We start from the raw sequence: 108585 nt of genomic DNA on the forward strand, positions 1-108585 counted from the left end.
TTTCAGGGAAATGTATGGAGTAAAAAGTACATTATTTTCTTTAGGAATGTAGTGAAGTAAAAATAGTAAGTAGTAAATAGTAAAGTACAGATACCCCCCAAAACTACTTAAGTATTATTTTACTTAAGTATTTTTACTTAAGTAGTTAACACCACTATTACTTTGAGGTAGTAAGTCATAATTATGAGATATCAGATAGTAAGTATGAGACATGAAACCGAAAGGTTTCTAGATCGAATACCCGAGCTGACAAGGTAAACATCTGTCGTTCTGCCCCTGAACCCACCGTTCCTAGGCCGTCATTGGAAATAAGAATTTGTTCTTAACCGACTTGTCTAGTTTAATAAAGGTTAAAAAACTAATCATGTGATTCGTAATAATGACTTACTATCTAATAATAATGACTTACTATCTAATAATAATGACATACTATCTAATAATAATGACATACTATCTAATAATAATGACTTACTATCTAATAATAATGACTTACTATCTAATAATAATGACTTACTATCTAATAATAATGACTTACTATAATAATAATGACATACTATCAATAATAATGATTACTATCTATAATAATGACGTACTATCTAATAATAATGATGTACTACTATCTAATAATAATGATGTACTACTATCTAATAATAATGATATGTAGTACTATCTAATAATAATGATGTACTACTATCTAATAATAATGATATGTAGTACTATCTAATAATAATGATATGTAGTACTATCTAATAATAATGATATACTATCTAATAATAATGACTTACTATCTAATAATAATGACTTACTATCTAATAATAATGACTTACTATCTAATAATAATGACTTACTATCTAATAATAATGACTTACTATCTAATAATAATGACTTACTATCTAATAATAATGACTTACTATCTAATAATAATGACTTACTATCTATAAATGTACTGTCTAATAATAATGACATACTATCTATAATAATGACTTACTATCTAATAATAATGACTTACTATCTAATAATAATGACTTACTATCTAATATAATGACTTACTATCTAATAATAATGACTTACTATCTAATAATAATGACTTACTATCTAATAATAATGACATACTATCTAATAATAATGACTTACTATCTAATAATAATGACATACTATCTAATAATAATGACTTACTATCTAATAATAATGACTTACTATCTAATAATAATGACTTACTATCTAATAATAATGACATACTATCTAATAATAATGACTTACTATCTAATAATAAGACTACTTCTATATAATGACTTACTATCTAATAATAATGACTTACTATCTAATAATAATGACTTACTATCTAATAATAATGACATACTACTATAATAATGACTTACTATCTAATAATAATGACTTACTATCTAATAATAATGACTTACTATCTAATAATAATGACACTATCTAATAAAATGACTTACTATCTAATAATATGACTTACTATCTAATAATAATGACTTACTATCTAATAATATGATACTATCTAATATAATGACTTACTACTAATAATAAGACTACTATCTAATAATATGACTTACTATCTAATAAAATACTATCTAATAATAATGACTTACTATCTAATAATAATGACTTACTATCTAATAATAATGACTTAAGTCATAATTATGAGATATGACATAAGTCATATGAGACACATTTTTTATTAATTAATGAAGAAAAAAAATGTGATTAATAATAATGACTTACTATCTAATAATAATGACTTAAGTCATAGTTATGAAATATGACATAAGTCATATGAGACACATTTTAAATGTATTTAACCTTTATTTAACTAGACAAGTCAGTTAAGGACACATTATTATTTCCAATGACGGCCTAGGAACAGTGGGTTCAGGGGCAGAACGACAGACGTTTACCTTGTCAGCTCGGGTATTCGATGTAGAAACCTTTCGGTTACTGGCCCAACGCTCTAACCACGAGGCTACCTGCCGCTACACATACTTAATGTTAGTACAACATATTTAATTATTAAATACAAAGTCAGAAAATTATATTGTATCTGTAAAGTAAGTAAGAAGGTAGATATAACTAAGTACCGGCTAGTAACTATTTAAATACAGAGTCACACCACTACCTAGTCACCCCACTAGTACCAGATAATACCTAGTCACAACACTACCTAGTCACCCCACTAGTACCATATAATACCTAGTCACACCACTACCTAGTCACCCCACTAGTACCATATAATACCTAGTCACACCACTACCTAGTCACCCCACTAGTACCATATAATACCTAGTCACACCACTAGTACCATATAATACCTAGTCACACCACTAGTACCATATAATACCTAGTCACACCACTAGTACCAGATAATACCTAGTCACACCACTAGTACCATATAATACCTAGTCACACCACTAGTACCATATAATACCTAGTCACACCCCACTAGTACCATATAATACCTAGTCACACCACTACCTAGTCACACCACTAGTACCATATAATACCTAGTCACACCACTAGTACCATATAATACCTAGTCACACAACTACCTAGTCACACCACTAGTACCATATAATACCTAGTCACACCACTACCTAGTCACACCACTAGTACCATATAATACCTAGTCACACCACAAGTACCATATAATACCTAGTCACACATAAGTACCATATAATACCCTAGTCACACCGCTAGTACCAGCGAATACCTAGTCACACCACTAGTACCATATAATACCTAGTCACACACTAGTAATATAATACCTAGTCACCCCACTAGTACCATATAATACCTAGTCACACCACTACCTAGTCACACCACTAGTACCATATAATACCTAGTCACCCCACTAGTACCATATAATACCTAGTCACACCACTACCTAGTCACACCGCTAGTACCAGCTAATACCTAGTCACACCACTAGTACCATATAATACCTAGTCACACCTACAGACCATATAACCTAGTCACACCATACCTAGTCACCCACTAGTACCATATATAACCTAGTCACACCACTAGTACCAGATAATACCTAGTCACACCACTAGTACCATATAATACCTAGTCACCCCACTAGTACCATATAATACCTAGTCACAACACTACCTAGTCACACCACTAGTACCATATAATACCTAGTCACACCACTAGTACCATATAATACCTAGTCACACCACTAGTACCATATAATACCTAGTCACACCACTAGTACCATATAATACCTAGTCACACCACTAGTACCATATAATACCTAGTCACACCACTAGTACCATATAATACCTAGTCACCCCACTAGTACCATATAATACCTAGTCACAACACTACCTAGTCACACCACTAGTACCATATAATACATAGTCACCCCACTAGTACCATATAATACCTAGTCACCCCACTAGTACCATATAATACCTAGTCACACCACTAGTACCATATAATACCCAGTCACACCACTACCTAGTCACACCACTAGTACCATATAATACCTAGTCACACCACTACCTAGTCACACCACTAGTACCATATAATACCCAGTCACACCACTACCTAGTCACACCACTAGTATCATATAATACCCAGTCACACCACTAGTACCATATAATACCTAGTCACACCACTACCTAGTCACACCACTAGTACCATATAATACCTAGTCACACCACTAGTACCATATAATACCTAGTCACACAACTAGTACCATATAATACCTAGTCACACCACTACCTAGCACACCACTAGTACATATAATACCTAGTCACACCACTAGTACCATTAATACCCAGTCACACCATACCTAGTCACACCACTAGTAAATATAATACCTAGTCACACCCACTACCTAGTCACACCACTAGTACCATATATACCAGTCACACCACTACCTAGTCACACCACTAGTACCATATAATACCTAGTCACACCACTACCTAGTCACACCACTAGTATCATATAATACCCAGTCACACCACTAGTACCATATAATACTTAGTCACACCACTACCTAGTCACACCACTAGTACCATATAATACCTAGTCACACCACTAGTACCATATAATACCTAGTCACACCACTACCTAGTCACACCACTAGTACCAGATAATACCTAGTCACCCCACTAGTACCATATAATACCTAGTCACACCACTAGTACCATATATACCTAGTCACACCACTAGTACCATATAATACTTAGTCACACCACTAGTACCACATAATACCTAGTCACACCTCTAGTACCAGATAATACCTAGTCACACCACTACCTAGTCACACCACTAGTACCATATAATACCTAGTCACACCACTAGTACCATATAATACCTAGTCACACCACTAGTCACACCGCTAGTACCAGCTAATAACCTAGTCACACCACTAGTACCATTAATACCTAGTCACACCACTAGTACCTATAATTACCTAGTCACACCACTACTATTCACCCACTAGTACCATATAATACCTAGTCACACCATAGTACAGATAATACCTAGTCACACCACTAGTACCATATAATACCTAGTCACCCACTAGTACCATATAATACCTAGTGACACACTACCTGTCACACCACTAGTACCATATAATACCTAGTCACACCACTAGTACCATATAATACCTAGTCACACAACTAGTACCATAAATACCAGTACATGACCATACACCTACACACTAATACCATATATACTAGTCACCCACTAGTACCAAATAATACCTGTCACAACACTACCTAGTCACACCACTAGTACCATATAATACATAGTCACCCACTAGTACCAATAATACCTAGTCACACCAAATAGTACCATATAATACCTAGTCACACCACTAGTACACATATAATACCCAGTCACACCACTACCTAGTCACACCACTAGTACCATAATACCTAGTCACACCACTACCTAGTCACACCACTAGTACCATATAATACCCTCACACCATACCTAGTCACACACTAGTATCATATAATACCAGTCACACCACTAGTACCATATAATACCTAGTCACACCACTACCTCGTCCACACCACTAGTACCATATAATACTAGTCACACCACTATACCAACAATACCCAGTCACACCACTACCTATCAACCACTAGTACCATATAATACCTAGTCACACACTACCTAGTCACACCACTAGTACCATATAATACCCATCACACCACTACTAGTCACACCACTAGTACCATATAATACCTAGTCACACCACTACCTAGTCACACCACTAGTACCAGATAATACCTAGTCACCCACACTAGTACCATATAATACCTAGTCAACCATAGTACCATATAATACCTAGTCACACCACTACCTAGTCACACCAACTAGTACCATATAATACTTAGTCACCCACACTAGTACCACATAATACCTAGTCCAACTCTAGTACCAGATAATACCTAGTCACACCACTACCTAGTCACACCACTAGTACCATATAATACCTAGTCACACCACTAGTACCATATAATACCTAGTCACACCACTACCTAGTACCACCACTAGTACCAGATATACCTAGTCACACCACTAGTACCATTAATACCTAGTCACACCACTAGTACAATATAATACCTAGTCACACCACTAGTACCTAATACCAGTCACACACTACCTAGTACACCACTAGTACCAGATAATACTAGTCACACCACTAGTACCAGATAATACCTAGTCACACCACTAGTACCATATAATACCTAGTCACAACACTAGTACCAGATAAATACTTAGTCCACCACTAGTACATATAATACCTAGTCAACCACTACCTAGTCACACCACTAGTACCATATAATACCTAGTCACACCACTAGTACCATATAATACCAAGTCACACCACTAGTACCATATAATACCTAGTTACACCACTACCTAGTCACACCGCTAGTACCAGCTAATACCTAGTCACACCGCTAGTACCATATAATACCTAGTCACACCACTAGTACCATATAATACCTAGTCACCCCACTAGTACCATATAATACCTAGTCACACCACTACCTAGTCACCCCACTAGTACCATATAATACCTAGTCACACCACTAGTACCATATAATACCTAGTCACACCACTACCTAGTCACCCCACTAGTACCATATAATACCTAGTCACACCACTAGTACCATATAATACCTAGTCACCCCACTAGTACCATATAATACCTAGTCACAACACTACCTAGTCACACCACTAGTACCATATAATACCTAGTCACACCACTACCTAGTCACCCCACTAGTACCATATAATACCTAGTCACACCACTAGTACATATAATACCTAGTCACACCACTAGTACGTATAATACCCAGTCACACCAATACTAGTCACACCCACTAGTACCATATAATACTCAGTCACACCACTACACTAGTCACACACCACTAGTACCATATAATACCTAGTCACACCACTAGTACCATATAATACCCAGTCACACCACTACCTAGTCACACCACTAGTACCATATAATACCTAGTCACACCACTACCTAGTCCACACCACTAGTACCATATAATAGCTAGTCACACCACTAGTACCATATAATACCTAGTCACACCCACTACCTAGTCCACCACTAGTACCAGATAATACTAGTCACCCCACTAGTACCATATAATACCTGTCACACCACTAGTACCATATAATACCTAGTCACACCACTAGTACCATATAATACCTAGTCACACCACTAGTACCACATAATACCTAGTCACACCTCTAGTACCAGATAATACCTAGTCACACCACTACCTAGTCACACCACTAGTACCATATAATACCTAGTCACACCACTAGTATAATACCTAGTACCATATAATACCTAGTCACACCACTACCTAGTCACACCACTAGTACCAGATAATACCTAGTCACACCACTAGTACCAGATAATACCTAGTCACACCACTAGTACCATATAATACCTAGTCACAACACTAGTACCAGATAATACCTAGTCACACCACTAGTACCATATAATACCTAGTCACACCACTAGTACCATATAATACCTAGTCACACCACTACCTAGTCAACCGCTAGTACCAGCTAATACCTAGTCACCAACTAGTACCATATAATACACTAGTCACACCACTAATACCATAATAATACCTAGTCACCCCATAGTACCATATAATACCTAGTCACACCACTACCTAGTACACCACTAGTCCTAGTACAATAATACCTAGTCACACCACTAGTACCATATAATACTAGTCACACCACTACCTAGTCACCACACTATACCATATAATACCTAGTCACACCCACTAGTACCATATAATACCTAGTCACACCACTAGTACCATATAATACCTAGTCACAACACTACCTAGTCACACCACTAGTACCATATAATACATAGTCACACCACTAGTACCATATAATACCTAGTCACACCACTAGTACCAGATAATACCTAGTCACACCACTAGTACCATATAATACCTAGTCACACCACTACCGAGTCACACCGCTAGTACCAGCTAATACCTAGTCACACCACTAGTACCATATAATACCTAGTCACACCACTAGTACCAAATAATACCTAGTCACATCACTAACTAGTCACACCACTAGTACCATATAATACCTAGTCACATCACTAACTAGTCACACCACTAGTACCATATAATACCTAGTCGAATCATAACTAGTCACACCCTAGTACCAGATAATACCTAGTCACACCACTAGTACCATATAATACCTAGTCACACCACTACCTAGTCACACCACTAGTACCATATAATACCCAGTCACACCACTACTACCATATAATACCTAGTCATACCACTAGTACCAGATAATACCCAGTCACACCACTGGTACCAGATAATACCTAGTCACACCACTAGTACCATATAATACCTAGTCACACCACTAGTACCAGATAATACCTAGTCACACCACTAGTACCATATAATACCTAGTCACACCACTACCGAGTCACACCGCTAGTACCAGCTATTACCTAGTCACACCACTAGTACCATATAATACCTAGTCACACCACTAGTATCAGATAATACCTAGTCACACCACTAGTACCAGATAATACCTAGTCACACCACTACCGAGTCACACCGCTAGTACAGTATTACTAGTCACACCACTGTACCACATACCTAGTCACACCACTAGTACAGATAATACCTAGTCACACCACTAGTACCAATATACCTAGTACACCACTAGTACCATATAATACCTAGTCACACCACCTAAGTACCATTATAATACCTAGTCACACCACTAGTACCATATAATACCTAGTCAACACCACTAGTACCATCTAATACCAGCCACACCACTAGTACCATATAATACCTAGTCACACCATAGTACCATATAATACCTAGTCACACCACTAGTACCATATAATACCTAGTCACACCACTAGTACCATATAATACTAGTCACACCACTAGTACCATATAATACCTAGTCACACCACCTAGTACCAGATAATACCTAGTCACACCACTAGTACACATATAATACCTAGTCACACACTAGTACCATATAATACTAGTCACACACACCTAGTACCATATAATACCTAGTCACACCACTATTACACATATAATACCTGTCACACCACTACCTAGTCACAACACTAGTACCATAATAATACCTAGTCACACCACTAGTACCAATAATACCTAGTCACACCATACCTAGCACACACTAGTACCATATAATACCAGTCACACCACTAGTACCATATAATACCAGTCACACACTAGTACCATATAATACCTAGTCACACCACTAACTAGTCACACCACTAGTACCAAATAATACCTAGTCACACAACTAGTACCATATAATACCTAGTCACACAACTACCTAGTCACACCACTAGTACCATATAATACCTAGTCACACCACTAGTACCATATAATACCTAGTCACACCTACCTAGTCACACCACTAGTACCATATAATACCCAGTCACAACACTACTACCATATAATACCTAGTCAACCACTAGTACCAGATAATACCCGTCACACCACAGTACCAATAATACCTAGTCACACCACTAGTACCATATATACCTCGTCACACACTAGTACCAGTATAATACCTAGTCACACCACTAGTACCATATAATACCCAGTCACACCTACCGAGTCACACCGCTAGTACCAGCATACCTAGTCACACAACTAGTACCATATAATACCTAGTCACACCATACGAGTCACACGCTAGTACCAGCTAAATACACACCACTAGTACCATATAATACCTAGTCACACACTAGTATCAATAATACCTAGTCACACCACTATACCAGATATATCTAGTCACAGCACAAGTACCATATAATACCTAGTCACACCACTAGTACCAGATAATACCTAGTCACACCACGTACCATATAATACCTAGTCACACCACTAGTACCAGATAATACCTAGTCACACCACTAGTACCATATAATACCTAGTCACACCACTAGTACCATATAATACCTAGTCACACCACTAGTACCATATAATACCTAGTCACACAACTACCTAGTCACACCACTAGTACCATATAATACCTAGTCACACCACTAGTACCATATAATACCTAGTCACACCACTACCTAGTCACACCACTAGTACCATATAATACCAAGTCACACCACTAGTACCATATAATACCTAGTCACAGCACTAGTACCATATAATACCTAGTCACACCACTAACTAGTCACACCACTAGTACCAAATAATACCTAGTCACACAACTAGTACCATATAATACCTAGTCACACAACTACCTAGTCACACCACTAGTACCATATAATACCTAGTCACACCACTAGTACCATAAATACTAGCACACCACTAGTACCAATAATACCTAGTCACACCACTAGTACCATATAATACCTAGTCACACCACTACCTAGTCACACCACTAGTACCATATAATACCCAGTCACACCACTACTACCATATAATACCTAGTCATACCACTACCTAGTCACACCACTAGTACCATATAATACCAAGTCACACCACTAGTACCATATAATACCTAGTCATACCACTAGTACCAGATAATACCCAGTCACACCACTGGTACCAGATAATACCTAGTCACACCACTAGTACCATATAATACCTAGTCACCACTAGTACCAGAAATACCTAGTCACACCACTAGTACCATATAATACCTAGTCACACCACTACCGAGTCACACCGCTAGTACCAGCTAATACCTAGTCACACCACTAGTACCATATAATACCTAGTCACACCACTAGTACCATATAATACCTAGTCACATCACTAACTAGTCACACCACTAGTACCATATAATACCTAGTCACATCACTAACTAGTCACACCACTAGTACCATATAATACCTAGTCACACCACTAGTACCATATAATACCTAGTCACACCACTAGTACCAGATAATACCTAGTCACACCACTAGTACCATATAATACCTAGTCACACCACTACCTAGTCACACCACTAGTACCAATAAATACCCCAGTCACACCACTAGTACCAGAAATACCTAGTCACACCACTAGTACCATATAATACCTAGTCACACCACTACCGAGTCACACGCTAGTACACTATACCTAGTCACCCACTAGTACCATATATACCTAGTCACCATATAGATATACCTAGTCACACCACTAGTACCAGATAATACCTAGTCACACCCAAGGACCATATAATACCTAGTCACACCACTCGTACCAGATAATACCTAGTCACACCACTAGTACCATATAATACCTAGTCACACACTAGACCATAAATCCTAGTCACACCACTAGTACAGATAATACTAGTCACACCACTAGTACCAGATAATACCTAGTCACACACTAGTACCAGATAATACCTAGTCACACCACTAGTACCATATAATACCTAGTCACACCACTAGTACCATATAATACCTAGTCACACCACTAGTACCAGATAATACCTAGTCACACCACTAGTACCATATAATACCCAGTCACACCACTACTACCATATAATACCTAGTCATACCACTAGTACCAGATAATACCCAGTCACACCACTGGTACCAGATAATACCTAGTCACACCACTAGTACCATATAATACCTAGTCACACCACTAGTACCAGATAATACCTAGTCACACCACTAGTACCATATAATACCTAGTCACACAAACCAGTCACACCTAGTACCAGTATACTAGTCACACCACTAGTACATATAATACTAGTCACCCACTAGTACCAGATAACCCTAGTCACACCAATAGTACCATATATACTAGTCACACCACTACAGTAACACTAGTACACTATACTAGTCACACCACTAGTACCATATAATACCTAGTCACACCACTAGTATCAGATAATACCTAGTCACACCACTAGTACCAGATAATACCTAGTCACACCACTACTACCATATAATACCTAGTCACACCACTACTACCATATAATACCTTGTCACACCACAAGTACCATATAATACCTAGTCACACCACTAGTACCAGATAATACCTAGTCACACCACTAGTACCATATAATACCTAGTCACACCACTAGTACCATATAATACCTAGTCACACCACTAGTACCAGATAATACCTGTCACACCACTAGTACCAGATAATACCTAGCACACCACTAGACACAATAATACCTAGTCACACCACTATACAATAATACCTAGTCACACACTAGTACCATATAATACCTAGTCACACCACTAGTACCAATACTAGCAACACACTACCTAGTCACACCACTAGTACCATATAAACCTAGTCACACACTAAGTACATAATACCTAGTCACACCAATACCTAGTCACACCACTAGTACCATATAATACCACTCACACACTAGTACCATATAATACCTAGTCCACAGCACATAGTACCATATAATACCTAGTCACACCACTAACTAGTCACACCACTAGTACCAAATAATACCTAGTCACACAACTAGTACCATATAATACCTAGTCACACAACTATAGTCACACCATAGTACCATATAATAACCTAGTCACACCACTAGTACCATATAATCATAGTCACACCACTAGTACCGATATACCTAGTCACACCACTAGTACCATATAATACCTAGTCACACCACTACCTAGTCACACCACTAGTACCATATAATACCCAGTCACACCACTACTACCATATAATACCTAGTCATACCACTAGTACCAGATAATACCCAGTCACACCACTGGTACCAGATAATACCTAGTCACACACTAGTACCATAAATACCCAGTCACACCACTAGTACCAGATAATACCTAGTCACACCACTAGTACCATATAATACCTAGTCACACCACTACCGAGTCACACCGCTAGTACCAGCTAATACCTAGTCACACCACTAGTACCATATAATACCTAGTCACACCACTAGTACCATATAATACCTAGTCACATCACTAACTAGTCACACCACTAGTACCTATAATACCTAGTCATCATAACTATCACCCACTAGTACCATATAATACCTAGTCACACCACTAGTACCATATATACTAGTCACACCACTAGTACCAGATAATACCTAGTCACACCACTAGTACCATATAAATAAACCTAGTCACAACACTACCTAGTCACACCACTAGTACCATATAATACCCAGTCACACCACTACTACTATATACTAGTCAACCACTAGTACCAATAATACCCAGTCACCCCACTGTACCATATAATACCTAGTCACCACCACTAGTACCATATAATACCTAGTCACACCAATAGTACCAGATAATACCTAGTCACACCACTAGTACCATATAATACTAGTCACACCACTACCGTCACACCCTAGTACCAGCTATTACCTAGACACCACTAGTACCATATAAACCTAGTCACACCACTAGTACCAATAATACCTAGTCACACCACTAGTACCATATAATACCTAGTCACACCACTACCGAGTCACACCGCTAGTACCAGCTATTACCTAGTCACACCACTAGTACCATATAATACCTAGTCACACCACTAGTATATATAAATACCAGTCACCACACTACTACCATATAATACCTGTCACACCACTAGTACATATACTACCTTGTCACACCACAGTACCATATAATACCTAGTCCACACCACTAGTACCAGAAATACCTAGTCACACCACTAGTACAATATAATACCTAGTCACACCACTAGTACCATATAATACCTAGTCCACACCACTAGTACCAATAATACCTAGTCCACACCACTAGTAACCATATAATACCTAGTCACACCACTAGTACCATATAATACCTAGTCACACCACTAGTACCAGATAATACCTAGTCACACAACTAGTACCATATAATACCTAGTCACACCACTAGTACCATATAATACCTAGTCACACCACTACCTAGTCACACCACTAGTACCATATAACACCTAGTCACACCACTAGTACCATATAATACCTAGTCACACCACTACCTAGTCACACCACTAGTACCATATAATACCAACTCACACCACTAGTACCATATAACTAGTCACCACTAGTACCATATAATACCTAGTCACACCACTAACTAGGCACACCACTAGTACCCATAATAACCTAGTCACACCAATAGTACATATAATACATAGTCACACAACTACCTAGTCACACCACTAGTACCATATAATACCTAGTCACACCATAGTACCATATAAACTAGTCACACACTAGTACCAATAATACCTAGTACACACTAGTACATATAATACCTAGTCACACCCACTACCTAGTCACCCCACTAGTACCATATAATACCAGTCACACCACTACTACCATATAATACCTAGTCATACCACTAGTACCAGATAATACCCAGTCACACCACTGGTACCAATAATACCTAGTCACACCACTAGTACCAATAATACCTAGTCACAACCAAGTACCATAATACCTAGTCACACCACTAGTACCATATAATACCTAGTCACACCACTAGTACCAGATAATACCTAGTCACACCACTAGTACCATATAATACCTAGTCACACCACTACCTAGTCACACCACTAGTACCATATAATACCCAGTCACACCACTACTACCATATAATACCTAGTCATACCACTAGTACCAGATAATACCCAGTCAACCACTGTACAGATAATACCTAGTCACACCACTAGTACCAGATAATACCTAGTCACACCACTAGTACCATATAATACCTAGTCACACCACTACCTAGTCACACCACTAGTACCATATAATACCAGTCACACCACTACACTTAACCTAGTCACACCACTGTACCAATAATACCTAGTCACACCACTAGTACCATATAATACCTAGTCACACCACTAGTACCAGCCACTACCTAGTCACACCATAGTACCAATAATAACTAGTCACACACTAGTACCATATAATACCTAGTCACACACTAGTACCAATAATACCTAGTCACACCACTAGTACATATAATACCTAGTCACACCACTGTACATATATACTAGTCACACCACTACCGAGTCACACCGCTAGTACAGCATTACCTAGTACACCACTAGTACCATATAATAACCTACACACCACAGTATCAGATAATAAACTAGTCACACCACTAGTACAGATAATACCTAGTCACACCACAGTACCATAATACCTAGTCACACCACTAGTACCAGATAATACCTAGTCACACCACTAGTACCATATAATACCTAGTCACACCACTAGTACCATATAATACCTAGTCACACCACTGTACCAGATAATACCTAGTCACACCCTAGTACCATATAATACCTAGTCACACCACTAGTACCACATAAACTAGTCACACCACTAGTACCATATAATACTAGTCACACACTAGTACAATATAATACCTAGTCACACACTAGTACCATATATACCTAGTCACACCACTAACTAGTCACACCATAGTACAGATAATTCCTAGTCACACACTAGTACCAATAATACCTAGTCACACCACTAGTACATATAATACTAGTCACACCACTAGTACCAGATAATACCTAGTCACACAACTAGTACCATATAATACGTAGTCACACCACTAGTACCATATAATACACTAGTCACACCACTACCTAGCACACCATAGTACCATATACACTACCTAGTCACACCACTAGTACCATATAATAACTAGTCACAACCACTACCTAGTAACACACTAGTACCATATAATACCAAGTCACAACACATAAACCTAGTCACAGCACTAGTACCCTAAATACCTAGTCACACCACTCAACTAGTCACAACCACTAGTACCAAAATAATACCTAGTCACACCAACTAGTACCATATAATACCTAGTCAACAAACTACCTAGTCACACCACTAGTACCATATATACCAGTCACACCACTAGTACCATATAATAACTAGTCAAACCACTATACCAGATAATACCTAGTCACACCACTAGTACCATATAATACCTAGTCACACCACTAGTACCATATAATACCTAGTCACACCACTAGTACCATATAATACCTAGTCACACCACTAGTACCAGATAATACCTAGTCACACCACTAGTACCATATAATACCTAGTCACACCACTAGTACCATATAATACCTAGTCACACCACTAGTACCATATAATACCTAGTCACACCACTAGTACCATATAATACCTAGTCACACCACTGTACCATATAATACCTAGTCACACCAACTAGTACCATATATACCTAGTCACACCACTAGCTACCAATACTAGTCACCCACTATATCACACACTATTACCATATAATACATAGTCACACACCACTAGTACCATATAATACCAGTCACACCACTACCTAGTCACACCACTAGTACCCTATAATACCTAGTCACACCACTCGTACCTATATACCTAGTACACCACTAGTACCATATAATACCTAGTCACACCACTAGTACCATATAATACCTAGTCACACCACTACCTAGTCACACCAACTATACCTATAATACCTAGTCACACCACTAGTACCATATAATACCTAGTCACACCACACTACCTAGTCACACACTAGTACCATATATACCAAGTCACCCCACTAGTACCAATAATACCTATCACGCACAGTACCATAAATACATAGTCACACCACAACTAGTCACACCATCAGTACCAAATAATACCTAGTCACACAACTAGTACCATATAATACCTAGTCACACAACTACCTAGTCACACCACTAGTACCATATAATACCTAGTCACACCACTAGTACCATATAATACCTAGTCACACCACTAGTACCAGATAATACCTAGTCACACCACTAGTACCATATAATACCTAGTCACACCACTACCGAGTCACACCGCTAGTACCAGCTAATACCTAGTCACACCACTAGTACCATATAATACCTAGTCACACCACTAGTACCATATAATACCTAGTCACATCACTAACTAGTCACACCACTAGTACAAAATACCTAGTCACATCACTAACTAGTCACACCACTAGTACCATATAATACCTAGTCACACCACTAGTACCAATAATACCTAGTCACACCACTAGTACCAGATAATACTAGTCACACCACTAGTACCATATAATACCTAGTCACACCACTACCTAGTCACACCATAGTACCATATAATACAGTCACACCACTAATACCATATAATACTAGTCATACCACTAGTACCAGATAATAACCCCGTCACACCACTAGGTACCAGATAATACCTAGTCACACCACTAGTACCAGATAATACTAGTCACACCCTAGTACCATATAATACCTAGTCACACCACTACCTAAGTCACAAACTAGTACCATATAAACCCAGTCACACCACTACTACCATATAATACTAGTCACACCACTACGTACCATATAATACCTAGTCACACCACAGTACATATAATACCTAGTCACACCACTAGTACCAATAATACCTAGTCACACCATAGACCAATAATACACTAGTCACACACTAGTACATATAAACCTAGTCACACCACTAGTTACCAGATAATACCTAGTCACACACTAGTACCATATAATACCTAGTCACACACTAGTACCCTATAATACCTAGTCACACCACTACCGGAGTCACACCGCTAGTACCAGCTATTACCTAGTCACACCACTAGTACCATATAATACCTAGTCACACCACTAGTATCAGATAATACCTAGTCACACCACTAGTACCAGATAATACCTAGTCACACCACAAGTACCATATAATACCTAGTCACACCACTAGTACCAGATAATACCTAGTCACACCACTAGTACCATATAATACCTAGTCACACCACTAGTACCATATAATACCTAGTCACACCACTAGTACCAGATAATACCCTAGTCACACCACTAGTACCATATAATACCTAGTTCCACCACTAGTACCAGATAATACCTAGTCACACCATAGTACCATATAATACCTAGTCCACCACTAGTACCAGATAATACCTAGTCACACCACTAGTACCATATAATACCTAGACACCACTAACTAGTCACACCATAGTACCAGATAATTCCTAGTCACACCAATAGTACCATAAATACCTAGTCCACAACCACTAGTACCATATAATACCTAGTCACACCACTAGTACCAGAATACCTAGTCACACACTAGTCACATATAAACTAGTCACACCACTAGTACCATATAATACCTAGTCACCCCACACCTAGTCACACCACTAGTACATAATAAACACTAGTCACACCACTAGTACCCTATAATACCTAGTCACACGTACCATATAATACCTAGTCACACCAACTAGTACCATATAATACCTAAGTCACACCTACATAATACCTAGTCACACACTAGTACCATATAATACCTAGTCCACACACTAACTAGTCACACCAATAGTACCAAATAATACCTAGATCACACAACTAGTACCCCATATAATAACTAGTCACACAACTACCTAGTCACACCACTAGTACCATATAATACTAGTCACACCACATAGACCAATAATACCTAGTCACACCACTAGTACCACTATAATACCTAGTCACACCACTAGACCAGAAATACTAGCACACCACTAGTACCAATATAATACCTCAGTCACACCACTAGTACCATATATACCTAGTCACACACTAGTACCAGATAATACCTAGTTCACACCACTAGTACCATATATACCTAGTCACACCACCAGTACCATAAATACCTAGTCACACCACTAGTACCATATAATACCTAGTCACACCACTAGTACCAATAATACCTAGTCAACCACTACTACCATATAATACCTAGTCACACACTAGTACCATATAATACCTAGTCACACAATAGTACCAGAGAATACCTAGTCACAACTAACTACCTAGTCACACCAAGTACCATATAATACCTAGTCACACACTAGTACCATATAATACCTAGTCACACCACTACCTAGTCACACCACTAGTACCATATAATACCTAGTCACAACACTACGTTACCATAAATACCTAGTTACCCACTAGTACCATTATAAATACCTAGTCACACCACTAGTACCATATAATACCTAGTCCTACACCACTAAACCTAGTCACACCACTAGTACAATATAAATACCTAGATCACACCACTAGTACCATATAATACCTAGTCACACCACTACCTAGTCACACAACGAGTACCATATAATACCAAGTCACACAACTAGTACCAATAATACCTAGTCACAGCACTATACCATATAATACCTAGTCACACCACTAACTAGTACACCACTAGTACCAATAATACTAGTCACACAATAGTAACTATAATACCTAGGCACACACATACCTAGTCACACACTAGTACCATATTAATACCTATGTACACACCACTAGTACCATATAATACCTAGTCACACCACTAGTACCAGATAATACCTAGTCACACAACATAGTACCATAAATACCTAGTCACACCACTACCAGTCACACCACTAGTACCTATATAATACCCAGTCACACACTAATACCATATAATACCTAGTTCATACCTAATACCTAGGACACACCACTAGTACCATATAATCCCAATCAACCCAAAAGTACTTGTTACATTTGGAATGCTGAGCAAGACAGGAAAATGTTCCAATTCACACTCTTATCAAGAGAACATCCCTGGTCGTCTTTACTGCCTCTGATCTGGACGACTCACTAAACAGAGAACATCCCTGGTCGTCCCTACTGCCTCTGATCTGGACGACTCACTAAACAGAGAACATCCCTGGTCGTCCCTACTGCCTCTGATCTGGACGACTCACTAAACAGAGAACATCCCTGGTCGTCCCTACTGCCTCTGATCTGGAAGACTCACTAAACAGAGAACATCCCTGGTCGTCCCTACTGCCTCTGATCTGGACGACTCACTAAACAGAGAACATCCCTGGTCATCCCTACTGCCTCTGATCTGGACGACTCACTAAACAGAGAACATCCCTGGTCGTCCCTACTGCCTCTGATCTGGTGGACTCATTAAACAGAGAACATCGCTGGTCATCCCTACTGCCTCTGATCTGGAAGACTCACTAAACAGAGAACATCCCTGGTCATCCCTACTGCCTCTGATCTGGACGACTCACTAAACAGAGAACATCCCTGGTCGTCCCTACTGCCTCTGATCTGGTGGACTCATTAAACAGAGAACATCCCTGGTCATCCCTACTGCCTCTGATCTGGACGACTCACTAAACAGAGAACATCCCTGGTCGTCTTTACTGCCTCTGATCTGGACGACTCACTAAACAGAGAACATCCCTGGTCGTCCCTACTGCCTCTGATCTGGACGACTCACTAAACAGAGAACATCCCTGGTCGTCCCTACAGCCTCTGATCTGGACGACTCACTAAACAGAGAACATCCCTGGTCGTCCCTACTGCCTCTGATCTGGACGACTCACTAAACAGAGAACATCCCTGGTCGTCCCTACTGCCTCTGATCTGGTGGACTCATTAAACAGAGAACATCCCTGGTCATCCCTACTGCCTCTGATCTGGAGGACTCACTAAACAGAGAACATCCCTGGTCATCCCTACTGCCTCTGATCTGGACGACTCACTAAACAGAGAACATCCCTGGTCGTCCCTACTGCCTCTGATCTGGAGGACTCATTAAACAGAGAACATCCCTGGTCATTCCTACTGCCTCTGATCTGGAGGACTCACTAAACAGAGAACATCCCTGGTCATCCCTACTGCCTCTGATCTGGACGACTCACTAAACAGAGAACATCCCTGGTCGTCCCTACTGCCTCTGATCTGGTGGACTCATTAAACAGAGAACATCCCTGGTCATCCCTACTGCCTCTGATCTGGAGGACTCACTAAACAGAGAACATCCCTGGTCATCCCTACTGCCTCTGATCTGGACGACTCACTAAACAGAGAACATCCCTGGTCGTCCCTACTGCCTCTGATCTGGTGGACTCATTAAACAGAGAACATCCCTGGTCATCCCTACTGCCTCTGATCTGGACGACTCACTAAACAGAGAACATCCCTGGTCGTCTTTACTGCCTCTGATCTGGACGACTCACTAAACAGAGAACATCCCTGGTCGTCCCTACTGCCTCTGATCTGGACGACTCACTAAACAGAGAACATCCCTGGTCGTCCCTACTGCCTCTGATCTGGACGACTCACTAAACAGAGAACATCCCTGGTCGTCCCTACTGCCTCTGATCTGGACGACTCACTAAACAGAGAACATCCCTGGTCGTCCCTACTGCCTCTGATCTGGACGACTCACTAAACAGAGAACATCCCTGGTCATCCCTACTGCCTCTGATCTGGACGACTCACTAAACAGAGAACATCCCTGGTCGTCCCTACTGCCTCTGATCTGGTGGACTCATTAAACAGAGAACATCCCTGGTCATCCCTACTGCCTCTGATCTGGAGGACTCACTAAACAGAGAACATCCCTGGTCATCCCTACTGTCACGTTCCTGACCTGTTTTCTGTTGTTTTGTATGTGTTTAGTTGGTCAGGGCGTGAGTTGGGGTGGGTATTCTATGTTGTGTGTCTAGTTCGTCTGTTTCTGTGTTCAGCCTAATATGGTTCTCAATCAGAGACAGCTGTCAATCGTTGTCCCTGATTGAGAATCATATATAGGTGGCTTGTTTTGTGTTGGGGATTGTGGGTGGTTGTTTCCTGTCTCTGTGTTTGTGTTCTGCACCAGCTAGGACTGTGACGGTATGTTCTTTTGTTATTTTGTATAGTGTTTTTGTTTTGTCTAATTAAATTCATTATGTCAAATTACCACGCTGCACATTGGTCCTCTGATCCTTCTCGCCTCTCCTCGTCTGAGGAGGAGGACGAAGTAGACTGCCGTTACAGAACCACCCACCAACCAAGGATCAAGCAGCGTGGCAACGGGCAGCAGCGACAGCAGCAGCGGTACCAGGAGGAATGGTCATGGGAGCAAATATTTAACGGAGAAGGACCCTGGGCTAAGGTTGGAGAATATCGCCGCTCTCGGGAAGAGATGGAGGCAGCTAAAGCCCAGGAGCGGTGGTCTGAGGAGGCAGCACGGAAGCGGGGCTGGAAGCCCGTGAAGAAACCCCAAAAATTTCTTGGGGGGGGGGGGGGCTAAAGGGTAGTGTGGCGAGGGCAGGTAGGAAACCTGCGCCCACTTCCCATGCTTACCGTGGAGAGCGGGAGTACGGGCAGACACCGTGTTATGCGGAAGAGCGTACGGTGTCTCCTGTACGTGTGCATAGCCCGGTGCGGGTTATTCCACCTCCCCGCACTGGGCGGGCTAGATTGAGCATTGAGCCAAGTGCCATGAAGCCGGCTCAACATATCTGGCCTCCAGTACGTCTCCTCGGGCCGGTGTACATGGCACCAGCCTTACGAATGGTGTCCCCGGTTCGCCAACACAGCCCAGTGCGGGTTATTCCACCTCCCCGCATTGGACGGGCTACGGGGAGCATTCAACCAGGTAAGGTTGGGCAGGCTCAGTGCTCAAGGGAGCCAGTACGCCTGCACGGTCCGGTATATCCGGCGCCACTTTCCCGCCCCAGCCCAGTACCACCAGTGCCTACACCACGCACCAGGCTTCCAGTGCATCTCCAGAGCCCTGTTCCTCCTCCACGCACTCTCCCTGTGGTGCGTGTCTCCAGCCCAGTACCACCAGTTCCGGCACCACGCACCAAGCCTCCTGTGCGTCTCCAGAGCCCTGTACGCACTGTTCCTTCTCCCCGCACTCGCCCTGAGGTGCGTGCCCTCAGCCCGGTACCTCCAGTTCCGGTACCACGCACCAGGCCTATAGTGCGCATCGAGAGTCCAGTGTGCCCTGTTCCTTCTCCCCGCACTCGCCCTGAGGTGCGTGTCTCCAGTCCGGTACCACCAGTTCCGGCACCACGCACCAGGCCTACTGTGCGCCTCAGCAGGTCAGAGTCAGCCGTCTGCCAAACGCCGCCTGTACTGCTCGTCTGCCCAGCGCCGTCTGAGCTGCCTGCACTGCTCGTCTGCCCAGCACCGTCTGAGCTGCCTGTCTGCCCAGCGCCGTCTGAGCCATCCGTCTGCCCAGCGCCGTCTGAGCCATCCGTCTGCCCAGCGCCGTCTGAGCCATCCGTCTGCCCAGCGCCGTCTGAGCCATCCGTCTGCCCAGCGCCGTCTGAGCCATCCGTCTGCCCAGCGCCGTCTGAGCCATCCGTCTGCCCAGCGCCGTCTGAGCCATCCGTCTGCCACGAGCCTTCAGAGCCGCCCGTCTGTCCCGAGCCATTAGAGCCGTCCGTCAGTCAGGAGCCGCTAGAGCCGTCCGTCAGTCAGGAGCCGCCAGAGCCGCCAGCCAGTCAGGAGCTGCCAGAGACGCCAGCCAGTCAGGAGCTGCCAGAGCCGCCAGCCAGTCAGGAGCTGCCAGAGCCGCCAGCCAGTCAGGAGCTGCCAGAGCCGCCAGCCAGTCAGGAGCTGCCAGAGCCGCCAGCCAGTCAGGAGCTGCCAGAGCCGCCAGCCAGTCAGGAGCTGCCAGAGCCGCCAGCCAGTCAGGAGCTGCCAGAGCCGCCAGCCAGTCAGGAGCTGCCAGAGCTGCCCTTCAGTCATGAGCTGCCCTTCAGTCATGAGCTGTCCTTCAGTCATGAGCTGCCCTTCAGTCATGAGCTGCCCAACAGTCATGAGCTGCCCTACAGTCATGAGCTGCCCTACAGTCATGAGCTGTCCTACAGTCATGAGCTGCCCTCCAGTCATGAACTGCCCTCCAGTCATGAGCTGCCCTCCAGTCATGAGCTGCCCTACAGTCATGAGCTGCCCTACAGTCATGAGCTGCCCTACAGTCATGAGCTGCCACCCAGTCCGGAGCTGCCACCCAGTCCGGAGCTGCCACCCAGTCCGGAGCTGCCATTCAGTCCGGAGCTGCCACCCAGTCCGGAGCTGCCACTCAGTCCGGAGCTGCCACTCAGTCCGGAGCTGCCACTCAGTCCGGAGCTGCCACTCAGTCCGGAGCTGCCATTAGTCCAGAGTTGTCCCTCTGTCCTAAGCTACCTCTCTGTCCGGAGCGATTTCTCTGTCCTGAGCTACCTCTCTGTCCTGAGCTACCTCTCTGTCCTGAGCTACCTCTCTGTCCTGAGCTACCTCTCGGTCCTGAGTTGTCTCCTCTATTTAGGAGGGGCCTTGGTGAAGGTTCCTGGACCATGGTCGGGGGCGAGGGTCGCCACTCAAAGGACGCTAAGGAGGGGGACAAAGACAGTGGTGGAGTGGTGTCCTCGTCCACCGCCGGAGCCGCCACCGCGGACAGATGCCCACCCAGACCCTCCCCTTGAGTTTTAGGGGTGCGCCCGGAGTTCGCACCTTGAGGGGGGGGGGGTTCTGTCACGTTCCTGACCTGTTTTCTGTTGTTTTGTATGTGTTTAGTTGGTCAGGGCGTGAGTTGGGGTGGGTATTCTATGTTGTGTGTCTAGTTCGTCTGTTTCTGTGTTCAGCCTAATATGGTTCTCAATCAGAGACAGCTGTCAATCGTTGTCCCTGATTGAGAATCATATATAGGTGGCTTGTTTTGTGTTGGGGATTGTGGGTGGTTGTTTCCTGTCTCTGTGTTTGTGTTCTGCACCAGCTAGGACTGTGACGGTATGTTCTTTTGTTATTTTGTATAGTGTTTTTGTTTTGTCTAATTAAATTCATTATGTCAAATTACCACGCTGCACATTGGTCCTCTGATCCTTCTCGCCTCTCCTCGTCTGAGGAGGAGGACGAAGTAGACTGCCGTTACACCTACTGCCTCTGATCTGGACGACTCACTAAACAGAGAACATCCCTGGTCGTCCCTACTGCCTCTGATCTGGACGACTCACTAAACACACATGCTTTGTTTGTAAATGATGTCTGAATGTTGTACTGTGCCCCTGGCTATCCATAAAAAAAATGTAAAACAAGAAAATGGTGGCATCTGGTTTGCTTAACAAAAAGAATTTTAAATGATTTATGCTTTTGGTTTTACTTTTGATAGTTAAGTATATTTAAAACCAAATGCTTTTAGACTTTTACTCAAGTAGTATTTTACTGGGTGACTTTCACTTTTGCTTGAGTCATTTTATATTAAGGTATCTTTACTTTTACTCAAGTATGACAATAGGATTTTTTTCCCACAACTGCAAAATAATGACTTACCATCTCATAATTATGACTCACAATCTCGTAATTATAATTTACTATCTCATATCTCATAATTATTACTTACTATCTCATTACTTGTAGTCAGATCTTGTTTTTTTTTGGTGGTAGGAATGGGGCTTCCATAGATTTTGATCAGTCAGGAAAATAAATACATTACATGAATATGTTGGATTGTATAAATGTCTTATTAACGCAATCACGATCACTGCTGCATCTTAAATAATCCCTTATTGTTCCATTACATCACAGTTATAAAACATAAAACATGGCTAATCGGGCACCAGGCTGTGTTATATCCTCATGTTGACAGTAATGTGAGTCCTTCTCTGTCTGTCCCCTGCAGTGTCCCTCTGTGGGACAGATCTTGTCCCACTATGGGTTGACTAACGCCAGTCAGCTGACAGTGGAGCATCTGGAGAGGATCTGTCCTGCTGTGTTGACTCAGGTGCTGCTGCCCTCCTGCCCATATAAAAAAAAAATGACCCTGCAGCCTGTTACCTACCATGGTGAGTACAATTTAAAAACCCCACGGTACTGAAACCTGTTACCTACCACGGTGAGTACCATACTAACCCACGGTACTGAAACCTGTTACCTACCATGGTAAGTAGCATACTAACCCACGGTACTGAAACATGTTACATACCATGGTGAGTACCATACTAACCCACGGTACTGAAACCTATTACCTACCATGGTGAGTACCATACTAACCCACGGTACTGAAACCTGTTACCTACCATGGTGAGTACCATACTAACCCACGGTACTGAAACCTGTTACCTACCATGGTGAGTACCATACTAACCCACGGTACTGAAACCTGTTACCTACCATGGTGAGTACCATACTAACCCACGGTACTGAAACCTGTTACCTACCATGGTGAGTACCATACTAACCCACGGTACTGAAACCTGCTACCTACCATGGTGAGTACCATACTAACCCACGGTACTGAAACCTGTTACCTACCATGGTAAGTACCATACTAACCCACGGTACTGAAACCTGTTACCTACCATGGTAAGTACCATACTAACCCACGGTACTGAAACCTGTTACCTACCACGGTGAGTACCATACTAACCCATGGTACTGAAACCTGTTACCTACCACGGTGAGTACCATACTAACCCACGGTACTGAGGCCTGTTACCTACCATGGTGAGTACCATACTAACCCACGGTACTGAAACCTGTTACCTACCACGGTGAGTACCATACTAACCCATGGTACTGAAACCTGTTACCTACCATGGTAAGTACCATACTAACCCACGGTACTGAAACCTGTTACCTACCATGGTGAATACCATACTAACCCATGGTACTGAAACATGTTACCTACCATGGTGAGTACCACACTAACCCACGGTACTGAAGCCTGTTACCTACCATGGTGAGTACCATACTAACCCACGGTACTGAAACCTGTTTCCTACCATGGTGAGCACCATACTAACCCACGGTACTGAGGCATGTTACCTACCATGGTGAGTACCATACTAACCCACGGTACTGAGGCCTGTTACCTACCATGGTGAGTACCATACTAACCCACGGTACTGAAACCTGTTACCTACCAAGGTGAGCACCATACTAACCCACGGTACTGAGGCATGTTACCTACCATGGTGAGTACCATACTAACCCACGGTACTGAAACCTGTTACCTACCACGGTGAGTACCATACTAACCCACGGTACTGAAACCTGTTACCTACCACGGTGAGTACCATACTAACCCACGGTACTGAAACCTGTTACCTACCACGGTGAGTACCATACTAACCCACGGTACTGAAACCTGTTACCTACCATGGTGAGCACCATACTAACCCACGGTACTGAAACCTGTTACCTACCATGGTGAGTACCATACTAACCCATGGTACTGAGGCCTGTTACCTACCATGGTGAGTACCATACTAACCCACGGTACTGAAACCTGTTACCTACCATGGTGAGTACCATTCTAACCCACGGTACTGAAACCTGTTACCTACCATGGTAAGTACCATACTAACCCACGGTACTGAAACCTGTTACCTACCATGGTAAGTACCATACTAACTCACGGTACTGAAACCTGTTACCTACCATGGTAAGTACCATACTAACCCACGGTACTGAAACCTGTTACCTACCATGGTGAGTACCATTCTAACCCACGGTACTGAAACCTGTTACCTACCATGGTAAGTACCATACTAACCCACGGTACTGAAACCTGTTACCTACCATGGTAAGTACCATACTAACCCACGGTACTGAAACCTGTTACCTACCACGGTGAGTACCATACTAACCCACGGTACTGAAACCTGTTACCTACCACGGTGAGTACCATACTAACCCACGGTACTGAAACCTGTTACCTACCATGGTAAGTACCATACTAACCCACGGTACTGAAACCTGTTACCTACCATGGTGAGTACCATACTAACCCACGGTACTGAAACATGTTACCTACCATGGTGAGTAGCATATACAACCCCCACGGCCCTGAAGCCTGTTACCTACCACGGTGAGTACCATACTAACCCACGGTACTGAAACCTGTTACCTACCATGGTGAGTACCATACTAACCCACGGTACTGAAACCTGTTACCTACCACGGTGAGTACCATACTAACCCACGGTACTGAAACCTGTTACCTACCACGGTGAGTACCATACTAACCCACGGTACTGAAACCTGTTACCTACCATGGTAAGTACCATACTAACCCACGGTACTGAAACATGTTACCTACCATGGTGAGTAGCATATACAACCCCCACGGCCCTGAAGCCTGTTACCTACCATTTCCTACCATGTTACCTACCCTTACCTACCATGTTACCTACATTACCTACCACGACCTACCATGATACCTACCATGTTGTCTACCATGTTACTTACTATTACCCACCATGTTACCTACCATTACCTACAATATGCTGAATTTGAGCCGGATCTTCCCAGAACAGGACCTCACACCTCTCAGTTTTGGACTGTTTCGTTCTGGAACACATTTACCAGGATCCAGTACCTCTCTTGGCATGAAAAATAATTGTCACTATTTGCAACGTAAAAATTATAATAAACACAATCAGAGTTAATTCAAGTTAATTCAAATTCTCCTGCCCCCTAAAAAACAATGTGAAAACGGGTCTGATGTTTGAAGAATTGATTCATGTTGGACTGGCCCAGGTCTGATGTTTGAAGAATTGATTCATATTGGACTGGCCCGGGTCAGATGTTTGAAGAATTAATTCATGTTGGACTGGCCCGGGTCAGATGTTTGAAGAATTGATTCATGTTGGACTGGCCCGGGTCAGATGTTTGAAGAATTGATTCATATTGGACTGGCCCGGGTCAGATGTTTGAAGAATTAATTCATGTTGGACTGGCCCGGGTCTGATGTTTGAAGAATTGATTCATATTGGACTGGCCCGGGTCTGATGTTTGAAGAATTGACTCATGTTGGACTGGCCCGGGTCTGATGTTTGAAGAATTGATTCATATTGGACTGGCCCGGGTCTGATGTTTGAAGAATTGACTCATGTTGGACTGGCCCAGGTTTGATATTTGAAGAATTGATTCATGTTGGACTGGCCCTGTTTTGATATTTTAAGAATTGATTCATGTTGGACTGGCCCAGGTTTGATATTTGAAGAATTGATTCATGTTGGACTGGCCCTGTTTTGATATTCTAAGAATTGATTCATGTTGGACTGGCCCGGGTCAGATGTTTGAAGAATTGATTCATGTTGGACTGGCCCAGGTCTGATGTTTGAAGAATTGATTCATGTTGGACTGGCCCGGGTCAGATGTTTGAAGAATTGATTCATGTTGGACTGGCCCAGGTCTGATGTTTGAAGAATTGATTCATGTTGGACTGGCCCGGGTCAGATGTTTGAAGAATTGATTCATGTTGGACTGGGCCGGGTTTATGGTTTGCGCAATATTGTAGCCTATATAGACCAACCCGTGGCCATTGCTGTGGTGAGAAAGAGAAGCGCACCTGTATCTCTCACAGTAGTAGAATGAGATTCGCTTTATATGATTTCTCTTTGCTCTGATAGACATGAGCCTTGCAACTCTTTTATTTATTTATTTAATTTAACCCTTTATTTAACTAGTTAAACAGTTAAACAACAAATTCTTATTTACAATGACGGCCTACCGAAAGGCAAAAGGCTGGAACCTCTCATCTCTCCAGCGTTGCACAACATCATTTATTCAAGATCGTAGCCGCGGGAAGGGTCCTGGAGGAACCCCAGATCAATTGAAATTCTGTACATTTGCCGAAGAATTACCGGTGGCTGTTCTGAAAGAAATGCAATAACTCTGAATACTATACTATAACTCTGAATACTATACTATAACTCTGAATACTATACTATACCTCTGAATACTTACTATACTATAACCCTGAGTACTATACTATGACTCTGAATACTATACATCTGAATACTATACTATAACTCTGAGTACTATACTATACCTCTGAATACTATACTATAACTCTGAATATTACACTATAACTCTGAATATTATACTATACCTCTGAATACTATACTATAACTCTGAATATTACACTATAACTCTGAATATTATACTATAACTCTGAATACTATACTATAACTCTGAATACTATACTATACATCTGAATACTTACTATACTATAACCCTGAGTACTATACTATAACTCTGAATACTATACTATACATCTGAATACTATACTATAACTCTGAGTACTATACTATACCTCTGAATACTATACTATAACTCTGAATATTACACTATAACTCTGAATATTATACTATACCTCTGAATACTATACTATAACTCTGAATATTACACTATAACTCTGAATATTATACTATAACTCTGAGTACTATACTATAACTCTGAATACTATACTATAAATCTGAATACTATACTATAACTCTGGATACTATACTATAACTCTGAATACTATACTATAACTCTGGATACTATACTATAACTCTGAATACTATACTATAACTCTGAATACTATAACTCTGAATACTATACTATAACTCTGAATACTATACTATAACTCTGAATACTATACTATAACTCTGAATACTATACCAGCAGTAAGTCTATAATTTAGCAACAGATGCCTAGCTGTGGTTATTGTGTGTCGAACAATCACAAGGTACGCCTACAGTCAGGAACGCACAACAAATCTATCAGTTAATAACCTCATGCAGCCAAAACAGGCCTTTCGACCAATATTTCAAATACCATTGAAGGAAAACACAAGTTGGAAAGCAAATGGCTCCTGATAAAAATAAAAGACTGTCTGTAGTCTACCATGTTATCAACTTCCAAATAGGCCTATTGAGCGAACAGCATTGTTTTACAAAGTCAAAACATTTTTTAAATTCCCATTGTGTGCAAATTCCGTAAGTGCCTTTTCTCGACTAGTCTATTCCAGTATGCAAAAGCACTGATAATGCTATACTAAAACGGGGATGTTTTTTTTCATGCGTTCTGGTACCTCAGATCCCCCTCTCGGGCCAAAATGTTTGTTCCGGCACCTTCCAATTTTATAAATTAAGCACTGGCTACCAAGCATAAAGCCTCTCTGTATCCAAAAAGCCAATGTACCTGAATTAATGCTTGATGCCCCTGTGCTATACGAACCATAAGCTAATGCTTGATACACCTGTTCTGTTCCATATGGACCTGAGACTCAGCTCCATAATCAACCTCATTGTTCTTGGGGACAGAGGGAGCATGAAGGAATGAGATTATTATCTGGGCTATTGAGAGAAAACACACACACACACACACACACACACACACACACACACACACACACACAGACACAGACACACACACACACACACACACACACACAGACACACAAATACACACACACACACTAACACACACTAACACACGCTCACTGATAGCTAGCTGATGATAGCAGCAAGGTTTCAGATACACATTCCTGCAGGGAGCCTGTGTGTGATCAAAGAAAACCCAATGTACCCTAATACTGTCATAAGATACCCTTATTACCCCAAAGTACACTACCTGTAACCTAATACTGTCATAAGATACCCTTATTACCCCAAAGTACCCTATAACCTAATACTGTCACAAGATACCCTTATTACCCCAAAGTACCCTATAACCTAATACTGTCACAAGATACCCTTATTACCCCAAAGTACCATATAACCTAATACTGTCACAAGATACCCTTATTACCCCAAAGTACCATATAACCTAATACTGTCATAAGAAACCCTTATTACCCCAAAGTACCATATAACCTAATACTGTCATAAGAAACCCTTATTACCCCCAAAGTACCCTATAACCTAATACTGTCACAAGAAACCCTTATTACCCCAAAGTACCCTATAACCTAATACTGTCATAAGATACCCTTATTACCCCCAAAGTACCCTATAATCTAATACTGTCATAAGAAACCCTTATTACCCCAAAGTACCCCATAACCTAATACTGTCATATACGAGCTTCGATCTGCTGCTGTCTAAACTTAGGTAGATGTTGGACATCTTGATGCTGTGATCAGTAGTGATGCTGTGATCAGTAGTGATGCTGTGATCAGTATTGATGCTGTGATCAGTAGTGATGCTGTGATCAGTAGTGATGCTGTGATCAGTAGTGATGCTGTGATCAGTATTGATGCTGTGATCAGTAGTGATGCTGTGATCAGTATTGATGCTGTGATCAGTAGTGATGCTGTGATCAGTATTGATGCTGTGATCAGTATTGATGATGTGATCAGTAGTGATGCTGTGATCAGTAGTGATGCTGTGATCAGTAGTGATGCTGTGATCAGTAGTGATGCTGTGATCAGTATTGATGCTGTGATCAGTAGTGATGCTGTGATCAGTATTGATGCTGTGATCAGTATTGATGCTGTGATCAGTATTGATGCTGTGATCAGTATTGATGATGTGATCAGTAGTGATGCTGTGATCAGTAGTGATGCTGTGATCAGTAGTGATGCTGTGATCCGTATTGATGCTGTGATCAGTAGTGATGCTGTGATCAGTAGTGATGCTGAGATCAGTAGTGATGCTGTGATCAGTAGTGATGCTGTGATCAGTAGTGATGCTGTGATCAGTAGTGATGCTGTGATCAGTAGTGATGCTGTGATCAGTATTGATGCTGTGATCAGTAGTGATGCTGTGATCAGTATTGATGCTGTGATCAGGATGGATTAGTAACACTGTGGTTACAGGTTGGGTCAGTAACACTGGTTACAGGTTGGGTCAGTAACACTGTGGTTACAGGTTGGGTCAGTAACACTGGTTACAGGTTGGGTCAGTAACACTGGTTACAGGTTGGGTCAGTGACACTGGTTACAGGTTGGGTCAGTAACACTGGTTACAGGTTGGGTCAGTGACACTGGTTACAGGTTGGGTCAGTAACACTGGTTACAGGATGGGTCAGTAACACTGGTTATAGGATGGGTCAGTAACACTGGTTACAGGATGGGTCAGTAACACTGGTTACAGGTTGGGTCAGTAACACTGGTTACAGGTTGGGTCAGTAACACTGTGGTTACAGGATGGGTCAGTAACACTGGTTACAGGATGGGTCAGTAACACTGGTTACAGGTTGCGTCAGTAACACTGGTTACAGGTTGGGTCAGTAACACTGGTTACAGGTTGGGTCAGTAACACTGTGGTTACAGGTTGGGTCAGTGACACTGTGGTTACAGGTTGGGTCAGTAACACTGGTTACAGGTTGGGTCAGTAACACTGGTTACAGGATGGGTCAGTAACACTGGTTATAGGATGGTTCAGTAACACTGGTTACAGGTTGGGTCAGTAACACTGTGGTTACAGGTTGGGTCAGTAACACTGGTTACAGGTTGGGTCAGTAACACTGGTTACAGGATGGGTCAGTAACACTGGTTACAGGATGGGTCAGTAACACTGGTTACAGGTTGGGTCAGTAACACTGGTTACAGGATGGGTCAGTAACACTGGTTACAGGATGGGTCAGTAACACTGGTTATAGGTTGGGTCAGTAACACTGTGGTTACAGGTTGGGTCAGTAACACTGGTTACAGGATGGGTCAGTAACACTGGTTACAGGATGGGTCAGTAACACTGTGGTTACAGGATGGGTCAGTAACACTGTGGTTACAGGTTGGGTCAGTAACACTGGTTACAGGATGGGTCAGTAACACTGGTTACAGGATGGGTCAGTAACACTGTGGTTACAGGATGGGTCAGTAACACTGGTTACAGATTGGGTCAGTAACACTGGTTACAGGTTGGGTCAGTAACACTGGTTACAGGTTGGGTCAGTAACACTGGTTACAGGTTGGGTCAGTAACACTGGTTACAGGTTGGGTCAGTAACACTGTGGTTACAGGTTGGGTCAGTGACACTGTGGTTACAGGATGGGCCAGTAACACTGTGGTTACAGGATGGGTCAGTGACACTGTGGTTACAGGATGGGTCAGTAACACTGGCTACAGGATGGGTCAGTAACACTGGTTACAGGTTGGGTCAGTAACACTGTGGTTACAGGATGGGTCAGTAACACTGTGGTTACAGGTTGGGTCAGTGACACTGTGGTTACAGGTTGGGTCAGTAACACGTGTTACAGGTTGGGTCAGTAACACTGGTTACAGGATGGGTCAGTAACACTGGTTACAGGATGGGTCAGTAACACTGAGGTTACAGGATGGGTTAGTAACACTGGTTACAGGTTGGTTCAGTAACACTGGTTACAGGTTGGGTCAGTAACACTGGTTACAGAATGGGTCAGTAACACTGGTTATAGGATGGGTCAGTAACACTGGTTACAGGATGGGTCAGTAACACTGGTTACAGGTTGGGTCAGTAACACTGGTTACAGGTTGGGTCAGTAACACTGTGGTTACAGGATGGGTCAGTAACACTGGTTATATGATGGGTCAGTAACACTGGTTACAGGATGGGTCAGTAACACTGGTTACAGGTTGCGTCAGTAACACTGGTTACAGGTTGGGTCAGTAACACTGGTTACAGGTTGGGTCAGTAACACTGTGGTTACAGGTTGGGTCAGTGACACTGTGGTTACAGGATAGGTCAGTAACACTGGTTACAGGATGGGTCAGTAACACTGGTTACAGGTTGGGTCAGTAACACTGTGGTTACAGGTTGGGTCAGTAACACTGTGGTTACAGGTTGGGTCAGTAACACTGGTTACAGGTTGGGTCAGTAACACTGGTTACAGGATGGGTCAGTAACACTGGTTATAGGATGGTTCAGTAACACTGGTTACAGGTTGGGTCAGTAACACTGTGGTTACAGGTTGGGTCAGTAACACTGGTTACAGGTTGGGTCAGTAACACTGGTTACAGGATGGGTCAGTAACACTGCTTACAGGATGGGTCAGTAACGCTGGTTACAGGTTGGGTCAGTAACGCTGGTTATAGGATGGGTCAGTAACACTGGTTACAGGATGGGTCAGTAACACTGTGGTTACAGGATGGGTCAGTAACACTGGTTACAGGTTGGGTCAGTAACACTGGTTATAGGATGGGTCAGTAACACTGGTTACAGGATGGGTCAGTAACACTGGTTACAGGATGGGTCAGTAACACTGGTTACAGGTTGGGTCAGTAACACTGGTTACAGGATGGGTCAGTAACACTGTGGTTACAGGTTGGGTCAGTAACACTGTGGTTACAGGTTGGGTCAATAACACTGGTTACAGGTTGGGTCAGTAACACTGGTTACAGGATGGGTCAGTAACACTGGTTACAGGTTGGATCAGAAACACTGTGGTTACAGGTTGGGTCAGTAACACTCTGGTTACAGGTCGGGTCAGTAACACTGGTTACAGGTTGGGTCAGTAACACTGGTTACAGGTTGGGTCAGTAACACTGGTTACAGGATGGGTCAGTAACACTGGTTACAGGTTGCGTCAGTAACACTGGTTACAGGTTGGGTCAGTAACACTGGTTACAGGTTGGGTCAGTAACACTGTGGTTACAGGTTGGGACAGTGACACTGTGGTTACAGGATGGGTCAGTAACACTGGTTACAGGATGGGTCAGTAACACTGGTTACAGGATGGGTCAGTAACACTGTGGTTACAGGTTGGGTCAGTAACACTGTGGTTACAGGATGGGTGAGTAACACTGGTTACAGATTGGGTCAGTAACACTGGTTACAGGATGGGTCAGTAACACTGTGGTTACAGGATGGGTCAGTAACACTGGTTACAGGTTGGGTCAGTAACACTGGTTACAGGATGGGTCAGTAACACTGTGGTTACAGGTTGGGTCAGTAACACTGGTTACAGGATGGGTCAGTAACACTGTGGTTACAGGTTGGGTCAGTAACACTGGTTACAGGTTGGGTCAGTAACACTGGTTACAGGTTGGGTCAGTGACACTGGTTACAGGTTGGGTCAGTAACACTGGTTACAGGTTGGGTCAGTAACACTGGTTACAGGTTGGGTCAGAATCACTGTGGTTACAGGTTGGGTCAGTAACACTGTGGTTACAGTTTGGGTCAGTGACAATGTGGTTACAGGATGGGTCAGTAACACTGGTTACAGGATGGGTCAGTAAGACTGGTTACAGGTTGGGTCAGTAACACTGTGGTTACAGGTTGGGTCAGTAACACTGTGATTACAGGTTGGGTCAGTAACACTGGTTACAGGTTGGGTCAGTAACACTGGTTACAGGATGGGTCAGTAACACTGGTTATAGGATGGTTCAGTAATTCTGGTTACAGGTTGGGTCAGTAACACTGTGGTTACAGGTTGGGTCAGTAACACTGGTTACAGGTTGGGTCAGTAACACTGGTTACAGGATGGGTCAGTAACACTGGTTACAGGATGGGTCAGTAACACTGGTTACAGGATGGGTCAGTAACACTGGTTACAGGTTGGGTCAGTAACACTGGTTACAGGATGGGTCAGTAACACTGTGGTTACAGGTTGGGTCAGTAACACTGTGGTTACAGGTTGGGTCAATAACACTGGTTACAGGTTGGGTCAGTAACACTGGTTACAGGATGGGTCAGTAACACTGGTTACAGGTTGGGTCAGAAACACTGTGGTTACAGGTTGGGTCAGTAACACTGGTTACAGGTCGGGTCAGTAACACTGGTTACAGGTTGGGTCAGTAACACTGGTTACAGGTTGGGTCAGTAACACTGGTTACAGGTTGGGTCAGTAACACTGGTTACAGGATGGGTCAGTAACACTGGTTACAGGTTGGGTCAGTAACACTGTGGTTACAGGTTGGGACAGTGACACTGTGGTTACAGGATGGGTCAGTAACACTGGTTACAGGATGGGTCAGTAACACTGGTTACAGGTTGGGTCAGTAACACTGTGGTTACAGGATGGGTCAGTAACACTGTGGTTACAGGATGGGTCAGTAACACTGGTTACAGGTTGGGTCAGTAACACTGGTTACAGGTTGGGTCAGTAACACTGGTTACAGGATTGGTCAGTAACACTGGTTACAGGTTGGGTCAGTAACACTGGTTATAGGATGGGTCAGTAACACTGTGGTTACAGGTTGGGTCAGTAACACTGGTTACAGGTTGGGTCAGTAACACTGTGGTTACAGGATGGGTCAGTAACACTGGTTACAGGTTGGGTCAGTAACACTGGTTACAGGTTGGGTCAGTAACACTGGTTACAGGATTGGTCAGTAACACTGGTTACAGGTTGGGTCAGTAACACTGGTTATAGGATGGGTCAGTAACACTGTGGTTACAGGTTGGGTCAGTAACACTGTGGTTACAGGTTGTGTCAGTAACACTGGTTACACGATGGGTCAGTAATACTGGTTACAGGTTGGGTCAGTAACACTGGTTACAGGTTGGGTCAGTGACACTGTGGTTACAGGTTGGGTCAGTAACACTGGTTACAGGTTGGGTCAGTAACACTGGTTACAGGATGGGTCAGTAACACTGTGGTTACAGGTTGGGTCAGTAACACTGGTTACAGGTTGGGTCAGTAACACCGGTTACAGGTTGGGTCAGTAACACCGGTTACAGGTTGGGTCAGTAACACCGGTTACAGGATGGGTCAGTAACACTGGTTACAGGATGGGTCAGTAACACTGGTTACAGGTTGGGTCAGTAACACTGGTTACAGGTTGGGTCAGTAACACTGTGGTTACAGGATGGGTCAGTAACACTGTGGTTACAGGATGGGTCAGTAACACTGTGGTTACAGGATGGGTCAGTAACACTGGTTACAGGATGGGTCAGTAACACTGGTTACAGGTTGGGTCAGTAACACTGGTTACAGGTTGGGTCAGTAACACTGGTTACAGGTTGGGTCAGTAACACTGTGGTTACAGGTTGGGTCAGTAACACTGTGGTTACAGGTTGGGTCAGTAACACTGGTTACAGGATGGGTCAGTAACACTGTGGTTACAGGTTGGGTCAGTAACACTGTGGTTACAGGATGGGTCAGTAACACTGGTTACAGGTTGGGTCAGTAACACTGGTTACAGGTTGGGTCAGTAACACTGGTTACAGGTTGGGTCAGAATCACTGTGGTTACAGGTTGGGTCAGTAACACTGTGGTTACAGGATGGGTCAGTAACACTGGTTACAGGTTGGGTCAGTAACACTGGTTACAGGTTGGGTCAGTAACACTGGTTACAGGTTTGGTCAGTAACACTGGTTACAGGATGGGTCAGTAACACTGGTTACAGGATGGGTCAGTAACACTGTGGTTACAGGATGGGTCAGTAACACTGTGGTTACAGGATGGGTCAGTAACACTGGTTATATGATGGGTCAGTAACACTGGTTACAGGATGGGTCAGTAACACTGGTTACAGGTTGCGTCAGTAACACTGGTTACAGGTTGGGTCAGTAACACTGTGGTTACAGGTTGGGTCAGTGACACTGTGGTTACAGGTTGGGTCAGTAACACTGGTTACAGGTTGGGTCAGTAACACTGGTTACAGGATGGGTCAGTAACACTGGTTATAGGATGGTTCAGTAACACTGGTTACAGGTTGGGTCAGTAACACTGTGGTTACAGGTTGGGTCAGTAACACTGGTTACAGGTTGGGTCAGTAACACTGGTTACAGGATGGGTCAGTAACACTGGTTACAGGATGGGTCAGTAACACTGGTTACAGGTTGGGTCAGTAACACTGGTTACAGGATGGGTCAGTAACACTGGTTACAGGATGGGTCAGTAACACTGGTTATAGGTTGGGTCAGTAACACTGTGGTTACAGGTTGGGTCAGTAACACTGGTTACAGGATGGGTCAGTAACACTGGTTACAGGATGGGTCAGTAACACTGTGGTTACAGGATGGGTCAGTAACACTGTGGTTACAGGTTGGGTCAGTAACACTGGTTACAGGATGGGTCAGTAACACTGGTTACAGGATGGGTCAGTAACACTGTGGTTACAGGATGGGTCAGTAACACTGGTTACAGATTGGGTCAGTAACACTGGTTACAGGTTGGGTCAGTAACACTGGTTACAGGTTGGGTCAGTAACACTGGTTACAGGTTGGGTCAGTAACACTGGTTACAGGTTGGGTCAGTAACACTGTGGTTACAGGTTGGGTCAGTGACACTGTGGTTACAGGATGGGCCAGTAACACTGTGGTTACAGGATGGGTCAGTGACACTGTGGTTACAGGATGGGTCAGTAACACTGGCTACAGGATGGGTCAGTAACACTGGTTACAGGTTGGGTCAGTAACACTGTGGTTACAGGATGGGTCAGTAACACTGTGGTTACAGGTTGGGTCAGTGACACTGTGGTTACAGGTTGGGTCAGTAACACTGGTTACAGGATGGGTCAGTAACACTGAGGTTACAGGATGGGTTAGTAACACTGGTTACAGGTTGGTTCAGTAACACTGGTTACAGGTTGGGTCAGTAACACTGGTTACAGGATGGGTCAGTAACACTGGTTATAGGATGGGTCAGTAACACTGGTTACAGGATGGGTCAGTAACACTGGTTACAGGTTGGGTCAGTAACACTGGTTACAGGTTGGGTCAGTAACACTGTGGTTACAGGATGGGCCAGTAACACTGGTTATATGATGGGTCAGTAACACTGGTTACAGGATGGGTCAGTAACACTGGTTACAGGTTGCGTCAGTAACACTGGTTACAGGTTGGGTCAGTAACACTGGTTACAGGTTGGGTCAGTAACACTGTGGTTACAGGTTGGGTCAGTGACACTGTGGTTACAGGATAGGTCAGTAACACTGGTTACAGGATGGGTCAGTAACACTGGTTACAGGTTGGGTCAGTAACACTGTGGTTACAGGTTGGGTCAGTAACACTGTGGTTACAGGTTGGGTCAGTAACACTGGTTACAGGTTGGGTCAGTAACACTGGTTACAGGATGGGTCAGTAACACTGGTTATAGGATGGTTCAGTAACACTGGTTACAGGTTGGGTCAGTAACACTGTGGTTACAGGTTGGGTCAGTAACACTGGTTACAGGTTGGGTCAGTAACACTGGTTACAGGATGGGTCAGTAACACTGGTTACAGGATGGGTCAGTAACGCTGGTTACAGGTTGGGTCAGTAACACTGGTTATAGGATGGGTCAGTAACACTGGTTACAGGATGGGTCAGTAACACTGTGGTTACAGGATGGGTCAGTAACACTGGTTACAGGTTGGGTCAGTAACACTGGTTATAGGATGGGTCAGTAACACTGGTTACAGGATGGGTCAGTAACACTGGTTACAGGATGGGTCAGTAACACTGGTTACAGGTTGGGTCAGTAACACTGGTTACAGGATGGGTCAGTAACACTGTGGTTACAGGTTGGGTCAGTAACACTGTGGTTACAGGTTGGGTCAATAACACTGGTTACAGGTTGGGTCAGTAACACTGGTTACAGGATGGGTCAGTAACACTGGTTACAGGTTGGGTCAGAAACACTGTGGTTACAGGTTGGGTCAGTAACACTGTGGTTACAGGTCGGGTCAGTAACACTGGTTACAGGTTGGGTCAGTAACACTGGTTACAGGTTGGGTCAGTAACACTGGTTACAGGATGGGTCAGTAACACTGGTTACAGGTTGCGTCAGTAACACTGGTTACAGGTTGGGTCAGTAACACTGGTTACAGGTTGGGTCAGTAACACTGTGGTTACAGGTTGGGACAGTGACACTGTGGTTACAGGATGGGTCAGTAACACTGGTTACAGGATGGGTCAGTAACACTGGTTACAGGATGGGTCAGTAACACTGTGGTTACAGGTTGGGTCAGTAACACTGTGGTTACAGGATGGGTGAGTAACACTGGTTACAGATTGGGTCAGTAACACTGGTTACAGGATGGGTCAGTAACACTGTGGTTACAGGATGGGTCAGTAACACTGGTTACAGGTTGGGTCAGTAACACTGGTTACAGGATGGGTCAGTAACACTGTGGTTACAGGTTGGGTCAGTAACACTGGTTACAGGTTGGGTCAGTAACACTGTGGTTACAGGTTGGGTCAGTAACACTGGTTACAGGTTGGGTCAGTAACACTGGTTACAGGTTGGGTCAGTGACACTGGTTACAGGTTGGGTCAGTAACACTGGTTACAGGTTGGGTCAGTAACACTGGTTACAGGTTGGGTCAGAATCACTGTGGTTACAGGTTGGGTCAGTAACACTGTGGTTACAGGTTGGGTCAGTGACACTGTGGTTACAGGATGGGTCAGTAACACTGGTTACAGGATGGGTCAGTAACACTGGTTACAGGTTGGGTCAGTAACACTGTGGTTACAGGTTGGGTCAGTAACACTGTGATTACAGGTTGGGTCAGTAACACTGGTTACAGGTTGGGTCAGTAACACTGGTTACAGGATGGGTCAGTAACACTGGTTATAGGATGGTTCAGTAATTCTGGTTACAGGTTGGGTCAGTAACACTGTGGTTACAGGTTGGGTCAGTAACACTGGTTACAGGTTGGGTCAGTAACACTGGTTACAGGATGGGTCAGTAACACTGGTTACAGGATGGGTCAGTAACACTGGTTACAGGATGGGTCAGTAACACTGGTTACAGGTTGGGTCAGTAACACTGGTTACAGGATGGGTCAGTAACACTGTGGTTACAGGTTGGGTCAGTAACACTGTGGTTACAGGTTGGGTCAATAACACTGGTTACAGGTTGGGTCAGTAACACTGGTTACAGGATGGGTCAGTAACACTGGTTACAGGTTGGGTCAGAAACACTGTGGTTACAGGTTGGGTCAGTAACACTGGTTACAGGTCGGGTCAGTAACACTGGTTACAGGTTGGGTCAGTAACACTGGTTACAGGTTGGGTCAGTAACACTGGTTACAGGATGGGTCAGTAACACTGGTTACAGGTTGCGTCAGTAACACTGGTTACAGGTTGGGTCAGTAACACTGGTTACAGGTTGGGTCAGTAACACTGTGGTTACAGGTTGGGACAGTGACACTGTGGTTACAGGATGGGTCAGTAACACTGGTTACAGGATGGGTCAGTAACACTGTGGTTACAGGTTGGGTCAGTAACACTGTGGTTACAGGTTGGGTCAATAACACTGGTTACAGGTTGGGTCAGTAACACTGGTTACAGGATGGGTCAGTAACACTGGTTACAGGTTGGGTCAGAAACACTGTGGTTACAGGTTGGGTCAGTAACACTGGTTACAGGTCGGGTCAGTAACACTGGTTACAGGTTGGGTCAGTAACACTGGTTACAGGTTGGGTCAGTAACACTGGTTACAGGATGGGTCAGTAACACTGGTTACAGGTTGCGTCAGTAACACTGGTTACAGGTTGGGTCAGTAACACTGGTTACAGGTTGGGTCAGTAACACTGTGGTTACAGGTTGGGACAGTGACACTGGTTACAGGATGGGTCAGTAACACTGGTTAAAAGGTTGGGTCAGTAACACTGTGGTTACAGGTTGGGTCAGTAACACTGTGATTACAGGTTGGGTCAGTAACACTGGTTACAGGTTGGGTCAGTAACACTGGTTACAGGATGGGTCAGTAACACTGGTTATAGGATGGTTCAGTAATTCTGGTTACAGGTTGGGTCAGTAACACTGTGGTTACAGGTTGGGTCAGTAACACTGGTTACAGGTTGGGTCAGTAACACTGGTTACAGGATGGGTCAGTAACACTGGTTACAGGATGGGTCAGTAACACTGGTTACAGGATGGGTCAGTAACACTGGTTACAGGTTGGGTCAGTAACACTGGTTACAGGATGGGTCAGTAACACTGTGGTTACAGGTTGGGTCAGTAACACTGTGGTTACAGGTTGGGTCAATAACACTGGTTACAGGTTGGGTCAGTAACACTGGTTACAGGATGGGTCAGTAACACTGGTTACAGGTTGGGTCAGAAACACTGTGGTTACAGGTCGGGTCAGTAACACTGGTTACAGGTCGGGTCAGTAACACTGGTTACAGGTTGGGTCAGTAACACTGGTTACAGGTTGGGTCAGTAACACTGGTTACAGGATGGGTCAGTAACACTGGTTACAGGTTGCGTCAGTAACACTGGTTACAGGTTGGGTCAGTAACACTGGTTACAGGTTGGGTCAGTAACACTGTGGTTACAGGTTGGGACAGTGACACTGTGGTTACAGGATGGGTCAGTAACACTGGTTACAGGATGGGTCAGTAACACTGGTTACAGGTTGGGTCAGTAACACTGTGGTTACAGGTTGGGTCAGTAACACTGTGGTTACAGGATGGGTCAGTAACACTGGTTACAGGTTGGGTCAGTAACACTGGTTACAGGTTGGGTCAGTAACACTGGTTACAGGTTGGGTCAGTAACACTGGTTATAGGATGGGTCAGTAACACTGTGGTTACAGGTTGGGTCAGTAACACTGTGGTTACAGGTTGTGTCAGTAACACTGGTTACACGATGGGTCAGTAATACTGGTTACAGGTTGGGTCAGTAACACTGGTTACAGGTTGGGTCAGTGACACTGTGGTTACAGGTTGGGTCAGTAACACTGGTTACAGGTTGGGTCAGTAACACTGGTTACAGGATGGGTCAGTAACACTGTGGTTACAGGTTGGGTCAGTAACACCGGTTACAGGTTGGGTCAGTAACACCGGTTACAGGTTGGGTCAGTAACACCGGTTACAGGTTGGGTCAGTAACACTGGTTACAGGATGGGTCAGTAACACTGGTTACAGGATGGGTCAGTAACACTGGTTACAGGTTGGGTCAGTAACACTGGTTACAGGTTGGGTCAGTAACACTGTGGTTACAGGATGGGTCAGTAACACTGGTTACAGGATGGGTCAGTAACACAGGTTACAGGTTGGGTCAGTAACACTGGTTACAGGATGGGTCAGTAACACTGTGGTTACAGGTTGGGTCAGTAACACTGGTTACAGGATGGGTCAGTAACACTGTGGTTACAGGTTGGGTCAGTAACACTGGTTACAGGTTGGGTCAGTAACACTGGTTACAGGTTGGGTCAGTGACACTGGTTACAGGTTGGGTCAGTAACACTGGTTACAGGTTGGGTCAGTAACACTGGTTACAGGTTGGGTCAGAATCACTGTGGTTACAGGTTGGGTCAGTAACACTGTGGTTACAGGATGGGTCAGTAACACTGGTTACAGGTTGGGTCAGTAACACTGGTTACAGGTTGGGTCAGTAACACTGGTTACAGGTTTGGTCAGTAACACTGGTTACAGGATGGGTCAGTAACACTGGTTACAGGATGGGTCAGTAACACTGTGGTTACAGGATGGGTCAGTAACACTGTGGTTACAGGATGGGTCAGTAACACTGTGGTTACAGGATGGGTCAGTAACACTGTGGTTACAGGATGGGTCAGTAACACTGGTTACAGGTTGGGTCAGTAACACTGTGTTTACAGGATGGGTCAGTAACACTGTGGTTACAGGATGGGTCAGTAACACTGTGGTTACAGGATGGGTCAGTAACACTGGTTACAGGTTGGGTCAGTAACACTGGTTACAGGTTGGGTCAGTAACACTGGTTACAGGTTGGGTCAGTAACACTGTGGTTACAGGTTGGGTCAGTAACACTGTGGTTACAGGTTGGGTCAGTAACACTGGTTACAGGATGGGTCAGTAACACTGTGGTTACAGGTTGGGTCAGTAACACTGTGGTTACAGGATGGGTCAGTAACACTGGTTACAGGTTGGGTCAGTAACACTGGTTACAGGTTGGGTCAGTAACACTGGTTACAGGTTGGGTCAGAATCACTGTGGTTACAGGTTGGGTCAGTAACACTGTGGTTACAGGATGGGTCAGTAACACTGGTTACAGGTTGGGTCAGTAACACTGGTTACAGGTTTGGTCAGTAACACTGGTTACAGGATGGGTCAGTAACACTGGTTACAGGATGGGTCAGTAACACTGTGGTTACAGGATGGGTCAGTAACACTGTGGTTACAGGATGGGTCAGTAACACTGTGGTTACAGGATGGGTCAGTAACACTGGTTACAGGTTGGGTCAGTAACACTGGTTACAGGTTGGGTCAGTAACACTGGTTACAGGTTGGGTCAGTAACACTGTGGTTACAGGTTGGGTCAGTAACACTGTGGTTACAGGTTGGGTCAGTAACACTGTGGTTACAGGTTGGGTCAGTAACACTGGTTACAGGATGGGTCAGTAACACTGTGTTTACAGGTTGGGTCAGTAACACTGTGGTTACAGGTTGGGTCAGTAACACTGTGGTTACAGGATGGGTCAGTAACACTGGTTACAGGTTGGGTCAGTAACACTGTGGTTACAGGATGGGTCAGTAACACTGTGGTTACAGGATGGTTCAGTAACACTGTGGTTACAGGTTGGGTCAGTAACACTGGTTACAGGATGGGTCAGTAACACTGGTTACAGGATGGGTCAGTAACACTGGTTACAGGATGGGTCAGTAACACTGGTTACAGGTTGGGTCAGTAACACTGTGGTTACAGGTTGGGTCAGTAACACTGGTTACAGGTTGGGTCAGTAACACTGTGGTTACAGGTTGGGTCAGTAACACTGGTTACAGGTTGGGTCAGTAACACAGGTTACAGGATGGGTCAGTAACACTGGTTACAGGATGGGTCAGTAACACTGGTTACAGGTTGGGTCAGTAACACTGTGGTTACAGGATGGGTCAGTAACACTGGTTACAGGATGGGTCAGTAACACTGTGGTTACAGGATGGGTCAGTAACACTGTGGTTCCAGGTTGGGTCAGTAACACTGGTTACAGGTTGGGTCAGTAACACTGGTTACAGGTTGGGTCAGTAACACTGGTTACAGGTTGGGTCAGTAACACAGGTTACAGGATGGGTCAGTAACACTGGTTACAGGATGGGTCAGTAACACTGGTTACAGGTTGGGTCAGTAACACTGTGGTTACAGGATGGGTCAGTAACACTGGTTACAGGATGGGTCAGTAACACTGTGGTTACAGGTTGGGTCAGTAACACTGGTTACAGGTTGGGTCAGTAACACTGGTTACAGGTTGGGTCAGTAACACTGGTTACAGGTTGGGTCAGTAACACTGGTTACAGGATGGGTCAGTAACACTGGTTACAGGATGGGTCAGTAACACTGGTTACAGGTTGGGTCAGTAACACTGCTTAGAGGATGGGTCAGTAACACTGGTTACAGGATGGGTCAGTAACACTGTGGTTACAGGATGGGTCAGTAACACTGGTTACAGGATGGGTCAGTAACACTGAGTACGTTTACATGCTCAGTAATAATTCAACATTTAACTGATTATGGTAGAAGGCCGATTTATAGCATTAGTCATGTAATCATCTTACGCCAATTAAGAAAACTGAGTATGGTCAACATCGAAGTAAGCATAAGCTGATTTAAAAACATCTGGTTCTCTGAGCGATTTTTAAAATTATTAGGACATGTGAACAGTTTTAAATTATTAGGACATGTGAACAGTTTTAAATTATTAGGACATGTGAACAGTTTTAAATTATTAGGACATGTGGACAGTTTTAAATTATTTGGACATGTGAACAGTTTAAAATTATTAGGACGTGTGAACAGTTTTAAATTATTAGGACATGTGAACAGTTTTAAATTATTAGGACGTGTGAACAGTTTAAAATTATTAGGACATGTGAACAGTTTTAAATCATTAGGACATGTGAACAGTTTTAAATGATTAGGACATGTGAACAGTTTTAAATGATTCGGACATGTGAACAGTTTTAAATTAGTAGGACATGTGAACAGTTTTAAATTATTAGGACATGTGAACAGTTTTAATCAGAGTTCCAGCGGTGGATTTGATCTGGGCCAGAACCAGAATCCTCTTATTCAACACTGAAGTGAGTTTGGAAAAACTGAAAATATGCAGAAAGTTTTTCACATACAAATCAATTAGGCTTTACAAAAAAATGACCTGGTCATTGTGGTAGAATGTTTATTTTGATTGGTGATTTATCAAAAGTCCCATCAGGCATCCTGATTTCAGATGTGTCCATGGAAACAGGATTATTTGGGGAAATCATTCTTCTTGCAAAGCATGCTAAAGTTTTAAACAAATCAATATATTAATCTGACTATCCACAATAATCGTATTATTGTGTGCATGTAACCATGCTTAATGTGTACCTCTCTCTCCTGTCCTGTCCAGTGTGGGGTTATGGCTTCCTGTCTGTCACCATTATTAACCTGGCCTCTCTCCTGGGCCTGGCACTCATCCCCTTCACCAAGAAGCCGTACTTTCCCAAAGTGCTCACCTACTTCATCGGCCTGGCCATCGGCACGCTCTTCTCCAATGCTGTGCTGCAGTTAATACCAGAGGTAGGATCTCTCTAATGCTGTGCTGCAGTTAATACCAGAGGTAGGATCTCTCTAATGCTGTGCTGCAGTTAATACCAGAGGTAGGATCTCTCTAAAGCTGTGCTGCAGTTAATACCAGAGGTAGGATCTCTCTAATGCTGTGCTGCAGTTAATACCAGAGGTAGGATCTCTCTAATGCTGTGCTGCAGTTAATACCAGAGGTAGGATCTCTCTAATGCTGTGCTGTAGTTAATACCAGAGGTAGAATCTCTCTAATACTGTGCTGCAGTTAATACCAGAGGTAGGATCTCTCTAATGCTGTGCTGCAGTTAATACCAGAGGTAGGATCTCTCTAATGCTGTGCTGTAGTTAATACCAGAGGTAGAATCTCTCTAATACTGTGCTGCAGTTAATACCAGAGGTAGGATCTCTCTAATGCTGTGCTGCAGTTAATACCAGAGGTAGGATCTCTCTAATGCTGTGCTGCAGTTAATACCAGAGGTAGAATCTCTCTAACGCTGTGCTGCAGTTAATACCAGAGGTAGAATCTCTCTAATGCTGTGCTGCAGTTAATACCAGAGGTAGGATCTCTCTAAAAAAGTAAATGACAAAATAATTGCAAAATAGTTGAGAAGAGATTTTCGATGTACCGATTCCATAGCACATGGTTTATGAACTGACACGCAAAACGACGCTGGATTCAAAAACATAATTTTTCCATTTAAATGATTTTACAAAATTCTTTCAACCTAGATAATGTTATATATACATTTGAAGTCGGAAGTTTACATACACCTTAGCCAAATACATTTAAACTCAGTTTTTCCACAATTCCTGACGTTTAATCCTAGTAAAAATTCCCTGTCTTAGGTCAGTTAGGATCACCACTTTATTTTAAGAATGTGAAATGTCAGAATAATAGTAGAGAGAATGATTTATTTCAGCTTTTATTTCTTTCATCACATTCCCAGTGGGTTTGAAGTTTACATTTTCTATAGGATTGAGGTCAGGGCTTTGTGATGGCCACTCCAATACCTTGACTTTGTTGTCCTTAAGCCATTTTGCCACAACTTTGGAAGTATGCTTGGGGTCATTGTCCATTTGGAATACCCATTTGCGACCAAGCTTTAACTTCCTGACTGATGTCTTGAGATGTTGCTTCAATAAATCCACATAATTTTCCATCCTCATGATGCCATCTATTTTGTTAAGTGCACCAGTCCCTCTTGCAGCAAAGCACCCCCACAACATGATGCTGCCACCCCCGTGCTTCACGGTTGGGATGGTGTTCTTCGGCTTGCAAGCCTCCCCCTTTTTCCTCCAAACATAACGATGGTCGTTATGGCCAAACAGTTCTATTTTTGTTTCATCAGACCAGAAGACATTTCTGCAAAAAGTACGATCTTTGTCCCCATGTGCATTTGCAAACCGTAGTCAGGCTTTTTTATGGCGGTAGTGACTTCTTCCTTGCTGAGCGACCTTTCAGGTTATGTCGATATAGGACTCGTTTTACTGTGGATATAGAAACCTTTGTACCCGTTTCCTCCCCCATCTTCACAGGGTCCTTTGCTGCTGTTCTGGGATTGATTTTCACTTTTGCATCAAAGTACGTTCATCTCTAGGAGACAGAACGCGTCTCCTTTCTGAGTGGTATGGCGGCTGCGTAGTCTCATGGTGTTTATACCTGTGTACTATTGTTTGTACAGATGAACGTGGTACCTTCAGGTGTTTGGAAATTGCTCCCAAGGATGAACCAGACTTGTGGAGGTCTACAATCTTTTTTCTGAGGTCTTGGCTGATTTCTTTTGATTTTCCCATGATGTCAAGCAAAGATGCAGGTAGGCCTTGAAATACATCCACAGGTACACCTCCAATTGACTCAAATTATGTCAATTAGCCTATCAGAAGCTTCTAAAGCCATGACATAATTTTCTGGAATTTTCCAAGCTGTTTAAAGGCACAGTCAACTTAGTGTATGTTAACTTCTGACCCACTGGAATTGTGATACAGTCAATTATAAGTGAAAAAATCTGTCTGAAAACAATTGTTGGAAAAATTACTTGTGTCATGCACAAAGTAGATGTCCTAACCGACTGGCCAAAACTATAGTTTTGTGGAGTAGTTGAAAAATGAGTTTTAATGACTCCAACCTAAGTGCATGTAAACTTCCGACTTCAACTGTGTATATATATATATAAATGGGGAATACAAACATCCAAGCTCTTCAGATTTTGGTGCCAAGAGACAGGATAATTTGTTTTGGTACTGTCCATACGTAGCTTGTTTTTGGTCACAGGTCCAGGAATGGCTGAAGAATTGCAACATTAACCTGGAGCTAACTCTGCAGATAGCACTACTGGGAGACATTAACCTGGAGCTAACCCTGCAGATAGCACTACTGGGAGACATTAACCTGGAGCTAACCCTGCAGATATCACTACTGGGAGACATTAACCTGGAGCTAACCCTGCAGATATCACTACTGGGAGACATTAACCTGGAGCTAACCCTGCAGATAGCACTACTGGGAGACATTAACCTGGAGCTAACCCTGCAGATAGCACTACTGGGAGACATGTACCTGGAGCTAACTCTGCAGACAGCACTACTGGGAGACATTAACCTGGAGCTAACTCTGCAGATTTCACTACTGGGAGACATTAACCTGGAGCTAACCCTGCAGATATCACTACTGGGAGACATTAACCTGGAGCCAACCCTGCAGATATCACTACTGGGTGACATTAACCTGGAGCTAACCCTGCAGATAGCACTACTGGGTGACATTAACCTGGAGCTAACTCTGCAGATAGCACTACTGGGAGACATTAACCTGGAGCTAACCCTGCAGATAGCACTACTTGGAGACATTTACCTGGAGCTAACCCTGCAGATAGCACTACTGGGAGACATTAACCTGGAGCTAACCCTGCAGATAACACTACTGGGAGACATTAACCTGGAGCTAACCCTGCAGATATCACTACTGGGAGACATTAACCTGGAGCCAACCCTGCAGATATCACTACTGGGAGACATTAACCTGGAGCTAACCCTGCAGATAGCACTACTGGGAGACATTTACCTGGAGCTAACCCTGCAGATAGCACTACTGGGAGACATTTACCTGGAGCTAACCCTGCAGATAGCACTACTGGGAGACATTAACCTGGAGCTAACTCTGTAGATAGCACTACTGGGAGACATTTACCTGGAGCTAACCCTGCAGATAGCACTACTGGGAGACATTAACCTGGAGCTAACCCTGCAGATAGCACTACTGGGAGACATGTACCTGGAGCTAACTCTGCAGACAGCACTACTGGGAGACATTAACCTGGAGCTAACTCTGCAGATTTCACTACTGGGAGACATTAACCTGGAGCTAACCCTGCAGATATCACTACTGGGAGACATTAACCTGGAGCCAACCCTGCAGATATCACTACTGGGTGACATTAACCTGGAGCTAACCCTGCAGATAGCACTACTGGGTGACATTAACCTGGAGCTAACTCTGCAGATAGCACTACTGGGAGACATTAACCTGGAGCTAACCCTGCAGATAGCACTACTGGGAGACATTTACCTGGAGCTAACCCTGCAGATAGCACTACTGGGAGACATTAACCTGGAGCTAACCCTGCAGATAACACTACTGGGAGACATTTACCTGGAGCTAACCCTGTAGACAGCACTACTGGGAGACATTAACCTGGAGCTAACCCTGCAGATAGCACTACTGGGAGACATTAACCTGGAGCCAACCCTGCAGATATCACTACTGGGTGACATTAACCTGGAGCTAACCCTGCAGATAGCACTACTGGGAGACATTTACCTGGAGCTAACCCTGCAGATAGCACTACTGGGAGACATTAACCTGGAGCTAACTCTGCAGATTTCACTACTGGGAGACATTAACCTGGAGCTAACCCTGCAGATATCACTACTGGGAGACATTAACCTGGAGCCAACCCTGCAGATATCACTACTGGGTGACATTAACCTGGAGCTAACTCTGCAGATAGCACTACTGGGAGACATTAACCTGGAGCTAACCCTGTAGACAGCACTACTGGGAGACATTAACCTGGAGCTAACTCTGCAGATAGCACTACTGGGAGACATTAACCTGGAGCTAACCCTGTAGACAGCACTACTGGGCGACATTAACCTGGAGCTAACCCTGCAGATAGCACTACTGGGAGACATTAACCTGGAGCTAACCCTGCAGATAGCACTACTGGGAGACATTAACCTGGAGCTAACCCTGTAGACAGCACTACTGGGCGACATTAACCTGGAGCTAACCCTGCAGATAGCACTACTGGGAGACATTAACCTGGAGCTAACCCTGTAGATAGCACTACTGGGAGACATGTACCTGGAGCTAACCCTGTAGACAGCACTACTGGGAGACATTTACCTGGAGCTAACCCTGTAGACAGCACTACTGGGCGATCTGAAAAGTCAATCTATCAATAATATAATAATACTTTTAGCAACAAAAAAACGTATCTCTAATTTACAATCTGTAGAATCTGTAACAAAATGTGGAAGAATGGAAGGGGTCTGAATACTTTCCAAATGCACTGTACATATGTACATACATTACCAGTCAAAAGTTTGGACACACCTACTCATTCAAGGGTTTTTCTTTATTTTTACTATTTTCTACATTGTAGACACGGCAGTTGGAACCAAAAAGCTCTTGGTCTTCCTTTCCTGTGGCGGTCCTCATGAGAGCCAGTTTCATCATAGACCTTGATGGTTTTTGCAACTGCACTTGAAAAAACTTTAAAAGTTCTTGAAATGTTCTGGATTGACTGACCTTCATGTCTTGAAGTAATGATGGACTGTTGCTTGTTTCTCTTTGCTTATTTGAGCTGTTCTTGCCATAATATGGACTTGGTCTTTTACCAAATAGGGATATGTTCTGTTTACCAGCCCTACCTTGTCACAACACAAATGATTGACTCAAACGCATTAAGAAGGAAAGAAAATCCACAATTAACACATGTTAATTTAAATGCATTCCAGGTGACTACCTCAGGAAGCTGGTTGAGAGAATGCCAAGAGTGTGCCAAGCAGCCACCAAGGCAAAAGGGTGGCTACTTTGAAGAATCTCAAATATAAAAATATTTTTTTATTTGTTTAACACTTTTTTTGGTTACTACATGATTCCATATGTGTTATTTGATAGTTTTGATGTCTTCACTATTATTCCACAATGTAGAAAATAGTAAAAAATAAAGATAATCCCTGGAATGAGTAAGTGTGTCCAAACTTTTGACTGGTACTGTACATACATACATATACACATATATGAACACATACCCATACAAACACACATATAAAAGACATATACATTTAACACCATCCATATTGCATTTCTATTTGCCATATATATTTATCAACTGTGCTGTGTTGCTTCACTAGTACTGAAACTTTTTATTCTCTGAAAACATAGATAACTAAGGTCAGGGCGTGACACTTGGAGACTAGTCAGGATCGAGGGAAAGATGAACAGAGCAAAGTACAGAGAGATCCTTGATGAAAACCTGATAATATTAAGGGACCAAAATACCCCCAAAAATCTCACAATTGATAAGTACAGTAGGTGCCAAAATTTCCTTTCAGCCGGTGCTGCCTCGCCCTAAAAAATAATACATTATAAATGTTTCATAATAGTTGATCAATGCTTATTCATGAAAGTTGTTATTCAGTGATAACGGCGTTGATTGGATATGGAGACTGAGTCTTTGTGGTCGAATGGAGGGAAAAGAGATGGTTTAAAACTGTGTTAAATAATGGATATATTTTACTGCTTTAATCTTTAAACTCTATTCATGCAATATTACTGTATTATTGGTACTTAGGGATGCAAAATTACTGTATTATTGGTAGCTAGGGTTGCAATATTACTGTATTATTGGTACTTAGGGATGAAAAATTACTGTATTATTGGTAGCTAGGGTTGCAATATTACTGTATTATTGGTACTTAGGGATGCAAAATTACTGTATTACTGCTACCTAGAGTTGCAGCATTACTGTATTACTGCTACCTAGGGTTGCAGTATTACTGTATTACTGCTACCTAGGGTTGCAGCATTACTGTATTACTGCTACCTAGGGTTGCAGCATTACTGTATTACTGCTACCTAGGGTTGCAGCATTACTGTATTACTGCTACCTAGGGTTGCAGCATTACTGTATTACTGCTACCTAGGGTTGCAGCATTACTGTATTACTGCTACCTAGGGTTGCAGCATTACTGTATTACTGCTACCTAGGGTTGCAGCATTACTGTATTACTGCTACCTAGGGTTGCAGCATTACTGTATTACTGCTACCTAGGGTTGCAGCATTACTGTATTACTGCTACCTAGAGTTGCAGTATTACTGTATTACTGCTACCTAGGGTTGCAGCATTACTGTATTACTGCTACCTAGAGTTGCAGCATTACTGTATTACTGCTACCTAGGGTTGCAATATTACTGTATTATTGGTACCTATGGTTGCAGCATTACTGTATTACTGCTACCTAGGGTTGCAAAATTACTGTAACTTTCACCAAATTAGCTGGATTTCCTGCTTTTCCCCTCATAATTCCAGGAATCTTCCAACCAGGAAATGTTGGTAAAGTTGTGCAACCCTACTGTTACCACATGAATGTTTTTCCAACACCAACAGGCCCTGGGATTTGATCCCAGAGCGGACGACTACATTCTCAAGGCCATCGGAATATTTGGTGGATTTTACCTGCTGTTCTTCACAGAGAAAGTACTGAAGATGGCACTAAGAACAGAGCATGAGGTATTGTCTGCTTTAAAAACAGTTGAACCAGCCTATATATATACATACACTGTACCTGTAACTTTGCATTAATCAGAGACGTAGCAGAGTTACAGGTTGCTTTCTCTAAGGTGTGTATTTTCTGTCTTTTTTTTGAGACCATTATGATTGATTAATTAATTGATTGATTGTGACAAGGTTCTGTGCCTACACTGTAATCGATTTGGCCTGGGTTCATTTCCTGTCTGTACATCTCTGGTCATCTAGCCAGCGTCTGTGTGTTCTGTCTCTGTATGTTTACCATAGGGCCCTGGTCAAAGCACTTATAGGGAGTACTGTAGGGTACCATTTGAGACATACCCATGCTCTCTTTTTAACCACAAAACTATATTAAAAAAAATATGTCTTTGCAGCATGGCCACAGCTGTTCTGTGTCGATTTGACCAGGCTTCGTTTATTGTCTCTCTGTGCATCTATCATCTATTTTATCACGTGCGCTGTCTCTGTATGTTTAACATCTTTGTCCTGTCTCTGTATGTTTAACATCTTTGTCCTGTCTCTGTATGTTTAACATCTTTGTCCTGTCTCTGTATGTTTAACTTCTTTGTCCTGTCTCTGTATGTTTAACATCTTTGTCCTGTCTCTGTATGTAAAACTTCTTAGGGCTAGGGTCCTGTTTTCAGAATTTCCGCCTGACTGACTTGCCCAAAGTAAACTGCCTGTTACTCAGAAGACAGGATATGCATATAATTGGTACCATTGGATAGAAAACACTTTGAAGTTTGTAGAAATGTTTAAATAATGTGTGAGACTATGACATAATAGATATGGTAGGAGAAAATCCAAAGAAAAACCAACCCGATTTCTTTTTTTGAGATCCCATGCTCTTACAATGGAAAGCTATGGGTCCTATGCAATTCCAGCTCCCAGATTGCAATTCCTATGGCTTCCACTAGATGTTAACAGTCTTTGTTCAAGGTTTCAGGCTTGTTTCTTCCAAAACGAGGAAGAATTTTGCTAATTTTACTTTTCTATTGAACATACTTCTTTCGGTATGAAATATTATAGTTTACTTACATTTTAGGGTACCTGAGGATTCGATAGCAACGTAGTTTGACTTGTTTTAACAAAGTTTAGAGGTAACTTTTTGGATTCATTTGTCTGTATGTTGAACTCAAATCGATGGTGCCAACTAAACTGACTTTTTGGGACATAAAGAATTTTATCTAACAAAACAACCATGCATGTTGTAGCTTTCGCTGTAAAGCCTACTGTAAATCTGACAATGCAGTTAGATTAACAAGAATTTAAACTTTTAGCCGATATAAGACATTTGTATGTTCCTAAATGTTAAATATCCATAATTTTTACGATTATTTATTTGAATTGCGCGCCCTCCAATTTCACCGGAAATTGTCGACAGGTTACGGGACACCTAGCCCTAAAGAAGTTTGTAACATCTTTGTCCTGTCTCTCCAGCAGTAACCTTAAGGCTGCATCCCAAATATAGTGCGCTTCTTTTGACCGCAGCCAATAGGGACGTACTGTATCAGGGTGCCATCTGGAGTACACTCTCTTTTTAACCGTCTTCTTTGTCCTGCCTTCTCTGCAGCATGGCCACAGTCACTTCTCTCCTCCAGGTCAGCGGAGGCAGAACTCTCTCCAGAATGGAGATGTGTCTGAGAAGAAAGAGTCTATCACCATGACTACGTGTACCATCAGCAGCATCAGTACAGACAACACCAGCCCAGACCCTCCAGTATCATCCACAGAACCACCTGCTCAGGTACCAGCTCTGGGGTGACGTTTCCTATAGGTACTGACATCAGGTCAGCTTCCCCTCCCCTCTCCTAATCCTAACCTAAACTACAAAGAATACAAAAATGACCCCAGATCAGTGTCTAGGGGCAACTTCGTCCTACACCGTCTACCAAGCAGTGTCCTGTTCACTAGACATAAAACAGGAGAAAACATTTTGAAAGGGAGGAAGTACTTCTGTGAATTTGTCGAACAAGAACTAACTTATTTAGTGTCTGTAGAAAATGTTTTCTACGTTGGGCTCTGAACCCGACCCAGGTGTGAGTCACAAAGTGCTCAACTGACCTTGAACAGTCATAGCTGTCTGTGGCCTGTCTGTGGCCTGTCTGTGGCTATATGTAGCCTGTCTCTGGCTGTCTGTAGCCTGTCTGTAGCCTGTCTGTGGCCTGTCTGTGGCCTGTCTGTGGCTATATGTAGCCTGTCTGTGGCTATATGTAGCCTGTCTGTGGCTATATGTAGCCTGTCTGTAGCATATCCGTGTCTGTCTGTGGCCTGTCTGTGGCCTGTCTGTAGCCGTCTGTGGCCTGTCTGTGGCTGTCTGTAGCATATCCGTGGCTGTCTGTAGCCTGTCTGTAGCCTATCCGTGGCTGTCTGTGGCCTGTCTGTGGCCTGTCTGTAGCTTGTCTGTAGCATATATGTGGCCTGTCGGTGGCTGTCTGTAGCCTGTCTGTGGCTGTCTGTAGCCTGTCTGTGGCTGTCTGTAGCCTATCCGTGTCTGTCTGTAGCCTGTCTATGGCTGTCTGCAGCCTACCCGTGGCTGTCTGTAGCATGTCTGTGGCTGTCTGTAGCCTATCCGTGTCTGTCTGTAGCCTGTCTGTGGCTGTCTGTAGCCTACCCGTGGCTGTCTGTAGCATGTCTGTGGCTGTCTGTAGCCTATCTGTGGCTGTCTGTAGCCTGTCTGTAGCCTATCCGTGGCTGTCTGTAGCCTGTCTGTGGCCTTTCTCACCATAGACAGGGGGGTTAGACAGGGTTAAATGAGAGAGAGGTCAATACTCACAATAATAACACAGTAATAACACAGTAATATTATAACAAAAATATGACATTATAATGACAAACACATAGATGGCCTGCAACGGGGATCACCAGTGCATTTATATCAAACCACCCGCGGGACAAATTGGGCCTGTGGGACGCCAGTTGGGTCACCCTGACCTGGAACGACATTTAGAGCAGCAAAGAGTATTAAGCCTAGTTATTTATTGATCTGTTATCTGTGACGCTAGTGATTAGGGAAATCATGTTAATGTATAACCATTATCTCTCTGGCTCTAGTGGAGGAGTCTGGCCTTGTTACACATCACAGATAGTGAGCAAATGGACGAGACTGACACTGTCACACAGGGCTAAGGGAACGGGACCTCTGTTCATAGTCTTCTGTGTGACAGAGTCTGCATGCCAAATGGAAACCTATTCCCCTTAGGAGTATGGACTCTGGTCAAATGTAGTTCACTCAAGGGAATTAGGGTGCCATTTGGCATGCAGCCTGTCACACAGGAGACTAAAGAATGGGAACTGAACACAGGCCTGCGTATCCTAGACTCTTGATAAAAGCAAGAATTGTCTCACTTGTACACAAAGACTGCCTGTTCTGGCCTGGGCCAATAAGGAGTTGGTTTGTCACAGCAGCAGAGAAGCTACCGACCAACCATCGTTGACCAACCATCGTGTTATTTACATACGGCATCATCTTGTTGTGATTCTTTTCTTTTCAGATTCAAGTAAAAAAAAATACCTAATTCTGTTACATAGTAAACGTGTTATATAGTAAATATGTTATATTAATTAGGATATGACATATTATATAGTAAATATGTTATATTAATTATGATATGACATATTATATAGTAAATATGTTATATTAATTAGGATATGACATATTAAATAGTAAACATATGTTATATTAATTAGGATATGACATATTATATAGTAAATATGTTATATTAATTAGGATATGACATATTATATAGTAAATATGTTATATTAATTAGGACATATTATATAGTAAATATGTTATATTAATTAGGATATGACATATTAAATAGTAAACATATGTTATATTAATTAGGATATGACATATTATATAGTAAATATGTTATATTAATTAGGACATGAATATTATATAGTAAATATGTTATATTAATTAGGACATATTATATAGTAAATATGTTATATTAATTAGGATATGACATATTATATAGTAAATATGTTATATTAATTAGGACATGACATATTACATAGTAAATATGTTATATTAATTAGGACATGACATATTACATAGTAAATATGTTATATTAACTAGACTATGACATATTATATAGTAAATATATGTTATATTAACTAGACTATGACATATTATATAGTAAATATGTTATATTAACTAGACTATGACATATTATATACTAAATATGTTATACTTTTCCTGGTTAAATAAAACATTTTATTTACTAGGCTATGACATTATATGGTAAATATATGTTGTATTAAATAGACTGACATATTATATAGTAAATATATTATATTAACTAGACTATGACATATTATATAGTAAATATGTTATATTAACTAGACTATGACATATTATATAGGAAATATGTTATATTAACTAGACTATGACATATTATATAGTAAATATATGTTATATTAACTAGACTATGACATTTTATATAGTAAATATGTTATATTAACTAGACTATGACATATTATATAGTAAATATGTTATATTAACTAGACTATGACATATTATATAGTAAATATGTTATATTAACTAGACTATTTACTAGGCTATGACATTATATTGTAAATATATGTTGTATTAAATAGACTGACATATTATATAGTAAATATGTTATATTAACTAGACTATGACATATTATATAGTAAATATGTTATATTAACTAGACTATGACATTATATTGTAAATATATGTTGTATTAAATAGACTTACATATTATATAGTAAATATGTTATATTAACTAGACTATGACATTATATTGTAAATATATGTTGTATTAAATAGACTGACATATTATATAGTAAATATGTTATATTAACTAGACTATGACATTATATTGTAAATATATGTTGTATTAAATAGACAGACATATTACTCTCATGTACAATCCAGTTCTATTCCCTTTCACTCTGCCTCCTTCCTCTGTGACGTTGTCCCAGCAGGAAGTCCATGTCAATAATGTGATGTGCCACTGGCTGCGGGGTCAGCGCATCGCCAACATAAAGACGGTGGCCTGGATGGTCACACTGAGTGACGCTCTGCACAACTTCATCGACGGCCTGGCGATCGGAGCTTCTTTTACCGTGTCTGTCGTCGCTGGCTTCAGTACCTCCATCGCCATCGTCTGTGAGGAGTTCCCCCACGAGCTAGGTGAGGGATCAATCAATCACATGTATCTATAATTTACTTCATTTTTTTATAAGCAGTTGTCATAACGTGATTTTACAGTAACAGCAGTAAGCAACTTGGCTGAACTAAACCAACCTTCATTTGAAAATGAAAAATTCATTATTAAATCACTTGGCTATTTTTTTTGTTAATAAACATAACTAAAAGTCATACTGGTTCCTCAATGTGTCTCCTGTGTTACTGAACCTGTTGCTGTCTCTGTGGCCCTTCCTGCAGGGGACTTTGTGATTCTGCTGAATGCTGGGATGAGTATCCCCCAGGCCGTCTTCTTCAACCTGCTGTCAGCCATGTCCTGCTACATCGGCCTGGCCTTCGGCATCCTGCTGGGCAGCAACTTCGCCCCCAACGCCATCTTCGCCATCGCTGGGGGAATGTTCCTCTACATAGCACTGGCAGATATGGTGAGGAGAATGTTCCTCTACATAGCACTGGCAGATATGGTGAAGGAGAATGTACCTCTACATAGCACTGGCAGATATGGTGAAGGAGAATGTACCTCTACATAGCACTGGCAGATATGGTGCAGGAGAATGTACCTCTACATAGCACTGGCAGATATGGTGAAGGAGAATGTACCTCTACATAGCACTGGCAGATATGGTGAAGGAGAATGTACCTCTACATAGCACTGGCAGATATGGTGAGGAGAATGTACCTCTACATAGCACTGGCAGATATGGTGAAGGAGAATGTACCTCTACATAGCACTGGCAGATATGGTGAGGAGAATGTACCTCTACATAGCACTGGCAGATATGGTGAAGGAGAATGTACCTCTACATAGCACTGGCAGATATGGTGACGAGAATGTACCTCTACATAGCACTGGCAGATATGGTGAAGGAGAATGTACCTCTACATAGCACTGGCAGATATGGTGAAGGAGAATGTACCTCTACATAGCACTGGCAGATATGGTGAAGGAGAATGTACCTCTACATAGCACTGGCAGATATGGTGAGGAGAATGTACCTCTACATAGCACTGGCAGATATGGTGAAGGGGAATGTACCTCTACATAGCACTGGCAGATATGGTGAAGGAGAATGTACCTCTACATAGCACTGGCAGATATGGTGAAGGAGAATGTTCCTCTACTGGTAGACATGGTGAAGGAGAATGTTCCTCTACTGGTAGACATGGTGAAGGAGAATGTTCCTCTACTGGTAGATATGGTGAAGGGGAATGTACCTCTACTGGTAGACATGGTGAAGGAGAATGTTCCTCTACTGGTAGACATGGTGAAGGAGAATGTTCCTCTACTGGTAGACATGGTGAAGGAGAATGTTCCTCTACTGGTAGACATGGTGAAGGAGAATGTTCCTCTACTGGTAGACATGGTGAAGGAGAATGTTCCTCTACTGGTAGACATGGTGAAGGAGAATGTTCCTCTACTGGTAGACATGGTGAAGGAGAATGTTCCGCTACTGGTAGACATGGTGAAGGAGAATGTTCCTCTACTGGTAGACATGGTGAAGGAGAATGTTCCTCTACTGGTAGACATGGTGAAGGAGAATGTTCCGCTACTGGTAGACATGGTGAGGAGAATGTTCCTCTACTGGTAGACATGGTGAAGGAGAATGTTCCTCTACTGGTAGACATGGTGAAGGAGAATGTTCCTCTACTGGTAGATATGGTGAGGGGAATGTTCCTCTACTGGTAGATATGGTGAGGAGAATGTTCCTCTACTGGTCGACATGGTGAAGGAGAATGTACCTCTACTGGTAGACATGGTGAAGGAGAATGTCCCTCTACTGGTAGACATGGTGAAGGAGAATGTTCCTCTACTGGTAGATATGGTGAGGAGAATGTTCCTCTACTGGTAGACATGGTGAAGGAGAATGTACCTCTACTGGTAGACATGGTGAGGAGAAGGTTCCTCTACTGGTAGACATGGTGAAGGAGAATGTACCTCTACTGGTAGATATGGTGAGGAGAATGTTCCTCTACTGGTAGACATGGTGAAGGAGAATGTACCTCTACTGGTAGACATGGTGAGGAGAAGGTTCCTCTACTGGTAGACATGGTGAGGAGAATGTTCCTCTACTGGTAGACATGGTGAAGGAGAATGTTCCTCTACTGGTAGATATGGTGAGGAGAATGTTCCTCTACTGGTAGACATGGTGAAGGAGAATGTACCTCTACTGGTAGACATGGTGAAGGAGAATGTTCCTCTACTGGTAGACATGGTGAAGGAGAATGTTCCTCTACTGGTAGACATGGTGAAGGAGAATGTTCCTCTACTGGAAGACATGGTGAGGAGAATGTTCCTCTACTGGTAGACATGGTGAAGGAGAATGTTCCTCTACTGGTAGACATGGTGAAGGAGAATGTTCCTCTACTGGTAGACATGGTGAGGAGAATGTTCCTCTACTGGTAGACATGGTGAGGAGAATGTTCCTCTACTGGTAGATATGGTGAGGGGAATGTTCCTCTACTGGTAGATATGGTGAGGAGAATGTTCCTCTACTGGTCGACATGGTGAAGGAGAATGTCCCTCTACTGGTAGACATGGTGAAGGAGAATGTCCCTCTACTGGTAGACATGGTGAAGGAGAATGTTCCTCTACTGGTAGATATGGTGAGGAGAATGTTCCTCTACTGGTAAACATGGTGAAGGAGAATGTTCCGCTACTGGTAGACATGGTGAGGAGAATGTTCCTCTACTGGTAGACATGGTGAAGGAGAATGTTCCTCTACTGGTAGACATGGTGAGGAGAATGTTCCTCTACTGGTAGACATGGTGAAGGAGAATGTTCCTCTACTGGTAGACATGGTGAAGGAGAATGTTCCTCTACTGGTAGATATGGTGAGGAGAATGTTCCTCTACTGGTAGACATGGTGAAGGAGAATGTTCCTCTACTGGTAGATATGGTGAAGGAGAATGTTCCTCTACTGGTAGACATGGTGAAGGAGAATGTTCCGCTACTGGTAGACATGGTGAAGGAGAATGTTCCTCTACTGGTAGACATGGTGAAGGAGAATGTTCCGCTACTGGTAGACATGGTGAGGAGAATGTACCTATACTGGCAGACATGGTGAGGAGAATGTTCCTCTACTGGTAGACATGGTGAAGGAGAATGTTCCTCTACTGGTAGACATGGTGAAGGAGAATGTTCCTCTACTGGTAGACATGGTGAAGGAGAATGTTCCTCTACTGGTAGACATGGTGAGGAAAATGTTCCTCTACTGGTAGACATGGTGAAGGAGAATGTTCCTCTACTGGTAGACATGGTGAAGGAGAATGTTCCTCTACTGGTAGACATGGTGAAGGAGAATGTTCCTCTACTGGTAGACATGGTGAAGGAGAATGTTCCTCTACTGGTAGACATGGTGAAGGAGAATGTTCCTCTACTGGTAGACATGGTGAAGGAGAATGTTCCTCTACTGGTAGACATGGTGAAGGAGAATGTTCCTCTACTGGTAGACATGGTGAAGGAGAATGTTCCTCTACTGGTAGATATGGTGAGGAGAATGTACCTATACTGGCAGACATGGTGAGGAGAATGTTCCTCTACTGGTAGACATGGTGAAGGAGAATGTACCTCTACTTGTAGACATGGTGAGGAGAATGTTCCTCTACTGGTAGATATGGTGAAGGAGAATGTTCCTCTACTGGTAGACATGGTGAAGGATAATGTTCCTCTACTGGTAGACATGGTGAAGGAGAATGTTCCTCTACTGGTAGACATGGTGAAGGAGAATGTTCCTCTACTGGTAGACATGGTGAAGGAGAATGTTCCTCTACTGGTAGACATGGTGAGGAGAATGTTCCTCTACTGGTAGACATGGTGAAGGAGAATGTTCCTCTACTGGTAGACATGGTGAAGGAGAATGTTCCTCTACTGGTAGACATGGTGAAGGAGAATGTTCCTCTACTGGTAGATATGGTGAGGAGAATGTACCTATACTGGCAGACATGATGAGGAGAATGTTCCTCTACTGGTAGACATGGTGAAGGAGAATGTACCTCTACTTGTAGACATGGTGAGGAGAATGTTCCTCTACTGGTAGATATGGTGAAGGAGAATGTTCCTCTACTGGTAGACATGGTGAAGGAGAATGTTCCTCTACTGGTAGACATGGTGAAGGAGAATGTTCCTCTACTGGTAGATATGGTGAAGGAGAATGTTCCTCTACTGGTAGACATGGTGAAGGAGAATGTTCCTCTACTGGTAGACATGGTGAAGGAGAATGTACCTCTACTTGTAGACATGGTGAGGAGAATGTTCCTCTACTGGTAGATATGGTGAAGGAGAATGTTCCTCTACTGGTAGACATGGTGAAGGAGAATGTTCCTCTACTGGTAGACATGGTGAAGGAGAATGTTCCTCTACTGGTAGATATGGTGAAGGAGAATGTTCCTCTACTGGTAGACATGGTGAAGGAGAATGTTCCTCTACTGGTAGACATGGTGAAGGAGAATGTTCCTCTACTGGTCGACATGGTGAAGGAGAATGTTCCTCTACTGGTAGACATGGTGAAGGAGAATGTTCCTCTACTGGTAGACATGGTGAAGGAGAATGTTCCTCTACTGGTAGACATGGTGAAGGACAATGTTCCTCTACTGGTAGATATGGTGAAGGAGAATGTTCCTCTACTGGTAGACATGGTGAAGGAGAATGTTCCTCTACTGGTAGACATGGTGAAGGAGAATGTTCCTCTACTGGTAGACATGGTGAAGGAGAATGTTCCTCTACATAGCACTGGTAGTCATGGTGATGAGAATGTTCCTCTACATAGCACTGGTAGATATGGTGAGTGACATGGGACATGTCAATTGCATTTCCTTGATTCCTTGCATTTCTCATAAAGGGGGAGGGACCTTGAGGTGAGGAGAGAGGATGCTAGGAATCAAGGTAATGCAATTGAGATTCTCCCATCATGCTTCCTCCACCCTCAATGGCATCTGATCTGCTTCAACTCCCATATTACAATGCTTATCCTTTAGATCCCCCCCAACTGACTGATTTACTGAATTTACTTTAGTTTTTAACTTGTATGTGCCGTTCATCAACCTTCAGCTGCCAAGCAGGGCGTACATGTAACGGCACTAGAGAACCAGGGACCTAACTTTTCAATAGCTCAGTAGTAGTCTATATTGAGTTTAGTATGAAGGTTCTCTGGTCCTGCAGGGCGAGCAGACGGGTCATTATTTTATTTTTTTAAGGACACAACCACTGAATGACCCAGTGGACAGTCAGTTTCTCATCATACCATACTGTACGTGTTATCAGTTGATGTGTTATCACAGCTGCAGAGCTGCTTCTACCCCCTCAAGGAGGGAGAGAGGGAACACAGCTTTATTGACTGTAAAACAGTGTGACCTGATGATAGATGCAATGGGAGAGAGATGGAGGGAGGGAGGACGGTAGAACGAGGGAGAGAGAGGGAGTGAAAGAGAGAGAGGGAAGAAACGGAATGTGATATTTAACTGTTGGTTTAAAACCCGAGTTGGTTCTGATTTCAGTTCCCAGAGATGAACGCCGTGATGAATGAACAGGACGGGTCGACGGCGACCAATGTTATCTTCTTCCTGATCCAGAACGCCGGGCTGCTCACCGGGTTCGCTATCATCCTGCTCATCACCATGTTCGTTGGTGAGATCAACCTGGGTTAGAGCCAATGCCGTAGCTATAGTAACACTAGATGACTGACAGGGGGGGGCTGTTTTGAAGCCACTGCGCCACCATCTTTTTTTTATTGAAATACCGTAGAATTAATTTCATTCCTACGGAGGACTGCTCCTTCTGAGGAGTACCAATATGGTGGACGGTGGCTTCAAAGTCTGTCATTGGCCAATATATAGCATCGGCAATCTAGTGTTCATACACATCATTGGGTAGAGCTGGGTGAGAGGGAAGAAAAGAACAAGGGAGGGAGAGAAAAACGAGAATGAGAGGAACAATGAGAGAAATAAATCATTTCAAAGACCAAAACGTGAATGAACAGAGCTGCTTTCATTCCGCTCCGACATCACATCGGACTGGGAAGTGCCCACGTCTTGTTTTACACTAATTGTTTACTGGGAAACTGAATATTTGTCCTTTTATTTTTTTCCTGACTATCATTATATTTAAATAGAGGGAACAATCACGTAACTAGTGTAAATGAAATAAAGAAACAATGTATTTAAAACAAATGTTTTCAATAAATTATTTTTTCAGTCTTTACAATGTTCTTGTGAACTTGTCTTGCTTTTAGTTGAACTGATGATTATCTGTTGTCTCCACCAATGATTTATATATACACTAGATGACTGATAGGGGGCGCTGTTGAATCCACCAATGATTTATATATACACTAGATGACTGATAGGGGGCGCTGTTGAATCACCGTCCCTCCATCTTGGAACTCCTCCACCGTTGCATCAAGTATTTAGGAAGTTATAGACATGCATGTATTAATGTTACATTCGTCTTTGCCCATTTCTTCTATTATATAGACACCTTAATGCATAGTTTTAAATTATATTATGTGAGCTAAACATACAAATAAAAATACAGTATATAAAAACATTTTCTTTCAAGTAATATCTAACAATTTCACAACAACTACCTAATACACATAAATCTAAGTAAAGGAATTAAGAATATATAAATATATGGACGAACAATGTCAGAGCGGCATAGACTAAGATGCAATAGATAGTATAGAATACAGTATGTATATATGAGATGAGCAATGCAAGATATGTAAACATTATTAAAGTGACATTATTAAAGTGACTAGTGTTCCATTTATTAAAGTGACCAATGATTTCAAGTCTGTATGTAGGAAGCAGCCTCTCTGTGCTAGTGATGGCTGTTTAACAGTCTGATGGCTCTTGAGAACCTGTTTATCAGTCTCTCGGTCCCGGCTTTGATGCGCCTGTACTGACCTCGCCTTCTGGATGATAGCAGGGTGAACAGGCAGTGGCTCGGGTGGTTGTTGTCCGTGCTGATCTTTTTGGCCTTCCTGTAACATCGGGTGCTGTAGGTGTCCTGGAAGGCAGGTAGTTTGCCCCCGGTGATGTGTTGTGCAGACCGCACCACTCTCTGGAGAGTCTTACTGTTGTGGGCGGTGCATCTGCCGTACCAGGCGGTGATACAGCCCGACAGGATGCTCTCAATTGTGCATCTGTAGAAGTTTGTAAGGGTTTTAGGTGACAAGCCAAATTTCTTCAGCCTCCTAAGGTTGAGGAGGCACTGTCTGTGTGGGTGGACCATTTCAGTTTGTCAGTGTTATGTACACCGAGGCTAAATTTAGTAATTAATAAATTGCCTTTTTTTTTTTTTAAATGGACAATTCTGTATACTGTCTTGTGTAACAATACCTGTTAGCAAAGGTGTCAGCTAGAGATGATGTGCAGGAGCCTGAAGGGATTTGTTGTCTTCAATGATGTCTACTTTGATGCTAATTAGCATTTTCGAATCTGAGAGTAAATAGAGCCGAATATATTGATAAGTGTTACCTTGTCCTAGAGAGAGCTTTACATGGTTAACAAAATGTAGCGCCAGAAACACAACCCTTATTTTAAGTGTTTCTAAAATTCCCAATGGGAAAAATGAATGGTGGAAAATGGATTGGAACCATTTCCCTGTTTGACTGCTAGGTTTTATGGGTATTATGACTCATACTGTGGGGCTCTATGGCCAATACATACTGTAGCATCAGCAGTTCAGGGTTTATATACAATAAGGGTACTAAACTCATTCCACGGACGGCCTAGTGTTTGCAGGTTTTTCCTTTCGAATCAAATTGTATTGGTCAATTAAGTCCTAGACAACCAGGTGAGGGGAGGTCTTTACTAATTAGTTACTTTAATTCATCAATCAAGTACAAAAAAACCTGCAGACACTCGGCCCTCCGTGGAAAAGGTTTGACAGGTGATATATAGAACAAAAATATAAACGCTACATGCAACACTTTCAACAATTTTACTGAGTTACAGTTCATATAAGGAAATCAGTCAACTGAAATAAATAAATTAGGCCCTAATCTATGGATTTCCTATGACTGGGCAGAAGTGCAGCCTGGGAGGGCAGGCCCAGCCAATCAGAATGAGTTTTCCCCCACAAAAGGGCTTTATTACAGACAGAAATACTCCTCAGTTTTATCAGCTGTCCGGGTGGCTGGTCTCAGACGATCCAGCAGGTGAAGAAGCCAGGTGTGGAGGTCCTGGGCTGGCGTGGTTACACCTGGTCTGTGGTTGTGAGGCCGGTTGGACGCACTGCCAAATTCTCTAAAATGACGTGGGAGGTGGCTTATGGTAGAGAAATGAACATTAAATTCTCTGTCAACAGCTCTTGTGGACATTCCTGCAGTCAGCATGCCAATTGTACACTCCCTGGAAACTTGAGACATCTGTGACATTGTGTTGTTTACATTTTACATTACATTTAAGTCATTTAGCAGACGCTCTTATCCAGAGCGACTTACAAATTGGAAAGTTCATACATATTCATCCTGGTCCCCCCGTGGGAAATGAACCCACAACCCTGGCGTTGCAAGCGCCATGCTCTACCAACTGAGCCACACGGGACCAGGTTTGTTTGACAAAACTGCACCTTTTTAGTAGCCTTTTATTGTCCCCAGCACAAGGTGCACCTGTGTAATGATCATGCTGTTTAATCTGCTTCTTGACTTGCCACACCTGTCATGTGGATGGATTTATCTTGGCAAAATAGAAATGCTCATTAACAGGGATGTAAACAAATGTGTGTACAACATTTGAGAAATAAGCTTTTTTGTGGAATGGAACATTTCTGTGATATTTTATTTCAGCTCATGAAACATGGGACCAACACTTTACATGTTGCGTTTTATATTTATGTTCAGTAATAAATAAATCGGTCTCCACCGGACTCAATCTCTTTGCTGTAGAAAAATGATTCAATAATGTGTGAGCTAGGCCATTTAACATACACTCTTATCCAGAGCGATTTAGAATAGTGAGTAACTACAAATCAAATCAAAGTTGATTTATCACGTATGCCGAATACAACACCTTACAGTGAAATGCTGACTTACAGGCTCTAACCAATAGTGCAAAAAAAGGTATTAGATGAACAATAGGTAAGTAAAGAAATAAAAACAACAGTAAAAAGACAGTGAAAAATAACAGTAGCGAGGCTATATACAGTAGAGAGGCTATATACAGTAGAGAGGCTCTATACAGTAGAGAGGCTATATACAGTAGAGAGGCTACATACAGTAGAGAGGCTACATACAGTAGAGAGGCTATATACAGTAGAGAGGCTACATACAGTAGAGAGGCTATATACAGTAGAGAGGCTATACACAGTAGAGAGGCTATATACAGTACATTTACATTTACATTTAAGTCATTTAGCAGACGCTCTTATCCAGAGCGACTTACAAATTGGTGCATTCACCTTATGACATCCAGTGGAACAGCCACTATAGTAGAGAGGCTATATATACAGTAGAGAGGCTACATACAGTAGAGAGGCTACATACAGTAGAGAGGCTATATACAGTAGAGAGGATATATACAGTAGAGAGGCTATACACAGTAGAGAGGCTATATACAGTAGAGAGGATATATACAGTAGAGAGGCTATACACAGTAGAGAGGCTACATACAGTAGAGAGGCTATATACAGTAGAGAGGCTATATACAGTAGAGAGGCTATATACAGTAGAGAGGCTATACACAGTAGAGAGGCTATATACAGTAGAGAGGCTATATACAGTAGAGAGGCTATATACAATAGAGAGGCTATATAAAGTAGAGAGGCTACATACAGTAGAGAGGCTATACCAGTAGAGGGGCTACATACAGACACCGGGTTAGTCAGGCTGATTGAGGTAGTATGTACATGTATGCATGCATGCATGTATTCCTGAACAACGTCTATTTGCGCCCCTATTGGATGGTAATTATAAGTGTAATGGCTGTGCCCAATGCAATGGCACTTATAAATGCAGATCCTTCAAACATCCACAAACAGGGACATCGATCCCAATCAAAGGTGTTATTACGTGCTCCACTAAGGCAGTTATTTATCTCATAACTTGTCCTTGTGGTAAAAATTATGTGGGTAAAACAAAGCGTGAATTAAAAGTACGTATCTCAGAGCATCGTAGCACCATTAGGTGCAAAAACTTGACCTACCCAGTTGCGGCCCACTTTTTGGAGGCAGGCCACTCGATTTCATCTTTGCGTTATATTGGCATCGAACATGTCACCCTCCCTAGGAGAGGGGGTGACCTTGATAATTTATTGTTAAGACGAGAGGCTGCTTGGATATTTAATTTAAAGACCCTTGCTCCCTTCGGTCTTAATGTGGACTTTGATCTGAAGCCATTCTTGTGATTGTTGTGATTGTTGTGACTTTGCCATTGTGGTTGTTTGTAGGCTTGTGTGGTCTTTAGTGTGTCTATGATCGTATGTTACAATTAATACAAATGGATATGTTGCTCATTCTATGCCGTTTTAATATGAGTAATTAACCAATGATATTAGGCCACTGTTGGCCATGATTACAGACACCTGTGTGTCTTGACACTATATATAAACGAGTCATCCCGCAGTGTCTGTGATTGTACCCTGATGAAGACAGCTTGCCTGTCGAAACGTTGGTAATTAAATATTTTTGCATCTGAGCTCCTAGAGTGTGCGGCTCTCCTTTATTTTCTAGTTTTCTACTCCGCTAGCCAGCACCTCGCCTACATAGGTGTGCGTTTCTTTTTTCTTCTAGTATGTACATGTAGACATGGTTAAAGTGACTATGTATATATGATGAACAGAGAGTAGCAGTAGCGTAAAAGAGGTGTTGGCGGGTGGTGGGACACAATGCAGTCATTTAGGTGCTGGTCCCGAAACAACAACCATGGCGTTGCAAGCCTCATGCTATTCCCTCTGAGCCACACGGAATCCTATGAAGATAACATAGCAAGATAAAAATGTCACGTGTTTAGCTGCCCCCTTGTTTTATCTTTCTACATTAACTGGCCATGTGTTTATATAACCATCATTTTTATAACGGTGCCAATAAACTGCAGAATGAAGAGTAGGAGCGACCGAATGTTCCTTTCAGCCAATCGGAAAACAAGACGTACCCTAAACCCCTCCTATCTCAGTGAATGCGGACGTCAGAACCACAATCAACTAAACTCCTAATTGTTTCTCTCCAACAGGATTTTATATTTCTCAGAGACATATCAAAATCAGGTGGGTTTTTTATCTCTTACAAATCGTTTCCATTGACAGCTGAAAGATTAATCATACACGTTGTGATGGAATGTAAATATATATGATCTGACTATCGGCCTAGTTTAATAAAGGTTCAATAAAAAGATAACTCGCTATCTAGCTAGGTAACAATTCAGAGCTGATAGCTAGCTTTAGTTTGCCAGGAGAGTTACGTGCTATTTGCTAATCGATAGAAACTAATAACTAATGTAGCTAGGTATCAAATAGCTAGGGAAGATCAGGTTTGATGTCGCATTCATTGGATTACTGAAATATAGGGTATTGACACTGCGGTCAGTTGTCTCGGACCCGACATTGAATTGCACTAAACTCTGTCAGGCAGAAATGAGCGTTTGAATAAGGACAGTTTACTCTATAAGCCAACATGTTGTTGAATACAATTACATATTTTAACGTACTTTACCAGTTTTCCGTGTGGTTGGTCCTTTTTGTCGGTAGGAATGTGAGACAATATATCCACAGGATATAAGTCTAATTGCATCAACTTTTCAAAGCGCTGGTTGGAGCGTTCAGATGTATATCACCTGACGCTTGTGCACAACATAAAAACACAGGGGTAAGTAACGTTATGCAGGCACGTGTTTACACGGTTGTGTACATGCTTCAGGTAGAAATCTGAATGCTTTACCAGCGCTTTGAAAATGTGACATAATTATATATTCCTGTGGAAATATTGTCTCACATTCCTACTGCCAAAAGGACCAACCACATGGACAACCGGTAAAGAACGTTAAAATATAATTTTATTAAATATTCTGGCGGCCTGTAGAGGTCGTGAGAGGAAACTTTCCTGATTCAGTATTTCTACTTGTACATCTATCACTCCAGGGTTTAATTGCTAAATTGTAATTATTTCGCCACTATGGCCTAATTATTGCCTTACCGCCCTTATCCTACCTCATTTGCATACACTGTATATATACTTTTTCTATTGTGTTATTGACTGTATGTTTGTTTTACTCCATGTGTAACTCTGTGTTGTTGTTTTTCTCTCACTGCTTTGCTTTATCTTGTCCAGGTTGCAGTTGTAAATGAGAACTTGTTCTCAACTAGCCTACCTGGTTAAATAAAGGTGAAATAAAAAAGTAAAAATTAAAATCCTAATTTCAGCCTGAGTTGGGTTTCCAGGCAATGCAGTCAGGTGACATTCAGGTGAGGCGAGAGGGCTGTAGGGGTCATGAAATTTCGTCAGCCGGTGATTGTCAAGCAAATAACTGTCGGTCTCACGGCAATGGACCTTTAATATAAACACACGTAGAATCTCCTGGCCTCAACACGAGCCACCGATGCAGATCTTTAATATAAACACACGTAGAATCTCCTGGCCTCAACACGAGCCACCGATGCAGACCTTTAATATAAACACACGTAGAATCTCCTGGCCTCAACACGAGCCACCGATGCAGACCTTTAATATAAACACACGTAGAATCTCCTGGCCTCAACACGAGCCACCGATGCAGACCTTTAATATAAACACACGTAGAATCTCCTGGCCTCAACACGAGCCACCGATGCAGACCTTTAATATAAACACACGTAGAATCTCCTGGCCTCAACACGAGCCACCGATGCAGACCTTTAATATAAACACACGTAGAATCTCCTGGCCTCAACACGAGCCACCGATGCAGACCTTTAATATAAACACACGTAGAATCTCCTGGCCTCAACACGAGCCACCGATGCAGAACTTTGGAACATCTACATTTTTAAAAAGTCTTAATTAATCCATGTAATATAGCCTTCACCTTCACAATAAATCCATTATTTATTTTAGGTCTAAAGAAACATGATATGAAGAAAATGTAGACTATTTCAAAAGAACAGAATATCATACTCTGAGTTGTCCTTATGTTAGGTCCAGATCTGGCTGTGCCATGTGGCTGTGGGCTACAGTTCATTTAGCAGACAAGATTTGCTTAAAATTCCGTGGCATTATTTTATATTTTATAGTATGAAGAATACAATTGAACAAAGCTGAATAAAATATAAATAATATTTTATCAACGATTTGAGGGAGTGAGCATGTAACCGATGTGAAATGGCTAGCTAGTTAGCGGGGTGCGCGCTAGTAGCGTTTCAACCGGTGATGTCACTCGCTCTGAGACCTTGAAGTAGTTGTTGCCCTTGCTCTGCCCACAAGGGCTGTGGCTTTTGTGTAGCGATGGGTAACGATGCTTCGTGGTAGGCAGTTGTTGATGTGTGCAGAGGGTCCCTGGTTCGAGCCCAGGTAGGAGCGAGGAGAGGGACGGAAGCTATACTGTAACACGCGCATACTGCTATTCTGTGTTGAGCGGTTAACAAATAAATACGTCCTCCTATATGCTTAATTTAGAGTTATTCATGTAACTTTAGTTCCACAAATGTTGGTCTGATATGTTTAGATTTATAATACATTGTAAGGCTCCACGATGAGACTAATGATGATTTGAAAAAAAGTCGCTTGAAATGGATGAGCTCTGCTTTGTTTTTTGAGAAGCACTTGATAACACCTCAAATTTCCCAGCGGGATCCCCTTTGTGTGGCCATAATGCACCCTAAAATATCTATGCCCTTTGCAGCCCTTCTCCCTGCTCCGAAGAACCTCTCATCTCACTCACACGGCTCTCCGTCACGTGACCCGGTCTTTCTCACAGGCTACAAGTGAAGACGGACACATCGGGGACGCAACTGTGCCCATCCTCATCCAATTCCAAGGTGCATATTGAAATTGGAAGAACTGTCCACATTTTACTTTTTGTCAGCCAACAAGATGAGTAAGCCTAACGAACAGCGAAAGCATTAGCCAATCTCCTTTCCCCATAGTACATAGACTTGCTCTGGCAGCATAAACAGCCAAATACTCCAGGTAGACTGACTCTGGCAGCATAAACAGCCAAATACTCCAGGTAGACTGACTCTGGCAGCATAAACAGCCAAATACTCCAGGTAGACTGACTCTGGCAGCATAAACAGCCAAATGCTCCAGGTAGACTGACTCTGGCATCATAAACAGCCAAACGCTCCAGGTAGACTGACTCTGGCAGCATAAACAGCCAAATGCTCCAGGTAGACTGACTCTGGCAGCATAAACAGCCAAATGCTCCAGGTAGACTGACTCTGGCAGCATAAACAGCCAAATGCTCCAGGTAGACTGACTCTGGCAGCATAAACAGCCAAATGCTCCAGGTAGACTGACTCTGGCAGCATAAACAGCCAAATACTCCAGGTAGACTGACTCTGGCAGCATAAACAGCCAAATACTCCAGGTAGACTGACTCTGGCAGCATAAACAGCCAAATACTCCAGGTAGACTGACTCTGGCAACAAAAACAGCCAAATACTCCAGGTAGACTGACTCTGGCAGCATAAACAGCCAAATGCTCCAGGTAGACTGACTCTGGCAGCAAAAACAGCCAAATGCTCCAGGTAGACTGACTATGGCAGCATAAACAGGCAAATACTCCAGGTAAACTGACTGGCAGCATAAACAGCCAAATACTCCAGGTAGACTGACTCTCTGGCAGCATAAACAGCCAAATACTCCAGGTAAACTGACTCTGGCAGCATAAACAGCCAAATGCTCCAGGTAGACTGACTCTGGCAGCATAAACAGCCAAATACTCCAGGTAAACTGACTCTGGCAGCATAAACAGCCAAATACTCCAGGTAGACTGACTCTGGCAGCATAAACAGCCAAATACTCCAGGTAAACTGACTCTGGCAGCATAAACAGCCAAATACTCCAGGTAGACTGACTCTGGCAGCATAAACAGCCAAATACTCCAGGTAGACTGACTCTGGCAGCATAAACAGCCAAATACTCCAGGTAGACTGACTCTGGCAGCATAAACAGCCAAATACTCCAGGTAGACTGACTCTGGCAGCATAAACAGCCAAATACTCCAGGTAGACTGACTCTGGCAGCATAAACAGCCAAATACTCCAGGTAGACTGACTCTGGCAGCATAAACAGCCAAATACTCCAGGTAGACTGACTCTGGCAGCATAAACAGCCAAATACTCCAGGTAGACTGACTCTGGCAGCAAAAACAGCCAAATGCTCCAGGTAGACTGACTCTGGCAGCAAAAACAGCCAAATACTCCAGGTAGACTGACTCTGGCATCATAAACAGCCAAATACTCCAGGTAGACTGACTCTGGCAGCATAAACAGCCAAATACTCCAGGTAGACTGACTCTGGCAGCAAAAACAGCCAAATGCTCCAGGTAGACTGACTCTGGCAGCATAAACAGCCAAATACTCCAGGTAGACTGACTCTGGCAGCAAAAACAGCCAAATACTCCAGGTAGACTGACTCTGGCAGCATAAACAGCCAAATACTCCAGGTAGACTGACTCTGGCAGCATAAACAGCCAAATACTCCAGGTAGACTGACTCTGGCAGCATAAACAGCCAAATGCTCCAGGTAGACTGACTCTGGCAGCATAAACAGTCAAACGCTCCAGGTAGACTGACTCTGGCAGCATAAACAGCCAAACGCTCCAGGTAGACTGACTCTGGCAGCATAAACAGCCAAATGCTCCAGGTAGACTGACTCTGGCAGCATAAACAGCCAAATACTCCAGGTAGACTGACTCTGGCATCATAAACAGCCAAATACTCCAGGTAGACTGACTCTGGCAGCATAAACAGCCAAATGCTCCAGGTAGACTGACTCTGGCATCATAAACAGCCAAATGCTCCAGGTAGACTGACTCTGGCATCATAAACAGCCAAACGCTCCAGGTAGACTGACTCTGGCAGCAAAAACAGCCAAATGCTCCAGGTAGACTGACTCTGGCAGCATAAACAGCCAAATACTCCAGGTAGACTGACTCTGGCAGCAAAAACAGCCAAATACTCCAGGTAGACTGACTCTGGCAGCAAAAACAGCCAAATACTCCAGGTAGACTGACTCTGGCAGCAAAAACAGCCAAATACTCCAGGTAGACTGACTCTGGCAGCATAAACAGCCAAATACTCCAGGTAGACTGACTCTGGCCTCATAAACAGCCAAATACTCCAGGTAGACTGACTCTGGCAGCATAAACAACCAAACACTCCATATAAACTTGAACCGATTCTCAATTGCGATACGGTTCCAGAAATATAAAGCCCTTTACTTTCATATCACATAAAAAAATGAACTCACAATTGCAAAATACACACTGTATACTGTGTTCACCCGGCTTTATCGCAGTTGCAGCCGAGAGTATTTTTCGTTGACAACATGATTTTGGCGGTATTTTTTCATTACACACAGGTGTTTGGAGCATGCGAGATAGAGGAACCGCCTGTTCTAATGACCTGTCTTCTCTCTGTCTTCCGTAACACTCATTATAACATGGAGATATGGCCTTATGGGAACACTAACCCTACAGAGGGCGCGTTAATGCAGGATTTGTTAATGCAGGATTTGTTAATGCAGGATTTGTTAATGCAGGATTCGTTAATGCAGGATTCGTTAATGCAGGATTCGTTAATGCAGGATTCGTTAATGCAGGATTCGTTAATGCAGGATTCGTTAATGCAGGATTCGTTAATGCAGGATTCGTTAATGCAGGATTCGTTAATGCAGGATTCGTTAATGCAGGATTCGTTAATGCAGGATTCGTTAATGCAGGATTCGTTAATGCAGGATTTTTTAGATAAAACACAGAAAAAGACCTTGCTGCAGATCTAAATAGCTTGTTATTGTAAATTCTGCCCGGCTTCAGTCAGTGTTCGCTCCAAATCATGAATGGAAAAGAAGTCATTTCGTGCCTTAGTTGCACTTCTTCAGCTCCTGTTGCACTTTTCCACTGGGCTGAATATATATTTGATCTCTTCATTGGGTCACCAGACAGCGGTCTGTCTGATGCGTAGGCTACTTCTCTCCTTTTTTCCCAGTAGAAAGTTAAAATGCAAGATTAACTTTTAAGCAAAACATTAGGAAATGTAGTTGGCTACATTCTTTCAATGATAAACATTAGAAATATGATGGCCATCGTCAGAGCGCATCGTTACGTTACCTCACTACTGCTCTGTCACTCAGTACATCGTTACGTTCCGTCACTCATTCACGTTGTTCGAAGGTAAACAACCTGGCAGATGAAAATGCACACGATATACTTACTTTGTCCTATTCAATGATCAATGAAATGGGTTAATAAATAGCTAGCTACTACTGCCTGCGTTTACTCCAGACACATTGAGATGAAGGTAGGAGAACTCACTATTCACCATATATTGGTTCAATTTGGAGAGGACCAAAACTTCTCTCCTGACACTGGTCACAACATTTGTACAATCGAAATAAACTATCTACATGGCATTTCATTTTTCTAATGATCTGTTGCTTGGTAAACATGCCTGGGGAGAGAATTAATAATATCATGGAAGCATGGGCTTGGATCACGACATATGCCTCGTTCATGTGCTAGTCAGAACTAAGAAACTCTGAAATGTTCAACTTGCTAACTGGTTGAACGTGGCAAGTGTATAACTACAACCAGTTAGCAAGTGGGAAATTACAGAGTTTCCTAGTTCCGACTAGCACGTGAACCCAGCAATAACGACAGACGTCATCAGCAATGGAATAATGACAGACAAAGTAGCCCTACTTAACAACGCCAAGTAGGCAGACTAAAACGACCCTATGGCCTCAGCCAAGTAGGCAGACTAAAATGACCCCATGGCCTCAGCCAAGTAGGCAGACTAAAATGACCCTATGGCCTCAGCCAAGTAGGCAGACTAAAACGACCCAATGGCCTCAGCCAAGTAGACAGACTAAAACGACCCCATGGCCTCAGCCAAGTAGACAGACTAAAACGACCCCATGGCCTCAGCCAAGTAGGCAGACTAAAACGACCCTATGGCCTCAGCCAAGTAGACAGACTAAAACGACCCTATGGCCTCAGCCAAGTAGACAGACTAAAACGACCCTATGGCCTCAGCCAAGTAGGCAGACTAAAACGACCCTATGGCTTCAGCCAAGTAGGCAGACTAAAACGACCCTTTGGCCTCAGGCAAGTAGGCAGACTAAAACGACCCTATGGCCTCAGCCAAGTAGGCAGACTAAAACGACCCTATGGCCTCAGCCAAGTAGGCAGACTAAAACGACCCTATGGCCTCAGCCAAGTAGGCAGACTAAAACGACCCCATGGCCTCAGCCAAGTAGGCAGACTAAAACGACCCAATGGCCTCAGCCAAGTAGGCAGACTAAAACGACCCTATGGCTTCAGCCAAGTAGGCAGACTAAAACGACCCCATGGCCTCAGCCAAGTAGGCAGACTAAAACGACCCCATGGCCTCAGCCAAGTAGACAGACTAAAACGACCCTTTGGCCTCAGCCAAGTAGGCAGACTAAAACGACCCTTTGGCCTCAGCCGAGTAGGCAGACTAGAACGACCCTTTGGCCTCAGCCGAGTAGACAGACTAGAACGACCCTATGGCTTCAGCCAAGTAGGCAGACTAAAACGACCCTTTGGCCTCAGCCAAGTAGGCAGACTAAAACGACCCTATGGCCTCAGCCAAGTAGGCAGACTAAAACGACCCCATGGCCTCAGCCAAGTAGGCAGACTAAAACGACCCTTTGGCCTCAGCCGAGTAAGCAGACTAAAACGACCCCATGGCCTCAGCCAAGTAGGCAGACTAAAACGACCCCATGGCCTCAGCCGAGTAGACAGACTAGAACGACCCCATGGCCTCAGCCGAGTAGACAGACTAAAACGACCCTATGGCCTCAGCCGAGTAGACAGACTAAAACGACCCTTTGGCCTCAGCCAAGTAGGCAGACTAAAACGACCCTATGGCCTCAGCCAAGTAGGCAGACTAAAACGACCCCATGGCCTCAGCCGAGTAGACAGGAAATTAATAAATTGAATAACAATGACTAGTTACGGGATTCTGATTCAATACAAGATGTTTTGAGAAGGGGAGACTTGTGCCCTGAGACGAGTGACTGAGTAAAACATTCATTAAACCCGAAACCCTAAACCTCAACTAAATATTGTAATGAATAATGTGGAAATTGAGCAAGTTGAGGTGAATAAATTGCTTGGGGTAACCCTGGATTGTAAACCGTCATGGTCAAAACATATTGATACAACAGTAGCTAAGATGGGGAGAAGTCTGTCCATAATAAAGCGCTGCTTTAGGTTCTAGGCTGTACTGAGTAGACTGCCAGCGTTGGACTGAACGGTAGGTTGTACTGAGTAGACTGTCAGCGTTGGACTGAACGGTAGGCTGTACTGAGTAGACTGTCAGCGTTGGACTGAACGGTAGGCTGTACTGAGTAGACTGTCAGCGTTGGACTGAACGGTAGGCTGTACTGAGTAGACTGCCAGCGTTGGACTGAACGGTAGGCTGTACTGAGTAGACTGTCAGCGTTGGACTGAACGGTAGGTTGTACTGAGTAGACTGTCAGCGTTGGACTGAACGGTAGGCTGTACTGAGTAGACTGTCAGCGTTGGACTGAACGGTAGGCTGTACTGAGTAGACTGTCAGCGTTGGACTGAACGGTAGGTTGTACTGAGTAGACTGTCAGCGTTGGACTGAACGGTAGGCTGTACTGAGTAGACTGCCAGCTCTCACTGTGTCGTCTCTATTAAAGGGCTGAGCAGTGCCACCCACCAGTGCCATGGCTGGCATCACTATCCGGAGATTTGAGGAAGACGACAAGGAGACCGTGAAGGAGATCTTCACCATGGGGATGAGCGAGCACGTCCCTTCCTCCTTCATGCACCTCCTCAAACAGCCCCTGACCCAGATGATCCTGATGGTCACGTTCTGCGCCCTGCTGGCCAGCTCCAAGTCCGTCCTGCTGCCTGTAGTAGGGGTCACTCTCCTCCTGGCCGGGGCCAAGCAGCTGGTGGGCTACCTCTTCAACAGCTACATCGACACCTCCCTGAGGAAGGACCTCGACCACATCCAGGAGACCTACCTGGAGAACAAGGACTCGTGTTTCTGGGTGGCTGAGAGCGACGGCCGGGTGGTGGGTTCGGTGGCCTGCCTGCCCGCGGAGAGAGAACCGGGCTGCATGGAGCTGAAGAGGTTGTCTGTACGTCGGACACACCGGAGGATGGGTATCGCTAAGGCCCTCAGTAGGACAGTGGCAGACTTCAGCAGGGAGAGAGGCTTCCCTGCGGTCGTTCTCTACACGTCTGTTGTGCAGACTGATGCACAGAGGCTGTATGAGAACGTAGGCTACACACGGGTCAGAGAGTTCGTCATCCCTGAGCCCATCGCCAAAATCACCAACTTTACTCTGATAGAGTATAAACTGGACTTACTGCAGGCGGGGAAATAGGAAGAGGACTGGACTTACTGCAGGGGGAATAGGAGGAGGACTGGACTTACTGCAGGCGGGGAAATAGGAAGAGGACTGGACTTACTGCAGGGGGATATAGGAGGAGGACTGGACTTACTGCAGGGGGGAAATAGAAGGAGGACTGGACTTACTGCAGGGGGAATAGAAGGAGGACTGGACTTACTGCAAGGGGAATAGGAGGACTGGACTTACTGCAAGGGGAATAGGAGGAGGACTGGACTTACTGCAGGGGGGAAATAGAAGGAGGACTGGACTTATTGCAAGGGGAATAGAAGGAGGACTGGACTTATTGCAAAGGGAATAGGAGGAGGACTGGACTTACTGCAGGGGGAATAGGAAGAGGACTGGACTTACTGCAGGGGGAATAGGAAGAGGACTGGACTTACTGCAGGGGGAATAGGAGGAGGACTGGACTTACTGCAAGGGGATATAGGAGGAGGACTGGACTTACTGCAGGGGGCATAGGAGGAGGACTGGACTTACTGCAGGGGGAATAGGAGGAGGACTGGACTTACTGCAAGGGGATATAGGAGGAGGACTGGACTTACTGCACGGGGAATAGGAAGAGGACTGGACTTACTGCAAGGGGATATAGGAGGAGGACTGGACTTACTGCAAAGGGATATAGGGTGAGGACTGGACTTACTGCAGGTGGGATATAGGAGGACAGGACTTACTGCAGGGGGAATAGGAAGAGGACTGGACTTACTGCAGGGGGATATAGGGTGAGGACTGGACTTACTGTAGGGGGGATATAGGAGGAGGACAGGACTTACTGCAGGGGGAATAGGAAGAGGACTGGACTTACTGCAGGGGGATATAGGAGGAGGACTGGACTTACTGCAGGGGGGGAAATAGGAGGAGGACTGGACTTACTGCAGGGGGATATAGGAGGAGGACTGGACTTACTGCAGGGGGAATAGGAAGAGGACTGGACTTACTGCAGGGGGATATAGGAGGATGACAGGACTTACTGCAAGGGGATATAGGAGGATGACAGGACTTACTGCAGGGGGATATAGGAGGAGGACTGGACTTACTGCAGGGGGATATAGGAGGATGACAGGACTTACTGCAGGGGGATATAGGAGGATGACAGGACTTACTGCAGGGGGATATAGGAGGAGGACTGGACTTACTGCAGGGGGGAAATAGGTTGAGGACAGGATTTACTGCAGGGGGAATAGGAGGAGGACAGGACTTACTGCAGGGGGGGAAATAGGTTGAGGACAGGATTTACTGCAGGGGGATATAGGAGGAGGACTGGACTTACTGCAGGGGGGGAAATAGGTTGAGGACAGGACTTACTGCAGGGGGAATAGGAGGACAGGACTTACTGCAGGGGAAATAGGAGGAGGACTGGACTTACTGCAGGGGGAACTAGGGTGAGGACTGGGCTTACTGCAGGGGGGGAATAGGAGGAGGACTGGACTTACTGCAGGGGGGGAATAGGAGAAGGACTGGACTTACTGCAGGGGGAAATAGGGTGAGGACTGGACTTACTGCAGGGGGGGAAATAGGAGGAGGACAGGACTTACTGCAAGGGGATATAGGAGGAGGACTGGACTTACTGCAGGGGGGGAAATAGGAGGAGGACAGGACTTACTGCAGGGGGAAATAGGGTGAGGACTGGACTTACTGCAGGGGGGGAAATAGGAGGAGGACAGGACTTACTGCAAGGGGATATAGGAGGAGGACTGGACTTACTGCAGGGGGAATAGAAGGAGGACAGGACTTACTGCAGGGGGAATAGGAGGAGGACAGGACTTACTGCAGGGGGAATAGGAGGAGGACAGGACTTACTGCAGGGGGAATAGGAGGAGGACTGGACTTACTGCAGGGGGGGAAATAGGGGGAGGACTGGACTTACTGCAGGGGGAATAGGAGGAGGACTGGACTTACTGCAGGGGGAATAGGAGGAGGACTGGACTTACTGCAGGGGGGGGAAAGGAATGTTATAATATCTGTACATTATAGGAACACCTGTATTTACAAAAGTACAATAATTAATGTTTTACTTTGGCTTGAGATTAAGAATCAGTGGTAGAGACTTTATAAGTGCATGAAGAGGTACAAAAGTAAGATGCCTGTTTTTTTTTAAACTATACTTTCAGTTCCTGTTGATACTATGCCCAGTCTGTCTTCTACTAGCACATGATCGCAATAGGAGGAAGAAGGATTGTGAGACTAACTGCCAATAACACAAGAAGCTGAACTCTGCCTAGCAGAGACATCTTTGTAATAAAGTTAAAGGACATCACCCTGGACGGGGTGAACCTCAGTCGGGGATAAAAAGGGAAAACACCATCTTGAGGACTGAGTGTGTTACTTGCAAATGACTGTAAGTGTAAACTCCGGGTTGCAATCCAGCTTGCAATCTTTATTAAACAAACAAACCTCTGATCAAGGAAGTTTCCTGTAGTCTCTTGTATGAACTGAGGGCAGAAAACCCTTACAGGGGGAACTAGGGTGAGGACTGGACTTACAGCAGGGGGAATAGGAGGAGGACTGGACTTACTGCAGGGGGAATAGGAGGAGGACTGGACTTACTGCAGTGGGAATAGGAGGAGGACTGGACTTACTGCAGGGGGAATAGGAGGATGACTGGACTTACTGCAGGGGGGAAATAGGGGGAGGACTGGATTTACTGCAGGGGGAATAGAAGGAGGACAGGACTTACTGCAGGGGGAATAGGAGGAGGACTGGACTTACTGCAGGGGGAATAGGAGGAGGACTGGACTTACTGCAGGGGGGGAATAGGACTGGACTTACTGCAGGGGGGGAATAGGAGGAGGACTGGACTTACTGCAGGGGGGAGTTGGAGGAGGACTGAAGTGACAGTAGGACACAGACAGACAAGCTCTCAAGCACACACACACCAAAGACATGGGGGGAACAGAGGAATAGATACAGTGTGGCAAACAAGTATTTAGTCAGCCACCAATTGTGCAAGTTCTCCCACTTAAAAAGATGAGAGAGGCCTGTAATTTTCATCATAGGTACACTTCAACTATGACAGACAAAATGAGAAAAAAATCCAGAAAATCACATTGTAGGATTTTTTATGAATTTATTTGCAAATTATGGTGGAAAATAAGTATTTGGTCACCTACAAACAAGCAAGATTTCTGGCTCTCACAGACCTGTAACTTCTTCTTTAAGAGGCTCCTCTGTCCTCCACTCGTTACCTGTATTAATGGCACCTGTTTGTTATTAGTTTATCTCCAGCCCAGTCTATTTCTCTAGTGAGCGGTCTTCTCTTCACAGGGCTGCTAGAGGGATCAGATGAGATGGACGGCTATGGGATCTGTATACACCAAGATGAAGACTACTCCGTGGTCAGGGAGGTGTACTCCACAGGGTTCGTTGAGAAAATGGATGCTGTGTGTGTGTGTTCAGGCTCTCAGACAGACCTGGGTACAGCTCACCCTGCTCTGTGCCGTCCTGGCCCTGTCTGTTTCTGTCATGGTAGCAGACCTGGGTACAGCTCACCCTGCTCTGTGCCGACCTGGCCCTGTCTGTATCTGTCATGGTAGCAGACCTGGGTACAGCTCACCCTGCTCTGTGCCGTCCTGGCCCTGTCTGTATCTGTCATGGTAGCAGACCTGGGTACAGCTCACCCTGCTCTGTGCCGTCCTGGCCCTGTCTCTATCTGTCATGGTAGCAGACCTGGGTACAGCTCACCCTGCTCTGTGCCGACCAGGCCGCGGGCGTGACGGTACCTGTTCAACCACGGGATCCAGCTAGGCCTTAGGGAGGACCTCCTGGATATTAACACCTCCTACATGCTGGAGGGACAGGTGGCACATTCCTAATTGGCATACAGTGCCATCGGAAAGTATTCAGACCCCTTGACTTGTTCAACATTTTGTTACATTACAGCCTTATTCTAAAAAATATATATTTTAATTCATCAATCTACACACAATACCCCATAATGACATCACAACACCCCATAATGACATCACAACACCCCATAATGACATCACAATACCCCATAATGACATCACAATACCCCATAATGACAAAGCAAAAACAGGTTTTTATACATTTCAGCAAATGTATTAGAAATAAAAAACCGAAATATTACATTTACATCAGTATTCAGACACTTTATTCAGTACTTTGTTGAACCACCTTTGGCAGCGATTACAGGCTCGAGTCTTCTTGGGTATTACGCTACACCTGTATTTTGGGAGTTTCTCCCATTCTTCTCTGCAGATCCTTTCAAGCTCTGTCAGGGTGGATAGGGAGTGTCGCTGCACAGCTATTTTAAGGTCTCTCCAGAGATGTTCGATCTGGTTTAAGTCTGGGCTCTGGCTGGGCCACTCCAGGACATTCAGAGACTTGTCCCAAAGCCACTCCTGCGTTGTCTTGGCTGTGTGCTTAGGGTTGTTGTCCTGTTGGGAGGTGAACCTTCGCCCCAGTCTGAGGTCCTGAGCAGGTTTTCATCAAGGATCTCTCTGTACTTTGTTCCGTTCATCTTTCCCTCGATCCTGACTAGTCTCCCAGTCCCTGCCGCTGAAAAACATCCCCACAGCATGATGCTGCCACCACCAAGATTCCTCCAGACGTGTCAGTTGGCATTCAGGCCAAAGAGTTCAATCTTGGTTTCATCAGACCAGAGAATCTTCTTTCTCATGGCATGACAGTCTTTTTATTTATTTTTATCCCAGCCTCTGTCCCCGCAGGAGGCCTTTTTGTAGTTTGTCATTATAAATAAGAATTTGTTCTTAACTGACTTGCCTAGTTAAATAAAGGTTACATGAATAAAATTAAAATACATCGGTGCCTTTTGACAAACTCCAGGCGGGCTGTCATGTGCCTTTTACTGAGGAGTGGCTTGTGTCTGGCCTCTCTACCATAAAGGCCTGATTGGTGGAGTGCTGCAGAGATGGTTGTCCTTCTGGAAGGTTCTTTCATCTCCACAGAGGAACTCTGGAGCTCTGTCAGAGTGATCATTGGGTTGTTGGTCACCTCCCTCACCAAGGCCCTTTCCCCCCCGATTGCTCAGTTTGGCGGGCAGCCAGCTCTAGGAAGAGTCTTGGTGGTTCCAAACTTCTTTCATTTAAGAACGATGGAGGCCACTGTGTTCTTGGGGACCTTCAATTCTGCAGAAATGTTTTGGTACCCTTCCCCAGATCTGTGCCTCGACACAATCCTGTCTCTGAGCTCTACAGACAATTCCTTTGACCTCATGGCTTTTTTTGCTCAGACATGCACTGTCAACTGTAGGACCTTATATAGACAGGTGTGTGCCTTTCCAAATCATGTCCAATCAATTGAATTTACCACAGGTGAACTCCAATCAAGTTGTAGAAACATCTCAAGGGATGATCAATGGAAACAGGATGCACCTCTAGTCTCATAGCAATGAGTCTGAACACTTATGTAAATAAGGTATTTCTATTTTTTTTAGTTTTGCAACAAAAAAATCTTAACCTGTTTTCGTTTTGTCATTATGGTATGGAATGCGGTTTGGGTCTTTGTGTGTCAACAAAGAAAAGTCAAATAACACTATTTGACGTGTCAAATAAGCTTGTTGACCAATCAGGACCCTAAATAACTGCACGTCAGATAATAATTTAAAGCGTTCATACATTTTTTTTACGTAGTTATTACACATTGATTACACTATCACCCGTATTTCATACGTCACAACGATTCATCGATATGTATGCTATGACGCTGGTAAAGTTTATGTCTTTATGCCCTGCCCCGATCTCTGTTAGGACAGTGCTGGTCATAAAATCAGCTAGCTGGTGGATGCAATGTTCTTCTCCAAAAACATAGCTAACGACAGGCTGTTTCAGTAGCTATAGCTATCTAGCTAGGTGTCATCATCTACAATACCCCTAATTTATAAGACGGTTCTTATTTGATTAATGGTGGTGGGATGCATCTATGTGAGGCTAGCTACAATAAGGATAAACCACAAATAGTGGAATTTGCGGCTAGCCTTCAAAATAAAAGTATTTAATTGACAGCGATGCAAATGATTACAAATATTGGAATTATGCCATAATTGAATAGATCGTGCTAAACGAGATTGGAATGTTGTATAAAATCAACAAAATACAATAATTATTTAATTTCACAAATCTGTTGAAATCACACTGGATGTATTATACTTTAGAATTGCTTTGGGGGCATCCTTATGTCACTGTACAGCCTATGGATTGTAGATCAATGACATGGGGTATCAGTCTACTCAGTGACACCCAGATAACATTAGCGTGCTTCGTAGCTCTTATCGCGGGACTCTGAAACCACTGTGATTTGAGCCTCATGTAATTGTACCAGTCAACCTACTGTGTGTATTGAACACTGTTCCAGAGGAAATACGATACAACATGGATGTTTTGGAGTCTGAGAACTCTGAGGAGGACGTTGGGGGAAAAAAGTGCCTGGGTACTGAGTAGACTGATACCCCATTTCATTGATCCCCAATCCTTAGGTAAAGCTGTACAGTGCAATATGTCAATACACACAATAGGCTGACTGGGGAGGGGATTTCACAGTCCCACGATAAAAGCTACAACGCTAATATTTGTGTATACTCTTCACAGTTGTGTGCTGTGGGTGTCACTGAGTAGACTGATAAACCTTTTTTCATTGCTCTACATTCCAACCTTGTTTAACATTATCTAGTCTAAATATGGCATGATTCCACCAATTGTAACCTTCTGAGTCACTTTCAAAGAGGGACTTTTATTTTGAAAGGGAACCGAAAATTCCACTATTGCTGCTAACCGGGTCCGGTCCAGTCTCACTAGCCAGATAAGGCTAGCTGGCTGTTAATAACGTTAGCTTTGGGTAACAGGGTTAAGTAGCTGGCTAGCTAGTTATTTTAATGAACTGAAGTTCAATTTCAATAGACGAACAACAAGTGGCTACCTAGCTAATACTTACTCACAAGGATTCCTAAATCATTGCTAAGAATAATGAAAATGACTGCAGTTTCTACTGGTCATTGTTTTCAGGCTGGTTGTATTGGTGCTAGCTAGGTACCAAGCTAAAGCTAGCTACCCCAGAAGTTGATAAAAACATCTGTATCAAAGGCATTCGTTTGAGGCTCCTGTTCGTTTGATCCTGAACTTATTTCAAATGCTCACAGGAACGTTTTCCCATTCGGTCGAACAAATAATGCCTTTATTACCGACGCAGTATTATAAACACATCGTTGTGGTCGTTGTATGCTCACTTCACCCTCAACTAACCTGTACCACCCCGCACACCGACTCCGTACCCCCTGTATATAGCCTCGTTATTGTTATTTTATTGCGTTACTTTTTATAATTTTTTACTCTAGTTGGTAAATCTTTTCTTAACTTATCTTGAACTGCACTGTTGGTTAAGGTCTTGTAAGTAAGCATTTCACGGTAAGGGCGTCTACACCTGTTATATTCGGCGCATGTAATAAAGTGTGATTTGATGTTTGCTTGCAGACTTTTTGTACAGATTTGACAGTGTTACTGATCGTAGTGGTGACGCTTGGCTTGCACATGCCAATTCAGCACACACGACATTCTATAATAGAATTGTGTTATTTGACGTGTCAAATTAAAATGTTATTTATCGCGTCAAATCGTGTTATTTGATGTGTATTGTAGCGACCCGCACAGACAGCTGTGTGTTATGTGTTAGGCTAGTAGGTGGTTGTGTTGTACTGACCAGTACCCAGTGTTCGCGGGGTCCGACATGTCAATCAACCTGCTATCTGCCAATCACGGGAATGCCTGGAATGTTCTGATGCCGGGCATCCTGGCGGTTGGCGGAGTGGCGTGGAGGGGGGTTGGGCAGGGGGATGGAGCATTGGAAGTTAAGACCAGGTTTCGCCTTTGTTCTCTCTCTTACGTCTGGGCTTCACAAGAGAAGGTCACGATTGGCTTGTGGGTTATCTGTCATTTATTTGGCGTGTGCTACGGCCCAAACAGTAGCCTGTGTAAAGTTGGTTTAATAAACCGTCAATTCGCAAACTCAAGCCTCTGTCTGGACAATTGTTCATTTATGATCTAGTCAGGTCATTACAGTATCTTTATTGACACGTAACAAAGACCAAACGCGTTCCATATTATGGGCTATTGTGTGTGTGGATTGAGGATTTTTATTTATTTAAACCAGTTTAGAATAACACCAACGGAACAAAATATGGGAAAAGTAAAGGGGTCTGAATATTTTCCCTGAATGCAGTGTATGTACATACCATGGAAACATACTATTTTTAATAGTGTGCTATGCCACTCGCTTACCTTCAAAAATATAAAGATAATAAAATGTATTTATGTTGGTGTTTCTGTCTTGCTGTTGACTCACTTGGCAAACATCTCTCCTCTGCCACACAGCGCAAGCCCACCATAGAAGTGTAACGGATGTGAAATGGCTAGCTAGTTAGCGGGTACGCGCTAATAGCGTTTCAAACAGTTACGTCACTTGCTCTGAAACCTAGAAGTAGTGTTTCCCCTTGCTCTGCAAGGGCCGTGGCTTTTGTGGAGCGATGGGTAACGACGCTTCGTGGGTGACTGTTGTTGATGTGTGCAGAGGGTCCCTGGTTCGCGCCCGGGTCGTGGCGAGGGGACGGCATAAAGTTATACTGTTACAGAAGCAGCAACCACATTAAAACAGATGAGTGGTCTGTTACTGGTATGGCACTATACATGGTTCAATACATGGCAAAATGGATAGTGGTATATATTACACATACAGGCTAGTGGATTGCTCATACTGATGTCTGTCCCCTCCTGTCACAGAAGCAGTGATCACTTCCTAAGACACCTATCTATGCAGTAGCTGAGCCCGGGGACAAGGTTGGAGGTAGAGATGCTATGTCTACTAGACAGGAGGTTACAGAGGTAGAGGATCCTACATCAACTAGACATAGGAGGTTACAGAGGTAGAGGATCCTACATCAACTAGACAGGAGGTTACAGAGGTAGAGGATCCTACATCAACTAGACAGGAGGTTACAGAGGTAGAGGATCCTACATCAACTAGACAGGAGGTTACAGAGGTAGAGGATACTACATCAACTAGACAGGAGGTTACAGAGGTAGAGGATACTACATCAACTAGACATAGGAGGTTACAGAGGTAGAGGATCCTACATCAACTAGACAGGAGGTTACAGAGGTAGAGGATCCTACATCAACTAGACAGGAGGTTACAGAGGTAGAGGATCCTACATCAACTAGACAGGAGGTTACAGAGGTAGAGGATACTACATCAACTAGACATAGGAGGTTACAGAGGTAGAGGATACTACATCAACTAGACAGGAGGTTACAGAGGTAGAGGATACTACATCAACTAGACATAGGAGGTTACAGAGGTAGAGGATACTACATCAACTAGACAGGAGGTTACAGAGGTAGAGGATCCTACATCAACTAGACAGGAGGTTACAGAGGTAGAGGATCCTACATCAACTAGACAGGAGGTTACAGAGGTAGAGGATCCTACATCAACTAGACAGGAGGTTACAGAGGTAGAGGATACTACATCAACTAGACAGGAGGTTACAGAGGTAGAGGATACTACATCAACTAGACAGGAGGTTACAGAGGTAGAGGATCCTACATCAACTAGACAGGAGGTTACAGAGGTAGAGGATCCTACATCAACTAGACAGGAGGTTACAGAGGTAGAGGACCCTACATCAACTAGACAGGAGGTTACAGAGGTAGAGGATCCTACATCAACTAGACATAGGTTACAGAGGTAGAGGATACTACATCAACTAGACAGGAGGTTACAGAGGTAGAGGATCCTACATCAACTAGACAGGAGGTTACAGAGGTAGAGGATCCTACATCAACTAGACAGGAGGTTACAGAGGTAGAGGATACTACATCAACTAGACAGGAGGTTACAGAGGTAGAGGCTACTACATCAACTAGACATAGGAGGTTACAGAGGTAGAGGCTACTACATCAACTAGACATAGGAGGTTACAGAGGTAGAGGATACTACATCAACTAGACAGGAGGTTACAGAGGTAGAGGATCCTACATCAACTAGACAGGAGGTTACAGAGGTAGAGGATACTACATCAACTAGACAGGAGGTTACAGAGGTAGAGGATCCTACATCAACTAGACAGGAGGTTACAGAGGTAGAGGCTCCTACATCAACTAGACAGGAGGTTACAGAGGTAGAGGATCCTACATCAACTAGACACAGGAGGTTACAGAGGTAGAGGATACTACATCAACTAGACAGGAGGTTACAGAGGTAGAGGATCCTACGTCTACTAGACAGGAGGTTACAGAGGTAGAGGATCCTACATCAACTAGACAGGAGGTTACAGAGGTAGAGGATACTACATCAACTAGACAGGAGGTTACAGAGGTAGAGGATCCTACATCAACTAGACAGGAGGTTACAGAGGTAGAGGATCCTACATCAACTAGACAGGAGGTTACAGAGGTAGAGGATCCTACATCAACTAGACAGGAGGTTACAGAGGTAGAGGATACTACATCAACTAGACAGAGGTAGAGGATCCTACATCAACTAGACAGGAGGTTACAGAGGTAGAGGATCCTACATCAACTAGACAGGAGGTTACAGAGGTAGAGGATCCTACATCAACTAGACAGGAGGTTACAGAGGTAGAGGATACTACATCAACTAGACAGGAGGTTACAGAGGTAGAGGCTCCTACATCAACTAGACAGGAGGTTACAGAGGTAGAGGATACTACATCAACTAGACAGGAGGTTACAGAGGTAGAGGATCCTACATCAAATAGACAGGAGGTTACAGAGGTAGAGGATACTACATCAACTAGACAGGAGGTTACAGAGGTAGAGGATCCTACATCAACTAGACAGGAGGTTACAGAGGTAGAGGATCCTACATCAACTAGACAGGAGGTTACAGAGGTAGAGGCTCCTACATCAACTAGACAGGAGGTTACAGAGGTAGAGGATCCTACGTCTACTAGACAGGAGGTTACAGAGGTAGAGGATACTACATCAACTAGACAGGAGGTTACAGAGGTAGAGGATCCTACATCAACTAGACAGGAGGTTACAGAGGTAGAGGATCCTACATCAACTAGACAGGAGGTTACAGAGGTAGAGGATCCTACATCAACTAGACAGGAGGTTACAGAGGTAGAGGATCCTACATCAACTAGACAGGAGGTTACAGAGGTAGAGGCTCCTACATCAACTAGACAGGAGGTTACAGAGGTAGAGGATACTACATCAACTAGACAGGAGGTTACAGTGGTAGAGGATCCTACATCAACTAGACAGGAGGTTACAGAGGTAGAGGATCCTACATCAACTAGACAGGAGGTTACAGAGGTAGAGGATACTACATCAACTAGACAGGAGGTTACAGAGGTAGAGGATCCTACATCAACTAGACATAGGTTACAGAGGTAGAGGATACTACATCAACTAGACAGGAGGTTACAGAGGTAGAGGATCCTACATCAACTAGACAGGAGGTTACAGAGGTAGAGGATCCTACATCAACTAGACAGGAGGTTACAGAGGTAGAGGATCCTACATCAACTAGACAGGAGGTTACAGAGGTAGAGGCTACTACATCAACTAGACATAGGAGGTTACAGAGGTAGAGGATACTACATCAACTAGACAGGAGGTTACAGAGGTAGAGGATCCTACATCAACTAGACAGGAGGTTACAGAGGTAGAGGATCCTACATCAACTAGACAGGAGGTTACAGAGGTAGAGGATACTACATCAACTAGACAGGAGGTTACAGAGGTAGAGGATACTACATCAACTAGACAGGAGGTTACAGAGGTAGAGGCTCCTACATCAACTAGACAGGAGGTTACAGAGGTAGAGGATCCTACATCAACTAGACAGGAGGTTACAGAGGTAGAGGATACTACATCAACTAGACAGGAGGTTACAGAGGTAGAGGATACTACATCAACTAGACAGGAGGTTACAGAGGTAGAGGATACTACATCAACTAGACAGGAGGTTACAGAGGTAGAGGATCCTACATCAACTAGACAGGAGGTTACAGAGGTAGAGGATCCTACATCAACTAGACAGGAGGTTACAGAGGTAGAGGATCCTACATCAACTAGACAGGAGGTTACAGTGGTAGAGGATACTACATCAACTAGACAGGAGGTTACAGAGGTAGAGGATCCTACATCAACTAGACAGGAGGTTACAGAGGTAGAGGATCCTACATCAACTAGACAGGAGGTTACAGAGGTAGAGGATCCTACATCAACTAGACATAGGTTACAGAGGTAGAGGATACTACATCAACTAGACAGGAGGTTACAGAGGTAGAGGATCCTACATCAACTAGACAGGAGGTTACAGAGGTAGAGGATCCTACATCAACTAGACAGGAGGTTACAGAGGTAGAGGATACTACATCAACTAGACAGGAGGTTACAGAGGTAGAGGCTACTACATCAACTAGACATAGGAGGTTACAGAGGTAGAGGATCCTACATCAACTAGACAGGAGGTTACAGAGGTAGAGGATACTACATCAACTAGACAGGAGGTTACAGAGGTAGAGGATACTACATCAACTAGACAGGAGGTTACAGAGGTAGAGGATCCTACATCAACTAGACAGGAGGTTACAGAGGTAGAGGATACTACATCAACTAGACAGGAGGTTACAGAGGTAGAGGATCCTACGTCTACTAGACAGGAGGTTACAGAGGTAGAGGATACTACATCAACTAGACAGGAGGTTACAGAGGTAGAGGATACTACATCAACTAGACAGGAGGTTACAGAGGTAGAGGATACTACATCAACTAGACAGGAGGTTACAGAGGTAGAGGATACTACATCAACTAGACAGGAGGTTACAGAGGTAGAGGATCCTACATCAACTAGACAGGAGGTTACAGAGGTAGAGGATCCTACATCAACTAGACGTAGGAGGTTACAGAGGTAGAGGATACTACATCAACTAGACAGGAGGTTACAGAGGTAGAGGATCCTACATCAACTAGACAGGAGGTTACAGAGGTAGAGGATCCTACATCAACTAGACAGGAGGTTACAGAGGTAGAGGATCCTACATCAACTAGACATAGGTTACAGCGGTAGAGGATCCTACATCAACTAGGATCCTACGTCAGCCTTCGTCTCTCCTGCAAGCTGCTCCTGCAAGCTGCTCCCGCTCTAGTGCTCTCTGATTGGTAGCAGTGTAAGGGTTAGGTGTTGGATGATGCCTGTTACATCTGGTGTGTTTGCTGCCCCCTACCTTGTCCAACTGTCCTAGGTACATTTTTTGTTCCCTCTAATCAGGACAATAAAGTTGTCATGTATTTTCATGGCTGGCTGTGAGGTGGCAGCTTGCTACTGGTCTGGCCACTTGTCTGTCTGCATTGTTTTTGTACAGAGGAAATGAGAGTACACCCCCCCCTCCCCACCCTCCAACCTCTATCCTCTCTGCCCTCTCCTCCTCCTCGTTAGAATAGAGGTGCAGAAACACTGCAGTGATTCATTCTGCTTACATCACAAATGGCAACCTATTTCCCAATATTGCGCACTTCTTTTGAACAGGACTCTGGTCTAAAGTAGTGCACTATACAGGAAATAGGATGTCATTTGGGGACGTAGGCCCTCTGTTCTTAAATATTCCTCTTCTCAGTCCTGTCCTAGTTCTGCTGCTCTCAACCCCCCGGCAGGCTGTATCAGGCTAACTAACTAGCTCACTTAGAAAACAGTAACACTAGCTCTTTATGTTGATCCCTGTGTTATGTGCCAGGGAGCAGCAGTGTTTACACAGACAGAGGCCCTCGCTTCAGCATTTGCTTCCTTTACAAAAAACCCATGAATAGAGATTGAATGTAGAATTTAAAAAAGCCTGCATCCTGCAGTTATCTGACAAAGACCACTAATCCATCTAGCAGGCATACGGTGGGTTCTGTTAACTGTGTCCATCTAGCAGGCGTACAGGGGATCTGTTAGCTGTGTCCATCTAGCAGGCGTACAGTGGGTCTGTTAGCTGTGTCCATCTAGCAGGAGTACAGTGGGTCTGTTAGCTGTGTCCATCTAGCAGGCGTACAGTGGGTCTGTTAGCTGTGTCCATCTAGCAGGAGTACAGGGGTTCTGTTAGCTGTGTCCATCTAGCAGGAGTACAGGGGATCTGTTAGCTGTATCCATCTAGCAGGAGTACAGGGGTTCTGTTAGCTGTGTCCATCTAGCAGGAGTACAGTGGGTCTGTTAGCTGTGTCCATCTAGCAGGCGTACAGTGGGTCTGTTAGCTGTGTCCATCTAGCAGGAGTACAGTGGGTCTGTTAGCTGTGTCCATCTAGCAGGAGTACAGTGGGTCTGTTAGCTGTGTCCATCTAGCAGGAGTACAGGGGGTCTGTTAGCTGTGTCCATCTAGCAGGAGTACAGGGGGTCTGTTAGCTGTATCCATCTAGCAGGAGTACAGTGGGTCTGTTAGCTGTGTCCATCTAGCAGGCGTACAGTGGGTCTGTTAGCTGTGTCCATCTAGCAGGAGTACAGTGGGTCTGTTAGCTGTGTCCATCTAGCAGGAGTACAGTGGGTCTGTTAGCTGTGTCCATCTAGCAGGAGTACAGGGGGTCTGTTAGCTGTGTCCATCTAGCAGGAGTACAGGGGGTCTGTTAGCTGTGTCCATCTAGCAGGAGTACAGGGGGTCTGTTAGCTGTGTCCATCTAGCAGGAGTACAGGGGGTCTGTTAGCTGTATCCATCTAGCAGGAGTACAGGGGGTCTGTTAGCTGTGTCCATCTAGCAGGAGTACAGTAGGTCTGTTAAACAGTGGAAGCATCCCAAACAGCACCCTAATCCCTCTGGGGTCTGGTCCAAAGTAGTGCACCCTATTCTCTATGGGGTCTGGTCCAAAGTAGTGCACCCTATTCTCTATGGGGTCTGGTCCAAAGTAGTGCACCCTATTCTCTATGGGGTCTGGTCCAAAGTAGTGCACCCTATTCTCTATGGGGTCTGGTCCAAAGTAGTGCACCCTATTCTCTATGGGGTTTGGTCCAAAGTAGTGCACCCTATTCTCTATGGGGTCTGGTCCAAAGTAGTGCACCCTATTCTCTATGGGGTCTGGTCCAAAGTAGTGCACCCTATTCTCTTTGGGGTCTGGTCCAAAGTAGTGCACCCTATTCTCTATGGGGTCTGGTCCAAAGTAGTGCACCCTATTCTCTATGGGGTCTGGTCCAAAGTAGTGCACCCTATTCTCTATGGGGTCTGGTCCAAAGTAGTGCACCCTATTCTCTATGGGGTCTGGTCCAAAGTAGTGCACCCTATTCTCTATGGAGTCTGGTCCAAAGTAGTGCACCCTATTCTCTATGGGGTCTGGTCCAAAGTAGTGCACCCTATTCTCTATGGGGTCTGGTCCAAAGTAGTGCACCCTATTCTCTATGGGGTCTGGTTCAAAGTAGTGCACCCTATTCTCTATGGGGTCTGGTCCAAAGTAGTGCACCCTATTCTCTATGGGGTCTGGTCCAAAGTAGTGCACCCTATTCTCTATGGAGTCTGGTCCAAAGTAGTGCACCCTATTCTCTATGGGGTCTGGTCCAAAGTAGTGCACCCTATTCTCTATGGGGTCTGGTCCAAAGTAGTGCACCCTATTCTCTATGGGGTCTGGTCCAAAGTAGTGCACCCTATTCTCTATGGGGTCTGGTCCAAAGTAGTGCACCCTATTCTCTATGGGGTCTGGTCCAAAGTAGTGCACCCTATTCTCTATGGGGTCTGGTCCAAAGTAGTGCACCCTATTCTCTATGGGGTCTGGTCCAAAGTAGTGCACCCTATTCTCTATGGGGTCTGGTCCAAAGTAGTGCACCCTATTCTCTATGGGGTCTGGTTCAAAGTAGTGCACCCTATTCTCTATGGGGTCTGGTCCAAAGTAGTGCACCCTATTCTCTATGGGGTCTGGTCCAAAGTTGTCCACCCTATTCTTTATGGGGTCTGGTCCAAAGTAGTGCACCCTATTCCCTCTGGGCCCTGGTCAAAAGTAGTGCACCCTATTCTCTATGGGGTCTGGTCCAAAGTAGTCCACCCTATTCCCTCTGGGCCCAGGTCCAAAGTAGTGCACCCTAAAAGGGTGATAGGGTGCCGTTTGGAACGTATCAGAGATCATATTTGATCATATTACTCCAGTGCTAGCCTCCCTACACTGTCTTCCTGTTAAGGCAAGGGCTGATTTCAAGGTTTTACTGCTAACCTACAAAGCGTTACATGGGCTTGCTCCTACCTATCTTTCCGAGTTGGTCCTGCCGTACATACCTACACGTATGCTACGGTCACAAGACGCAGGCCTCCCAATTGTCCCTAGAATTTCTAAGCAAACAGCTGGAGGCAGGGCTTTCTCCTATAGATCTCAATTTTTATGGAATGGTCTGCCTATTCATGTGAGAGACGCAGACTCGGTCTCAACCTTTAAGTCTTTATTGAAGACTCATCTCTTCAGTAGGTCCTATGATTGAGTGTAGTCTGGCCCAGGAGTGTGAAGGTGAACGGAAAGGCTCTGGAGCAACGAACCGCCCTTGCTGTCTCTGCCTGGCCGGTTCCCCTCTCTCCACTGGGATTCTCTGCCTCTAACCCTATTACAGGGGCTGAGTCACTGGCTTACTGGTGCTCTTCCATGCCGTCCCTAGGAGGGGTGCGTCACTTGAGTGGGTTGAGTCACTGACGTGATCTTCCTGTCTGGGCTGGCGCCCCCCTCGTGTTGTGCCGTGGCGGAGATCTTTGTGGGCTATACTCGGCCTCGTCTCAGGTTGGTAAGTTGGTGGTTGAAGATATCCCTCTAGTGGTGTGAGGGCTGTGCCTTGGCAAAGTGGGTGGGGTTATATCCTTCCTGTTTGGGGTATCATCGGATGGGGCCACAGTGTCTCCTGACCCCTCCTGTCTCAGCCTCCAGTATTTATGCTGCAGTAGTTTATGTGTCGAGGGGCTAGGGTCAGTTGGTTATATCTGGAGTACTTCTCCTGTCTTATCCGGTGTCCTGTGTGAATTTAAGTATGCTCTCTCTAATTCTCTCTTTCTTTCTCTCTCTCGGAGGACCTGAGCCCTAGGACCATACGTCAGGACTACCGGGCATGATGACTCCTTGCTGTCCCCAGTCCACCTGGCCGTGCTGCTGCTCCAGTTTCAACTGTTCTGCCTGCGGCTATGGAACCCTGACCTGTTCACCGGATGTGCTACCTGTCCCAGACCTGCTGTTTTCAACTCTCTAGAGACCGCTGGAGCGGTAGAGATACTCTTAATGATCGGCTATGAAAAGCCAACTGATATTTACTCCTGAGGTGCTGCACCCTCGACAACTACTGTGATTATTATTATTTGACCATGCTGGTCATTTATGAACATTTGAACATCTTGGCCATGTTCTGTTATAATCTCCTGGCCACCCCTCATAGCCTGGTTCCTCTCTAGGTTTCTTCCTAGGTTTTGGCCTTTCTAGGGAGTTTTTCCTAGCCACTGTGCTTCTACATCTGCATTGCTTGCTGTTTGGGGTTTTAGGCTGGGTTTATGTACAGCACTTTGAGATATCAGCTGATGTACGAAGGGCTATATAAATACATTTGATTTGATTTGGTCTGCTGCTGTGTGTACAGGGTGGGGCTGTCTGGGGCAACTTCACCTGGGTCTTTGTGTTGACTCCTACGATGACAGGGAGAAGCAGGGGTTAATATGTCATAGACCCTCATCATTCCAGAATGTGCTGATAATGGCAGCCATTTTGGGAAATTAGTTCTATGTAATTCTATGGAACTGAAGTGAATGGAATAATCCTCCTGGATTACAGAGAGAGGCCCAGGCTGGGGTTGAGGCCTTTCCTTTAGAGCAGAGTTTCTAGGTGTAGTAAGTTACTGAGATGTGACTATTATGACACACGATATGCATGTTTTCATTCAGTGTACGAGTGAAGGATCTACAGTGCTTGTTGTTCACGTGCTAACTGTTTCATTTTGGGGATTGTGAAACGGGTGTTCGGTCTCTCCGTCTCGCGAACAGCCCCAAAAACGGGGCCGTTGCTACAGGAAACTCACAGGAAGGTGAGGACAGACGGAGATTATCTAATTTTATAAAGTCATGTTTGCATCAAATACTTTACTCCTTGAAAGTTGTGTATTCATTGTACACTATATATACACACAAGTATGTGGACACCCCTTCAAATTAGTGGATTCGGATATTCCAGCCACACCGGTTGCTGACAGGTGTATAAATTCGAGCACACGGCCATGCAATCTCCATAGACAAACATTCTCAGTAGAATGGCTTTACTGAAGAGCTCACTGACTTTCAACGTGGCGCCGTCATGGAATGCCACCTTTCCAAAAAGTCAGTTCGTCAAATTTCCACCCTTCTAGAGCTTCTCCGATCAACTGTAAGTGCTGTTATTGTGGAGTGGAAACGTCTAGGAGCAACAACGGCTCAGCCGCAAAGTGGTAGGCCACACAAGCTCACAGAACAGGACCGCTGAGTGCTGAAGCGCGAAGCGTGTAAAAATCGCCTGTCCTCGGTTGCAGCACTCACTACAGACTTCCAAACTGCCTCTAGAAGCAACTTTAGCACAATAACTGTTCGTCGGGAGCTTCATGAAATGGGTTTCCATGGCTGAGCAGCTGCACACAAGCCTAAGATCACCATGCGCAATGCCAAGAGTCGACCGGAGTGGTGTAAACCTCACCGCCATTGGGCTCTGGAGCAGTGGAAAGGTGTTTTCTGGAGTGATGAATCACGCTTCACTACCTGGTAGTCCGACAGACGAATCTGGGTTTGGCAGATGCCAGGAGAACGCTATCTGCCCCAATGCATAGTGCTAACTGTAAGGTTTGGTGGAGGCGGAATAATGGTCTGGGGCTGTTTCTCATGGTTTGGGCTAGGCCCGTTAGTTCCAGTGAAGGGAAACCTTAAAGCTACAGTATACAATGACATTTTAGATGATTCTGTGCTTCCAACTTTGTGGCACCAGTTTAGGGAAGGCCCTTTCCTGTTTCAGCATGACAATGCCCCCATGCACAAAGTGAGGTGATCACAGAAATTCACATACTTTTGATCATGTAGTGTATATAGCATACGTGAAGAATGATGACTGTCAATAATCTACAGCTGCAGTGTTGCTCGATTCTACCCCGTATCATTCTATCATATCTACGTGTGTAAAAGAATATAAAGACACATGGAATTATTTTAATTTGATGATTGACATGACTGAAAGGTAGGCGGATATTTTCTTATCTAAAATGGTAGGTAAAATGTCGCTTCAGTACACTTTTCTCGAGTTGTGAACTGTGTCGCACATCGGATACATGGATGGACATGCACCTGGTGAAAACCGTATAGCCTATTGTGCAATATATTCCACAATGCTAACCAAATACACCAGCGACACCATTTGGGAGATAAAGGTTCTGAGTGTTTCTGATCGACAATTATCTTCCTACAATGCCGTCTTCAGAGCATAGCAGTCCCTGCTTGGTTTCTTTAGAAATGCACTGAAAGAGAGACGAGCAGATAATGGTCAATTATCATGGTCAAATCAATGACAGAGTTGTTGTGAAGATGGATGTTGCGCGTTTGACACAAAGATCAACTGTACTAGTTGTTTCATGCTCTGGTCTTGTCCCCGTCTTGATTACTGTCCGGTAATATGGTCAAGTGCAGCAAAGAAAGACCTAGAAAAGCTGCAGCTGGCTCAGAACAGAGCAGCACGCCTTGCCCTTTAACTGCACATACAGAACTAACATCAACAACATGGATGCCGGTCTTTCCTGGTTGAGGGTTGTTGAGAGATTAACTGCTTCTCTTCTAGTTTTTATGATAAATATTACTGTGATGAAAATTCCAGATTGTCTGCACAATCAATTAACATTCAGCTCAGACACCTCATACATACCCCACAAAACATGCCACCAGGGGTCTCTTCAGACACCCATACATACCCCACAAGACATGCCACCAGGGGTCTCTTCAGACACCCCATACATACCCCACAAGATGTGCCACCAGGGGTCTCTTCAGACACCCCATACATACCCCACAAGACATGCCACCAGGGGTCTCTTCAGACACCCCATACATACCCCACAAGACATGCCACCAGGGGTCTCTTCAGACACCCATACATATCCCACAAGACATGTCATCAGGGGTCTCTTCAGACACCCATACATACCCCACAAGACATGCCACCAGGGGTCTCTTCAGACACCCCATATATACCCTACAAGACATGTCATCAGGGGTCTCTTCAGACACCCATACATGCCACCAGGGGTCTCTTCAGACACCCCATACATAACCTACAAGACATGTCATCAGGGGTCTCTTCAGACACCCATACATACCCCACAAGACATGCCACCAGGGGTATCTTCAGAAACCCCATACATACCCCACAAGACATGTCATCAGGGGTCTCTCCAGACACCCATACATACCCCACAAGACATGTCACCAAGGGTCTCGTCAGACACCCCATACATACCCAACAAGACATGTCATCAGGAGTCTCTTCAGACACCCATACATACCCTACAAGACATGCCACCAGGGGTCTCTTCAGACACCCATACATACCCCACAAGACATGTCATCAGGGGTCTCTTCAGACACCCATACATACCCCACAAGACATGTCACCAGGGGTCTCTTCAGACACCCCATACATACCCCACAAGACATGCCAACAGGGGTCTCTTCAGACACCCCATACATACCCCACAAGACATGTCATCAGGAGTCTCTTCAGACACCCATACATACCCCACAAGACATGTCATCAGGGGTCTCTTCAGACACCCATACATATCCCACAAATCAAAATCAAATCAAATGTATTTATATAGCCCTTCTTACATCAGCTGATATCTCAAAGTGCTGTACAGAAACCCAGCCTAAAACCCCAAACAGCAGGCAATGCAGGTGTAGAAGCACGGAAAAACTCCCTAGTAAGGCCAAAACCTAGGAAGAAACCTAGAGAGGAACCAGGCTATGAGGGGTGGCCAGTTCTCTTCTGGCTGTGCCGGGTGGAGATTATAACAGAACATGGCCAAGATGTTCAAATGTTCATAAATGACCAGCATGTGTCAAATAATAATAATCACAGTAGTTGTCGAGGGTGCAAGGGTTGGCTTTTCATAGCCGATCATTAAGAGTATCTCTACCGCTCCTGCTGTCTATAGAGAGTTGAAAACAGCAGGTCTGGGACAGGTAGCACGTCCGGTGAACAGGTCACCCCACCAGGGGTCTCTTCAGACACCAATACATACCCCACAATATATGCCACCAGGGGTCTCTTCACAGTTCCCAAGTCCAAAACAAATTCACGGCAACATACAGTATTATACAGAGCATGGAACTCCCTTCCATCTCCTAATACTCAAGCAAACAGTAAAATTACTCTTAAAGAAATAAATTAAACTTCACATGAAACGGCTGAAATTGTGAGGGGACACAAATACACACACTCTTGCGCGTGCACACACACACACACACACACACACACACACACACACACACACACACACACACACACACACACACACACACACACACACACACACACACACACACACACACACACACTAGCGCACATTCTTTTTAGTTGTATTGTTGTCATGTCTTGTGGACCTGTCCTTGTCTGTCAGTGTTTTGTTACTTGTCATGTCTTGTGGACCTGTCCTTGTCTATCAGTCTACCAGTGTTTTGTTACTTGTCATGTCTTGTGGACCTGTCCTTGTCTACCAGTGTTTTGTTACTTGTCATGTCTTGTGAACCTGTCCTTGTCTATCAGTGTTTTGTTACTTGTCATGTCTTGTGGACCTGTCCTTGTCTATCAGTCTACCAGTGTTTTGTTACTTGTCATGTCTTGTGGACCTGTCCTTGTCTACCAGTGTATCAATGTTATGTTACTTGTCATGTCTTGTGAACCTGTCCTTGTCTGTCAGTGTTTTGTTACTTGTCATGTCTTGTGGACCTGTCCTTGTCTGTCAGTGTTTTGTTACTTGTCATGTCTTGTGGACCTGTCCTTGTCTATCAGTGTTTTGTTACTTGTCATGTCTTGTGAACCTGTCCTTGTCTATCAGTGTTTTGTTACTTGTCATGTCTTGTGGACCTGTCCTTGTCTATCAGTGTGTCAGTGTTTTGTTACTTGTCATGTCTTGTGAACCTGTCCTTGTCTGTCAGTGTTTTGTTACTTGTCATGTCTTGTGGACCTGTCCTTGTCTGTCAGTGTTTTGTTACTTGTCATGTCTTGTGGACCTGTCCTTGTCTGTCAGTGTTTTGTTACTTGTCATGTCTTGTGGACCTGTCCTTGTCTACCAGTGTATCAATGTTATGTTACTTGTCATGTCTTGTGAACCTGTCCTTGTCTATCAGTGTTTTGTTACTTGTCATGTCTTGTGGACCTGTCCTTGTCTATCAGTCTATCAATGTTATGTTACTTGTCATGTCTTGTGGACCTGTCCTTGTCTATCAGTGTTTTGTTACTTGTCATGTCTTGTGGACCTGTCCTTGTCTGTCAGTCTATCAGTGTTTTGTTACTTGTCATGTCTTGTGAACCTGTCCTTGTCTATCAGTGTTTTGTTACTTGTCATGTCTTGTGGACCTGTCCTTGTCTATCAGTCTACCAGTGTTTTGTTACTTGTCATGTCTTGTGGACCTGTCCTTGTCTACCAGTGTATCAATGTTATGTTACTTGTCATGTCTTGTGGACCTGTCCTTGTCTATCAGTCTATCAGTGTTTAGTTACTTGTCATGTCTTGTGAACCTGTCCTTGTCTGTCAGTGTTTTGTTACTTGTCATGTCTTGTGAACCTGTCCTTGTCTGTCAGTGTTTTGTTACTTGTCATGTATTGTGGACCTGTCCTTGTCTATCAGTGTTTTGTTACTTGTCATGCCTTGTGGACCTGTCCTTGTCTGTCAGTGTTTTGTTACTTGTCATGTATTGTGGACCTGTCCTTGTCTGTCAGTGTTTTGTTACTTGTCATGTATTGTGGACCTGTCCTTGTCTATCAGTGTATCAGTGTTATGTTACTTGTCATGTCTTGTGGACCTGTCCTTGTCTATCAGTGTTTTGTTACTTGTCATGCCTTGTGGACCTGTCCTTGTCTATCAGTGTTTTGTTACTTGTCATGCCTTGTGGACCTGTCCTTGTCTATCAGTGTTTTGTTACTTGTCATGCCTTGTGAACCTGTCCTTGTCTGTCAGTGTTTTGTTACTTGTCATGTATTGTGGACCTGTCCTTGTCTATCAGTGTATCAGTGTTATGTTACTTGTCATGTCTTGTGGACCTGTCCTTGTCTATCAGTGTTTTGTTACTTGTCATGTCTTGTGGACCTGTCCTTGTCTACCAGTCTATCAGTGTTTAGTTACTTGTCATGTCTTGTGGACCTGTCCTTGTCTATCAGTGTTTTGTTACTTGTCATGTCTTGTGGACCTGTCCTTGTCTATCAGTGTTTTGTTACTTGTCATGTCTTGTGGACCTGTCCTTGTCTATCAGTCTACCAGTGTTTTGTTACTTGTCATGTCTTTTAGACCCCAGGAACAGTAGCTGCTGCTAATGGGGGTCCAAATAAATAATGCACAAAGTTCATTCTGATTCTGCGCTTTAAAATTAGCATGGGACAGGACTGGAGTGATTTTTATCAGGACAGTACAGGGAAGTTGTCAGGGTTATAGAACTGTTGTGTGATCAGGACAGTACGAGGAAGTTTTTTTAGGACAAGACAAGACAGATATTCATTTTCACTCCCGTGTCGTGTGAACCTCTATTCCTCAGTGCTGATTGTGTCACGTTCTGACCTTAGTTCCTTTTTTATGTCTTTATTTTAGTTTGGTCAGGGCGTGAGTTGGGGTGGGCATTGTATGTTGTTTTTCTATGTTTTGTTCTGTTGTTAGATTTCTATGTGTTTGGCCTCGTATGGTTCTCAATCAGAGGCAGGTGTCAGTCGTTGTCTCTGATTGGGAGCCATATTTAGGTAGCCTGTTTTTTATTGTGTGTTGTGGGTGATTGTTTCCTGTGTCTGTACCATACGGGACTGTTTTGATTTTCGTTTGTTCATTCACGTTATTTTGTATTTTTGTAGTGTTCAGTTTTATATATTAAAATGGACACTTACCACGCTGCACATTGGTCCGATATCTCTTACTCCTCGTCAGAAGAAGAGGAAAGTCGTTACAGATTGGCTGGTGATCAAAATAGTGTTCTGAGTTATAGTCATGTGAAACACAAACGGAGAAGAACTACCTCTGAAACACAAACGTAACGGAACCACCGCTGAAACACAAATGGAAAATAACCACTGCTGAAACACAAATGGAAAAGAACCTGAAACACAAACGTAAAATAACCACTGCTGAAACACAAATGGAAAATAACCACAGCTGAAACACAAACGGAAAATAACCACTGCTGAAACACAAATGGAAAATAACCACAGCTGAAACACAAATGGAAAATAACCACAGCTGAAACACAAATGGAAAAGAACCTGAAACACAAACGTAACGGAACCACCGCTGAATCACAAATGTAACGGAACCACCGCTGAATCACAAACGGAACGGAACCACCGCTGAATCACAAACGGAACGGAACCACCGCTGAATCACAAACGGAACGGAACCACCGCTGAAACACAAACGGAACGGAACCACCGCTGAATCACAAACGGAACGGAACCACCGCTGAAACACAAACGGAACGGAACCACCGCTGAATCACAAACGGAACGGAACCACCGCTGAATCACAAACGGAACGGAACCACCGCTGAATCACAAACGTAACGGAACCACCGCTGAATCACAAACGGAACGGAACCACCGCTGAATCACAAACGGAACGGAACCACCGCTGAAACACAAACGGAACCACCGCTGAATCACAAACGGAACGGAACCACCGCTGAATCACAAACGGAACGGAACCACCGCTGAATCACAAACGGAACGGAACCACCGCTGAATCACAAACGGAACGGAACCACCGCTGAATCACAAACGGAACGGAACCACCGCTGAAACACAAACGGAACGGAACCACCGCTGAATCACAAACGGAACAGAACCAACGCTGAATCACAAACGGAACAGAACCAACGCTGAATCACAAACGGAACAGAACCACCGCTGAATCACAAACGGAACAGAACCAACGCTGAAACACAAACGGAATGGAACCAACGCTGAAACACAAACGGAACAGAACCACCGCTGAATCACAAACGGAACAGAACCACCGCTGAATCACAAACGGAACAGAACCACCGCTGAATCACAAACGGAACAGAACCACCGCTGAATCACAAACGGAACAGAACCAACGCTGAATCACAAACGGAACAGAACCAACGCTGAATCACCAACGGAACAGAACCACCGCTGAATCACAAACGGAACAGAACCACCGCTGAATCACAAACGGAACAGAACCACCGCTGAAACACAAACGGAACAGAACCAACGCTGAATCACAAACGGAACAGAACCAACGCTGAATCACAAACGGAACAGAACCAACGCTGAAACACAAACGGAACAGAACCAACGCTGAATCACCAACGGAACAGAACCACCGCTGAATCACCAACGGAACGGAACCACCGTTAACTGTTAGGTGGTCCTTTGCATGGAGGGGATGTCAGTTTCCTTTAACAATCAGTCTTCCAGGTAAATGACACAGGAACCTTGGTATAAAACTCTTTATTAATAAAATGCATTTGCAGACAGAGATTCACATACAGAATTACCTCAGTAGTCTATAGTAAAGATCTGTGTGGCGAAACAGGAGACAACGCTCCTTATACTAGTTGGTGTGGACAACCTACCGTCAATCATACCTTAACATTGTTTGCATTGGATTAGATACAAAGTATCTAAGATGAGAAAAACATGTCTAGACTGTGGTTTCTCAATCTACTATCTCGTCCTTGAGGCTGGGTGACTATCAGCAGTTTCAGACAATTCTCAGCCTGAGAACTAAAGCAGTACATCTCCATTTACCCAGTACTTTTCCATCATTGCGCATTGCAAGCATACAGAGGTTATCACATATATACACAGTGATCATGGCATTGGTGTAGCCCCACACCTGACCCCCCCCCCCCCCCCCCCCCCCAGGTCAATGCAACACAGTAAACATAGAAGAGGATTCATTCAGTTGCCTGCTGTGCTCTGTGTGTTAGTCAGTCCTGTCTCCGCCCAGATCAGTTCTGTCTCCGCCCAGATCAGTTCTGTCTCCGCCCAGATCAGTTCTGTCTCCACCCAGATCAGTTCTGTCTCCACCCAGATCAGTTCTGTCTGCACCCAGATCAGTTCTGTCTCCACCCAGATCTCCGCCCAGATCTCCGCCACAGATAAGTTCTGTCTCCGCCCAGATCATTTCTGTCTCCACCAGATCAGTTCTGTCTCGCACCAGATCAGTTCTGTCTGCAGCCAGATCAGTTCTGTCTCCACCCAGATCAGTTCTGTCTCCACCCAGATCAGTTCTGTCTGCACCCAGATCAGTTCTGTCTCCACCCAGATCAGTTCTGTCTCCACCCAGATCAGTTCTGTCTCCACCCAGATCAGTTCTGTCTCCACCCAGATCATGCCAGTTCCTCCCGTGATCCCGTCTCTACAAAACATCTAAGAGGAAGAGTGCCTGTCTAGGATCAGCTCACGGACCTGTCCATTATGATCTAAAAGGCTGAACTGATCCTAAATCAGCTCTCCTACTCCGAGACACTACGAATACGGGCCCAGAGCTGCATACTCTTTAAGAGTTAATGAATGTGGCAGCATGGTTTATTCATTAGCAAGATAGTGAGATGCTGCTATGATTAATTGATTAATGTCCTCTATGATGTTTTGTCCTGGCCAAGTATCGTTATCTGCTGCGTGTCTACTGATATAACAGTTCTGCTAGTGTAATCTGTAGGTGGCTCTGAGAGGGGCCTCAATAGACTCTACCGTTGTTACAGAAAAACACTGCTACTGGGAACCTCTGAGAGGGGCTCAATAGACTATAGACCGTTGTTACAGAAAAACACATGATATCTGGTCAAATTTAACCGTTTTGTCCTCTAGCTCTTCCCTGACCAACCCCGTACTGTGGAATGCAGCTCAGTGTTGTCGGAGTGTTAGCCTCTCCTATATGTCTGATGGATCAGCTTTGAATAGGCTTTGTTTGTGTCCAGGGTGATAAAAAATAGAGGGGTTGCCTTTAAGACCCAGCAGCTCCCTGGGCCTAGCAGTCCACCCTCCCAGCCTGCCTCCTGCAGAGAACAAGCGCAGTGCTCTACCTCTCCTCTCAGCTGATGCACTCACTGCACAGACAGCAGACCCAACCCTTTGCCTGCAGTTTCTTTCTCTGTTCCGTTTTCCTTCTCTCCGTTCATCCTCCATCTCCTCCGGGGGGACCTGGCGTCTAATCTGAAGTCTTTCAGTCAGAGGCTGAGGCTGTTTCCTGTCAGTGCAGAGCGCCGTCTGTGAGCCCAGACAGCGAGCCAGGATATATCTCTACCTCTCTCTCTCTGACCAGACAGGGAGGAAACCAGCAGGGCCAACAGGAAGTAAGGAAGTTGTTCCTGGGCTGTGTGGACTAGAGGATTATCGAGAGAGACTCTCTAGAAGCATCACTGAACCCCCCCCCCCACCCCGGCAGTACCCCCCCCCCACCACCACCACCGACGACGTCACCTTCTGCTCCTCATTGTTATAAGAGCAGACAGGCCAGCGTGGAGCCTGGCAAAGACTGGAGAATCAGCATGTCGTCTCAGACTACTAGGAGGAACGTATACACCCGGGTGAGTGTCTGGTAGAGGAGTGGGTTAGTGTCTGGTAGAGGAGTGGGTTAGTGTCTGGTAGAGGAGTGGGTTAGTGTCTGGTAGAGGGTTGTCTATGTAGAGGAGTGGGCTAGTGTCTGGTAGAGGAGTGGGTTAGTGTCTGGTAGAGGAGTGGGTTAGTGTCTGGTAGAGGGTTGTCTATGTAGAGGAGTGGGCTAGTGTCTGGTAGAGGATGGGTTAATATCTGGTAGAGGGTTGGGTTAGTGTCTGGTAGAGGAGTGGGTTAGTGTCTGGTAGAGGGTTGTCTATGTAGAGGAGTGGGCTAGTGTCTGGTAGAGGAGTGGGTTAGTGTCTGGTAGAGGAGTGGGTTAGTGTCTGGTAGAGGAGTGGGTTAGTGTCTGGTAGAGGGTTGTCTATGTAGAGGAGTGGGCTAGTGTCTGGTAGAGGAGTGGGTTAGTGTCTGGTAGAGGAGTGGGTTAGTGTCTGGTAGAGGAGTGGGTTAGTGTCTGGTAGAGGAGTGGGTTAGTATCTGGTAGAGGGTTGTCTATGTAGAGGAGTGGGTTAGTGTCTGGTAGAGGGTTGTCTATGTAGAGGAGTGGGCTAGTGTCTGGTAGAGGAGTGGGTTAGTGTCTGGTAGAGGGTGGGTTAGTGTCTGGTAGACAGTGGGTTAGTGTCTGGTAGAGGAGTGGGTTAGTGTCTATGTAGAGGAGTGGGCTAGTATCTGGTAGAGGAGTGGTGTTGGTCTGGTAGAGGGTTGTCTATGTAGAGGAGTGGGCTAGTGTCTGGTAGAGGAGTGGGTTAGTGTCTGGTAGAGGTGGGCTAGTGTCTGTAAGGAGTGGTTATATCTGGTAGAGGAGTGGGCTAGTGTCTGGTAGAGGAGTGGGTTAGTGTCTGGTAGAGGAGTGGGTTAGTGTCTGGTAGAGGAGTGGGTTAGTGTCTGGTAGAGGAGTGGGTTAGTGTCTGGTAGAGGAGTGGGCTAGTGTCTGGTAGAGGAGTGGGTTAGTGTCTGGTAGAGGAGTGGGTTAGTATCTGGTAGAGGAGTGGGTTAGTGTCTGGTAGAGGAGTGGGTTAGTATCTGGTAGAGGGGTGGGTTAGTATCTGGTAGAGGTTGTCTATGTAGAGGATGGGTTAGTGTCTGGTAGAGGGTGTTATGTTAGGAGTGGGTTAGTGTCTGGTAAGGAGTGGGTTTAGTGTCTGGTAGAGGAGTGGGTTAGTGTCTGGTAGACGAGTGGGTTAGTGTCTGGTAGAGGAGTGGGTTAGTGTGCTATGTAGAGGAGTGGGTTAGTGTCTGGTAGAGGAGTGGGTTAGTGTCTGGTAGAGGGTTGTCTATGTAGAGGATGGGCTAGTGTCTGGTAGAGGAGTGGGTTATGTCTGGTAGAGAGTGGGGCTAGTGTCTGGTAGAGGGGTGGGTTAGTATCTGGTAGAGGAGTGGGTTAGTGTCTGGTAGAGGAGTGGGTTAGTGTCTGGTAGAGGAGTGGGTTAGTGTCTGGTAGAGGAGTGGGTTAGTGTCTGGTAAGAGTGGGTTAGTGTCTGGTAGAGAGTGGCTAGTGTCTGGTAGAGGAGTGGGTTAGTGTCTGGTAGAGGAGTGTGGTTGTGTCTGGTAAGGGTTGGGTTAGTGTCTGGTAGAGGGTTGGGTTAGTGTCTGGTATAGGAGTGGGTTAGTGTCTGGTAGAGGTTGGTTAGTGTCTGGTAGAGGGTTGGGTTAGTATCTGGTAGAGGGTTGGGTTAGTGTCTGGTAGAGGGTTGGGTTAGTGTCTGGTAGAGGAGTGGGTAGTGTCTGGTAGAGGAGTGGGTTCTGTGTCTGGTAGAGGAGTGGGTAAGGAGTGGGTTAGTGTCTGGTAGAGGAGTGG

At 44.1% G+C, this 108585-nt stretch overlaps 2 protein-coding genes across 3 annotated transcripts; both read left to right on the forward strand.

Annotated features, from left to right (window-relative positions):
• The first annotated feature begins 25041 nt into the window (after positions 1-25041).
• On the forward strand, positions 25042-64674 carry slc39a8 (solute carrier family 39 member 8). Of its 2 annotated transcripts, XM_038967005.1 has the most exons (7): positions 25042-25213; positions 46308-46477; positions 53156-53278; positions 54870-55043; positions 58253-58460; positions 58716-58900; positions 63969-64674. In XM_038967005.1, exons 1-7 carry the CDS (start codon positions 25186-25188, stop codon positions 64116-64118), a joined length of 1038 nt encoding a protein of 345 aa, XP_038822933.1. In that variant the 5' UTR covers positions 25042-25185; the 3' UTR covers positions 64119-64674. The 2 variants fall into 2 exon arrangements, with proteins under 2 accessions (XP_038822933.1, XP_038822934.1); XM_038967006.1 differs by lacking the exon at positions 25042-25213 and having other exon boundaries at positions 46365-46477; positions 53078-53278; positions 58250-58460.
• Positions 64675-69556: 4882 nt separating this feature from the next.
• Positions 69557-81421, forward strand: LOC120023112 (probable N-acetyltransferase camello). Its single transcript, XM_038967085.1, has 3 exons — positions 69557-69677; positions 72284-72419; positions 78298-81421. The coding sequence occupies exon 3, from the start codon at positions 78325-78327 to the stop codon at positions 78991-78993; it is 669 nt and encodes a 222-aa protein (XP_038823013.1). The 5' UTR covers positions 69557-69677; positions 72284-72419; positions 78298-78324; the 3' UTR covers positions 78994-81421.
• The last annotated feature ends 27164 nt before the right edge of the window (positions 81422-108585 follow it).

This window comes from Salvelinus namaycush, chromosome 28 (assembly GCF_016432855.1).
Source record: "Salvelinus namaycush isolate Seneca chromosome 28, SaNama_1.0, whole genome shotgun sequence".
NCBI lineage: Eukaryota > Metazoa > Chordata > Actinopteri > Salmoniformes > Salmonidae > Salvelinus > Salvelinus namaycush.

Coding starts and splice junctions, on each gene's coding strand:
- slc39a8 (XM_038967005.1), top strand. CDS start 25,186: ATGACCCTGCAGCCTGTTACCTACCATG. Junction 25,214..46,307: donor GCAGCCTGTTACCTACCATG/GTGAGTACAATT, acceptor TGTCCTGTCCAG/TGTGGGGTTATGGCTTCCTG. Junction 58,461..58,715: donor GGAGTTCCCCCACGAGCTAG/GTGAGGGATCAA, acceptor CCCTTCCTGCAG/GGGACTTTGTGATTCTGCTG.
- LOC120023112 (XM_038967085.1), top strand. CDS start 78,325: ATGGCTGGCATCACTATCCGGAGATTTGAGGAAGACGACAAGGAGACC.